The sequence below is a fragment of the Coenobita brevimanus genome, chromosome 94 (assembly GCF_032717465.1).
Source record: "Coenobita brevimanus isolate Jiangsu-jjx chromosome 94, ASM3271746v2, whole genome shotgun sequence".
NCBI classification, from domain to species: Eukaryota; Metazoa; Arthropoda; class Malacostraca; order Decapoda; family Coenobitidae; genus Coenobita; species Coenobita brevimanus.
The window spans coordinates 41751866-41896044 of record NC_137047.1 but is presented as its reverse complement, the minus strand read 5'-3'; the positions used below and the strand labels follow the sequence as shown (position 1 = coordinate 41896044).

The 144179-nt window shown below is 42.3% G+C and overlaps 1 protein-coding gene across 1 annotated transcript; it reads left to right on the top strand.

The window, feature by feature from the left end:
* The first annotated feature begins 90165 nt into the window (after positions 1 to 90165).
* Positions 90166 to 140991, top strand: LOC145412967 (neuroligin-4, Y-linked-like). Its single transcript, XM_080282790.1, has 13 exons — positions 90166 to 90574; positions 94287 to 94436; positions 96836 to 97030; positions 97202 to 97833; positions 99600 to 99757; positions 115618 to 115712; positions 117417 to 117714; positions 122695 to 122860; positions 124400 to 124549; positions 125358 to 125418; positions 133362 to 133460; positions 140266 to 140349; positions 140732 to 140991. Exons 1-13 carry the CDS (start codon positions 90166 to 90168, stop codon positions 140989 to 140991), a joined length of 2757 nt encoding a protein of 918 aa, XP_080138916.1.
* Positions 140992 to 144179: the final 3188 nt, after the last annotated feature.

The window sequence follows — 144179 nt, the reverse complement described above, 5'->3', positions numbered from 1 at the left end:
AAGAATGAAAGTAAACCATAATATTATATATTCTAAGTATTAAAACAGAGAGAGAGAGAGAGAGAGAGTGAGAGGGGGGGGGGAAATGCATGCAGGCGATATTGGCAGGACTGAATTTATTAGGTGGAGGCGAGGTCACGGAGGTGGAGGGAGAGAATAATTTATGGAGTGGTAAAGAAGAGTGGGTAATGTGGTCAGGTCTCAAAGGCTACAAGAAGCAAGAAATATATAATTGTTTATAGTCTGATTTCCGTACCCACTGCTATCTTTCTTATCCCATGACTTTAACGTCTTTAATCGTTTTCTCGTGGCCACACCATAAAGGTCTTTTCTATCACTGTAAGACTTAAAGGAGCTCCTTCATCTAGGTCATCTATTCCGAATACTATGACACCTTGACACATTTTCCATCACCCAGCCAACTGATTTCAGTATATTTTTCCTTCACAGCACTATCGTGATATTGAACATGAGAAGCATCTTGAGTCAAATTTGCCTTACCAAACTTATGTCTTACATCCCCGAGCCTTGAATTAATATAGTCATTCTCTTATTCCCCTACACCACTCATCACTTACTAATACTCTACCTCCTTCATTCCGTCTGCATATTCCTGTATTTGAATTAGAATATACGAGTATTGTATCTTCATGTTATTCTGCTTAACATCCTTTCAGCTTCGTCACACACAACCTTTACTACTTCCACAGTTTTATCCCCATCACTAACACTTCCAACATTTCTCTTCGCCATACGAATATAATTTTATCAGGATTTTCATCTCCATGAACAAGCACGGGACTCAGATCCGAACTTTTCAATAAGAATATATATATATATATATATATATATATATATATATATATATATATATATATATATATATATATATATATATATATATATATATATATATATATATACGGACATGTATAAATATGCATAGACGTACAAACATCAAAATATAGATAGGCTACATCTGTATACATATATTATTCACATATATATAAATATTTATATGTGTATATATATGGATATATAATCTCTCTCTCTCTCTCTCTCTCTCTCTCTTTCTCTCTAATATGTATCTATATATATATATATTCATGTATATAGTAATGTATGTATCTCTCTCTTTCTCTCTAATATGTATCTATATATGTATTGTTACGGAACAGAGAGAGATAATGAACACTTCAAGTGAGAATACTAAAATCACTACTGTCCCGCAAAGTTCCAGGTTCAAAACAAAAGACTTAGGTAAAATTACAAGTTAAAGTTTAATGCTCAAACTAACAACTAAACATTCAGGACTTATAAGGATAATGTAATGGCAAAACAGGTTACATATATGGTTAACTGCAATAGCCTCTATTAACATGAATTTAGCAAGAGCAAATTTATCTAAGTCAGCCCTGATAAATGAGAAAACCGAATAATGCTCAGTTAAAGTAAGATATAATATTATTACAGATACAAAATATTACTAATACTGCCTGACATTAAAAACTCTACATGAATCACAAAAACCTTACCAGGCCTACGAATTAACGCCTTAGGCCATACAGAACAAGAAAAATGGTAACAACACTTATACTCAAATTATACAGCAGCTAGATGGTTGGAGACTTCCTGAGCACTCACAATAATAATAATACACTATACAGGGGAGGACAGAGATGTGAACAAAATGAGGAGTAGATCTAAGTGGCAACTAATGCAGAGACTGAGCTCATTATATAGGGGCCGGCAGAGCTTGATACAACTTGTAAGAAGGACACGCAAATGATGCCATAGGGGACAAAGAGTTGACAATCCTGCTCTGAACAACAGAAAGAACGACTTCCTCTACTATAAGGGGGGAGTGAAGTAGAACTCGCAAGCCTGGTCACTATGGAAGCCACGAGGCGAATCGTGATCAAACATGCAGCATACTGTACGTTAGAATTATACAAAGGATGATGAAATCATAGGCTATGTAACACCTCCCCACAAAGAAAAAGAAATTTACAAAGGAAATTTCTTATTACTCTAAAATAATCTGTCTAAAGTCTAGATAAGCAATCTGCAATAACATTTTCTTTCCCCTTGACATGTTGTATGTCTAATGAATACTCCTGAAGAAGTAGACTCCATCTTGTCAATCTCTGATTTTTATCTTTAAACTTACTAAGGAATTTCAGTGGGTTATGATCGGTATAAATGACTATGGGGTCAAAACCAGAACAGAAATAAAATGAAAAATGCTGTAAACCCAAAATCAAGGCCAAAAGCTCTTTCTCAATAGTTGAGTAGTTCTTCTGAGGTGGAGTGAACTTCTTACTGTAATAAGATACAGGGTGTTCAATACCCTGATCATCCTCTTGCAGCAAAACAGCCCCAGCTCCTGTATCACTTACGTGAACAGCCATCTTAAAAGGCTTAGCAAAATTTGGAGTAGCGAGCACTGGCTGACTTAATAGGATAGGTTTAAGTTTACTGAAAGAGGATTCACAGTTATCGGTCCAGACAAATTTAACTCCCTTTTTCAGTAGGTTTGTAAGTGGCGATACAAGAATTGAAAAGTTCAGAACAAATCTCCTGTAACAACCTACCATTCCCAAAAATCTTTGTAGCTCTTTCCTACTTTTAGGTCTGGGAAGATCACTTATAACCTGAACCTTAGCTCCTGGTGGTGCAACGTGTCCATCACCAATTACGTACCCAAGGTACTGAACTTTAGCTTGACCAAACTCACACTTTGATAAATTAGCTACAAGATTAGCCTGAACCAAACGCTCAAGAAATTTACTGACATGGCATAGGTGATCTTTCCAGTTGTCACTGAAAATTAATACATCATCAATATAAACAACACACCCTGCCAACCCTCTGATACAACATTCATGAGCTTCTGAAAAGTGGCTGGTGCATTCTTCATACCAAATGACATTACAGAACATGCAAAAGTCTTTCCTAGTGTTACAAAACATGAGATCTCCTTACCACGTTCAGTCATAGGTACTTGCCAGTATCCCTTTAACAAATCAAACTTACTTATGTACCTAGCCTTTCTGATCTTGTCTATGCAATCTTCCATGCGAGGGAGAGGGTGTCTGTTTTGGTTATCTGATTAACACGTCTGTAGTCAATGCAAAGCCGCTGTGACCCACCTGGCTTAGGGACTAGAGTGACAGGAGAACTCCACTCGCTCTGATAGGGCTCAATCATCTTGTGGTCCAACAGGTAGCCAAGCTCCTTCTGGATGAGAGGAACTTTCACTGGGTTCACACGGTAAGAAGGCAGTTTAATTGGCTTTGTGTCTCCAACATCGACATCATGCATCAACACAGTGGTTCTTCCTGGAGTGGCACGGAACACTTGCGGGTACTCCTGCAGTAATGCCGAAAACTCCTGCCTTTCCTCGGGAGCTAGATGAGAAAGCTTAGTCTGGAGATCATTCATGAGATCAGGATTCTTCCCCAAATTATCACTCAGGCTCATGCTGCATGGGAGAACTTCACTTGCAGACTCGGGTGGAACAGCTACAGTGCAGACTGTGTTATTTTCGTCCCGCCTGTGATATAACTTTAGCATGTTGATGTGACAAAGTTGCTTGTTCTTTCTATGATCTGGTGTGGCAATGCCATAGTTGACATTACTGAGTTTCTTCTCCACGAAATAAGGACCACTAAACTTGGCTTGAAGAGGTTGCCCATGCACTGGTAGCAGAATCAAAACCTGATCTGGCTGAAAGTGGCGTAACCTGGACTTCTTATTATACCAAGTCTTCATCTTCTCCTGAGCAGCTCCTAAATTCTCTCTCGCCAGCTGTAAAGCAATGGACAGTCGTTCTTTGAACTTCATCACATACTCCAGCAGGTTGACGTCATCTTCCTCCGACAGCCAGCATTTCTTCAGTAGCTTAAGGGGTCCTCTTACTTCATGGCCAAACAGTAGTTCAAAGGGTGAGAAGCCCAGTGATTCATTTGGAGATTCTCTTGCGGCAAATACAACGAATGGAAGACCTTTATCCCAGTCTTTCTGATGTTCCAAACAGTATTTCTTGAGCATCGATTTAAGTGTTTGATGATATCTCTCCAACGCTCCTTGGGTCTGGGGATGGTAAGCTGAAGACGTGATCTGGGTGATGCCCAACTCTTTCAGAGACTGCTTGAAAACATTTGACATAAAATTACTTCCCTGGTCTGACTGTATCTCCTTGGGCAGACCAAACTCTGTGAAGAACCCTAGCATTTCCTTAACCACGTTCTTTGCTGAGATATTTCTAAGTGAAATGGCTTCAGGATAACGAGTAGCCATATCAATCAGGGTCAACACATAAGAAAATCCTGAAGAAGTCTTAGGAAGAGGGCCCACAATATCCAACAACACACGGGTGAATGGCACCTCAAAAGGAGGAATGGGAACTAGAGGTGCAACCTTTTCGGTCTGATTACACTTCCCCACAACTTGACAAGTGTGACAAAGCTTACAATACCAGGAAACATCTCTGAAGATACCTGGCCAGTAGAAGTGTTTCAAAATGCGTGCCACAGTCTTCCTCACTCCAAGGTGTCCTGTCAAACTGGAATCATGAGCCACTCTAATGATATCCTGCCTACAAACACGAGGGATGACAACTTGATGTACAACCTTCCATTCACAGTCGGCTGATGCTGTTGGGGATCTCCACTTCCTCATAAGTACTCCTGACTTTATATAATAACAAGTAGAAGCACCAGCTGACTCTTCCTCACTGCAACCAGAGTTAGCTAGACCTTTCAACTCAGGGTTAGCAACCTGCAACTCAACCAACTCTTGACGAGACAAATTATCAACACTACGGGGTACTGCCTCATCTGGTGAGTGGTCCAAATTACCAAGAAAATTGTCAGCTAGGATAACATCATCATCATTATCCTCTAAGTCACCAGTAACTTTACACTTAGCCCTAGTGACCGCACATGCAGAGAACACATCAGGGACATCACAATCCCGGGTCACAGTCACTGGTTCACTAGACAACTGAGGAGCTGGACACACTTGACTTCCACCAATATCATTTCCAAGTAAGAAAGTTACACTTGACATTGGGAGCGTCTCAACCAACCCAACCATAACGGAACCATTAACAAAATCAGACTCTAAATTCACTCTGCACAGAGGGACAGAGAAGTAATTATTCCCTACATCTTGTAAGATTACAGTTTCATCAGAGGAATTAACATTAGAGCCTAGAACACTGGTCAGCATAAGGGATTGGCAAGCACCTGTATCACGATATATTTTAACTGATTTCCTGTCATTACTGTCCAGAGGACTGACAAAACCATCAGACAGGAAATTAGCACATGAACTCTTGAGAGTGTCACCCACGTTACTGCTCAAAAGAGGAGCTTCATCATGAGAATTTAATTTACCCCTTAAAGCAGGTTCAGTTAACTCGATTAAAGAATTCTGGGAACTCTCAAGGGTGGACACTAGACCAATTGACTGAATATTTAAAGACTCCTTTTTGTTCACATCACGCTGTCTCCTGAAACATTTCTCCGTAGTATGACCAAGCTTACTACAATAAGTACATTTACATTTCTGAAATCTAGAGGTGGAGCTGGTATTTACTTCCTGAGAAACATCATCTTTATTCTCTTTCCTGTTACCTGTACTCTGAGTAGAGGCAACGTACTTACTCTCAGCTTTCCTTTTTTCTCTAGAATATCTCTTGTGAGTGAGAACATATTCATCAGCTAAAACTGCAGCATCAGACAAATTATCTATTCTTTTCTCATCAAGATATAGGCTTACATTTTTGTTAATACACCTTTTGAAGTCCTCCAGCAAAATCATCTGCTTAAATTTATCAAAATCAGAATTTACATCCTTAGAATTTAACCACTGCTCTAACAGATCATCTTTGATTTTTGCATACTCAACATGGGATTGCTTATCTTGCTTATAAGTTGTCCTAAATTTTACTCTATAGGCTTCAGGAACAAGTTCATAGGCCTTAAGAATCAAGCTCTTAACTACATCATAATTATCAGATTGATCCTCAGGCAAAGATGCATAAGTTACTTGAGCTTTACCGGTGAGAACACTCTGTAGGAGTACTGGCCAATACTTTTTGGGCCAATTAAAACCTGTAGCTACCCTCTCAAACAACTGAAAGTACTTTGTTAAATCAGATTCATTAAAAGGAGGGACAAGTTTAACATTTTTAGCCACATCAAAATCATCAGAGCTAGATGATCCAGTTCCACCTTGTTTCATGCGATACTCATGGTCTGCCTGAATCCTAGTAATTTCAATTTGTGCCTGAGCCAGTGCCTGTGCCTCCTGAATACAAGCCTGAAACTCAGCCTCCTTAGCACGAGCCTCATGCAGGGCTAGCTGTAACTTAGCTATTTCAATCTGCGTTTGCTCATCTGGAGAAGTTACATTAAACAAGCTTTTATTAATCATGTCAACAATTTCATCTTTAGAATGATGAGAGCGAACAGCAATTCCCAATTGTTGAGCAACAAGCTTAAGTTCATTCTTTGTTCTGTTTTCTACATCACACACTGTTTGCACATTTGACAAAAAATCTTTGGCTTCATCAAGAGTAGTAATAGTAGACATCATGAATAAATCTCAGTCACAAAATATCAAGCAATATCCTCATGATAATATCCTGAATATCCTGATAAGAGGTCGCCAAATTTATATTACGGAACAGAGAGAGATAATGAACACTTCAAGTGAGAATACTAAAATCACTGCTGTCCCGCAAAGTTCCAGGTTCAAAACAAAAGACTTAGGTAAAATTACAAGTTAAAGTTTAATGCTCAAACTAGCAACTAAACATTCAGGACTCATAAGGATAATGTAATGGCAAAACAGGTTACATATATGGTTAACTGCAATAGCCTCTATCAACATGAATTTAGCAAGAGCAAATTTATCTAAGTCAGCCCTGATAAATGAGAAAACCGAATAATGCTCAGTTAAAGTAAGATATAATCTTATTACAGATACAAAATATTACTAATACTGCCTGACATTAAAAACTACATGAATCACAAAAACCTTACCAGGCCTACGAATTAACGCCTTAGGCCATACAGAACAAGAAAAATGGTAACAACACTTATACTCAAATTATACAGCAGCTACATGGTTGGAGACTTCCTTAGCACTCACAAAAATAATAATACACTATACAGGGGAGGACAGAGATGTGAACAAAATGAGGAGTAGATCTAAGTGGCAACTAATGCAGAGATTGAGCTCATTATATAGGGGCCGGCAGAACTTGATACAACTTGTAAGAAGGACGCGCAAATGAAGCCATAGGGGACAAAGAGTTGACAATCCTGCTCTGAACAACAGAAAGAACGACTTCCTCTACTATAAGGGGGGAGTGAGGTAGAACACGCAAGCCTGGTCACTATGGAAGCCACGAGGCGAAATTGTGATCAAATATGCAGCATACTGTACGTTAGAATTATACAAAGGATGATGAAATCATAGGCTATGTAACAGTATATATTCATGTATATAATAATTCTCTCTCTCTCTCTCTCTAATATGTATCTACATATGTATATATTCATGTACATAATAATGTCTCTCTCTCTCTCTCTCTCTCTCTCTCTCTCTCTCTCTCTCTCTCTCTCTCTCTCTCACTGTGCGTGAGTTTGACTGTGTCATTATGGTGTCTTGGCAACTTACATATCAACTGCTACTGTACGTTCAATTTCGTGTATAACATGATACGCATGTCATTCGAGCATATGTACGTTTATGATAATATTCGTGAATAATAATATGATTCGTGTATAACATTACACGGTACTGGACGCACTGTTGACTGGTAGGTTGCCAGGGTATGATAATGACACCTTCACACTCCCGCACCGTGACTCTCTTTCTCTCTCTCTCTCTCTCTCTCTATATATATATATATATATATAATGTTTTCTCCGCTTCTGACCGGGACTCGAACCCGAGACTTCTAGATAGAAGTCAGACACTGATGACACTACACCACGCCGTGATACAAGCTGAGCCACCTGAATTTTTTGACGAACAAGGTAAGTCCGTTATGGAAGGATTTATTTCAGTCACAACATATTAGGATTATTTCTCATCCCCACACAACTCGGCAAGTGACAGAGCATTTTTAATCTATCCCAGACACAACACGAGCGTCTCTATATGTTGGAGAGACACACATTACACGCCTGTGTAATGTGTGTTTCTGACCGGGATTCGAACCCGAGACTGCCAGACAGAAATCAGGCAGTGATGTCACTTTGCCCACTGTAAGTGAAATTCTATCTCACAGTGGTTTCTGGTGTTAATTACCTTTGTATATGAAATATAGGCTATTATTAAAGGTGATATGCTAATTACATAACAGTAGAGTGAGGGTGTACAAGCCGCAGTTAAGGACAAAAGAAAACATTTCCGTGAATGGAAAAGGGGTGGTAACAGCGAGGAGTACTTGGCTGCTAAACTTTGGTATATAACAGAGGTATACGTGGCAAAATCTGAGTCTTAGAGACTTTAACCTGATAATGTAAATTGTGTTGAAAGGAAGAATGTGGTATTTAATGTGGAAAATCAGCTGAAAGGAGAAAACAGGGTTATCACAGGTGAGCAGTGTGTGAAGAATGCTGAAGGAAAGATAGTGGTGGACAGTGAGGATATTAAAGAGTCCTGGAAAGAGCATTATAACCCGCTGCTGAATGAGGAGTCTGACCGGAACAGTGAAGGTTTGGAGTCAGCGGAGCCAGTGTTTTATCCCTTGGCCTTTGATGCTGCTGCTGAGGGCTGGGCAAAAGGCAGGACGCAGTTGGGGAAGGAGGCGGGTGATTCTGGGTTGACCGCAGAAATGGTGATGGCCTCAGGAGATATAGAGGTGGGTTTAGTTACCAGTTTGATAAATACAGTTATACCTGAGTATGTTGTCCTGGATGACTGACTGAAGAATGTGAATGTAAATTTGTACAAAGGGAAGGATGATGCCCAGGAAAGAGAATATTATAGAGGCATAAGATGTTTGTACCAGATAATGAAGGTACTGTAACGGAGTGAGTCCTAAAAGCAATGGTAAAGGAAATTGTGAATATTGATGGGATGCAATTTACGATTATGCCAAGCAATGGGACCATTGATGCCGTATTCATCGTTCCAAAGCTCCAGGAAATATGTATTGGAAAGTAAAGAGAGCTGTACTTTGCTTTTGTTGATTTGTACAAGGCCTTTGACAGTCCCAAGGGAGGTGGTGATGTGGGCAATGAGAAAGGTTGGGATAGAGGAGTGGTTGGATAGAGTGATCATGGCTATGAATGTGGGTACTTGCATCCAGGTGAGAGTGAATGGAGATAAGAATGATGAGTTTTCTGTGTATGTTGGCGTGCATCTCGGGTCAGTCTTGAGTCCCTAATTGTTTGTTATGGTGCATGTAGATCTGCTGTGGCTTCAGAAATGGACTCCCATGGGAAATGCTGTATGGTGATTGTTTGGTGTTGACTGCAGAGAATGAAAGGGAGGCTTAGGAAAGATTTAGAAAATGGAGAGACGGAATAGGGCACAAGGGTTTGAGTGTAAATGCTGATAAAATAAATTTGATGTTATCTAGGGCAGCTGGTGGTACCGAAAGCAACGGGAGTGAGGCCATATGCAGTTTGCCACAAGCGTTTGGGGAGCAACTCCATCCTGTACAGTGTTGGTGCTATTTGGGAGCACAAATGATGTAGTGTACTAGGGGTAGGCTACGAAATAATACTGATTTTGTGTATGCGGTGTGTTGGGGAGAACATGTAGAGGTTATCAGGCATGAAAGGATTGATCTTACTGGAGAGTCTCTTGAGTGTATGGAGGAGTTTTGTTATGTGGGGGACATGTTCTATGCTGGAGGTGGTGGCTAGGGTAAAGAGTGGTTGGAGGAAGTTCAGAGAGCTGTTGGCTCTCCTAACACTGAGGAGGCTCACCCTTCGTGCTAAGGGGTCTTCGAATGCGGCATGTTTTAGAGGCGGAATGCTGTATGATAGTGAGACCTGTACAGAAAGGACAATGATTAGATCGATGTGTAGTACGTCCTTGAATGTGAGGCCTGGGGGGCTAGCACAAAGACTGAGGAGTTAAGAGGAAAGATGGAACTTGAATGTATTGGTGTTGTCATGAGTAGGGGTAGCCTGAGATGGACTGGGTATGTTGAAAGAATGGACGATGACAATTACGTATGGAAGGTGAGCTGTGTGAACTTCCGGGGTAGGGTTGCGAGAGGCAGACCAAAAAAGACCTTTGAGGAGGTCATCGAATGCTACCTCAGGGAAAAGGAACTGAATAGGGAAGCTTCCAGGATCGAGTAGCATGGACAGCCGCTATTACGTGACCAAGGCCGATACATGCAAGCACGTTGGAGGCTTTATGCAAACGATACGACGAGTCTGAGGCCAAGGTAATGGACCTACAGTAATATGTGCTTAAGTATTAAACTTCCATCCGTAGGATGGATACGAGACAAGTAATAAATATGCTGATATAAATAGCATACAAGATAATTTTAAGTTGTAAAATACAAGACATATCTCTAAGTAAGAAATTTTACAAAGCTTCTTATACTGTAAGAAAATGTTCTGGAGAGAAGTGAAAAGAGTAAGACAGGGTGGAAGTGAAGTTAGCAGGGGAGTGAAAGATAAAAATGGTAGATTACTAGTGGAGAAGGGAGAAAAAGTGAGCAGATGGAGAGAACACTTTAAGGAATTGTTGAACGTGGAGGATGGAAGTAATGCGAGTATAAGTGGCTGGGGAATGGCTGGGAGAAGGAGGGAGGTGAGAAGACAGGAAGAAATCAGTAGGATGGAAGTTGTGGAAGCAATGAAGAAAGTTAAATCGGGGAAAGCCCCAGGAATTGATGGAGTGTGTGGTGAAATGCTGAAACATGGGGGAGAGATAGTAGTAGAATGGATGTGGAAGATGTGCAGATTGGCCTGGGAGGAAGGTAGAGTCCCGGAGGATTGGAAGTCAGGTATAATTATTCCCTTGTACAAAGGAAAAGGGGAAAAAGAAGTGTGTGGTAATCATAGGGGCATTTGTCTTCTTAGTATAATAGGAAAAGTGTATGGTAGGTTACTTATAGACAGAGTTAGAGAAAGAACAGAGAAATTAGTTGGAGAAGAACAGGGAGGCTTTAGGAAGGGAAGAGGTTGTGTAGATCAGATATTCATTCTTAGATCTTTAGTGGAAAAGTTTCTAGAGAAGGGAAAGAAGTTGTATGCGGCTTTCATGGATTTGGAGAAAGCATATGACAGGGTGGATAGACAAGGATTGTGGAAAGTGTTAAGAATATATGGAGTAGATGGGAAGTTGTTGAATGCTGTGAAGAGTATGTACGATGGTGCGAAGGCTGCAGTGCGTGTGGATGGTGAACTAAGTGAATTTTTCTCTGTGAAAGTTGGTTTGAAACAGGGATGTGTCATGTCTCCATGGTTGTTCAATCTGTACATGGATGGGGTAATAAAAGAGGTACAAGGTAGGGTAGTGGATGTTGGAGTGGCCCTGGTGAGAGAGGATAGTGTTTGGAAACTCCCTGTACTGTTGTTTGCAGATGATACTGTGTTGTTGAGTGAAGACGAAGGGGAGCTGCAAGGCTTGGTGGATGAGTTTGAGAGAGTGTAAGAAACGGAACCTAAAGGTGAATGTAGGGAAGAGTAAAGTGATGGTCTTTGAGAGAGGTGAAGTCAGTGAATGTACAGCGAGGTTGGATGGTGAGGAATTGGAAAATGTGAGTACGTTTAAGTATTTGGGTAGTGTGATGAGTAAGGATGGAGGTTTGGAGGGTGAAGTGCTTGAAAGGGTACAGCAGGGAAGAAAGGTTGCTGGTTCCTTAAAAGCAGTGATAAGAAACAGGGAAGTGAGCATGGAAGTAACAAAGTTACTACATGACAGTATTGTGATACCAACTCTAACGTACGGAAGTGAAGCTTGGACATTGTTGGAAGGACACAAGTCAAGAGTGAGAGCAGTGGAAATGAGTTATTTAAGAGGAGCCTGTGGAGTCACGTGGAGAGACAGGCTGACGAATGAGGATATAAAGGAGCGTTGTGGTGTGGATGTGGATGTGATAGGAAGCGTTGTGAGGAACACACTGAGGTGGTTTGGCCATGTGGAGAGGATGGAGGGTGAAAGATTGACGAAGAGAGTGTATGTGAGTGAGGTGGAGGGTGGAAGAGGGAGGGGGAGACCGAGGATGAGATGGAGGGATGGGGTGGAGAGGTATATGAGAGAGGGGGGTGTGAGTTGGGAGTAGGGCAGTGAAATGGCGGGGGACAGGGCGACTTGGAGGCGATTTGTTTGTGGCCACCCCAAACGGGATTGAGGCGTCTGGCAATAGATAGATAGATAGTTTACTAATGCAGTAAACTGATAATAATACGATTGTGATATGTATCAATGTCCATGTTATAACAAAGAACACCTGGAACATTCCTCAACTACTTGTATATCGGTGCATATATTTAATTTCTTTGAGTCGTCTAAAATGCGCTATAGGCTACTGTGACCCCGCGACCTCCGCCATTAAGGCTACCAAGGTCACCTCACTAACCCACCGCATGTTCACTTCGGGTCACCAAGTTTTTAACCCTTTCGTCAGTATCTGGCAATCAACATATTATCTAAAGGTTAATAATCTTAGAATGTAATCATGGGACTATAAAAATAATACATTTACTTACCCTGCTGTACTGATTAGGTGACAAATTATCCCGTTTTATTGCCCTTGTCCACTCGTCCATAAGTTCCTTGTCTTTAGGAAACGAGAAAATACACACCGAGGGGCCATTTTCATAGTTTCCTTTGCAGAATGGCACACAACACTTGCTTGGCATTATTGCAGATAGCAGTTAACAAGCCTGGGAGTCAAAGAAACCATGAATAATTCTAATGAATAAAGATACACGGGTGTGGTGTGCTACCGTCACGCTCCAATAAATCACACTGACGAGAAGGAGCGTTGTGGTGTTGATGTGGATGTGATGGGGAGCGTTATGAGGAGCACACTGAGGTGGTTTGGCCATGTGGAGAGGATGGAGGGTGAAAGACTGACGAAGAGAGTGTATGTGAGTGAGGTGGAGGGGGGAAGAGGGAGGGGGAGGCCGAGGATGAGATGGAGGTATGGGGTGGAGAGGTATATGAGAGAGGGGGGTGTGAGTTGGGAGCAGGGCAGTGAAATGGCGGGGGACAGGGTGACTTGGAGGCGATTTGTTTGTGGCCACCCCAAACGGGATTGAGGCGTCTGGCAATAGATAGATAGATAGATTCTTATACCATCTTGAACACGGCCATATTACTCAGTTCCAGTAAAACAAAGGTATTGCACAAATGTCACTACGAAAGACACACATGATACTTGGCAGCCTAAACTGAGCAACCCTCAGCTGGGTACAGGCAATGACCATGGAGAACAGGGGCCCTGACGGGTATCTCTCCAGCGGTGACAAGGGGAAGTGGGGCATTGTTCCTCGCTCTCTCCCCTATCTTTTCTCTCCCATCCCCTCTTTTTCTTTTGAAAACCTGTAGATAGTATATATTGTCATATAATTTAGGAGTGTTTGTAAGGGGGTTCGCCTGCAGACAGCATAGCTGTTCTGGTTATTTTTCTCTCCTAACCATTTAACCTTGCCTGTATAATATTGTTAACTTACCCAGCCTCCACAATGTAACCTTGTCTACCTTCTCAACCGCATACATACACCTATCTAGCTTGGAATGAATATCCATAACCTTGGTAACATTCCGTAATGATTCAAACCTTGATGGTCAACCTCATCTTTCCAGACTAATTTTACTGAAACTAAGTACCAAACTATAACTTCTCTCTTCTTAGCCTTACTTGCCCATCTTTAAGTACCTGCCAGATTTGTTCCAGCCATCGTACTCAGTCCACTTATTGCATTTGAGGAACAGAGCGTAACCCTTTCAGCACGAGAACATCTCTTTTACAAAATTCTTGCAAACTCTTGACATTTATGTAGCTTTGGGGAGATGCTATGTAACTAGGTGTCTAACTCCTACAATATGACAGACCTTCTCCTAAGACGAACCAAATTGTCTTACAGAAACAGAAAAATTAATAAAAAAAAGATGTTGTGCGGCTGGAGGAACCAGGAACTCGTCTGCCCACACCCAATCGCCTTACTGAGGTCCCTCCACTCACAATACCCTTATCTCCCCTCACAGGCGCTAGGGGACACGGTCATCCTCCTTCCTTCCCTCCTACTCCGTCTTCTTTTGTATGTAATTCTTTATTTCTACCATCAGTCCAGCAAAATTCTTCATGGAATCCCTCATTTCAGATAAATAAAAGTCGTCTGTCACTGTCAATAACACACACACACACACACACACACACACACACACACACGGGCTAAATAATGACATGAATATTTTGCGGAATGGGAGAGCGAGTGAGCATCCGACCATAGTGTTGTCATAAAAACTTAATGAAAATAAAGAAAATAAAAATGATATTACTGATGAATTATGATTAGGCTTTACCGACCAGTGGCAATGAAATACAATGAAGTTTTTATATCACCTAAGACAAAGAAAATCATGCATCAAAAATCCGGAGCATGAGCTTTTAAGTTAATAGTTGTATGAGCTGAGATTTTTGTCGCGAGTTGAGATGAAATGCTTCAGGTGTACAAACAGCACCTTTCCATGCTTGAGGGCTCTACTTGAAATAATCTAATCTGAACTTCTTTCATTGGCGGTGGGTTTACTTCGTTATCATTAGGACTTTTGAGCAGTGTTTTAAGAGTGAAAATCTAATGACACCTAATTAAGCATCATTAGCCGATACTAACCACTATGGCTCCACCTAGAAGTCCCCATTTTTTCTAGTACTGTTGCAGAGAAAGAATCACAGCATACGATGGGCCACTAAGCAATATCAGACGTGTTGGCAAGATATAGAAGTGAAAGTTTAGTGAATAAAGATCCTCAGTAGTATTCTTGAGCCAATAAAGGCTAAAGCATCACATTGCCATAACAGCCAAAGCAGCCAATGACATGCTTGTGGGGTTATGACAACAGTAAGCACGGGGGGAACGCCAGCTAGCACACTGGGAACGTTTCAAATACTTAGCTTTAGATCACCAGTTGTAAATGCATAAAAACACGCACTACACAAGCCACTCGTACAGGCAGTAGAGTTTCTGCGTGTGAATTATTTGCTTTTACCCGACCTTAAGACTTGTATTTATACCAGCTTAGACCAAAACGAGGACCACATGTCTTGTTAAGGTCATTTTGAGTTTTTGAGATGAATAGCACTACAGCGTGGCGTTATTGGTATTCTTAGACATGGTTATACTTAAAACTGTGGCAACTCAGTTAAGCCAGTAGTGCCCGTGAAATATCACAGAAAATAAGGTTATCCTCTCCGGAAGAGCAAAACTACGGAAGAGCTTTTATCAGTGCCCGAATACGACCATTTGAGTGCTGTATCAGTGCCAACAGTGATACCTGAGAATACACATTGTTATCGGTTGGACTAGCACAATAAAATCTCTATGATGGTGCTGCAGTAATGTCCGAGATGACGAGTGTAGAGGAAAAAATATTACTGTACAAAAAAAAAGATGAATTAGGACATAACGTATGCACTGTAGCCTGCTGTATGTCTTCATGAACTGCATTTCCTGACTGTGAATACTAATAGGAAAAGAAACTTACCAAGTCTGAAGTGTATGTGATGGACTTTATAACTGTTTTAGGATGCCTTTGTAATGGCAGTGGTGTTGTCATTTGGCCATAACCCCTCCAGTTCTATTCAGTCACAGCAATTTACCTTTTAGTGTTGTGAAGATAATTCTGTGATTGATGCAACAAAAGATGAAGAAAACAAAAGAAAAAGGAGGAAAAAGATTAAGCCTATGGTTTTATTAAGCAAGTACAGCAGCACAAAATTATTATTAAGTCCTTGCTTTGTGCAGAATGTCCTTACAGTCCTTCAGGCAGATACTGTAATCAACAGTTCAGGAGAAGGATATGTGAGTGAATTCTTGACACAGATTGTAAGACGACCAGCGTTAAAGCATCATATCAGATAGCAAAACACTGGAACATATCCAGAACATTAACAACATAAGCCTAACTCCTGCCTTTGCCCTCCGTGATGCAACACATCCACCCACCCACCCACCCACAGCCCCGGCCAGCCACTTTACTCACACACTCACTCACCCTTCCACCCAACCACAGCCCCGCCCAACCACAGCCCCGCCCAACCACATCCCACACCTCCCATCCCCATTCCAAAACTGGGTTGTCTCGGAATGTACTGAAACTAACAGGGGACCTACGCACATTGCTATACGAGCACCAATAGCCTGCACATTTTCAAGTGTGAGCTCCTATAACTTTACTATTTTTATTACCCGGGCTCGGGGACGTCTATTGTTTTCACCCGGTTTGTCTATTTGTTTGTTTGCTTATTTGTTTATGTCTGTCTGTCTGTTAACAACTTCACGAAATAAGTGCTGGTGCGATTTTGACTAAAATTACAGGGATGATGAGCTATGGCATTCTGATCACCTGATTAAATTTTGGGCCAAATTGGGCCAAGACCCAGGCAGTAGACCCAAAAAGTGTAAAAACACGAGGTAGTTAGAACTCGTTTTTTTTTCTTTTTCTCTATAACTCCTTTCAACTTCGTCTTATCGACATGAAACCAAAACCTAAAGGTGCATCTTTCAAATCTGCATCATATAACATGCCTCATTACTTCTAGGGGGTCACCCCCCTAGGTAGCGATAGGGGGTCAATGTCAGGTGGGCCGGGCCTAAACTTTCAAGTGGGCATAAAACAGTCAATTTTCACCCGAGTTATTCCAGATTTGATATGTGATATCTAATGACTTGATATCATGTTGTGGTTATACGTCAGCACTAAATTGACTGCCGGGAACGGGTTTTCTGTGCCTTGGTACCGTTTCTTGTTTATTCATTTATTCAGTTTTCTTATATTCGATAGATCGAAGTATTGGGCAGGACTTTGTACATACTCTCTGGACACCAGGTCCCAGTATTGTCGGTTGTTGCACTTTAATGATTATGTTCTTCATTTCCGCCAATAATGGTTTTTCGTTATAGTAAATGTTACTGCTAAATACAAGCGAGATGTGCATATATTTTTTTTTATGTGAGGAAGAAGGAACCAAAGGCCATGAGCCTGCAATAAGAGTTCCCTCCAAGAGAAAAACAAAATACAAGAGACAGCCAAATTCAAGATCCATTCATTTCGAGATGCCTGGACACACTGCGTTTGAAAGACTGGAGATCGTGGGCAGCAGGAAATACAGACAGAGGGAGACAGTTCCAGAGTTGACCTGTTGCATAAATGAAGGACTGGGAGTAACGGTTAACTCTTGCATTAGAGAGTTGACAGAAAAGGGATGAGAGTTTGTTGCTAGACGGGTGCTACGCGCCCGTCGTAGAGGTGGAGGAATGCATGCAGACAGTTCAGAGGAGCAGTGACCATTGAAGTAGCTATAGAAAAGAGACAAAGATGCAACAGTGCGGCGAAGAGACAGAGGTTGAAGGGAGTCAGTCAGAGGAGGAGAGTTAATGAGACGAAAAGCCTTTGACTCCACCCTATTGAGAAGAGCTGTATGTGGGGAGCATCCCCACACATGAAAGTTGTACTCCACACAGGGGCAGATAAAACCCCTGTATAAAGTCAACAATTGTGCAGAGGTAAAGAAAGAACGGAGTCGGCTTAGCACACCCAATCTCTTGGAAGCAGATTTTACAAGTGATCAAATATGATCTTTCCAAGATAAGTTCCGAGTAAATGAAACCCCCAGCATGTTCAAGGATGATGCAGGATTAAGCTGAATATTATTAAACATTAGTGGGTATACCTGTGGAAGATTTTGACGGGTTGATAGGTGTAACAACTGAGTCTTAGATGCATTAAAAACAACAAGATTATTTTTACCCCAGTCAGAGATATGAGCCAAGTCAGACATTAGGTGTCCCATAGCCTCATCCCTTGTTTGTTGAAGTAACTGCTGAGATGGGTGTTCCGAGAACCGAATGGAAAGGTGAAGGGTGGAGTCATCAGCGTATGAGTGGATTGGGTTAGATGTACAGCTTAGAAGGTCATTGATGAATAAAAGGAAGAGAGTTGGTGATAGGACAGAGCCCTAAGGAACACCACTGTTAATAGATCTAGGAGAAGAACGATGGCCGTCTACAACAGTGGCTATAGAATGACCAGAAAGGAAGCAAGCGATGAAGGCACAGATAGAAGGATAGAAACCGTAAGAGGGCAGTTTGGAAATTTAAGATTTATGCCAGACGCGATCGAAAGCCTTTGAGATGTTAAGTGCAGTGGCAAAGCTTTCGCCAACGTCCCGAAAGGAGGATGACCAGGAGTCTGAAAGGTAGGTGAGAAGATCGCCAGTGGAGCATCCCTGACTGAACCCATACTGACGATCAGAAAGAAGGTTGTGATAGGAAAGATGCCTTAAAATTTTTCTATTGAGAATTGACTCGAAAACTTTTGAAATACAGGACGTTAAAGCAATTGGACGATAGTTGGAGGGTTGGGAGTGGTCACCCTTCTTTGGGACTGGCTGAATGAGAGCAAACTTATAGCAAGAAGGAAAGGTACAAGTTGACAGACAAAGGCGAAAGAGTTTGCCTAGGCAGGGTGTAAGCACAGAAGCACAGTTCTTGAAAACAACAGGAGGGACTCCTTCAGGCCCATATGCCTTGTTAGTATTGAGGCCAGTCATGGCAGAAAATACATCAGCTGAAGAAATTTTAATGTCAGCCATGAGGAAGTCAGAGGCGGGAAGTGATGGAGGAACAGTACCGGAATCGTCTAAGGTGGAATTGGAGGAGAAAGTCTGTGCGAAGAGATCTGCTTTATCAGTAGAAGAAATAGCTACAGAACCATCAGAGTAGAAAAGAGGAGGGAAGGATGATGAGGTAAAGTTGTTAGAAACGTTTTTGGCACGGCGCCAGAAGGAGCGGGAAGAATTCGAGTTGGAGAGTTGAGAGCATTTAGTACGGATGAAATTATTTTTAGCAAAGTGAAGAACAGACTTAGCACGATTCCGGGCAGAAACGTAAAGATGATGTGATTCAGGGGTGGGTTGGCTCCGGTACCTTTTGTAGGCCCTCTCCTTGTTGCGGAAAGCATTAGAACAAGCGTGATTAAACCAAGGCTTTCTTGCGTTAGTCAAAGGATGTGAGAAAGGTATGTATGCTTCCATGCCTGAGAGAATAACCTCCGTAATGCGCAAGGCACACTCAGATGGCTCCCGGCCATGGAAGCAATAATCATTCCAGGGAAAATCAAAGAAGTACTGCCTGAGGGCCTCTCAATCCGCGGCTCCAAAATTCCACAGGCGACGTTTCCCTGGAGGGTCCACAGGCCGTACTGGAGTGATAGGACAGGTTAAGGTGATAAGGTTGTGATCGGAGAAGCCTAACGGAGAGAAAAGATTAACAGTGTAAGTTGAAGGATTAGTTGTAAGGAAGAGGTCAAGTATGTTGGAGCTCTCTCCAAGGCGGTCTGGGATACGGATAGGGTTCTGTACAAGTTGCTCTAGGTCATTAAGGATAGAAAAGATGTAGGCTTGTTCACCAGGTGGATAAGTGAAAGGAGAGGAGAGCCAAAGGTGGTGGTGATCATTGAAATCTCCTAGAATGGAGATTTCAGAGAAAGGAGAAATGGATAGAATATGTTCCATCATAGAAGTATGATAGTTGAAGAATTTTTGATAGTCAGTAGAGTTAGGGGATAAGTAAACAGCACAGATATATTTAGTCAGAGAATAACAGGAAAGCCGAAGCCAGAGCGTAGAGAATTCAGAAGAATCGAGTTCAGGAACACGAGAGCAAGATAAGTCGTTGCGTATATATACACAACAGCCACCTTTGGCTTTGAAATGAGTATAGAGAAAGTAGGAGGATACAGAAAAAGGTTTGCTGTCAGTTGCAGCAGACAACTGAGTCTCAGTTAGAAAAAGAAGGTGAGGTTTAGAGGAGAGGTGGTGCTCAACAGATTGAAAGTTAGAGGAAAGGTCGCAAATGTTGCAGAAATGAAGAAGAAGAGAGTCAGACAGTGGTTCCAGGCACCTCGAGTCATCACCGGGAGAGGGGCGGAAGGTGGGGGCATTTTTGGTCCCTCCTCCTGGGGACTCCGAGGCTGGGTGATAAGATGCAATGATTTTTTTTGAATTTTGGGAAAGGAAGTGTAGTGTGTACTGTGCATGCAGTTTGGTGTAGATAGAGAAATTTGTGTTGGAGAGCATGCTGGCCCACTCTCTGTGTAACTGAGACACTGAAAAAAGTTCAGCAAAGGGGGATGGTCAGGAACTAGTCCTGAGGGCTTATGAAACGGGAGCTCCAGCACTCCCTGTCATCAGCTTTCCATCCACCTCGGGAGTACTGCCCTGCTCGACTGGTGCTACAGTCTACTCTTAAACTATGTAAAGGAAAGGATCCCACTCTCTCTCTCTCTCTCTCTCTCTCTCTCTCTCTCTCTCTCTCTCTCTCTCTCTCTCTCTCTCTCTCTCTCTCTCTCTCTCTCTCAACTCTTAGGCAAATCATGGCATTTATTTTATTATGTATCCGACTCAGGGCAAAGGCTTCAGGGCCTAATTCTTGGGGGGAGTGGCCTGTCCCAAGGCCCAGTAGTCCTCCAATACCTCCACATGTCACCACTTGGGCGCTAACACCCACCATCCATGCTGAATACATGTTAGGGCTGTCTCATACAGGACTTAACTGTTAAGAGAAATCACTTCCAGTAGTATCAGTTCCCTTTAAAAAAAAAAGAACGCAAAAACAAATATAGCCGAAAAAGCCAAAACTACAACCTTGTTCGCTGAGACACTTTCCACAGCGGTAATATGGACGTCTGTTTCTTTGGTTCCCTCTTCTTTGCTTCCTTCTGTATCTCCTTTTCTTGTGCCAGTCTTCTTCAGTGTCTTTTATTTTTCTCTCATTTTCCCCACTTCTTTACTGTAGCCCGCCATCATCCTTTAGGGGAATAGGGAGTAAGTTGACGAGTGGGTTTACATCGTTGCAAGCGCGTGAAGGTGTCCTTCTCTCTATGGGGATGTTCATATTGCTCCCATTCCATAGCCTGGCACTCTCCGGCATGCTGTGATTCGCATAGGCAGTAAGCATTCGTGTGTGTGTGTGTGTGTGTGTGTGTGTGTGTGTGGTATGATGATGAAAATGATGATGATGACGATGATGATGATGAAGATGATGAGGATGAGTATGATTTTTATTTGTGTTATTATTATTATTATTATTATTATTATTAGAGCGCTCAGAAAGTCAATATATCTAAAAGTTTGCATCATGAGATGGTATTATACTCTTACTATATCAAAAACTTTGCTCTTGTGTTATACAGATTCTTTGGTTCATAATGGTGGTTGTGTTGAAACTATCTACAGCCAGTAATGTGCGCTTTGTGAGCGTGTGACGAGTGAGCGAGCATTGGTATATACGTCTATCGTAATTTCACTTTGATGTAAACTTTCAACATTTCTGGTGAGGTAGTTGAAAGGTAAGAGATGAATAATTAAGGTAAAATAGCCGCTTTCTCACGTTTTTTCTCTCTCTCACTTTTTCTCATTTGATGTGAAAATAGAGAGGCGCCGTAGCATTTATCACACGAGCAATGTTCAGTTCTCTACTCCCAACTTGTCGTCAACAAACAGCGTCGGTAAACGCTTGGCTATTGATCGAGTGATAACACCCAGAAATGGGGCGATCACCGTTGCAGATTTCGCTTCTTAAACATAGAAAAAACGTTCATGTAAAATTATGAGCGTAATACCCGTTGTTTAATTGTTAGTATTCATGCAAGAATGCATAGTGTTACAACAGGAAATCCCTTTAAATTCGATTTCATTGTGAAACATGTCTATTAAGTCCTTGGTACATTTCCTTGGAAAACTGGGATTCCAAGGGGTTTCTTTGGTCTCATGAGTAAATGTATACCTAAAAACAAAATTTATTGAATGTATCTACTACTTGCTGAAAGAATCTCTTCTCTATCTCACATAGTAAAAAAGTCAATAGCCTCTAAAAACCATCACGGTCGGGCCGTGTCGTGTCGGACCGGGCCGTGTCGTGTCGGACCGGGCCGGGTCGTGTCGGGCCACTCATTTCTCTGCTGAACGTAAACATCGCATCGCTCGCTGCGCTCGCTCACTCGTAATGAGTTGGGTGAACTTGAAAAGGTGTGTGCCGTATCAATGCACCAGTCGGAGTCCATTCTGTGAGGCTGGTGGTGTGATGTGATGGCAATGTTCTTTATCCAAGTCTCGTATCTGCTCCTCCTTCCATTCACCAGTGTCATTCTCCCCTCTCCCTTCCTTCATCCATTTCTCTCTCCCTTCCTTCATTCATCTCATTCTCCCAATTGCCTCATTGTATCTCCACATCATTCTCTCCTTGGACTTCATTCATCTTGGCTTGTATAATGCATTTCATGTATAGGAATTACTTAAGGTGTGTCAGAGTTTATCAGCAGCGCGTTTAGTAAAGGAAGAAAATCATTAAACGAGAGTATCTCCTTCATCACACCAAAACAATGAATAACACTATAATCAGCCAATAACGTTGACCAAAGTTACCCCTTATGCATCAAAGGAAACGTAGATTTTTTTAGTATTGCTTTCTATATAACGGCTGATGAAAACTATTGCGCAAATCTTCTATACTGTTCCCCCCTACCCCCCCTGGGGGTAGGGGGGTTTCAAGAATACTCCCCCAGTTTCCCTGCTTGTCGTACGAGGCGACTAAAAGGGTTGGTGGTGGGTTAGTGACCCACCCCGTAAAAAGAACTAACTAAAAAAGCAAATAAAGCGCCTCGGACCCGGACGGACCATACGTTGACGACTAAGGAACGGACAAAGGACATTCTTAGGGTGGGAACATGGAATGTGAGAGGAGTGAATGATGAAGTGAAAGAGAGAGAGATTGTCCAGGTGCTTGAGGATGCAAAAGTGGATATATGTGGATTGACTGAAACTAAATGGAAAGGTGAAAGGATGAGAGAATGGGAATACGGTGTAGGTATATGTGCGGGAGTCAGTGAGAATGAGAGGGCAAGAGAGGGAGTATGTCTGATGATAAGCAAGAAGTGGAAGGAGAATATAAGAGAGTATGGAACAGTGGGTGCAAGGATTGTATGGGTGAGGATGAAAGTAGGTATACAAGCATGGGCGATTGTATGTGTGTATGCTCCAACTGAGGATCGAGTGGCAAGAGTGAAAGATGAGTTTTGGGCGAGAGTAGAAGCATGTATGGACAAGTTTGAGAGGAGCGAGAGAGTGCTGTTGATTGGAGACATGAATGGCAAAGTCGGGAATGTACGAGTGGATGGAGTGGTTGGTCAGTGGGGTGTGCCAGCGGAAGTAGATGGGAATGGTAGTGCTCTGGTGGACATCTGTGCTGGTAAGGGGTTGGCAATAGCCAACACCTACTTTCATCATAAGATGATCCACCGGTATACGTGGAGAGTAATGAGGAGGATGGATGGTGAACTTGTTGAACGAAAGGCAATGATAGACTACGTGTGTGTGGATGAGCGAATGAGAAGACAAGTGTTGGATGCAAGGGTGTGGAGAGGGTGGGGGAATGGAGACTCGGACCATCACTTAGTGATGGCCAAGGTAGAGCTGCAAAGAAAGTGGTTGAGGAGGCGAAGGGGAAGACAGGAGGAAGCAGCTCCTGTGAGAAGATGGAGAAATTGCAAGATAGTGAGAAGAGGACAGAGTATAAGAGCATAGTGGAAGAAAGATTGGGAAGGTATGAGCTAGAGCAGATGGAAGGGGTGGAAGACGTATGTAAGATATTCACGGAAGAGATAAGCGCAGCTTGTGAGGCGGTTTGTGGAGTGAGGAGGAGATGCAAGGGTGTGCAAGGGACAGCATGGTGGAATGATGAGGTGAAACGAGCTGTGGAACAAAAGAAGAAGGCATATGGTGAATGGTTGGCGAGTAGAGGTAGGGGAGAAGATGAGAGAGAGAAGAGAGAGGTATATGTGAGCAGGAGAAGGGAGGTTAAGAGACTGGTGAAGGAGAGTAAGAAGAAACTGGATGAAGAGTTTGGGAGGAATCTGAGTGTGAAATGGAGGGAGAGTAAGAAATTGTTTTGGAAGGAGGTAAAGAAAGTAAGGCAGTGTGAAAGGGGAAATAGTAGGGGAGTGAAAGATAGGAATAATAGATTGTTGGTGGAGAAGAGAGAGAAATTGAGGAGATTGAAGGAGCACTTTGAGGATTTGTTGAATGTAGAGAGTGAGAGCAGTGAGTATAAGTGGTTGGGGAATGGCTGGGAGAAGAAGAGATGAGAGGAGGGAGGAAGAGATCAGTAGGTCGGAAGTAGTGGAAGCGATGAAGAAGATTAAGCTGGGAAAGGCCCCAGGAATTGATGGAGTGTGTGGTGAAATGCTTAGGTATGGGGGTGAGATTGTTGTGGAGTGGATATGGAAGTTGTGTAGATTGGCTTGGGAAGAGGGAAGGGTTCCAGAGGACTGGAAATCAGGTATAATTGTTCCTCTGTACAAAGGAAAAGGGGAGAGAGAAGTATGTGGTAACCATAGGGGTATTTGCCTTCTTAGTGTGACTGGTAAAATATATGGTAGAATACTCATTGATAGGGTTAGGCATATGACAGAGGAGCTAGTTGGAGAAGAACAAGGGGGATTTAGGAAGGGAAAAGGGTGTGTAGATCAGATATTTGTTCTAAGATGTTTAGTAGAGAAGTATCTAGAGAAGGGAAGGAAAGTGTACGCTGCCTTCATGGACTTGGAGAAAGCTTATGACAGAATAGATAGGAAAGGTATGTGGAAGGTATTAAGAATATATGCAGTAGAGGGGAAATTGTTGAGTGCTGTGAAGAGTATGTACGAGGGAGCTAGGGCTACGGTGCGAGTGGATGGTGAGCTGAGTGAGTTCTTTGATCTCAATGTGGGACTGAAACAGGGGTGTGTAATGTCTCCATGGCTGTTTAATATATATATGGATGGGGTCGTAAAGGAGGTACAAGGTAGGGCAGTGGATGTGGGGGTGGCCCTAATGAATGAGGGTGAGATTTGGAAGCTTCCGGTGTTGCTGTTTGCTGATGATACAGTATTGTTGAGTGAAGATAAATGGGAGTTGCAAGGTTTGGTGAATGAATTTGGGACAGTGTGTAGGAGGAGGAAGCTGAAAGTTAATGTAAACAAAAGTAAAGTTATGGTGTTTGAGAGGAATGAAGTCACAGAGTGTGCAGTGAGGTTGGATGGTGAGGATATGGAGAATGTGAGTGCATTCAAGTACTTGGGTAGTGTGATGAGTAAGGATGGAACTTTGGGGGATGAAGTACGTGAAAGGGTACAGCAGGGAAGGAAGGTTGTTGGCACACTGAAAGCAGTGATGAGAAATAGGGAGGTGAGTATGGAAGTTAAGAAGTCACTGCATGATGGTATTGTGATCCCTACCCTGACGTATGGAAGCGAGGCGTGGACCTTGCAAGAGGGGAACAAGTCAAGAGTGAGAGCAGTGGAAATGAGTTACTTGAGAGGAGCATGTGGAGTGACATGGAGGACAGGTTGACGAATGAAGAAGTGAAGGAACGTTGTGGGGTAGATGTGGATGTGGTTGAAAAGATTAGGAGAAATACACTGAGGTGGTTTGGACATGTGGAGAGGATGGAGAATGAAAGACTGACTAAGAGGGTGTATGTAGGTGAGGTGGAGGGAGGGAGAGGGAGGGGTAGACCGAGGATGAGGTGGAGGGATGGAGTTGAGAGGTATATGAGGGAGGGGGGGCTGAGCTGGGGGGAGGGGAGTCAAATGGTGGGTGACAGAGTGACTTGGAGGCGTTTTGTCTGCGGCCACCCTTTGCGGGATTAGGGCGTCGGGCTATAGATAGATAGATAGATAGAGATTATTATTATTATTATTATTATTATATTGTTATTATAACTACTACTGCTACTACTACTACTACTATGATGATGATGATGATTACCATTATTATTATTATTATTATTATTATTATTATTATTATTTAGCCTGTGACTGACAATTTCGAACGTTTTCTTAGTGGGTGAATGGATAATGGCCCAATCATACTTAAATATTATGCTGATTTCTTTCTTTCTCCCTCCTTCTTCATTTCATTCTTTCCAGTTCTTCTCTTGGGGTCCTTCTTGTTCAGTGCAGTTATGAGATGTAGGTTCAGTATGACCCCTCCACCAGACTGGCTTCTTTTTGCTTATTAACTATGGGAGCGCTCACCATCCACTCACTCAATGTAGTGCTGCTCTCGGGTGTCTGCCCTGTCCTCTCCTCCATCCTTCTTTCCTTCCATCTTCTTCTATCTTTCTTTCCTTCATTCTTTCCTCGTCCTTCTGCCTACAGGTGACTTTACACTCCCTCTTCTGTCTTTCATTCCTTCATTCTTTCCTCTTTCTTCTGCCTATGGGTGACTCTACACTGAGTGACAAGCCAAATGGTTTCCTGTACACCAGGAAACTATTTACTACGCTGGGTGGTAACTATATAACCAAATTTTGGCGCCTGGTGGTTTAGTGGGTAATTATTATGCTCCAATCGGATTGAGCCGGTGAAGGTTTATATCCAAGGGACGGTTGGGGTTTATTGCTCACGTAATGCCACTCAGGGATGAGTGAGGCTGGTCACTCTCATCTTAAATGTCAGGACCAACTGCCTGGCCCCGGGCTCCTACGCTCCTCATGGGGCAACGTAGGATTGGATGATGGATGGATGGACTTATTTTCCCCTATCTAATTCTCTCATTTTTTTTTTTTTTTTTTTTTTTTTTTTTTGAGAGAGAGAGAGAGTCTTCCAATTTCTCCCTCAGTGTTTACCGTACCCAAGTAACGTCCAAGATATTACACAGTCTCTATTCCCTCTTCTTTTTCTCGTGTTGTATAGTCTTTTATCTTGCTTGTCACTGAGTTTTTCGTCTTTTGTCTTTCTCTCACATATTAAAAGAAGGGGGGAAAGAAAATGCACTCAAATCTTCGTTTTCCCTCATTCTAGTCTTCCTCCTGTCTTCCCCTTCACCTTCTGTTCCCATTGTCTCAGCTCCTGGTCCTCATCCTCTTCCTTCCATACACCTTTTTTACTCTAAGCTGGCCTAAAATTTCTCTCTCTCCATCGTGAATGCTTAGTTGTAGCAATAGAGTTTGATGCTAGTCATGAAGAAGCGCTACAGAAAGGACTTAAAGCCGTAACATTATTTTTTTTTTTCTGCCACCGAACTACGTGAAGTAAATTGCAACCAGACGAATATTTGGGCTGAGATTATGTGACATCAGTGTGGTCGTTTCGTTCCGCCACTCACTGCCAGCCACCAGCAGTTGGGATGGGGAGGAAGAGTAACTGCAGCAATCCCTCTCGCATAATCACAGGAGTTTGAAGGTGATTCATGCATATGGAGAACCTCAATTTCCAAAGTGACGTAAGTTTTAGCATAAGAAACCAACAAGGGATAGAGCTAATTGTATGTGTAGCTGTGGTTTAGTTCACTCTTAATACTGCAATATAGTGACTGTCAAACATACCTGATTTGAATATTTATCTCTGTAGATGCCAGGAAAATCAGAGTTTCACGTAACCTCCAGGTATTAGTTGGAAATAAATTACTCTTCGTAATTCCCCATCAAAACGTTAATCGAAATAATTTTTAATAGTTCTTGAAGTTGTGGCTTTCACAGAAGGATATGAAAAATAAATCGCTGCAACTGCTGGATCAACACATCACTCAAGAATTATATCAGGGTCAGCCCTGATCCACAATTACAGTCATGTAGTTCATATTCATTTAGTCCAGCAATTCATCAGAGTAAAAAGATATGGAGGCGATTTGTTTGTGGCCACCTCTTACGGGATTAAGACTTCTTGCAATAGATAGATAGATATAGACAGAAAAAGACAATAATGTTAGACACACGAAGTGGACGAATGGAATAAGCTTCCTAGTGATACAGTTGCTGCCCCTTCCACTCAGAGTTTCATGCATAGACTAGATAAGCATAAGACGAGAAAGGGTTGGATCTAGAAATCTAATTACCGATTCTTTCCTTTTCCTTTTCTGGTTTCACTGCGATAATTTCTTTTCTCATTTCGCACTTTCCTGCAAAATTCCCAAGTTAGTTTTTCTATACTACGTGGTCTTCCTTCTCACTTTTTTTTCTGTCGGTTTCAGCTGGAGGGTTTGGTGGGTGAGGGAGGGCCTTCTTTTTTGCTATCCTCGTCTTATTCTAGTAGTTTAGTAATAATCTTTTAGGAGCTGCCTATCATGGGTGAACTTTCCTACTGCAATTATCCTCTCTTGTTATGTTCTTATATTCCTATCACATACAAACCGCGTACGCAATTAATGACCGCCTCGATTTGTAGCATTGTAATTACCTTTTGTGGCATGTACACCTTTCACCACTACATCGTCTTTCTCAGTTTATTCATGCGACATACAGATTACCTTCTGGAAAACTAAGCAAAAGGGGCTAAGGTAGACGAAACCTAACCTTTCCATTTCAAAGTAACACTCTAAGTATCATCGGTATGTGGGAGGAAAAATTAAGTAAAACAACGGGAATCGACATGAAAATGGATATGTAGGAACTGAATACGAGACTTAATACTCTGATCGCTAAGGAGTGATAACGGACGGTCCTCTCGTTCTTATAAGGCATTTCGGAACACCTCTTCCTTTGTGAGTGACCATGCACATCTCACCTTAATATCCCCATAAGTATAACTGGTGCATTGTGATGTCGACATTGAATCTCTCTCTCTCTCTCTCTCTCTCTCTCTCTCTCTCTCTCTCCAACAAACAAGAGATTATACGGTAGAGCACGTGATAAAAATCGCCATATATTAAGCATCACGAAGTCTCCCACCTCACCCAGAATATGACTCCTGACAACCTTGCCTCATCCATCACATTGGGATTTAACTGAATGGCTACTACGAGGGAACATATTATTCCAGGTTACACTGGAAATGAATTGCGGCCTTTACTACAATCACAATTTTCACCTGAAGTACCTTGAAAAATAAATACTCTATCCAAGCATCATAATTTTTTGTCGCTTTTTGCGAAACGCGGTGACTCAGTTCTGTAGAGGTTGTTGAAATTTCTCCAAGTTTGGTTTGTAGGTGACTTACCTTATCCAACAATATCTTTTGGCAGGTGATTGGCATTCGTCCCCCGATTGCTTTTGTTTCATGCAAACAAGCTCCACCTTCCCAAAACAACTGCAGCATCCAAACCTCATATCCAGCACTGCAACACCCCATAATTCTTCACGTACTTACATGCCTCTGTTAGAGATTTCATTGATTGGATGCTACATGCTGCCATCATTTTTTGTGGAAATTAAGAAAACCGAATTTAATACTTGATACTTCCATCATTTTCTTTGGAAATCTCTTTTAAGTTATTTGGATGTTACTTGGTACCATCATTTTTTTGTTGGAAATTCTACCACTGTCAAATTGTTATTTGTTACCATCATTTTTTGGTGGAAATTTTTAATATTGGCCACTTTGTTACTATCTACCTTAATTTTTCACCTGAGGGGATAGCCAGCAGGTCGATGAGTGTCCAGCGTTCTTCTGCTTCTGTTTCTGCTTCTGGCGGATTTGTTAAAAGGAGGCCTTTGGAGATATAAAAGTGGTACCATCTAAGGTAATTTGACATGGAGAATCCAAATCTGCCATCAGCGACACCTGAGGTGGCGGCATCTAGCGGCAACTGTACTTAAACTGCTTAATTAAAGCCCATGGAGACATAAAAGTGCTCCCATATATCGTTATTTGACATGGAGAATCCAAATTTGTTGTCAGCTGATGCTATCTCGCCGCAGGTCACAGAGCAATTTTACTCTTGATGTTGGTCAAGTGAAGGCGTCCTCGGGGTGGAACGCTGAATCGCGCCGGAAGACCAAAGGGACAGCACTATAATATGATTAAACATCTGCAGTTTTCCCTTCGGCCTTCGGCAGCGATTCAGCCTTCCACCCCGTGGACCACTTCACTTGATTTTTAGGGTCTCAGAGAAATCCACCGCTCCACAGCGTTTATGGTATCCATCGATGGCATGAGTCGTACAGTTAATAAAATAAATAAATAAAGACATAAATAAATAGATAACATACAATGAGAGGTCTGGAAGGGCGAGATCGGAGTCGTGACCAATATGGCAAATGTTTGTGGCAAGTATTTAGATTTGATTGATGTATTATTGGAGAGAGAGAGAGAGAGAGAGAGAGAGAGAGAGAGAGAGAGAGATGGGAAGGGAGGGAGAGCCTTTTGATGGAGGGCGGACGTGTGGTGTGGCCCAATGTCGTAAATATCAGTAAAATCGAAAGCGTGATAGCAGGAGGTTAGAGAAGAGTCGAGGGCAAGGATGAAGACGAAGGAAATGATGATAGTGGGAGAGGAAGGACGAGGGAGAGGAGGAGGAGGAAGGAGAAATAGAAAAGTAGAGAAGGAGGGAATTATTAACCCCATTGTTATGAGGGGTCCTTCAAGTATCAAACAACATCATCTGAATTAAGAAAGTGTGTCAGTTTGAATGGTGTACCTAAAAGAAGAGAAGTAAATAAGGACGAATGCTATGAATGTAAAATATAATGCAAAAGAATAAATAGGGAAAGAGAGACAAAATGTTTTTCAATATCAACAGGACAATGAAACTGCAGGGAACAGAAAGACTATTAACTGAAAAATAACGAAGAATATGGTAGTAAGAAATGCTGTACAACTCTTTATAATCAGTTGGCCAACCTGCTTCCTTGAGTGCATGTAATTAGCGGATCATGGCTTCACCCCTCGCTTCGATGAGTTGGCAGCATGACACAAACAGCCACCCTACCACTTGGCTACTGCTTTCGTAATGTAGTCAAGAGAAAGCACGTTGTTTAGTGAAGAAGGGGGCAGCTGTAATCATATTTGTTGCAATTCTGGCATCACTTAATTGAGTTATTTAAACACTACGAACAAACATACGGGAGAGAGAAACTCTGGTGATATACTTCTGCCTGTCTGTCTGTCTGTCTGTCTCTCTCTCTCTCTCTCTCTCTATCTCTCTGAGCACCAGGCGGGTGGTGGCTCGTACCGTTTTTCGTCAGTGCTTGGGAAGGTGGCCTGTTGTACGGAAGGGGGAACCCTCAACTTCGTGGAGGCAGCTGAACTGCTTTATAAGAGTTTGTTCTCGGTGTTTTGTTTTTTGATGTTTAGTGTCTTTTTGTTGTTTTAAGTATTTTGGTGTGTTTTATGTGTTTTAGTGTCTGTATTTTTACCCTCCACCTCACTAAGCCAGTGGAGGATACTGTCATCACTGGGATCAACAACAATAGATGGAGTAGAGATTTCGTTTCCGGGCCAGAGCTCAGAAAATATTCATTATAGAGTCATGAAATTTCACATAGTTATGTGTCTTATAGTGAACTGGTGCCTTTTGATAGGTAGAATGCTGTGTCCGAAGTGTTTTTATTTAATAATGAAAAATAAAAAAAAAATCTTAGAAATTTCAGTGCGGAATCTGAAGGGCCAAACGCATTTTTCCATTAAAACTTTGCAACAGTTAGGCCTACACCTACGAGGCAAAAAATGTGCATGACAAATGATTATATGAATATCTAATTATGTGTGCAGTTTCATGACTGTTCCTATTATGTAGTCATGAATCTGGCTGACTAAATAAAAACAAAAGAAAAAAGGAGGTGTCATAAGTTCAACTCTGCCATACTTCATTACTACCATGAATAAACTACTGAAATTTTTAAGTTTTAGCGTCTGTGTTATACAGAGGGGGAGGAGGGATGAGGACCGATATGCACTTGGTTAGGTGTACAGGGAGGTGGAGCGCATGTGATTTGTCAGATGGACGGTTGCAACAGCATAGCGTTGCCTATGTTTATTTGTGTTTTTTATTGTTGCCTCCTTTTATTCTCTATTTTCGTCTTATATCGTAATGTCCGGCGGCATATGACCCAGGCAGTTGCACCACCAGTTATATATTTTAACCAGTCAATCAATCAACCCTCACGGGGGTGGCCGCCTGGGGCACACCATAGCGCTGTTAAGTTTTAGACTCGAATTAACCGTATATGATTGGTTTTTATCCGGAAGAATTGTGATATGATTTTGTTGATTCCTTTATTCGTTCAATGGTAGTGTCTTGGAGTGTTTTCGAGGCATCGAGTTTACGTGGACCCTTTTGCAGCGATGTTATTCATGCGTTGCACATTATCAAAAAGAAGAAGAAGAAGAAGAAGAAAAGGAAAACAAGTGCTTAAAGTATAATTTTCTCTCAAACCTCAGAGGCAAATCTTTTGCATGTTGAAAGAGAGAGAGAGAAAAAAAAAAGAAGCGAAATTTAACGTATTAAAAAAAAAAAACACACACACCAGGGGAAGAGATACCAGCCAGATGGTGGGTGGGGAGAGACGTCATGGGAGTTGTGAGACACAAAATACACTCCTTCTCAGTGTCCCTTGAGGGTATTAACAGTGATGATGCTGAAGCTTGTTTTGATGTCCTGCCTGTTAACTGTTCCATGATCCAGACAACTAATTTTTTTTTTTCTGAAGGTAGTATCAGATAATTATATTTATTCAGAATTATTTATAAGGGCCCAAGGGTGGTAAAACTGGTACTGTTAATTCTCATAGTTGGAACACAGTGTGCACACTTTAACTCTCTCTAGGCCAATTGATGGATTCGAATGGAACATCCCAGGTGAGTTCGTCGGATTCTTGGAAAGGCTTTCTACTACATACAATTTTGCAACCATGATTTTTAAAGGATTCAGCCCTCCTCACCATTTAAAAATTTTCAGAAATAGTGAAAGGAGGGCAGATATGGCTTTGATATCATAGAATGTGTATAATGAACTTTCACAGAAATATGATATTTGAGGAGAGGGACCCCCAACCCCAATGATTCTTTGGGAAGGTCAGTCTCCTTCCAAAATAAAAAGATGAGAAATAGAAGGAGATGACTACATTGATTTCAACTATCCTTCTCGGGTCAGGTGGTCTGGTTCGTCAATAACGTCTTCCATTATATAAAGTTTTCCACCACTACTTTCAGGGAGGCCAGCCCCTCCTCACTAAATGAAAAATTCTCAGAAGTCTTGAAAGGACGACAGGCATGGCTTTGATATCGTAGGACATGTTGTACAATGGACTGTCATTAGTAATGCGATACTCGGGGAGCATGACCCCCCTAATGATTCCTGGGGGATCAGTCCCCCTCCCCAAAAAACAAACAATAAGAAATGGGAGAAAGCTCTGGATAAAAATTCACAGGTTAGTTCATCTGGGTTACGATCTTCCACTTTATACAATTTCCCAAACCATGATTATTAGGCCGACAGACCCCTCTCACCAAATTTAAAATTCTCAAAAAATAGTGAAAGGAATGCAGATAATTTGGCTTTGCTATAATATTACATGTTGTACAATGAACTCTCATCCGTAATGCAATATTTGGAGAACGGACCCCCCAGTGACTGATCGAAGTCAGCCTCTTCTTCAGAACGAAAATTATATATTAGAAATAAAGGATGCGAAGATGTGTAAAGGATGCAAGAGTGTATAGAGGTTGGGGGAGTGGACTTTCTGACCACTACTTGGTGGTGGCCAGAATTAGGATGCAAGTAAGATGGAGGAATAGAAGAAGGGAAAGACGAGAGGAAGGAGTAGTTGCAAGGAGAGTGGAAAGGTTACAAGAGGATGAGAAAAAGGCAGAGTATAAGAGAGAAGTGGAGGAACGATTGGGCAAATATGAATTGGAGCAGATGGGAGACGTGGAACGTATGTGCAAGATATTTACAGAAGAAATATGTGCAGCATGTGATGTGGTGTGTGGAAGGAAGAGAAGACGGAGGGGGGTGCAAGGAACAGCGTGGTGGACTGAAGAGGTGAAACAGGCTGTGGCACAAAAGAAGAAAGCATACAATGAATGGATGAGAAATAGGGGCGTGGAAGAAGTTGAGAGGCGGAAGAAATAGTTATATGTGGAAAAGAAGAGAGAGGTGAAAAGATTAGTAAGAGAGAGTAAGAAGAGAGTGGATGAGGAATTTGGAAGGAATTTGAGTGTAAAGTGGAGGGACTGTAAGAAAATCTTCTGGAGAGAAGTGAAAAGAGTAAGACAGGGTGGAAGTGAAGTTAGCAGGGGAGTGAAAGATAAAAATGGTAGATTACTAGTGGAGAAGGGAGAAAAAGTGAGCAGATGGAGAGAACACTTTAAGGAATTGTTGAACGTAGAGGATGGAAGTAATGCGAGTATAAGTGGCTGGGGAATGGCTGGGAGAAGGAGGGAGGTGAGAAGACAGGAAGAAATCAGTAGGATGGAAGTTGTGGAAGCAATGAAGAGAGTTAAATCGGGGAAAGCCCCAGGAATTGATGGAGTGTGTGGTGAAATGCTGAAGCATGGGGGAGAGATAGTAGTAGAATGGATGTGGAAGATGTGCAGATTGGCCTGGGAGGAAGGTAGAGTCCCGGAGGATTGGAAGTCAGGTATAATTATTCCCTTGTACAAAGGAAAAGGGGAAAAAGAAGTGTGTGGTAATCATAGGGGCATTTGTCTTCTTAGTATAATAGGAAAAGTGTATGGTAGGATACTTATACACAGAGTTAGAGAAAGAACGGAGAAATTAGTTGGAGAAGAACAGGGAGGCTTTAGGAAGGGAAGAGGTTGTGTAGATCAGATATTCATTCTTAGATCTTTAGTGGAAAAGTTTCTAGAGAAGGGAAAGAAGTTGTATGCGGCTTTCATGGATTTGGAGAAAGCATATGACAGGGTGGATAGACAAGGATTGTGGAAAGTGTTAAGAATATATGGAGTAGATGGGAAGTTGTTGAATGCTGTGAAGAGTATGTACGATGGTGCGAAGGCTGCAGTGCGTGTGGATGGTGAACTAAGTGAATTTTTCTCTTTGAAAGTTGGTTTGAAACAGAGATGTGTCATGTCTCCATGGTTGTTCAATCTGTACATGGATGGGGTAATAAAAGAGGTACAAGGTAGGGTAGTGGATGTTGGAATGGCCCTGGTGAGAGAGGATAGTGTTTGGAAACTCCCTGTACTGTTGTTTGCAGATGATACTGTGTTGTTGAGTGAAGACGAAGGGGAGCTGCAAGGCTTGGTGGATGAGTTTGAGAGAGTGTGTAAGAAACGGAACCTAAAGGTGAATGTAGGGAAGAGTAAAGTGATAGTCTTTGAGAGAGGTGAAGTTAGTGAATGTACAGCGAGGTTGGATGGTGAGGATTTGGAAAATGTTCAACGTTTAAGTATCTGGGTAGTGTGATGAGTAAGGATGGAGGTTTGGAGGGTGAAGTGCTTGAAAGGGTACAGCAGGGAAGAAAGGTTGCTGGTTCCTTGAAAGCAGTGATAAGAAACAGGGAAGTGAGCATGGAAGTGAAAAAGTTACTACATGACAGTATTGTGATACCAACTCTAACGTACGGTAGTGAAGCTTGGACATTGTTGGAAGGACACAAGTCAAGAGTGAGAGCAGTGGAAATGAGTTATTTAAGAGGAGCCTGTGGAGTCACGTGGAGAGACAGGCTGACGAATGAGGATATAAAGGAGCGTTGTGGTGTGGATGTGGATGTGATAGGAAGTGTTATGAGGAACACACTGAGGTGGTTTGGCCATGTGGAGAGGATGGAGGGTGAAAGACTGACGAAGAGCGTGTATGTAAGTGAGGTGGAGGGGGGAAGAGGGAGGGGGAGGCCGAGGACGAGATGGAGGGATGGGGTGGAGAGGTATATGAGAGAGGGGGGTGTGAGTTGGGAGCAGGGCAGTGAAATGGCGGGGGACAGGGCGACTTGGAGGCGATTTGTTTGTGGCCACCCCAAACGGGATTGAGGCGTCTGGCAATAGATAGATAGAAGGGCTTGTGACCACAGGGCCTTAAAAGAAATCGGTATACATATTGCAGGATTGGGTATGCAGTTTTGTCACGGGGTTTTTAAGTATATGCAACATTAAAGAATAATTATTCAATAATACTTGACAACAGGACAAAGAATTGACTTGTGAACATCAAGCAATGATTACTTTATGCCCGCTTACTTCGCCGATTCTCTAAGGACGAGAATTTATAAACTTTATCAACAGTACACAGCAGAGACTAATTATTCACACGTGCTGTTTAATAGTACTGTTGGCCTCTGGAGAAAGTGACTCCACCCCTGACAATCAATAACTAATGCTATTAATGATAAACAGGTTCGTGCTGGTGCAATTAACTCCTAGATGCCACAACGGATTTAAGTTAATAAAAAGGACTGGCCTAAGTAGCAGTTGTGAATAATGCAGAGCGTTTATGGAAACGTTGAAGTGCTTGGAGGGTGAAGTGCTTGAAAGGGTACAGCAGGGAAGAAAGGTTGCTGGTTCTTTGAAAGCAGTGATAAGAAACAGGGAAGTGAGCATGGAAGTGAAAAAGTTACTACATGACAGTATTGTGATACCAACTCTAACGTATGGAAGTGAAGCTTGGACGTTGTTGGAAGGACACAAGTCAAGAGTGAGAGCAGTGGAAATGAGTTATTTAAGACGAACCTGTGGAGTCAAATGGAGAGACAGGCTGACGAATGAGGATATAAAGGAATGTTGTGGTGTGGATGTGGATGAGATAGGAAGCGTTATGAGGAGCACACTGAGGTGGTTTGGCCATGTGGAGAGGATGGAGGGTGAGAGACTGACGAAGAGAGTGTATGTGAGTGAGGTGGAGGGGGGAAGAGGGAGGGGGTGGCCGAGGATGAGATGGAGGTATGGGGTGGAGAGGTATATGAGAGAGGGGGGTGTGAGTTGAAAGCAGGGCAGTGAAATGGCGGGGGACAGGGCGACGTGGAGGCGATTTGTTTGTGGCCACCCCAAACGGGATTGAGGCATCTGGCAATAGATAGATAGATAGATAGTTTATGCAAACTAGGAGCTATAACTAAAATAAGCTAAATGTGGAGTAATAAAACACGAGTTTACATTACATTAAGCTCAAGGAAAAAGAACTGTTAATTTATTGATTACAATGAAACATTTACATTACATTTCAAAATGAATTCAAATAAGAACACACTCACTTGCTCACTCAAAAGCTAAACTCTTAAACCTAGGAAAAACGAAAAGAAATACTAGTCAGAAAAGTGGGGTAAGCCGAATGGACTGGGCTTCGTTACTGAGGATGGACACTGCCACACTCGCTGATCCTCTCGCCGTCTCACACTATGTGGAGACTTCAGGAACCCTCTGAGGAACGACCTGGTCTCACGGCGTTTCAATCCTAACTTAGTTCAAATCGTGAGAGTGGCGAGTGTCGAGCAGCACTTGCTAACGGCTAGAATGAGCGAAACACGGCCATAACAAATCACTCAGGCGGAGGTGCTAATGTCGAGCACAAAGACGATCACTTATGAAACAGTGAAAAATGTCCTGAAAAACACTCCCGATCAGGTGAATACTTGGCGGTTGACTGAGTGATTAATACTGGGCTTCCACTAGAATTTGCGGTTTCCCATCAAAGTTTAATGATACGAGTTTGTTTAGATATATGATCGTACCAACTCGTGACATTACGCCCCATCAAAAATGAAATTTTTTTCTCAGGAAAAAAATTTCAATATACATACATATAAATCCTAACTCAGTCACACAAGATTCACACTGTGGTGTGTGTGTGCTATCCTGCTACAGGAGAAAGTCACAATCGTCAGTGAGTGAAAAAAAAAAAAAAAACTCGTATTTACGTTAATAAAAGCAAGCGTGAGGGAAAAACTCCGTGACGACGGTGAAAAATCCTGTACTCAGGTGAAACTGAGTGAAAAGTTCGCTACAATTACATTAACAACTAATTGTTATGTAGCGTGATGTATGTAATACACTGTGTAGGTGTGACAGTTGTGGTGTAACTGTACCTACATGTAAAATTACATAATGCGAATCAATAATAAATGATGACAACAAGGCAGAAGAGAAGAGGCAGCAGCATGCGTCAGGGACGATCAGCTGTTCTGCACGACAATGCTGCACCCACCAGCTGCACCTGCAACAGGATTCAAGGTGGAGCATCAAAAGTGTCATTTCTCTCTCTCTGCCTAGCAATCAGTACCTATGTCATTATTAACCAGGAAACTTAGGATTTACAAATCTCTCAGGACCCTTGTAGTTTACTGGTTAAGCTAACTTATTAACCAGGAAACGTGTCAGTTATTGAATTGCTCAAATCTCTTAGAACGGGCAGTTTACTGGTTAACCTAACATTATTAACCAGGAAACGTGTCAGTTCTTGAATTGCTCAAATCTCTTAGAACGGGCAGTTTACTGGTTAACCTAACTCTACACTTACAATTAATGACAGGAAGCTGAGAATCGCTACGCAATCTCGGGCAGGTCACATTTTAACACCCACCATGGGTGTGAACACTCATGTGGATATTGTGCATTCTCCGGGAATCCTCAGAGAGGCCCACAGCTCAAGACGTTCCACAAGGTAATTCATACACAGCCTTGGACTGTCTCTGCGGGGTTCTCAAACTTCCCCTTTAACTTATGGTATACATGCATGTACAGGCCCTGGACATACTGTGTCCTGTGGGGCCGACGGGCAAGAAGTCAGGTCTGCACCCACATTACCACTGCCCTGTCTCTCAACTGACTCAGAGATTACGGGTGTGGTTTCAAATGGCACAGGAAGGACATGTCCCTGAATAGTGGTACATGGACACACATTGCAGGAATGCACAAAATTATCTATCTCTCGTCCCATCCCTGGCCAGAAGAAATCAGCTTGGATACGGCCCTGGGTTTTCCTTTTCCCCAGGTGACCTCCTGAGGCTGAACATGATCCCATTCTAACACTGCTTGGCGGTACTTGACGGGAACAACAAACTGCAGTCGAACCTCGCCCTGGGGTGTTCGTAACTCACGGTACAGCCGTCCTTGTTTACGAAGGAACTTGGCTTGACCTCCCCATGAATACTTAATCACTCTACCCTTTTGTTTCTTTTGCACAGCAACAAGTGTCGGGTCACAGTGTTGTTCTTGAACAACAACTTGGCTACACATCAGATCTTGCGGTGATGCAATGGTCACTGGGGTGACACAGTTTGGAGCCTCGAGCATGGCTCGTGTTACTGTAGCCGAAGTCTGAGTAGCGTCATCTTCAGTGCAACTATCCTTGGCACTGAGAATATTGCCTATGATTAGGTCAAATAAAGGTTCTGGCATGACAACTGAGACTGTCGTACCAGTGTAAAATGGAGATGCCACCTGGATACATGCCTCAGGGAACAATCTCACTGATCCATTAATAAGGTTAGCTTGGATCTATCGACCTGTGTACTCCTCAGGCCGAACTAGATTCTGCCTGACAGAGCAACCTGAGGAACCATTGTCTCTCAGGACCTTCACAGGAATGCCTCCCGAAAACCCTGGCTGAACAAGGAAGGCACTGTCACCTGTGGGAGGGCCTGTGGAGGAAGCAGCTAGCCACTGATTAGGCTGCTGAATAAATGATGCGGCAAACATGGTGCCCTGAGAATTAGATGCTTGAGCGGTTGTACTCACTGCCTGGGGAGATGGATCATTGGCCATCTGTGGAGGGGGGTTCACTGCCGCTGAGGGACTAGAGAACTGTGGGGGAGTACCCGTACTGGTAGGGACGTGACCACCGTGCTGCTGCTGAGGAATGAAGGCTGCGTTCGCCTCCTGCCTCCTATTCACTTGCGCTAGTGCTGAAAAGGACAGTCCCGATGGTCGGTTGCGTGGCTGATACTGCTGCTGGTTAGGGTACTTGTTGTATTGCTTCCAGCCAGGTTTCTGAGTGTTTTGCCCTTGGTCCTTCCTCTGCGATTTTGGACCTTGGCCATCATTCTGAGAACTGCCTTGTTGCTGGGGTTCAGTCTGAGACGGTTTCCCAGATTTATCAGGTTTCCTGTTCCAGGTATGCTGCTTGCGAGTTTGATACCCGTATGCAGTGAAGAATGCATCAGCCTTCTTCACCATTTGGCTGGCATCTCTTACCTGGCAGATCTTAAGCTGAGACATAAGTTCAGTAGGCCATGACTTTTTTAGCTGCGTGTGCAGCATAAGGTCAATTATCTCCTCACGCGTGGAAGGAGTTTCATCTTTCTCCATCCACTCATCTAAATAAGCAGTAAGCCGGTCAAGAAACTGAACGGCAGTCTCTTTTTCCCTGTAAACGCTCCCTCATGAACTGACTCCTGGCGTTGTCAACTGTGAGACCTTACGCTTTGACAAGTGCGGCCTTCATCATCTCATACGTGAGATTGTCTCCACGAATTCTGTGGAGAATATCGAAGGCAGGGCCCTCAAACAGGCTAAGAAACTGAAGCCGCTTAGCTGCATCATCCAGCTGGTACAGTTGAGCCACGTCTTCAAAACGAGCTATGTATGGCTCGATTCGCTCGCCTTCCTTGTATGGGGGAAGCTTGATGTGTGGGGTCCCCATAATATGTCCAGGGATAGAGCTCGTGGAGCTTGGGCCAGCTGCATCAGATGTGTCTGAAGCCAAGGAATCTCGCTTGAGCTTCAGCACTTCAGGTTCATGTCTTTCGCGTGCTTCTCGCTCGGCACGTTCATGTTCTCATTGTTCACGCTCGTATTCACGTTCTCTCTCACGTTGTTCTAACTCAAGTTCGCGTTGCTTTCGCTTGTGTTCTAGTTCTCTCTCGCGTTCCTCGCACTGTTCTCGCTCGTATTCAAGCTCTTTTTCGCGTTCCTCATGCTGAATTCGACACTCCTCACGAGCATCACTCTCGCGTTGCTGCTCATAAGTAAACTGAGAGAGGACAAAGTCCTTTATTTTTTCCAGATCCTTAAGCCCCATATCTTTAGCTTCCTGTACATAGACGCTGGTAGACATGATGCTAAGTCAATCTAAGTAAACTAGCGACTCACTACCGACTGCAATTTTGCAAAGAAAGATGCCAATAATCAAGAATAAAGAATATAGGCACAGGTTAGTGGTGACCAGTTTTATCTAATTAAACTGATAAAGAAAGAAAATTGAAAAAACAACTGACTGTGAAAACTATTACGTAAATTAATAAAACTGAATCAATAATCACCAGTAAGATAGTGCCTATAGACTTTAATGATAAATACCTAAGTATGAGTGAGTGAGTATTATCTCGTGGATAGCTTTAGAGGTAGGAGTTAATATCCTGGTGAGGTCGCCAAATGTCACGGGATTTTTAAGTATATGCAACATTAAAGAATAATTATTCAATAATACTTGACAACAGGACAAAGAATTGACTTATGAAAATCAAGCAATGATTACTTTATTCCGGCTTACTTCGCCAATTCTCTAAGGACGAGAATTTATAAACTTTCTCAACAGTACACAGCAGAGACTAATTATTCACACGTGCTGTTTATTAGTACTGTTGGCCTCTGGAGAAAGTGACTCCACCCCTGACAATCAATAACTAATGCTATTAATGATAAACAGGTTCTTGCTGGTGCAATTAACTCCTAGGTGGCACAGCGGATTTAAGTTAATAAAAAGGACTGGCCTAAGTACCAGTTGTGAATAATCCAGAGCATCTATGCAAACTAGGAGCTATAACTAAAATAAGCTAAATGTGGATTAATACTGTAAAACACGAGTTTACATTACATTAAGCTCAAGGAAAAAGAACTGTTAATTTATTGATTACAATGAAACATTTTCGTTACATTTCAAAATGAATTCAAATAAGAACACACTCACTCGCTCACTCAAAAGTTAAACTCTTAAACCTAGGAAAAACGAAAAGAAATACTGGTCAGAAAAGTGGGGTAAGCGGAATGGACTGGGCTTCGTTACTGAGGAAGGACACTGCCACACTTGCTGATCCTCTCGCCGGCTCCCAATAGGTGGAGACTTCAGGAACCCTCTGAGGAACGACCTGGCGTCACGGCGTTTCAATCCTGAGTTCAAATCGTGAGAGAGGCGAGTGTCGAGCCGCACTTGCTTAAGGCTAGAATGAGCGAAACACGGCCATAACAAATCACTCAGGCGGAGGTGCTAATGTCGCGGACAAAGATGATAACTTGTGAAATAGAGAAAAATTTCCTGAAAAACACTCCCGATTGGGTGAATACGTGGCGGTTAACTGAGTGATTAATACTGGGATTCCACCAGAATTCGCGGTTTCCCACCAAAGTTTAATGTTACGAGTTTGTTTAGAATTCGCAGGAAAAAATATCACTTCTATTTTATTTCCAACGGGCATTTGGCATAATTATAGCCCGCCTTTAGCAAGGCGGAGCAATAATGTTTGTGTCTGCGTCTGTGTGTGTGTGTGTGTGTGTGTGTGTGTGTGTGTGTGTGTGTGTGTGTGTGTGTGTGTGTGTTGTGTGTGTGTGTGTGTGTGTGTGTGTGTGTGTCTGTGTGTGTGTGTGTGTGTGTTACCATTATCTCTCATGAAAGGCTTGAACTAGCAACATGAAATCTTCAGGGTATCAAGATATTGCCAAAATCTTGGACGACTTTGAAAATGGGCATTCGGGGTCAAGGTCACCAAAATGGCTGCCAAAGGTCAACTAGTTTTAATATGGATTATCTGTTACCATTATATCTCATGAATAGCTTGAGCTATGAAAATGAAACCTTCAGGGTATCATGATGTGATCAAAATCTTGGACGAGTTCGAAAATGGGCACTCTGGGTCAAGGTCAAGGTCACCAAAATTGCTGCCAAATATCAACTAGTTTTCATATGGCTTGGCTTTTTGTGAAACGCGGTGACTGAATTCCGTAGTTTTGCCAATTTTCTTCACATTTGGTTTGTAAGTAGCTTGTAACTTGGCCAACAGCATATTCTGGTGGGCGCCTGACATTCGGCTCCTGAATGCGTTTCATTAAATTTAATCTGTCTGCCACCACCATCATGTGCCAGGAGAGTACAGGGACAGACTCAATGACCAGTCTTTCCCACCAAACAGATGACCTGGATTATTCCTTTGTACTGTCTCAATTTATATGGTTTGTGTATCCATTTACGTATTGTATTTTGTATTTTGCTGTTACCATGCTTTTCCTTTCGGCCCAATATTTTAGTGATATTTCATTACGAATGAGGGAATAATGAACTGGACCAATGACAAATTGATGGCGAGGACATTGTCATGGAGGTGACTGGCTTATTATTATTATTCCCTCCTGGATTAAAGCGTCTGGCTATGGATAAAACGACATTCTTTCATATCCAAGTATTTGTTAGCAATCTGTCGGTTCGATCAGCGACAGACAAACAGGATCAATAGCAGTTCATCATTTACACACTCTACTCTCAAAATGACACCAGTTCCTGATTTACTGTATAACTGACCAGAAAAAAATGGGTACAGTACGGTCACCACTCTTCCTCCGAGAATTGGGCCCCATTCTGCAGTGAAAGTCATGTAAACTGATCCACTCAGATACTGATAAAAACGAACCCCTATTTCAGTGAATCCGATGGTTTTTAATGTAAACTTTTAGTCTAGTAGTATACCGCTGGTTTCAAAATACTGAGCTTCCATTCCACAATGTGTTTCCTTCTCTCTTTTCCTCCCCCCAACTTTCAGTGGATGAATTATTCATGTATCGTGTGGGGGAATTAAGGTTAGGGCCGAGGGACGCCTGGCAGGATTACTTTCTTTTTTTCTCCTTCAGAGTCTGAAGTTAGTATAAAAGTTGTGGAATTACCTCTCAGGGGATTATATTAATGACACGCTACACATACCTGTCAACTACCTTCTTACCATCTTGTTCCTTATGTTTTATATATCATTTTTGTTATTCACACACACACACACACACACACACACACACACACACACACACACACACACACACACACACACACACACACACCGCTCGCTGGTGCAGTGGTAACGCTCTCGCTTGCCAACTGGTGGACGGGAGTTCGCGCCTCGCTCAGGTTGCGAAAAGTTTCACTGACGAAGTGGGTGGTCACTGTCCCCCTTGAGCAAGGGGACGGGTGTGTGCGTGTGTGAAGGTCACAGCCTTGCCCTTAGATCGGACTATATGAGCTCTCAGCTCCCTTCCGGGAGGGTAAAAGCTGACGATCACGACCATCAAGTGATCCTGACCGACCCGGTGAATTACACTTGCACGAGCGCGGTCGCAATATTTATATGCATATTGACGCGCGCGCGCAATAATATATATATACATAGATATTGATAGATAGATAGATAATGTGTGTGTGTGTGTGTGTGTGTGTGTGTGTGTGTGTGTGTGTGTCATGGAGGCTAGAGACTTTGCAGGTTAGACAGGCGCTCTAATACATGTGGAAAATAAAGGGACACTCAGCAGAGCGCATTTCTCCGACAAGTGGAACGTAATTTCCAAACCACTCTTTATAATTGTCCATCACTGATTAGGGTCCGCAAGAAGGGCTTTCCGGATCCAGAATTTGTAATACGATCCGAATCGGTCCCAAAAGTTAATCGATTGTTCCCTGGGACATTAGCTACCTACACACCAAATTTGATCTAAATCTCCCTTTAAGTTTTTTAGTAATCCCGCTAACAGGCAAACAAACAAACAAACAAACAAGTGTGAAAACATACTTGCCTTGTCTGAGAGAATTATAATTCATGCAGGTAGGAGGCTATATTAGCACATATGGATACCGAGGCATTGTGTTATGGAGTAACTAAGCAGTGCTTGCGGAACATTCTGACAGCGTATTGTGCAGAAGATACGTTACTAAGTAGTATCCTGGGTCTGCATAATGAAAGAAATATATCTTTGAGACAAGAAGATACGTTGGCTAAGAACAATGCCTTCATGTAATAGAACTAAACCAGCTTGTGTTGTAAATATGGCTGATCAGTGTTCTTGTTGATGGGGTTGTGAGGTATGCCTGCAAGTCAGTTTGTTGGCGTCAACTTTGACGTCGGAGTGAGATAAGGAACACCTTAAGATGACAAAAGACACGACAGTGGCCCTTACAAACGATTTCTCTGTTAAGTACATATAGAGTTAATTGGGTATATTTGTGAACAAATGAATCAGTGTGCGAGGAAACTGGGGAAGAAGTGATTTATGTAGGTGTTAAGAGGAGGAAAATGAGGTGAGCCGAAAACATGAACTGGATGGAGAATGACATTCATAAACCAAATGTATAAAAATCATGTACATAACAGAATGAAAGGAGAAGGAAAAGGTAAGATGAAATGGAGGAATATCAGACTGACTGTTTGTTAGAAGGAGGCAGAGATATAGCGATGATAAAGGAACTAGGAGGCATTTTCATCGCTGCAGTCCTGAATAAAAGCTTAGGTGCTAGCGATTGACAATACTGTGAGAGACGGCGGCGGTAAAGCAGGAATTCCCTTTATCTTTGTGAATGATTTGATGTTGCTGGGTAAAAGGAATGATAATTACCATATGTTTTAGAACACCACTAGTGTTTCTCTTATCTCTTATATATTTTCATAGTTTCAGTGCCTGATTTGGAGATACATACATCGAAATCCGAACAGACACATATTACGCTGTGACGAGCAACTACATACTGACCATAAGTTATCAGGAAATGGAGGGTGGAATGTGGTAGAGGGAAGGCTGTAGTAGGGAGGAAACTAAACATGGCAGGGAAGGAGAATATACGAGACAGCAAAGGGGAATACGGGCTGAATTTGGAGGGGTGAGGGAGTGAAGAGGGGAAAGAGGGACTAAACTATTAGATAAAATGGAAAGTTAATGACAGTAAAGAAATTAATGATTTCCCAGACCATATCCCTGATTCTCATGGTGAGCCGCAAAATAATAAAATTCTCCGAGGTACTGAATATTTTCCTTCCAGGCCAGATACAGCATCAGTGTGTAGCATTTGGTACACTTGACTACCCTGACATAATCACACATTTGTTGGTGCCACTGACATGAGTGAAAAGGGTTGTCAAATATCAGCTGAAATAATCAAGTAACTGTGATGCATGAACCTCAGAAATTATAGCCAGACCTACACTTCACACAGACACTGTCCCAGGGCCATGTGTGGGCAACTGTATGGGTGGCATCGAAAGTCCTGTCGCCTCTCCCGCTTTATACCCTCCACCTGACAAAGTCAGTGGAGGGTGATGTTATTGGGATCAATAGGTATCCGTCAGTAGGGCTGGACGGCTGGCCGGGCATATAGATTTCGTTTCCGGGCCAGACCTCAGAAAGTATTCACTGTTGCGTCGTGAAATTTCACAGAGTTATGGGTTGTAGTGAACTGGTGCCTTTTGATAGGTAGAATGCTGTGTCTTATATAGCTTTTTGAAAATAATGAAAAAGTAAAGCAAAAAATATTTTGTTTCCGGGCTAGGACTCAGATGCTAATGCAGGTACAGGCTTCAAACTCTCCAGGAATATGTGTCAATATGCCTCCTGGTGCCTTTTGGTAGTTAGAATGCCATGAGATTATATAATGTTATGAGATTGCAAAAATACATAAAACTGATTATTCTAATCCATTTTTTTTAATTAAATCATTACAACTATTAAACCTAGGAGGCAGAAATTGTACACGATAAATGATTATATGCATATCTAACTATGTATGAAGTTTCATGACTATCTTTTATGTAGTCATGAAAGATGGCTACCTAAATGAAATAAAGCACTAGTCATAATTTCATATCTGCTCAAAATTTCATTATTACCCTGGATAAACTACTGACATTTTTTAGTTATAATGTCTCTGTGGTATACGGGGGTGAGGGGGGTGAGGGCCGTTATGCGCTTGGTTAGGTGTGGTGCAGGGTGGTGGTCGGGTATTTGTTTGGTTAGATGGAGGGATGCAACAGCGAAGCGTTGCCTATGTTTTCTCCTTGGAGTTTTAGAAATCAGTGTGGTGAGTCCAACCGACACCAATGACTACACTTGGCCATAAATCTGCGTCATCAGTATCAGTTGTTGCGGGTTCACCAAAATGAATTTCAGAGTTCGTTGAGAGAAAGGCATGTGAGATGACGGGACTTCTGATACCGTCTGTTCACACAATGTCCACTGAACGCCGCACAAATTAGTCTATATATTCTTAGAAATTCATTAGCTATTATACCATTTATACTTTAGCTTTTTTTTAAGTAAGAAAGAAGGAACCAAAGGCCAGGAGCTCGCAAACCGTTCCTTTCAAGAAAAAAACAAAAACAATACAAATGAGAGCCAAATGCAAGATCCGTTCATTTCGAGATGCCTGGACACACTGTGTTTGAAAGACTGGAGATCATAGGAAGTAGGAAATACAGACAGAGGGAGACAGTTCCAGAGCTGACCTGTTGCATACAGTAAATGAAGGACTGGGAATAACGGTTAACTCTTGCATTAGAGAGTTGGACAGAAAAGGGATGAGAGTTTGTTGCTAGTCAGGTGCTACGTAGATGTGGAGGGATGCGAGCAGACAGTTCAGAGGAACAGTGACCATGGAAGTAACGATAGAAAAGAGATAATGATGCAACAGTGCTGTGAAGAGACAGAGGTTGAAGGAAGCCAGTAAGAGAAGGAGAGTTGATAAGACGAAAAGCCTTTGACTCCACCCTATTGAGAAGAGCTGCATGTGGGGAGCCTCCCCACACATGAGAGTTGTACTCTAAACAGGGGCGAATAAAACCCGTGTATAAAGTCAACAACTGTGGAGGGGTAAAGAAGGTACGGAGTCGGCTTGGCCTAAACACGACAGTGGCAGTCTCTCCATCTCCAGCACTCAGATGCAGCGATAGGTTAACACTAGAATATTATGCTAAGGAAAGGATGTAGAACCATGGTATTGTTTTTATCTTTGCCAATGGGCGATGTGAAGTAAACTGGAAGGACAGACATTTGGTTCAGGTTAAAACAATGGTCCAGGTTAAAATAAAAACAGTATAATATTATTGCGCCAAATTATATTCCCTTAAACCCGGTGTCAGCCAGTTATGCACAGAGTGGACCATAAATATGGACCCACCAGCTGGGGGACTCAGATGGCCAAGTATGATGGCCATAGCTTTGAAACTGAGCGAATACAAGCAATTTACCTGTTCGTAATAATAATAATAATAATAATAATAATAATAATAATAATAATAATAACAATAATAATAATATAATTCACCACTGGTGTGGTGAGATATAATAATTAAAAAGAAGGAGGAGGAGGAGGAGGAGGAGCAGGAGGAGGAGCAGGAGGAGGAGGAAGAATATATAAGGGAATAAACAAAGGAAAGCAAACAGTAAAAGACCTTATGGTCCTATCGAGGCTGTTTGTTACAGAGTAGGCTATGACTACATGATGCTGAAGGATAAGGATAGTAAAGCAAGAAGGATCCCCCCGTCTCCAAACCCTCCAGGAAAAAAGTGAACAGGACCACCATTCAGCATGGAAAAACTGACATGGAAATTTTCATTGGAAAAACTTAAAAGGAAAAGTTACATTCTATAATACTTTATCTATAAGCAAGAGAGAGAGAGAGAGAGAGAAGAGGAGGAGGAGGAGGAGGCGGTGGACGAGGAGAAGGAAAACAAGGAGAAGGAGAAGAATGTGCAAGAGTGGACCTCTCCGTTACGGGCGGTTGCAGGCAGGAAAGCTTCCCACGATGGCTTAGGTCGACTTGCCAAAGGAAGTGTCGAGAAGGGGCGGGATGCGTGTGAGAAAGTCAGTGTCCTGTGTTTATGTGTAATAGGAGTCCGTAGATTCTTCACCAAAATATGACCCATCAATTCGATTTACAACCAGTTCCCTGTTTCTACTCTAGGTACAAAGGGACAGGGGCACAGGAGACCCGGTCAAAGAAATCTCGTGGTTGGCTGGGGAATCGAACGTGGGACTTCTTGCTTTCGAGTCGAGTATGTACAAGGGAATCCAAATGAATGCCAGAGACAGAATAGTATTGTTTCAGTACAGGCCAGTCAGACCAGAGATGTTAAAGCAACACTCCACCCTCTAATCCAAGTCCATCTATTTGTTGCCAGATGCCTTAATTCCGTAAAGGGTGGCCGCAAACTAAACGTCGCCTTGTCCTCTGTTATTTGGCCGCCCTTCCTTCAGCTCACACTTCCCCTCTCACATATCTCTAAACTCCAACCCTCCATCTCATCCTTGGTCTCCCCCTCCTCCTCTCCTCCTCCACCTAAGTGCATGGAAAATTAACACTGAAGAAGCTGTCGTTTGCTCAGGCACGACGTTGACAAATACAAGCATTTTGGTAAGCACAATTAATAGGAGAGAGAGAGAGAGAGAGAGAGAGAGAGAGAGAGAGAGAGAGAGAGAGAGAGAGAGAGGAAAAATGCAAAGATGTGTGTGATAAAAAAAGAGCAAATCTGAATGAAGAAGCATCTGAAGCTGAAAACTTAAAAAAAAGTGGTTTAATGAGTGAAGTGGATTTGGCTAGAAAAATATAGGTTAAACTAAATGAAAAGGGAAATCACTGAAAAAATTTTGCAAATGAATAAAGGGGAGGGGAACAGAAGAAAAAGAAAACAGGAAACGCTACGCTGTTGCAACCCTCCATCTGACTAAGCATATACCCCCCCCCCACCTCCCTGCACACCTAACCAAGCGCATAACGGCCCTCACCTCCACCCACCCCCTCTGTATACAAGGGACATAAAAAAAAAAAAAAAAAAAAAAAATCAGTAGTTTATCCATGGTAATAAACAGCCATTTTTTATGATTACACAATAGGTACAGTCGGGTCCTTAAAATTCCCTGCACAGGTCGCACTGAAATTTGAGATTTTTAGTTTGGCTTTTTCATTATTAAAAAAAAATTACTTAAGACATAACATTTTTCTTATCATAAAGCACCAGTTCACAGGACATATTACTATGTGAAATTTCATGACTCTATAGTGAGTACATTATGAGTTCTGGCCCGGAAACGAAAATCTCGACGCCAACTATTGTTCTACATCCCAGTGATAACAATACCCTCCTCTGACTTCGTCAGGTGGACGGTAAAAATGTTATTAGGAGATGATAAAGGGAAGCCCATGTGTGGATACGGAGGCCCAAGGATAATGTAAAATGAGGCTCAAACAGTGAAGAATGGTTACGCTAAATGTGATAATATAGAGGTAACGGAAGAGTGAGGATTAGGTTGGGATTGCTACACTTTTTAAAGATCATTGGATACTGTTGAAAGTAACAGTAGTCTTGGACGACGAAGGGAAGAGTGGAAAACGTGAGAGAGAAATAAGAGAGGAAATGTGAGAGAGAATTATATACACGAGCCAGTGAAAATAGTGAGGGAGAGGAGGAAATGAGAAAAGCGCAGGGAGTGTGAAAAGAATGGAGGAATTTAAAAAGGACTGGGAGGCTCAGACGAGAGAGCTGCGATTGTCTGTGTGCAGAGACAACAGCGGAGTAAAGAAGGACAAACAGTACGGATTAAAGGAGAGGAAAGAGTAGCTAGTGTGGGAGGAAAGGCCGAGATGGAGGACAGTGGGAGGAGAGGTAACGATGGGGGAGAGCGGTATTGAAAAAAGTGGAGAAGGGTACTTTTGAGAGAGAAATTCGAGGACAGGAAGAAGCCTGTAGAAGAGGAATAGGCGAAAGGAACACAAACCCCAAGACAAGAAAGGGAAAAGGTACCGGTAAGTAGGTAGAAAGGGTGACGTGGATGATCGGAAAAAATCCAGAAAGAGTTTTACATTGGAGTGACAGAGCAAAGCTGGTGCGGTGTAGGGAATGAATGGAGTGTGGGGATGGGGAAGTAAGGAACCAAAAGGTAGTCCCACAGTGGCCTGGCTGGGGTTTGTTTTGGTCTATATACAGTAGATTTTTTTTTTCCTTTGTGGCTGTTGCAGGGAAGATAATCCAGTCTACATACTTAAGGATGATGTTATCATAAAATTCAAAATGGTTAGAATCTTAGGAAAAAAAACATTGAAGGATGTGTATTTCAGTTATATTTGTCGCCCTATTCCCTCCAATTAAAGGCCATTAACAGTACCGTTTTTAACTGAGCGTGATTTTTGAACAAAGTCTCGCATAACTGTTGCACCTACTGCAACTTCTCCAATGTCTTAAAAAAAAAAAAAAAAAAAAAAAAAAAAAAAAAAGGAAATCCTAATAAAACTATAATGAGCACTCAAAAAGTGCAACACTCACGCCTTACAATCAGTTTAAGGTTAAACCTTCAACCCTGCTTTTGACCATTGACTGATTGTTCTCAGAATCGAAATGTTTCCATCCCTGACCCTTAACCCATCCATCAATTTTGATCCAAAGCGAAAGAAAAATTTTAAAGAAGACCTTGCCCTGTAGCCTTGACTGTCGACGTATTATTCTAAATATATGAAAATTTATTCCTTAACTAACCTTAAACCCATCCACAAAGTTTGCTCCAAATCGGATCAAAACTGTCTGAACTAAAGGTCCGAACCGTCGACCTTACTCTGTGACCTTTACATGCAGTTAATGCTTTCAGAATTGAATCACAACATCCTTTCCCTGTCCTTCAGTCTAAGTATAGTCAAAATCAGAGTAAACCTCTGTCAGGATTATTAATGAATTCACTGAAAATGTGAGAGGTTTTGGATGAATGAAACAATAAATGAGTGAGTGTGGTGAACAGTCCTATGGTTTGTGTGTGGGTTCATTGCTTTACGAGATAGCAATTTGAGCTGACGTGTGATTTGGCTGTGGATTCATTATTTCATTGATTTGTTTTGAAGCCAAAGTTGAGTGCTTCATTTAGTTTTCTTAGTTTACCTCCCACAGCTCCTACCCACAAGCAGGCAGGCTCAGACTAGCGCACGGAGGGTTGACAGCTTTTGACACTATTAGAAAGTTGTGAAAGTTGTTTATGCTTTGTAATGTAAACTTTATGTCAATGTGGGTTATTTGTGATAGTCTGTATATTGCATCTACAATATCTACAATGGTGTTCTAGCTGCCAAGTGAAAATAATGTTCATAATTAATTATCAAGACTGGTTTGTGTTTTCTCTGTTAGGCAGTGCATGTGCTGCCGTTTGCTGAGCTAGTTCCCACTACCTCCAAAGCTCCTTGTCCTTGTTGCTATCCAAGCAGTAGGTCTTCCATGTGTGTAGTAGTAGCCAGGTGGTCAAAGGCGCGGAGTTACCCCGTACCCGTGACGGAGGCACCAGATCTTCTCATGCAGTGATAGACGGCGCCGTGTTCCTAGTGTAGCTGTGGTCCTGAGCCGCTGTGTGGGACCGCACCTGGTATACTCCTGTAATATAGCGGTGTAGTGTCTGCCTATACCATTCAGAAACTCCGTTATATTGGTGGCTAACCGTACCTGGGACTCCGTGGGTCCAAGCTGCTTGAGTACTACTACTTAATACCTGACAGGACTTCTTCTTGGCTCGTGATTGGATTGTGGCCTTCTCTTTGACGTCACCCCGCATCCATTTCCATGAGTCTTTCGTCGTATCCTGTACTACACGTCTCTGTTCAAGCATTCAGCTCAACCATAACCCATAATACAATATTGCGTGAAAGTGGTTGGTATGGTAGAAGTGTGAATGTTGTGTGTTTGAATTGTGAATGTTACCTGTAGGTTAAAGCATATGTATAATATAATATAATTATAAGTCCCCCGTTCCGTTGCTCGTTGCCGTCGTGGAGGGCTTTGGGGGCATCGACTGGGGCTTGATGTGTGGGGAGTTCTAGCAGGGTACCTTCATTCCCTCCACAGACGTGGAAGCCTGGTTGCAAGATAGCCTTCAAGTCCATTCTGCTCTCCCCTCTCCCCCCTCCTTGGGCCCCAGTCGTTGCCTCAACTAATTTTGCAAGGCACTTTTCTTTTTCTATCACTTCTTCTTTCGGTTTCTCCTGTCTCTCTCTGTGCTATCATTTGGCTTTAAATGGCGTGGACTTTTCCACATTCATTAAAATTCTCATCATTGACCACGCATAAGTTGTAACATGAAGGACTGGGCGTGCCCTTGGGCTATTGTCTCGGCCAGTGGTGGGGGTCATGGTGGTTCGGCACCATCCCAGTGTGCGGACCTCTGCAGAGGGACCCTCTGTGGAGGCAGGACCGCCGCTGGGCTGTGGCTGTCGGTTCCGGGGGTGCCGTGGCTCAACGGCGGGACTCTCGGTCACTGGTCGGTGACCCTTCGCTGTGCAGGGAACCTTTGTTCTTTGGCGCAGTGTCGCTATCCCTTCCAGGGTAGGGTAAGGGGCGCACACTGGAGTTTGACCCTCACTGGGGTCGTTGGCCGGGCCTCTAGACTCGGAGTTTCGCCCTTAATGTCCTTCCTTTTTCAACCGTCATGATGAGCCTTTTCTGTTTCATATACCATTATGGATTTGGATATTAGTTCCCCCTCCCCTGGTTCTGCCGCCGACCTGACCCAGGTAATGACCTCGGCTTCTCTTTGGGACATCCCACCGACTACCTCCACTTTTCTGTCTCTTTTCTCCTCCTCCTCACCGCCTTCCTCTTCTACTCCTCCAATTTCTGCCCAGTCCTCCTCTGCTAGCTTCTCCTCTATCATTACTCAAGAACCTTATATTCCTCTTACCTCATCTACCTTTCCCACGCGTATCTCTCGTCCTCGTTCATCTCTGCTCCTATTTCCTAAGCAAACAGAACATGACAAATTCCAAGCTTTGTTCGGCCCCCAGACCTGGACCAAGTTTTTTGACATTCCCTCAACTTCCCCTCTAGCAGGTGATGACCTCCTTTTTCAGTGTTGCCTATTGAAGCAGGTGGGCAAAGATGTCCAATTTACGTCTCGTCCAGGTGGCTCTCGTATTGTAACAGTTCAGTCTGAAGAACAGGCGACTGCCATGACCAGTTATTTGTAACAAAAAATGTTCCCTTCAATTCTTGTATGGGAACAGTCTTGGTTCCCACTTATGTCGGTCTTGGTGACCGTCAGTGGCCAGAGTGTTCTCTTATCCAGGAGATTTTAGAGCTCAAGGGTCATAAAGTTGTTACGGTACAGTGTTACTCGCTTCCTCCTACGCATCACCGCCACTATTCTATAAATATTGCAAAATTCCGCTTCAACAGCCGTACCTTACCTACCACTGTTATGCTTGATGGTCTCAAGCTAAACATTAAAGAATCTCCCCCAGTCCTTCGTCAATGCCGTGCTTGCTGGAAGTTTGGACACCCCGAGAAATTTTGCAGATCCACTCCTATGTGCTGCCTTCGTTCATCTTCAGATCATAAGGATGATAAATGCCCCTTGGATCATCACTGCCGTCCTAATTGTAGAGGCCAGCATACCGCTACTGATTGTCGTTGCCATTCGTACAAATTTGAATGTAAGGTTCTCCGAATCCAACTGTCCACTCGACTCCGCCGGGCTGAAGCTCACCGGGAAGCACGACGTCAAGGCTATACAGATGCTACTGCCACAGTCTATCGTCTCTATTCTTCTTTTGCAACTTCAGATGTCTTTGTCACTTCTTTTTCCTCTCCCTCGTTTTCTTTACAGCCTTCTTGTTCTCTTTCTGCGGCCCAACCTTTGTCCATTTCTCTCTCAACCACCTCTTGCCCTTCTTCGTCCACCCCTATTCCGTTATAAAATTCCTTTTCAGTTCTCGGTTCCTCTACTTCCACCTCTCTTTTCTCTACCCCACCTACTTCGTCATCTACTTCTGCGCCCGTGTCGCATCCTTCCCCTTCTCGGCCACGTCCCTCCCACCCTGCCACTCCCCTTCAGTCGGTCAAGAAACGTAAAGCCCATCGTGGGTCGCGTCCTGTTCCCCAAAAGCTCTGCATGCCTCCTCTCTCTTCCAGATCTGACTTCCGTCCACTTCGTCATGCATCTTCGGGTGATAGTTCTCCCGAAACTATCCAAAAAGTTACACGGTTTCTTCATGATACATCCTCTACTTCATCCATAATCTCTCCGTTACCTCCACCTTTCTCTTCTTCCCCCACCTCAACTTCAAGTGAGCCTATCGTCAAATCCCTTTTAGACCTTCCTTTGCCTCCAGAGGAAGAAACCCCCTTTCCTCTCCCCCCGTTCTTTTATGCCCGAGTCATGCCCTTCCACCACTCAGTTCTCCAGTGGTTCTTCGATACCCACTATCCTTACTCAAAGGTAGCCTCTTCAACAACAAACATAGTCCAGTAGAAAGTCTTTATGCGGAGTCAGGTTATCCTTCGCTTTATAGACGTCGCGCATTACTTTCTCTTCGCTGTTTCTCGAAACAACTTCAGTTTCAGTCTTCTTCGATGCTCAAAATATACTTTATTTTCCTGCTTTACCATAATTTCCCTTATTTTCCTCCTTTACCATAATTTCCCTTATTTTCCTCCTTTACCATAATTTCCCTTATTTTCCTCCTTTACCATAATTTCCCTTATTTTCCTCCTTTACCATAATTTCCCTTATTTTCCTCCTTTACCATAATTTCCCTTATTTTCCTCTTTTAACATATTTTCACTCTGTGATGCGACTTAGTGCCATATGGTCTTTGTTACCTGGTGCTACCTTTTTCATTTCATTTCATTATACTTATAAGTCTATTGTTTTATATCACTAATCCTTATATAGAATGAGATGGAGTAAAAATGTGCATCTCGACTTACATCTTGCACTATAAATAATTTACCACCATTATTTGTAGGGGGTTACGTCCCTTCCAAAACTCATAAACGACACCAAGGAAAGAATGCAGATATCGCTATGACATCTTAGTACATGTCGTAGATTGGGCTTGCATCTGCTAACCACCACCTACTACTACTACTACTATACTACTACTTCTACTATACTACTCCTACTACTACTACTACTACTATGACTCAGTGATTGTAACCTGGCATATCACCCCTTTTCAATATTTCTTTACTCTTGACAGTTATCCCATCATACTGTAAGCAGCCACTGACGTCTTTTGTGACAGTAAAATTAGTCAGTAATGTTTTCAGAGCTGCATGCATATCTCGGGATTGGGTATGCAGTTTAAATATTTACTCTGAATGCACACGATGAAACTGCACATCTACTTTACTAGTGACATTGAGAAATTAAGTCGTATTTTATTAGTCCAAGTCAGAAACATTTCAATTTTGCCTGTATATGATGTGAAAAGCCGTTTTATATATGCCATCAGAAAAAAGTCATAATTTGCACGGAAATGAGGTGTGTTGTATTTTCTTTTAGTGATAATTGGAAAAAAATCACTTATATCTATAGGTGCATGTGGATGTAAGTTGATAATTGCGCAGTATTCTTTCCCTTGTTCTTTGAGGATACTCTTGATACCTTTTTCTTATATTTCCCCTCCAACCAGCATTCCCGTGGAGAGCAAAGGGAGAGGTGGAGAACAGGGGTTAACGATAAGAGAGAGAGGGGGGGGGGAATATTGACAAAGGAAGGCAGGGAATGATGGAGTGTGTAAGGACAAGAGAGTGATGGACAGGGAAAAAGAGACGGGGGAAAATGTTGAGATAAAGGACTGAAAGAGAGAGAGAGAGAGAGAGAGAGAGAGAGAGAGAGAGAGAGAGAGAGAGAGAGAGAGAGAGAGAGAGAGAGAGAAGGAATGCTCTGTCTGGGAGAGTAAGGTATGTAGCATTGAAGATGGATGGGTGTGTGAGATAAAGGGTGGATGTAACGCTTTAACACACGTGGAAGAGGGAGGGAAAAGCAGAGTGCAGGAGGTAGGAAAGCAGAGTCGTAAAGGGAGGAAGAGTTGAAGAGGTAGAGGTATTGAATGGAGAGAGAGAGACAGAGAAATGAGGGAGGGGAGAAGGTTTGACTGGAGATAGGTGCTGGAGAGAACACAGTTGGATATATAGTGAAGGGAGTAGTGAAGCAGAATATAAGGCGTGCAGGAGAGAGGGTAGGCTGGGGATAGATAAAGAGAAGGGGATGGAGGGAATGTGGAGGGAGTGGAGGGGAGAGTCTGCTGTAGAGGGATAAGTGGTGTGGAGAGAGTGGCAACGACAGGGGACTGGGAGGCAAAGGAAGAGCCAGAGCATTCACTAGTGGAACCATAGCGGTTGAAGTGAGAGGGTGTGTTGCGCTCTCTTCCGAGCCTGCCCACTCCCTTGCCCATTGTCGCAGTGATCTCGCAAGTTACATTTCATCCATATTTACAAGCCAAAGACATGTAATACAGTGATCGCTCTGCTACACTATTTCCTCTCTAGATAATAATGGAAAGTGCATCCAACATACTTCATTATGGAGTTGTCCCTCGATTACACACAGGTGTTTTTGGTCGGTGTTTCAGTGCGTGGTTTAATGACGTTTGCGTGTTGTAGAGATGTGTAATCAGTTTTCTGGTGTGTTTTCCAATGAACCTCTTTAAATACAGCAAGTTTCCCCTAGGCTAAATCGGTTTATATCTATCTATCTATCTACCTATCTGTCTGTCTATCATCAGAGTATACTTGTAATTTGGACATGGGTATTGGGGTCAAACCTTGATAATACCGGGATGTTACTTGCATCCAACTGTAAATTAGTAAGATGTATTAGTTCGAAGTCTAAGATGCAATGTACACCTGCGAGTTCGAATTCTAGATGTTTATATCTAAGAGTTCGAATAATAGATGTTACATACACCTAAAAGTTCGTATACCAGGATGTTATTTACACATACATGTTCGAATACCGAGATGTTATATACTGTACACCTAAGAGTTCCATTACCGAGGTGTTATCTACTCATGAGAATAGTTACACATAACAGTTCGAATACTAGATGTTACACCGAAGAGTTCGTATATCACTGCATATATTTACCAGACACATAAATGTAGGTATATTTGTAACGAATTTTACGTACAATACCTGGTTACAAAGAAAAAGTATTAGTTTTTTTTCTCTTTTTCCTCCGTAATTACTTCAGTTGAAGGTAGAAAGGCTGTCGCACTCAAAAGATCCGTTCCCCTGGCCCACGCAAAAATTCAGACAGCCTAACTCGAGACATTTCATCTACAATCAAAGAAAAAACTGTCTTCCCAGTTCCGTCTGAGGAAAAATTTACAACCGTCGAAATATTTCGACTGTCGCTACTAGTGGGTGTTTCACATGGTTCGAATTTTTTCACTGTCTTCGTCAAACATAGGGATAATATTTGTGTCTGTGTCTGCTCAGCCAAAAACAAAATCGTGCAACTGTTTTGTCAGAAGAACAAGTGAAGGACACGAAACACGCTGAGAGCACTATCACTGTTGCATATTCGTGGTTGGCTAGCCTGACTTTCTCAAGCTTCATATCTGCTGCTGATGGGTTGAAGGTACAAATGAACCCAGAATATCCGGACCCTCAACATCGATTCGTGAAAACTGTTGCCTCCGAGGGACGAAATGTGAACCATATTCGGTCAGATGATCGCCTGGTCGCTGCATCTTACATCTTACCACAAAACGTCAAGCAGACCTAGTATATACCTCGGTATGGAGGGGGAGAGTAACATGTATCCATCTAATGGGGAGATGAGAGAGGGCATAATCTACCTTTATTTAGGGTGAGAGAATCCCGAACAGGTAGTACAGACATTCGGTGTAGGCAGAATCGTAGAAAAGTTAATTAGGTGATTTCGGGAGGAAGGCACAATGGAGAACGGTCATCGTTCAGGTCGCCCTCGTGTTACCGCACCGCCACAGGACCAGGAAATACTGACAACGATGGAAGGCAGCACCAGGTATTACTGCCTTATGTCGTAAGTGACAAACTGAACTTACAGTGAAGTGCAGGAATAGTTGTGCACAGACTTCGGTCTTCCTGGTTCTGTGTTCAAACCCCAGCCTGTGAGATTCATTCGATACTCATTAAACATTCGGATATCATTATACAGTAACTCTATTCTCATATGTAGGGTAGTCCGATTAATTTTGTTAATAGCACTGATAGATAGTGACAATCATAGCTCATAATTATCAGCTTAAGCTAAGACGAAATTAACTGAGTAAACATCTGATTGCGCGACATTTCTTTAGCTAACTGAATTGCAGTGTTGCTGACATGAGGGTAAAAAAGAGAACACAGGAGAAACGGTCCATATATATCAACTAAAAGCAGCAGTGGGAAAAATGCAAAAAATAGATGTGTTCGCTTAGTTACCAGTAATAAGCTGGCATCCACAAGTTCGTCACCTGGAGCAAATGGCAGATCATGTCTGCTGCCAACCGTCAGATGACAAAGCAGAGCGCATCAAAACTTGAGCGATTTAGCAGATGCGTCCACCCAAATTTCACGACACGACTTCTGTACTTTGATGTACATGGCAGAAATACAGGGGATTGAATGTAACATGACATCATCAACAACAGTTACACAGCTAATCAATATAACCTAACACAAATCACTGACGTCAACACAAGTAAGCCAGCTAGTCACTGTAACTCAGCATCAGTCACAGAGAAACTAACCTTACAATCAGGCTAATGTGATCCATGGATGTCTGCATTTGTTACAAATACAGGTGAAGCAATATTAGCCAGAAGTTAGCCTCATCCCATCACCCATCAGACGAAAGAAGCAGAAGCCCATCTTCCTTGAACGTGTTGAGAACAGCCAGAGTGTGCTTCAACGAGGCAGAAAAATAAGGAAAAGCAGATGACCATTCCAAGGGATGTAACAACTCCAACTAGTTCTCCAGACACCTCTTTAGTTACTATTATGCTAATTTGGCTGTAGATGGTTTACTCTACATACCGGTATATGTGTTAGTTATTACCTGCTCTTATTAGCTGTAGAATAGCACAATGTATATATGTCAATACCCTCCTTGTGAAGCAATTATCTTTCTTGGGCTCAAACAGAACAGAGACTGTTGCAAATTATGTGAGAAATGGCTGTACAGCCTTAATCTTCTGCTTACAGAGTCTAGTAAATATACCTATATCCCAGTACGAGTTAAACTTGTAGTTAAATCTATGCCCAACCATCATTGTTCATTTTTATGGCTAAGAACCACAATCATGGGATCCATATTTCTTTTACATATTCAGTACAATGCATCCTACATAACTCTGTACTCTTAGTGAAGCCAAATATACTTTTTATGCTGGGAGGATTAGATTAGTGGTTTATAACTGGCGATGTGAGGAACATTCAAGAAATTAAGTGGTATGTAGTAGGATTAAGTTAATGTTTTTTATTTGGAGATGTGAGAAACATTCTGGAAATTTCTACATGTCTGTTTTGTTTTTTCTCTCTTATCTTTGGAATTAGTTCTTATCATTAATGCCATTGTGCACTGTTAATTTAAGTGAATTATTGCATGAGAAAATGTGAGTTCTTCATCGGCCCTGAAGTGTTCTAGCATGTACTGGTATGCGGGGTCGGGGTGTGGGGGAGTTATGTAAAGGGACCTACACCAGAGTTTAGTAAGCCAGTGAGTAAAGGACTGTGGCAGAGTTTGTTTGTGCAAAACAGTCAGTCAGATTGGAGTGACGGACAGTCAGGGAACAGCTGGTGAGTCAATGGTGGATGGACCGTGATAAAGTCAGTAACAGTGAGTCAGACAGTGAGATCTAAACAGTGAACCACATTGTAGTCAGTGAACTGACAGTAAGCGATTCATAATGGAAGAGGATGGAGGTAGTGTGAGAGGGAAAAGTAACGGTGTTTTGCAGGTGTACCTCAGCCGTGCCTTGAAGGAATAGAACCCTGAAGTGTTCAGTGGTCTTTGATTAACATCCTGATCTGCCTTCACGTTGTTCTCAACGTACCAACGATCCCTGCTATTGTACCGTTAACAATATTTATTGAGTGTCTTAAACGATCCATCGTTGAACATTTTACAACTACCACTCTGTTGAATGTGGGATTTAGCACAAATAGCAGTTTGGTATTTTCTTGGTCTGATGCAAATACCCATTCCATAATAATTTACAGAGAATATTTCCTCTAAAGATGTGTCTTGGAAACAAAAAGAAAGAATGACTTGATCTTTAGTGATGCTACTTAAGTATACGCTGCTGTAAGGAAATATCGCAAAGTAGTCCACTGCCCTGTAACATTACAGTCGACACTTGTTCAGGTGAGACATCATTTACTTTAGTTGTGGTACCAGTGTAACCATGCTTTACTTGTAATCATATATTATTATGAATCAGCAGTAAATTATCTCACATGTGGCTAGGAATCAGAATCTATAATCATTTGTGCAGTATCTACCTACAGATTTTAAATATGATAACAGTTTTAGGGAGCTTAATGGTAACTATTTTCGCTGCTGTACTTTGAATGTAATACGGTAAGCTTGGATCACGAGTTTTTCCTTTGCTGCATCCACTTTGGATCATGAGTACTTCCTTTGCTGCATTCACTTATCAGCCTTAAGCCCGGTATCCACTTGTTGCATATCGTATCATCATTGCGTATCAGTGTGGATGAGAAAACGTTGCACTGATGCATGTCGTAATGTGATACAAATATATGCAATCGGCACGATCAGCCATTTGTCGTTTTTTCACCGTCACATCAAAGGGATGACAAGGCACTTGTTGAGTCAGTGTGAACAGGGAACAGGTCAAGTCAGAAAAAACCATGAGGTCTGATCGTAACCCTGTGTCCTCTGTTTTGATAAGGAGATGCAGTCATGATATGTGGGAGTGATTACCCGATTAGGACACTGTTGCACCGCACCGTATCACTGGGTGACATACAACGATGATACAATACTCGGATACTCAACAAGTGGATACCGGGCTTTATGAATGAAATGAGAGGGTTGTATCATCTCCAGAGGCCCGTTGCATCCCATAAGCTATGTGTGGAAATTTAGAAAGTTGCACGTCAGACTTCTAAATGACTGGACAGATTGGAATTATAGTAGCCACACAAATCGATATGGATAACATGAGTGCCAGTCAAAATTGCATATGTACCTTTATTCACCATAAACCCAACCCATCACACATCCTAGAATCCCTCCATAAAGTACCCAGCATCAAGTTTTCATTAAAAAGAACATTTAATGTGAATTTGAAAAATAAATGAGACAAGTGAGGTTAAAAGTGAGGGGCACAGGTCAAACTCAGAAGTATTCAAATTTTCAAGAATAAAAATTAAGGCAGTTGGTATAGAGAGCCCGGAGAAAATGTTGAAAAAAAACATGGTTGATTATGGGCTTGTAGAGAAATGATTCGTGGGAGTAATATTCCCCACTTCTCTCGGCGAATGTCAAGTTAGAGCCATATGAGCTTATCTGGTTGTTGTTGCTGCCAGAAAACACTTAGAAATAACACTCAGATATATTAATCCCACAGTTGCGGTGGCTGAGTGGCTAGTATCTGACTGTGAGGCTTCTTACTCGTTAGCATCTGGGTTTGAATCCTGGTGCGAGCAATTGATATTGCTCTTAAGTTGTCCATCTACAATTTTGGGGTTGGTAGGTGAAACGAGTACACAAGGTAACAATTAAGAGGAGGTAACTGTGGTAATCTGAATGATGCAATAGTCTTGTATCCCAGGATAGTGGGTGCATAGCTCACCACAGTCTCAAAGGTGTGAAAATGTGTAAGTGAAATGAGAGCTGTGGGTAAGTGCTCGGTGGCCTCTCTCCCCATTTTCTCAGGTCATGATCCCTCTCCAGACTTCATAATATCAGCTCATCCCACCCATTTATTTGTCCCCACCCCCATTTCATTACTCTAGCATATCCCCCACCTACTTACCCACGGCAAATTTCCTTTTGGAGTTCCAAAACATTTTTATATACACCTGCGCCCTGTTCAAAGTTCATGTCTTACAACAACCATTTTCACAGGAAATACTTTCCTGCCCCAGCTCCACCAACATTTCACAGTCCATCCCACCCATTCCATTGCTTACCACGGCCATTTCTTTGGCTGCCTCCCTATGACGGTTTCGTGCTAAGATGCTGGGCACGTGATTGAAGAGCGCCCTTTTTTACCCGAGGACAGTGAGAAGTTGTTTGTCCACATGATAGTGACACACAAGAGGAAATAAAACGGAGAACAAGAGGGATACTTAGAGTGAAGTTTAAAGTGGAGAAGCAGTTATGCAAAACAAAGATCAATGATTATGATCACAAGTTCGATGAAGATGAGTGGTTATTGAATTCTGAACAAATGGATTTAGAAAACTTGTGAAATGCATAGGCCTAGAAGGGGCACTCAGATAAGAAAGTTAGGGCTAGAAATGATGTTCCAAGGGTGCAGGGTATCGAGTGTACTCCTTTAACCCAAGTTGGTTTGGATTTTTGCTATTCTGCGGCTTACTTGCACAGCTCAATGACAAAATACGATACTAATATGACTCAATATCTTTCCATAGCGTTTATTGGTGAAAAGCATTATATTCTAGTGTTCATCTGTTACAGCTAAGCAATCAAGATGGAGAGTTGGCAGTTTTAAGACATGTAAGGTAAAAATGGGCGTACAGTGACAGATGTGTCTTGGTGGAACGAAGTAAATGACGAAACAGTAAAAAAAAAAAAAACTTGGGGTGGATGCAAGAGTGTTTACATATTAGGATTAAATCTTTCTATCTTTCTATCTATCTGTCTGTGTCTATCTATCTATCTATCTATCAATCTATCCACAGTATCTCTCTATCTATATGAAGAATTTACTGAAAAGTATCTGACAATTTAAGAAGATAAATACTAAACTGTTGATTTGTATTGTGTTCGTCTCGCAGTGTCAGTGCATTCACTCTAAAGTTCAAACCTAATACCGAAGTGAACCTCTAAAGTGGTTTCTGGTAAAATGTCCTTTCATGGGCTTGGAGATGATCACAACCTGTCGATTCTAATGATGTTACATCTACAATCTAAAAAACAAACATATACAAACAAACACAAATGCAAACACAAACGCAACCACACATAAACATAGCTACCCATTACAATATTTCGATTTTCACACGCGTCTCACATCCTGTAGAAACCTCTTCTCTAATCGTTCTCCGTCAGTTTGGTGAAGGATTGACTCTCTCTCTCGCTCTCTCTCTCTCTCTCTCTCTCTCTCTCTCTCTCTCTCTCTCTCACACACACACACACACACACACACACACACACACACATACATACATACACACACACACACACACACACACACACACACACAATATCCAGTCCCGCAGAGGCCCTAATAAGCTTTTTTGGTATGAGTTGTAAAAATGTTGCAATACGAGCGTAAAAATTGAAACTGTGAAGGATAGGGGTGGATGAATGTCAACAAATGGAAGCAGAATAACGGACCTACATGGAATACATAATATAAAGTTCTGAGGAGTGGGAGGTTTAGAGCAGACTGGTGATAAGCCTGATAACGTGATACTGGTGTAGCCTAAAGTCCGTATTCTCCCTAACACCTTTTCCTAGGCGTTTTATTCTGTTTACTACACTTTACTCTACTCCTGTATGTTAATTAAATAATTCAAATAATCCCATACTCGGCATAAATATGGTACAAAAGGATATTAACCACCTAATATCCAACAATAAATCGCTAAAGAAGAGGCGTTAGGGAGCTTCCATAGCCGACGATGATAAGAGTCTAAGAATGCTGTGAGGATGTTGAATAGGAAAAAAAAATAACGCGATTAAATAGGAGTGAGTGAAATAAAATAGAAACATGCCATATAACGTTAATGTGTAGGGATGTGCTACTGGAGGGAAACAGGACTGTCTTTGGGAGTCTTCTGTTTCTGATCGAAGGCACTGCAAAAATTACTGTAGGACATATAAACGTAACTGCCATAGGAGAGATCTTGCAAAATTATTCTGGAAAAGATAATTTATGCATAATTATATCCATATCCCTTTTACTCTAACTTGGCCTAAAATTGACCTCTCACCGTCTTGAATGCTCAGGTGTAACAGCTAATTTACACTAGAATATGATGCTAGTCACGATGAAGTGCTATGAAGAGGACGTAGAGTCTTTTTCTGTCATTGAGCTACGTGAAATCAGCTGTAAAAGGGCTAAAATCTGGGCCAAGTTAAGGTGAAAGGAGTATTGTGAATGATGAGCGTGGTGGCTTTAGGAGTTTTAGTGTATATCATAATTCAGTAAGACAGATGGTGCAGAAAACAACTTATCCATTAGCGGCCAGGATAGAGTTGATTATCTAACAGAGAGAAAGAGAGAGAGAGAGAGAGGCCGTCGAAACTTTGGGAGCAAGATGAGAGCGACATGAATGTTGTGTGTTCTGCCTTTGTGGAAATGGAGTTGGCCAAAATTTTCTCAGGGGACAGAGAAAAGAATACAGCCCACGCGTCTCAGGCATGTTGTAAAAACCTATTAGAAGAGGAGAATAGGAGTGGGGAAAGACTCACCTCTCTCCATATTTTCTTTTTTCATTCTTTTCACATTTGTTTTTTTGTTTTTGTTTTTTGGATTGACGTAAATATGTGGAACGTTAATTACTTTTCATGCACAAGAGATGGGTGTTGGATGGGTGAGGAGAGGATGGTGGTAGGGTTGTCTTTAGGGTAGGACACTGTGAAGACTGTTAGGGACAAGGATGGAGGAGTAACATTGGGTGGGAAGACGAGTATGGAAAGATAGAAGATGGAGAGAATAGCAGTGGGTGGTAGGTCAAGAGAGGGTTGGGCGACAGGGGTGGTGGTGAGTGCAAGGAATGACACCAGTATCACTGCCCAATATTCAAATTAATGAATTCACACATTTCGTTTTCAGCCTGCACTGCCTCCCTTGCACTCACATACATACGATTAACAATGATCAGCAATTTCCCATCTGCTACACATTTTCTCAGTATCTTCCACATTTCTTGGCTACTTTCTCTAGATCCATGACGGTACGGTAACACAACTTTTTTTCCATCTCTAATTTTTTAGCTCGATATCTTAGAAAGAATTTATGGTCTAATCTCGACATCTTAGAAAGAATTTGTGGTCTACACATCTATTTCGTTCTTGAAGCTTCCTTGTTTGTCTTCAACCAAGAGTTCGGTTCTCTTCCTAGCTCTGTCGACAATTATCCTACCATATAATATTATCACTCCTACTACACTATGATTACCACACAGTCATCTTTCCCTTTTGCACACCGGAACTTTTATGCCTGAATAACAGTCCTTTGGCATTTTTTTCCCTTCTCAAGTCAGTCTGCACATTTTCCACTTATAATAAATCACTTACTTTTACCCATATTGCAGTATGTTTAATGTCATTCTGCACATTTTCCAGTTATATTCAGTCACTAATTTCTCCCCATGTTTCATCATTTTGTCAAAACTCCATCAATTCCTCATGCTTTCTTCATTTTGACTTTATCAGTGCCTCAAAAACTTCTATCCTCCTCCCCTTTCCTTCCTTTTTGCTCTTCTTCTTCTCCTAGCCATTCCTAACTCGTAGTAACACAGTTTTCTTTGTCTTCATCATCTTAGTCAAATGCTCCATCATTCTGATCACCTTCTCCCTCATGGCCCCAAATAAGTTAAATATTTTTGCTATTATTGAATGAACTTCAGAGAAATTTAGTACTTATTTTCTGCACTTCATTATGATTTATCCACACCTATACCAAGTTTTGAAGCGGTCCCCTTTAGTGTTAAAACATAAACAAATGTGGTGTTCCAACTTAGCGAATTTCGGTGCAACTTGTTCACTGCAATGGGTGCATTCTCACTAAAAATATCTTCTCTGAGTTAATCAAATTTGCCAGGCTTGTTCTTAAAATAATTTTCCCTTAAGGTAACACCACAGCTTGAAACTAAATCTTGAATTAAAGCAGGAGAACTGAAAATATGTGGGCAATTACTGAGTATGCCATGATAACTGGATCAATACAGCTGACCAACTGATACCACTCAGCCCCGAGATGAATGAGCAGCATTCACCCATCATTTTACCATTGTTTCAAATGTCGAGGAGTTACTGAAATGTGATATTTGAATGACATGGACTGAAGTTTGTAGGTAAAGGGTTTCATTTAAATACTTTCATTAGTGACGGATCTATTGGCATTATTCTGGGACCTCAGAGCAGTGAATAATCCTGTATCATTATTTACTTTCCTTACCTCTCTGCTACCACCTTTATCACCCAGTCATAATTCTTTGAGGAAAAAGAATTTACAGTCATTTGTTGTCGACTGAGTGACCGGACATCTCCATTACTGAGTGCTTCAGCCAGGAAACCTTCCCACTATGGCTGAGGTAGAGCTTAGAAGGTGTGTGTTCAGAAGAGGAGGGGTACATGTGGTAGTGTCGTATGTTTGAGGGTGATGTGCGTTTGTAATTTCCTCCCCCAGAATATGTCCTGTTTTGTCCAGGTCCCTATTTCAGTTCAAGACAGGGACAGACTGGCGCAAAGGAAAGCCTGACCAAAGGTTAAGTGGATGGCCTGGGAATAGAAGCCTCCCTTGCGAGGCTAATAGATCCAAAAGTGGGTAAGGTCCTTCAATTCATGACATGTACACGATTAATTTCCAACATTTTTTCATTACCAGAGTCCAGAAGCACATGTGTACACTGATCGTGAAAATGGACCTGTAAGCCGATTGTGTGTAAAACGGCTTTTGGACTCTCTGAATGCTTCTTCTTGTTCTTCATGAAACTTAGTAACCGCTACTAATTTTGGAAAGCAATGGTCGTTCATACACCCTTTGATTACTTGTCAAAATAGAAGTTCTAGTGGATCTATAATAAGTGGAGGCTGTAGTTTCTCATAGTACTTAATAAAATGGAATAATTCAAGTCTTAAGCAGTATCAACTTTAACAGCAATTTGTTTTATAAAAATATTGTCTAAGAGGTGAAACTAGTGATACACCTGAATAATAGAAGCAGCAGATCTAGAATAAAAGAAAGTTTGTAGATAACATTGTCATATTATATTCATAAAGATAAATCTGCATTAAGCTATGATGAAATGTGATTCTTAATTTAAACTGGTAAAAGAAAAAAAAGAAAAAAGGATGAGATGGAGGGATGGAGCGGAGAGGTATGTGAGAGAGGGGGGGTGAGCTGGGAGACGGGCAGTGAAATGGCGGAGGACAAGGCGACATGGAGGGGATTTGTTTATAGCCACCCATTAGGGGATTAAGGCGTCTGGCGATAGAGAGATAGAAAGATAAAAAAAAAAAAAAAGTTTGGGGAAAATAAGCATTTCTTAAACCAGTTTATTTCGGATGCTTGCTTCCATCCTCTCATTTTCTTCGGTTTCTAGTTTGGTCAGGTGTAGCATCATCTTATCATTTTCGCGTCTCTTCTCCAGCTGTTTAGTTTCTCTTCTTAATATTACTTGGCATCCACTTACCCTGTCTCGTTACTAGATTTGTGAGAGTTGTTCTGTTGTACTTATAGTTGTGTGTGTGTGTGTGTGTGTGTGTGTGTGTGTGTGTGTGTGTGTGAAGACAATGTTCATCCTCTGCCACATCGTCATATTTGTTGCTACACATCCTCTCTGTTCTCTGCTCATTGTCAGTCTCTCGTATTATTATTTCCTCCTGGCTGGTTGGGTTTGATGATGGTGAAATGCAGACGTCAGCTTCATCAGCCTCAAAACACACAGACCCGTATTCTCGACGCTTATGGAGGCTCCCTTACACCTTTCCCTCTGCGATTTATTTTTGGATATGGCTGGGTAATATACTTTTGTACGTTATAAATGAAGCGTATGGTGATATTATAATGATTTAAATACCACAGAAGAGGATATGAAGGTATGATAAGCAAAATAAATTGGTTGAGGTGGTTTGGCCTTGTGGAGAGGATGGAGAGTGAGAGACTAACAAGGAGAGTGTATGTGAGTGAGATGGAGGGGGGAGAGGGAGGGGGAGGCCAAGGATGAGATGGAGGGATGGAGCGGAGAGGTATATGAGAGAGGGGGGAGTGAGCTGGGAGCAGGGCAGTGAAATGGCGGTGGACAGGGAGACATGGAGGCGATTTGTTTGTGGCCACCCCTTACGGGATTAAGGCGTGTGGCAATAGATAGATAGAAATTGATTAGGAAGAGATGTTAGGGAGCTTCATTAACAAACGACGGTACGGTTTACGGGCTTTTTCCCTTTCTCCTCTGTGGTTGCCCTCACTGTCAGTCTCTAAATATTCCTCTCCCAGTTTGTCTTGTCTCTTCCTTCTCTTTCCATAGCCTCTTGAAATCATTGTTCGTGACCTCCACCTTCTATCCTAAATCTTTTTTCATTCGCCCCTCATTGTAATTTTTCCACGGTCATTTATTTTAACATTTTCCAATGAGTAATATTCCTCCTTCCCTCTCTCTCTCTCTCTCTCTCTCTCTCTCTCTCTCTCTCTCTCTCTCTCTCTCTCTCGTCCTTCATACCAACGCTCATTGTCACGGTCTGTCCTCTTTATTTTTGGGATGATTGACATGAAAATAACCAATCATATACCTGGGCTTAGTAACTTGGGACAATTTTCACAGGTTTGGGGATTCTTGAGACAGCTTTTTGTAGATTCTCATTAAGGCCATTAAGGTTATTATATTGCCCCAAACGTGTAAAAGACGGGTTAGTAATCACCCAAACAAGTGAGAAAAAAAACAACAGCCACCAAAGGAACTATTCCAGTATACGTTTCTGTTGTACGGGGTCTCGAAAACAGTGAGGGTTTAGAGCACGTACTACTTCAGTCATCCTCCGGCCTGCTTGCTGTGTGATTCGTTAGTTTTATAGAAAAGGTTTTATAGGAAAAGTTTCTAGAGATGGAAAAGAAGTTGTATGCGGCCTTCATGGATCTGGGGAAAGCATATGACAGGGTGGATAGACAAAGGAATATGGAAAATATCAAGAATATATGGAGTAAATGGGTAGTTGCTTAATGCTGTGATGAGTATGTATGAGGGTGCTAAGGCTGCAATGCTTGTGGATTGTGAACTAAGTGAATTTTTCTGTCTGAATGTTGGATTGAAACAGGGATGAGTCATGTTTCCAAGGCTGTTCAATCTGTATATGGATGGGTCATAAAAGAGATACATGGTAGGGCAGTGGATGTTAGAGCAGCCCTGTAATGAGAGAGGGCAGCGTTTGGAAACTTCCTGTACTGTTGTTTGCAGAACCATATTTATGACAGAGTAAATTGAAGAGAAACAGGCAATACGCTGTCTCCCTAGGCTATGAGAATGGTGCCACTAACTCAACTCGGCTCTCCATCACCTCGTCCAGTCTGAAATTTTCCAAGCTATAGTCGGGTTGGGTCTGGTAGGGTTAAGTTAGGGTAATTTAGCCGGGCTTGGCGAGATTAGATTAGGATTAAGTTAAGGAAGAGAGATTATCCTTGGAGGTGGAAAGTTAGCGTCAGTGTCGAATTACTTTACATTTGGAAATAAAGCCTTCTTTGCCAACACAGCGTTCCTTGTTCCTTCCTGGCAAGCCCAGTCCTTCTTCCGTCTATGGTCTGTATTCTTGTTGGTTAAGGAAGCTCCCTAACACCTCTTCCTTAGCGATTTATTTTTGGATAGGGGCAGATTGATATAGATGTGTTTGTTATTTATGATGAACATGGTGATATTTGAATGATTTAAGTTGAGGAGTTTGACTGGAACAGAGAAGGTTTGGGGTCAACAGATCCAGTGTTTGGCCATTGATCTTTGATTGATGCTCTTATTGTGAACAGGGCAATAGGCAGGATGCAGGTGGGGAAGCGACAGGTGTTGACTGCTGAAATACTGAAGGCCTCAGGAGATATAGGAGTGGGGTTTGTTACTAACTTAATGCATACGATTATACGTGAGTGTATTGTCCCAGACGATTGGTTGAAGAAACTGATTGTAAATGGGTATTATAGGAAGGGTGATACTCTGGAAAGAGGAAATTATAGAGGCATAAAACTTTTTGACCAGAAAATGAAGGTAATGGAGTGAGTTCTAAAAGGTGTGATTAGAGAAGGAGTGAATATTGATAGGATACAGTTTGGGTTTATGCCAGGCAAAGAGATCACTGATGCCATTTACAATGTTCGACAGCTTCAGGAATAAATAAAATATAGGAAAGAAACGAGATCTGTACATTGTTTTTGTTGATCTGGAAAGGCATTTGACGGAGTCCCTAGGGAGGTGGCGAAGTAGGCAATGATACAGCATGGGATGGAGGAGTGGCTAGTTAGAGTGGTTATGGCTTTGTATGTGGGTCCTCGTACTTATGTGAGAGTGAATGGAGATATAAGTAATGAGTTTCCGTGAATGTTGGCGTGCATCAGGGGTCAGTTTTGAGCCCCTTACTGTTTATCATGGTGCTTGAAGCCCTCTCATATGACTTCAGAAATGGATTTCCTTGGTAAACGTTGTATGACGATGATTTTGTGTTGACTGCGGAGACTGAAAGGAAGGCGGAGGAAAGATTTAGGGAGTAGATGGATCATATGGGGCAGAAGGGCTTGAGAGTAAATGCAGATAAAACAAGTCCCAGAGAGATTATATTCCACTTTTCTACAACTTGTAAACCTATGTGTTAAAATAAAGGAGATATAAAGGATCTGAAGTTTCAAAACAGAAAATTGGTCATAAGTCGGCCATCTTAGATTTTTTCAAAATTTCGAAAAGACGGACATCAACCTCCTATATGACCCTACAATCATACAGAGTATGAGAAAGTTCCAACAAACAGTTTCTGAGACACAGCGTGGAACGGATGAACGGACGTATGGACTAACAGATGTACGGGCTGACGAACATGATTTAACCTAAGATTCCACTTCCTGAGAAACAAAGTGGAATAACAAAGGTGATGGTATCCAGGGCTGGTGGCGGTACTGTCAAAGAAGAGGGAGAATGACCATGTGCAGTTTGCCACAAGGGCGTGGGAAATAATTCCATCTTCTGCAGGGTTTGTGATAAGTGGGTGCATAAAAGATAAAGTGGTATTAGAGGTAGACTGCCAGATAATGCTGATTTCATGTGTGCGGTGCGTCGGGGAGAACATTTTTTTTTTTAATGGAATGAAGAAGGAACCAAAGGCCAGGAGCCCGCAAACCGTTCCTTCCAAGAAAAAAAATAAAAACAATACAAATGAGAGCCAAATTCAAGATCCGTTCATTTTGAGATGCCTGGACACACTGCGTTTGAAAGACTGGAGATCATAGGAAGTAAGAAATACAGACAGAGGGAGATAGTCCCAGAGTTGACCTGTTGCATAAATGAAGGACTGGGAATAACGGTTAACTCTTGTATTAGAGAGTTGGACAGAAAAGGGATGAGAGTTTGCTGCTAGACGGGTGCTAGCGCCCTTCGTAGAGGTAGAGAGGATGCCAGCAGACAGTTCAGAGGAGCAGTGACCATTGAAGTAGCGATAGAAAAGAGATAAAGATGTAACAGTGTGACGAAGAGACAGAGGTTGAAAGGAGCCAGTAAGAGGAGGAGAGTTAATGAGATGAAAAGCCTTTGACTTCACCCTATTGAGTAGAGCTGTAAGTGGGGAGCCTCCCCACACATAGGAGTTGTACTCAATACAGGGGTGAATAAATTGTCAGGCGCGAAAGAATTGATCTTGCTGGTGAGTCTCTCGAGTGTGTAGAAGAGTTTTGTTATTTGAGGAACATGTTATGTGCTGGAGGTGAGGCTAGAGTTACGAGTGGTTGGAAGAAGCTCAAGGAGCTATTGCCTCTCCTGACACTGAGAGGGCTCTCCCTCCGTGAGAAGGGATCTTTTATGCGGCACGTGTTAGGAGTGTAATGGTTTATGGTAGTTAGACCTGGACAATAAAAGAAGACGATATTCACAGGCTCAAACTTACGGAAATGACAATGATTAGGTGGACATGCAGTGCATCCTTGAAGCGAGTCCTGTGGGGGCTAGGTTTACGATGGAAGAATTAAGAGGTGGAATGGGACTGGAGTGTACTGGTGTTGTGATAAGGAGAGGTAGATTGAGATGGTTTGGGCATATGGTGCGAATGGGGGATGACGGTTGGGTGTAGGAAGTGAGAAGTGTGAACGTCGGGGACAGGGTTGCGAGAGGCAAACCGAGAAAGACCTGGGACGACGTCATTCAGTGTGATCTCAGAGACAGGGGACTGAATAGGGAGGCTGCCAGATATCGGGCAGGATGGAGAGCAGCCATTTGGTGGCCAGGGCCGACGCATGGAAGCATGTTGGAGCCTATATAAACGAAACAAAACGAATACCCCTCAGTATCTTCAAGTGTATTACTGATGCAAACTATGTCGATATTAATTCTATGTAAAGGGTAATCCAAAGAAGGCGTCATATGCAAAATAAATCGCTAAGGAGGAGGTGCTGCGAGACCTCCTATCCCACTGAAAATAAAAGTCCTGTGTCCGAATGTGACCTTTACGTGACAAGACTACATTTGGCCTCGCCCCCTCCCCCAACCCCCTGTCCTCACCTCCCACGCCTTTTCATCTATCTTCTCTTTTTTAGTCTAAGTTTTCTCGTCCTTTTCCAGGGAATATTTAGAGTTCTGTGCCAACAAATCATTGGAAAGGAATGCTCTGATCTTGCCCAAAAAACTCCCTCTTCTTTTTTTAATGATGCGTTGCCGTTATCATTGCAGCGTCCTTCAGTCTGGCCATTGCACCCACTCTCACACAGACTGCTATTTCTGCCTGCCTTCCAAAGAGAAATGGCCACTTTCAACTACGTGCTTCTGAACATTTCTCCATTCTACAGCAGAGAGCCTGTCCACCTACGCCAAAATTCTTTTCACTTGTCAAAAAAATCGTTCTACATTTTCTTATATTCGCTTTCCTTGATTTTTAAGTTCCGTTTTTCATACTCCCATCTTCTATTATAACATTCCATTCAATTTCTCATACATACTGGTTATTCAAAAAATCAGGGATGGTATTTTCCCCACATATTTACAATCAGTTCCCCGGTGCCTCATAGATACATTTTACAGGATGAACTAGACAAGGGAAGATATTTCACTTCTTTCCCTGATGTTCCTGCAGAAAACAATCATAACCTGCAGTATAATGATCATCCCGTAACTTAGATATTTTTATGAAGCTAGAACACATTGAGGTGGTTTGGCCATGTAGAGAGGATGGAGAGTGAGAGACTAACGAGGAGAGTGTATGTGAGTGAGGTGAATGGGGGGAGAGAGAGAGGCCAAGGATGAGATGGAGGGATGGAGTGGAGAGGTATATCGGGGAGGGTGTGTGAGCTGGGAGCAGGGCAGTGAAAGAACGGGGGACAGGGCGACATGGAGGCTATTTATTTGTGGCCACTCCTTACGGGATTAAGGCGTCTGGCAATAGATAGATAGATAGAACAGGGGGCACGATGATTCGACAGCCTCCTTTCCTTCTTGCAAATCAAAACCTGAATTACGAGAAAGTATTGATCGTAAGTGCGTTTGTGTATCCCGATCCAGGTGTTCAATACTTCCTCTCAGGTGAATAAAACCGCCATTGTTAACCGGAATAAAGTACAAGTCCCGCATTCTGGTCAGTAAAGGAAGCTCCCTAGCACTTTTTCCTAGGCGATTTATTTTTCTTATTACACCTCCTGCCATATTCTGTGTTATATTTATTTTGCTTATCAAATCTTTCTTTACTATACTTTGTTAACTAAATCCTTTAAACATCGCCATACTCTACATAAACAACGTACAAAAGGATTACACTCAGCCGTGTCTAAACTAAATCGGTCAGGAAGAGGTGTTAGGGAGCTTCCTTAACCGACAAGAATACAGATGATGTTAACAGTGGAAATATTAACTCTCGCAGGCCAATAATCGTCGAACATCGGTTACGATAGTATAGTGAGGCTGTCCCAAACGTGAAGGTTAATGGGGAAATATGTAACATCCGGGGCTGCATAGGTCCTATCTCCTTATTCTTTTTGTCACCTTCTCTCTCTCTCTCTCTCTCTCTCTCTCTCTCTCTCTCTCTCTCTCTCTCTCTCTCTCTCTCTCTCTCTCTCTCTCAGTTGAGTGAAATTATCTAAAATAAACTGGAATAAAATGCTAGAGTACTTGCCACCAGAAAAGTTAATATTCCACCTTCCGCGGTAACTATGCTCTTCTTTTTCAGTCGTCTCCCCTCCTCTTGTACTTCACAGTCTGTTTCTTGGGCCTAATATTCAGAGGCCTTCACCCCTGCATTGCCATCAGGATATAAATAAAAAACACCTCTTTTTCTTCGCTTTGAATTGAGGGAGGTGATACTCAGGTGGTTAGAGAATGAGTATGATTTTTAGAGGCAAGGAAAATCGATCCCACGCAGTGTCAGGGAACAGTCTTGTGATCTGATTTAAAATGGATCTTCAACATGACCCCCCGACAGATCACAGAAGCACCCTCAGCTTGAGCCCCCACGTGATTCCTAAACGAGAAAGGTCTAGAATGTATTTGGTATGAACGGTAGACACTAGCGCCGAAGCGGTGACGTGTGAAGGTGTGTGAAACGTACATTAGGACTATTGAGCTTTCGGGAACGTATTCTGAAGTCTATTCCCAGAGTCTAACACAAGATAAAAAAATATATCTTGGCGTCGCTTCCCCCGCCATTCTCATTACCCTGGGCCACCCTTCCTTCACCCTTATTACCTCTGTCTCATTAGGCTGTCTCATCTCTTCCAGTTTGCCGACGCCAGCTCTCCCCTCCTAGTCCTGCATCACACACTTAATTACACCTTTCATGTCTGGTACACCCCCACTATTTTGCGCCGGCTAACACTACACGCTTTTTGCTTAGCTAAAGGAGAGTATAGGAGCCTGAGAATATTACTTTTCCAATGGCTGGGAATACTGCAGCACCTTTATCAGTCTATTATATTTGAGAATGGACAACTGAAGCCCTGTGTTCCTTTCGAAAAAAGAAAAAAAAAATTACAGTTACATGCATTTTTTTAAATTCTATAGTTGGTAACACATGAACCTGGGGCAATGTTTGTGTCAGGCAAAGGTCTAACTACAATTTCCGACGTTCATGCATCACAGTTACATGGTCAGTATGATTATTATTTGACACCTCCTTTCATTCATGTCATAGACACAAGCAAACAGGTGATTATGTGAAAGTTGTCAAGTGCACCAAATGCAACATCTCTGCTACACATTAATACTGTCCCAGGTTCATATGTCGCCAACTGTACCTAGTGGCTTATTCTTGTAATCCACCCGTTACTGACTAGCTACGGTAAATTTTTATGTGTGATTGTTCCAAAGAATCACATTTCACCCCACACTCTATGGCTTGTAGTTTTCATCACTGGCAGTTTTATTTCATCATTAATTTTTTATTCACATCTGGGACTTCCATTTTTCCATTTTCCACGGTGGTTTGTGGGCTGCGTATCGTGTGTTAACCTTTACCCTCTTGGTCAGCCGGTGATTGAATGTGCTTCATGATGTGGCACACGAGGGTTTCAATCTAAGGACTGGTTGGGATTATTGATGACTTATTGCCACTCAAGAACGACAGTCAATAATCCTTTCACCTTAACCCATCCTGATTTTAGTCCTTTTTGAAGCTTACTCACATATCACGTACCTCAGTGGAAATAAAGACAGAGCACTTCTTCGTGGCATGCATAGTATTCCCAGCCTTAATCTCTTGTTACAACTCAGTCTTCAAGATGGGGAGGTGGCAGTTTTAAGTCAAGTTAGAGTGAAAGTGATAGTCACTCTCTTGAAATATCTACCTCCGGACTCCTCTGCGCCTGAAGAAATGATAATGGACTTGGTGATGGCAAGATGGATTTTAACTTTTTTCATTTTTTCCCTGTGAATTAAATGTTGCCTCGTTCTTACTGGAGTTCTGAGTATTAATTGGTTTTCCTCTGCGTTATCTGTTATATTAAGGTTGACATATTACTTGCATTATTATGAGAAGGATTATGTGTTTAGATATAACTAAAAGGTTACGTACATGGTGCCTACTTTCCTCATGGTTTTACCTCTTGATTTTATTGCGAATTTAATTTTAACTTTCGCGGTGTAGCCTGTAATTATGTGGCGTTGTCATCACTGTAATTCATTGCTTTTCTGGATATTTCTTTTACCGAGCAGTGCATTGCTTCACCGCGTTTATTATGATTCATGTACTTCAAGCGAGTTATATTATTAAGAAGCACAGAAAACACCTTCCATACAAGCTGTCATACACTGATGGTATAGGTGATTTGGAAGTGATTTACGGCTATATGCTCTAAAGTAAAATCTAAAAGGGGAAGGAAGACTGAATTTTGATGGACAATTGTAGAATGTCTGTACTTATCAGACATACTCGACCTGCACCTCACATTATAGAGCATAGTTAGAAAATACAGAAAGAGGCCAGACAGGTGTTGCCTACATAATTTGGACCCCGATACACAAACGCAATTAGGATCAGTTCCCTGTCGTAACTCAGGTTCTCATTTGCAGCAAGGACAAGGAGGCTGTCGATTCTTCCTCTGTCTCCTGTTCTAACTTCATAAATGAATCGTAGTTACGTGACGAAAATTGAAGCAGGTTATAACTTTTCTGCGGGACGGTCAGTGAAAGGGGTGAAAAAATCCTTCCCTTGTCTAGTATTTCCTGTAAAAATATATGCAAGTCGCGACGAGGAATCGATCGTTAATATGTCTGAGAATCCCGGGCCTCTTGCAGATATTATCGACACATACGAGTGTTGTGGGCTAGTGTCCGCTGTGAGATTTAAGATACAAGGTAACATATGGCCATTTGTGATTACATGTACAACACCACCATGCAGCACCTCTGGCATTGTTTCGCACTGTCCTTTTTAGCTCTTTTATCGCTTTTATTCCTTCATTTATCACAAGCAGATAATTTTTGCCTTCTTTTCCTCTCGTCCTTTGATTTAGTGTATGTGCTAAATAATGAAAGAAGTAATGTAATATATCTACCCTCTCCAATTCCAAAAATCTCACCTAAACTGAACTTAATTATCTAGATTTAGATTTTGAGAGAGAGAGAGAGAGAGAGAGAGAGACAGACAGACAGACAGACAGACAGACAGACAGACAGAATGTTACCTTGGGCCAGGAAGAACAGAATATAAATTACTACGTTGTCTGAAGGAGCTAAGGGTAAATCATTGGCAAAATAGCTCAGCTCGTAAAATAATAGATGACGAGACCAAATCCTGTTACTTATTCCCTAACTAATGCAATAATATTCAGAGGTTTGGTGCCGGATCATTATTTATTCGTTTGAAATTAATCAGTGTCATCAGTCAAGGCATTATATCCCTCATTTAATCTTTTACGGTCATTATCACATTTAGATTCAGGTCATCATTCAATGGTGGTGCAGTGATAATGGGAGTATTAATTTCAAGCCTGTCAGTGCTTTATAATTTCACGGCAATAATATTACCGGTACCTCCTTCACCATGAGACTATTGTATTTATATTATTCATCCACACGATATTATTTAGATCAGAGAAAGATTTTTTGAATTAAAGACTTTGATAAAGCCTTCATTAACATCGTCATTACTCCGGTACCGCCCTGTAATTAACAACTCGTCATGGATTGATAGTAATCGTTATATTTATCACAGGTGTTCATTACCAGGTGTTCACTCTTCATAAACATAAATACACACTCAATATATATGGACCCTTCGTATGACCTGTTCTTTGGCGATTTATTTTGTCTGTTACACCCTAACCTTTTTACTTCAATTATTTATTTTTCATTTCTTATTAAGTACCACCGGACGATTTTATTCAACGGTTTTATTCAGCTGGAGTTGTGAAGGGATTAACGATGGCTGTATCTAATCCATCTAACTCAAGCAGTCCATCCCAAGGCAAATAAGATTGGAGGCAGCAAGAATAACAATAAACACAAAACCAGTTCCAAGGGGTTTATATCTCCCTATATGTTCCTGATATTAACTACGTCGATATCAATTCATCCTTCAGTCACTCAGTCCTTTATTACCCCATCAGGTGTGTTGGGGCTTTGGGCTGGGTTCCTTAGACCGGATTTTGTAAGACGTGTGTGCAAAATACAAGAAAATATTGAATGAGCCCTTCTGTATCTCCTTATATTTATTAATGTTATGAAAAGTAGTAATAGTTCTTTAAAACCAACTCGAAGACAGACCAGCCAGACTGTAGTAATCATATTCAGCTTTACCCTAACTACTGTAGGCTAATGTTATGAATTACTGAACGGCAGAAGGAGGAACAGAACTTTCAGAGGCAACAGTACCTAGCAGTTTAGATCTAAAGTGCAAGTCGGGTTGGTGGACGACTTGGTTAGAATCACAAAGAGGCAGTTAAACATTATTTTCAGTTTAATTTTTCTATCCATCCTTAAGTTTTATGAACTGCGGTACTGAAATCTCGGACTCATACACCAAAATGAAATTCGCTGTTACCGTTTTTTAATAGTAAAGAAGCTTCACTATCCTAATTTCCAGAATGTACAAGGGAACACCATACTATTCTTCCACTATGATGCAAAACGGTGAGCAGACGAATGGGCCAAGGTGAAAGAAGAGAAACTGTGAGAAATAAAGGAGAGATAAATAATACAGACATTCCACACAAGGACTCACATCCATCATACATTCACATAAAGACTTCATTTTATAATACAGAAATCAATTACAATAAGCTGTAATTGCTGTTAATAATATATACTATCACTCCTACCTGCCTCGACATGAACCATCACCACCAACACCATCACCATCACCACCACCACCACCACCACCACCACCAGCGACCTTTGCAACCGACACCCATTAGCATGTTTACCAGCACCTCTCTCGTCCCCTTCGACTACCAACCACATCACACCCGGTAATGATGATTGCAACCACTTCCAGGCCTACCACCTGGCACCACCTCACGCGCTCTTGTTTCTGCATTGTACTCGCTTTACTCGTCCCTCCCTCCCACCCACCCACACACTATTAATCCTTGTGACTTCATACATTCACACACACACACACACACACACACACACACACATACACACACACACACACACACACACACACACACACACACACACACACACACACACACACACACACACACACACACACACACACACACACACACACACACACTGCAGGCTCTTTTCTTGGAGCTGCAAACAGTGAGGCAGTATTCACAGTTAAACTAATTACTATAAACTGTAAACTTATTTAGTATGTCTGAGTATGGATCAAGAAAAACACAGTGAGGAGAAAGTAAGGGACAACGCAGCTGATGTGGAATTAATGACCACTCAGTATTCCATCCCGGTTAACTTGATGTACTGCAGTCGAATTTCCTTGTGATAATTATTACTCACATCACATAGAGGAGATGCGTTACTGTATTACATGCGTTAATATATTTATGTTGCTGACTTTACGTGTATCCCCCAGTGTACAGAGGAATACAGTGCTCTTGGTAGCATGCTGTTAACCTTTTTAGTTCAGCCGTCACACTTCACAACGTATGAATGCTATTGCTCAATTATAGCTACATTGCATAGACAATAGATTTATGGTATAGGAAAAGTTCTATAAATTTTCACGTTCTTGTAGACTGTCCATGCCCCTCCCCCTCCTTATTTTACAGCTTTTGAGAGGCGTATCTTGTTAATCAGGCCACCTATGGATTTTCAACGTTGTAGGTCCTTTTCTCTCCCCTCATCCAACCCCACGATGCATCAGAGAGTGGAACTTTTGTGCAACCATACCTGCAGAACATGCCTAAAGCAATGATTCCTTGGCATTTTCCACTAATTTTCCACCATACCTGCTAAAGTATCATAAAAACAGTCCCGCAACCACCATTAAATCATTCCTATGTGATACAGCCCGAACACGCATTAAATAAGGATGATGGGGTGGCGCCAAAGTGGCGACGTAAAGGAGTGTGCCACACTGGAGGAATACTTGGTTGTAGGGAACCGATTATCTCTTGTATACCTTGACTTGGACATGAATGGAAATAATCAAAGTTTGCTCATAATGCACCTCAGTAACCTACTCTCAGACACAGTATCTGACGAGACGCGAGAGGCAGAGGTTGTACACCAAAGTTCAGTGTCACGTCATTTCTGTAGTTTGTAGACCTTAATTCAAATTTTATACTCTTTTCCAACCCATTCTATGTCTACAAATACATTTTATGCATTATGATTTACATGGTTCACCTGGCAATGAGCTGTCTTTGCTAAGGTATGTATATAAGCATGATCGATACATCAGTTATGTTGGTGATTCTTATAGCTAATTTCTAAGTTCAGCACAGTAACATACCCAGCGACAAGAAGCACCATACGCCACTGAGTTCTCATGCATGATTAAACGACAAGGCAGAAAAAGGGCTGGAGTGCGTTACTACAGTAGATGGATGTTTTACGCCCGCCGTAATTGTATAGGGATACGAGTAGCCAGTTCAAGAGAAGAGTGAACAGTGAATTATCGATAGTAGAAGGATTGAGATGTAACACGGTCGCAAGAAGAGAGAGTTTGAGGGGACTCGGTAATAGAAGTGACGTTAATGGGATGAATAGCTTTTGCCGCCGTTCGTTTGAGAAGAACTCTATTGCTGAGCCTCCCACACATGACAACTTGTACTCAACACAGGACATATAAGGCTCCTCCTAGATAAAGTAATCAACTGATCAGGGGTAAAGACAGTGCAAAGTTTATTTAGCACACCCAATCTCTGATAATCTGTTTTAGCAAGGGAAGCATTGTGAATTATCCATAACAGGTCCCGAGAGAAGGATACCCAAAGAATATTGAGAGATGATATGGACAAACTGAGTACTAATGAGTATTAAAGGATATCACTGTGGAATGTTTTGGCAGGTTGAAAAATTGGGTAATTGAGTTTCTGATGAATGATATGTAAGAAGACTGTGGTTACTCAAATGCCAAGAAGAGATCATTTTCATAGACCTGCGGCGAAACTATTGCATCAGCTGAGGCAACAGCTGCCGTGTCAAATAAAAAAAAAATCAAGCAGAGCAACTTTTTATTTCATAAGAAAGTAACGGAAATCCCTCTTAATAGCGAAAACTGAAAACCTCCTAATAGCTGATGCGTTAGCTGGCGCAATAGCTGACATGTTAAATTAACTCAAAATTTTAAACTTTGTATTTCATGAGAAAATCGTTCACAGCTCTCCAACGGCAGATAATCGAACTTTCCTTGAAGAGGAAACAAAAAGATCTCCCAAGTGTACCACTTATAGACCTGTCGGTTTTGCCACAGGTAATACAAAATAATGGGCAAGTCAGAAATCAGGTGTCTAATAGCCTTATCTCGTGACTGCTGAAGTAACTGCCGTGATGGACGTTGTGAGAAGCGAATGGATAAGTGAAGAGTATTGTCATCAGCATATAAGTTGAATGGGCTGAAAATCCAGTTCAGAAGATATTTAATGAACATGAGGAAATGATATGGTGAAAAGCATAACCCTGAGGAAAACTAATATTGCTGGCTGTAGAGGAAGAACAGTCCCATACACAATAAAAGCTACTGAATGACTATAAAGAAAGCTAGAGATGAAGGCACAGATAGACAGCAACAATAAGAAGGCATTTTGTTATTATTATTACCTCCATATACAAGAAATAATAAACTAATGTTCCTCCAAGTATACTAGTGTGTGTGTGTGTGTGTGTGTGTGTGTGTGTGTGTGTTCTGTTGTCATCTGAGGTTTGTTAACTAGACCAAAGGCGTGACTGGGCGACGCTACTTTACAGTGGATTCATCTCAGATTGATATTTTATTGTTCATCGAAACTTAACTTCAAGAAGGTAATCATGTGGAACGGCGACAATCTATGCTTTGAGTCTGTATGATGCTTTCAACTTTCTATGACACAGCAAAAGACAAATACTTCGATTCCTGTTATAATGGACAAGGGAAAAAAATAAAAACACAGAGAAGAGCTGATGTTCCTTATATCTTTCACGTTTCGGGTGACACACAGCCTATTTTCAGATACTTGAGTGCAAAAGAAGTGTTCAAGAAACAACAGTAATAATAATAATAATAATAATAATAATAATAATAATAGAAGGAAGAGGAGAAGAATAAGACGTGTGTATTTAGGGAGAACATGTAAACTACATTCCCAATCCTGCGATGTGTATACTGATTTCTTTGACATCCATGTGCTCTCAGTCCCCTATTTCTGATCGTTTTACTATCTGAGAGGGGGCTGACTCTCAGGCATCATTGGTCAGTCACGTTACCTGAATATCGCATTTAGGATAAGAGTCCACTGTATAACATGTACTAAGACAGTAAAGCCACATCTGAGCTCCTTTTGCTATTTCTGATAATGTGAAATTTAATGAGGAGGGCTGGCCCCCATAAAAATCGTGGATGGAAAATTGTATATAGTGTAAGACCTATTGAGCAACCAGACGAACTCAGCTGGGAAGTTTTATTCAATTCTTTCTCATGCTTCTGATACGTTTTATATTTTGAAGGGGGCCGACCATCCCAAGGAATTACTGGGTGGGATTACGCCCTGGCTCCTCAAGTATCCCATTACAGATGAGAGTCAATTAAACATGTGCAACTTGTACTACGATTTGAAATCCATATCTATCCCTCTTTCACTGCTTCTAAAAAAAAAAAAATTTCGTTAGGGGGGCTGACCCCCAAAAAATATTGGTGCAAAACTTTATATAGTGGAAGACTTTATCAAGGAACCAAACGAACAGACCTGAGAAGTTTCGTTGAAATTCATATGCTCACTTTCTGATCTTTTTTCATATGTGGGATGTGGGCCGACCCCCAAGAATCACTGAGGGGTTCACGCCCCCTAAATATCACATTACGGATGAGAGTCGACTGGACAACATACACTAAGTTATAAAAGCCATATCTGTCCCCCTTTCATTGTTTTTGAGAATTTTATATTTGTCAGAGGGTCTGGCCCACTAAAACCCATGGTTACAGAACTGTATAATTATAGTGGTCAACCTTCCCAGTAACCAGTCGAACACACCTGGAAAATTTCATTGAACTCCAACAATAGCCTAGGAAAAGTTAAAGCACACACACACACACACACACACACACACACACACACACACACACACACACACACACACACACACACACACACACACACACACACACACACACACACAGCATAATCTCTTTCCTGACAGTGGAAAATGAAAAATTGTATATCATGTAGTTTGTCTCCCAACAACAAATTATTAAGTTAAACAGTTTTCAGTGAGGAAAAACCTTCGTTAAAGAAAAGAAAGCCAAAATTTATAGAACGCTTCGGCATTTACACTTCTATAAAAAAAAAATATCTTGTTTGCATACTAATCAGTCAGATCTGTAAAGAGTCTGAACAATTGCAAGGAAAAATGGCGAAATTTTCTAACGTTAAGCAGACACCAGTGATATACAAAATTAGAATTATCATATGAGAGAAAAAAAAGAAGGAAACATAGAGGCTTTAACACGTTCCTGCCAAGACAGCGACAGTGGAAGAGAGCATAGGCCGCGGGAGAATCGAGAATGGCAGGGAAATAAGACTGCGAAGATGACAAAGCGAAAAAAGAAAGATAAACGCATCAGCTAACAATAGGGCATATCTGAGAGCCATTGAATTCATAACACCTATTCTCTAGCGATTTATTTTTCTGTGCATCCTAATATCCTCCTCTATGTCATGCTTCACCTGCTGTATTTATTAAAGCTGTAAAACTTGCACATAAGATAATTATTGTTAATGTCTAAATACTTTAATTCACTAAGAAAGAATTCCTATGGAGCCTCGTATGTACAGTATACGGATGGTGGGGAGGTGCACTGGGGGCTCGTAACTGCTGTATGAGGATTAGTGAGACTGGGATGGAGGGAAGACACTGAAATATTAGGGAATGGAAGAATGAAGGTTATTGCAGAGTCTGGGGTAAAGGAAAAGAAACTATGAAAGGAGAAGATAAAGAAGAAGAAGAAGGGGAGAGAGAGAGAGAGAGAGAGAGAGAGAGAGAGAGAGAGAGAGAGAGGAGTAAAACCACGAGGAGAATTTTGGACAGGAGGAAAGAGGAACAAAACATGACGGAAAGAAAAGGCAGAGGACTGAACAGAGAGTGTGTGTGGAGGCGACCAGTGAGTTACGAGAGGTTGATGTGGACACAGAAAGTCAACAGAAAGGGAAGCGAAGCGTGGGCGATGGGAGAATGAAGTGGCTGAAGAGAGAGTTACCATTCATGGCAAAAAATTTTTAGGTCTGATAAGAATGCGTGAATTTAATGACAAAGGCAAAAGAATAATATGGCCGTGGATGAAAGATGATATTTAAGTGGAAAGTATGGATTAGAAAATGAGTCATTCAGTGATAAAATACATGAACAATATACCAAAATGAAAGGAGATCTACAGACATGGACAGAGAGAGAGAGAGAGAGAGAGAGAGAGACGGATGGAGTGGGATGGGGGAGGGGGAGATCGAGGAATTGGAGTGGAAGAAGTGGCGGGGCACAAAAAGGAATGAAGGCTTTACAAAAGACGGAATTGTTGCTGGGATATACTGTTATGGGAGAAATTCGGCGGAGGAAGAGAGATAGATACTGGGGAGACGTAAAAGACACAGGAGACAGAGGAAAGAAATTTGTTGGACAGAAGAGGAAGAGGTAAGATAGGAACAAGATGGAATATACGTGTCGAAATAAATGAAAGATAATTATAAATATTTATGAGATGTGTAAATCATGAATCACAGCGAGGGGTCGAGGACAATGTAAATGTAACATATGAGCGTTGAATGAAAAAATTACTGTCTTTTGGTCACAACAAAAGTATCTGATAGAGAAGCGAGTCTGTATTCAGAAAGATGGACATAAACTATGCAGGAGAATTGAGGGAAAATTTAGCGTGTATAAATGACACATGTTGAAGGGGCGAGGGAGAGAAAATGCTGTCGAAACATGATAATTATGTTACAGGAATGTAATGAAACATAAAGATGAAAGAATGTGGAGGAAAGAGAGTGGCTTAGAATGATATGAGAGAATTTTGAAAACCATAAGGAATGTTACGCACAACTACCACAAACAAAATCTACCATCAGGTGCAGGACTGAACTGCTAACACGTTATTTTCCTCCTTCTATGGGGCATACCAGTGCAAGATACTCTATGTAGCCCTCATCTGAATCTTTCATGTGATACACAACTAGCCGTATCTGGGACAGTTCACAGTTTAGCTTTCTTCCGACTTGGTACATCTATATCTATCTCTCTATCTATCTTAGTTTTTCAAGCGTAGTACGAATAAGGTACTGTATGCTGATGTAGGGAGATAACTTTAGAACAAGTCACAAGGGTAAAAAATACCACTGTGGTTACTGAACTTTTTTCAAAATAACATTGTTGCTCCACGTACCCTGCATAAATATGAATAAACACAAATAATATGTTAATTAAGCACTTTGTGCACATGAAATGCAAATTTGGGATGATGGTGACGACCTTTCCTTCTGGAATGTGCAAGTATTTTCGGAATTATTGTCCTATTTATTTTTATCATCCAATTATTTTCTTTTATCATCATCATCATCGCGGATCTTTTTTCCCCACTTCCACATGAGGTGAGGTAGGGTTAAGAGAGCAAGGAATAAGATAGGATATAGAATCGGGAGAACTAATCAGCAGCATGCAATATGAAGCGGGCCACACACCCATTCATTCACCGTTCATTTTCTGGAATTCTGGCTCCAACTCACGGATACCTCTCTCCACATATACCCTCATAAAGTGCCATACGTATCAGACAAAGCCAGTCCAGCAACGGTCAAGAAAAATATGAGATGACAAGCCCTTGTCTTGCACTTTTCCATAAAAAAAAACTCATCCAGGCAACTCGATCCTTTGGCAAGTCCCTACTTTCATCAGTTTCCGTTCCTTTCTCACACTCAATTTCAGTATCCATCCACCTTCTTCTTGGTCTTCCACACCTCCTTCCACCTTCAAACTCATTCACTTGTACCCTTTTCATCATCATTATTCATACCCATTATCTCCATATGACCACACCACCTAAGCACACTCTCTTCAGCTCTGCCATACGCTGACTCCCTTACTTCACATCTTTCACGAATCACAATATTTTTCATCTTATACTCGCTCCTCACTCCGTCATTCATAAATCACATTGTTTCATATCCTATGCACTTTCAACACTCCACATGTGTTTCTCAAGAACCTAATCGTCACTGTTCAAACTTTTAACTTTCATGTCACACCACTCTCACTTCTATATGTTAATGTGGGTACTAATACTCCTTCATGTAACTGCCACTCTCATTCCTCTGTTTCGTATTACAACCTTCATAGCACCGGCCACTTTCCTTCCCTCTCCTATTTTCTACTTCCTTTGCTTATTTACCTCACTTTTCCAATACTGCATCAAAGTACTTAAACTCTCTCACCTATTCAAGTCTTTCTCCAGTCACAAGAACATCACACTGGGAATCACTTTCTAAACAGCCATCACTCTATTATCTACATTTACTTTCACTGCACATGTCAGTATATGTATTTGTGTATACGGAGTCATTTTGTACTGGTTAATTGCACGAGCATGAAAGTAAACAGATAATTAAAAACAGTTTGGGGGAATGAGACACTATGAGAGGCTGACTGAATGTATGAGACCTACGTGATTGGAAGAAAGTGAAAGAATGAGAGCATGAATGAACTTAACAAAGTGAAAAAGAGTGTGAACGATGAAATGAGAGTGAAAGAAAGTGAATGAGAGGGTGAGAGAATATGAGAGTTTGTAAAAGAGCGTGGTAGAGCAAGTAAAAGAGCTTGAGGGTAAAATGTGAATGTATAGTGCGTCAGCGAATGTGTGCTTGAGAGTGACTGCGTCGGTAGCAGGAAGACTGAGTGAATGTGAGTTGGAGGGAGTGCACGTGAAATGTGGAGGGAATGAATAAATTTTTAAGTAAGAGTGTGAAATTTTATGAGAATTGTATAGGAAACCAGAGGGGCACTAAGTGGAGCGCATCTCGTACAAGGGCATCGTAATTTTCAAACCACTCTTTATAATGGGTTAGGTTTTCTCATCATTGATTAGGGTTTCGCCAAGAGTATTTTCCGGATCCAGAATCTGTAATACGATCCGGTTCGGTCCCAAAAGTTAATCGATTGTTCTCTGGGACATTGTCTGTCTACCCACCAAATATGGTCCAAATCTATCTTTCAGTTTTTGAGTAATCCTGCTGACAAACAAACAGAGGTGAAAACACACTCCCCTTGTCGGAAAGAATAAGCAGGAGTAAGGGGGTAAAGAATTAGGGAGACAAGGCGAGAGTGTGATCAAGAACATAGGATAAAGTGATTATTTAAGAATTATGCTATGAGAGAGAGAGAGAGAGAGAGAGAGAGAGAGAGAGAGAGAGAGAGAAATAAAATGTTCGAGGAGAAGCTGAAAGTACGTTAAAAATTCATGCTGAAAACTGCAGCAAAGGGCGTCTAAATAAAACAGACTGGTTTAATATTTATACAGGAATATTTCACATAGCTGGACATCTGCGTTGTGATCTTCAGTCAAGCCTCTTTGGAACAATGACGATTTATTATATATTCTTGCTGATATAAGACGATTTTTTTCAGCTCAGGCGAGGCTCTTAGTGGTTAAGATGTAAAGACAGCTCGAACTACCCGTGTATCTAACCTGTATAGGGATTGCAAGAGAAAAAAGAGAAAAAAATGCGTTCTCTTCTCTAAATGGTTAACATCATCTACATTTATTTATTAGGAGAATGTCGAGATCCTAAACAAAATATGGTAGTTTGTGATATTTTCTCTCAAACTGGCGTGAATTATGAAAGCAGGGGGGAGGCATGTGGTGGGAAATGTGAGCGATAAAACCAGATATTATGGAACGCCTGCATTTTCCATCTCTGTTTATTGCTGTCTCATTAAAATCTACACAACAGTTTAGGCGAAGTTTAACGATAGACAAACTATTGATGTGCTTAACCTAAATGTGGCACAAACAAATGAAAGTGATTTTTACGTTGCATTGGAATAATTAAGCTTCAGGAACAAAGAACAGTATTTCTCTCCAAGCTTTTTGTAGATCATGGCAATCGACTTCATCATGGGTGGTATGAAGTACTTGACGAATGGGCACTGCAAATACTGGAATGCCAACTAAGGTAACAAAGACAGTAAAGGAAGTCACTGAATAGTATCTCTCAGTGCCAAGTAAGATAAGCAGATAAGATGTACAAGTACTAGAACAGAAGGTGCAAGTGTGCTGTAGGCTAGAAACGCTACGAAAGACACTGCCAACACCAGCACTGTTCACTAAAGGTTACGCATAATTAAAAGGCAGCATCATGACCTCACCGATCACTAGCGCACAATACAAAGGCTACAAAACGATGCCTTTAATATAGTCACTGAGACGTCGCTTCCTTTGTAGAGTCTACCAATTTTAGTATTCTCCTCCGTCATTCCTTTTTAAAGCCCTACCACGTCAAGCATCCTTACGTCCCATGCATGCCTTCACTACAGTACCCTACTGTATATGCGCTTATCGAATAATTTACTTTTTAAGTATAATTCTTGTATACTATTTCCGTACACTTACGTAAATTCTTTGTGCATTAGAGTAATTACTGAGGGCAAAAATATGTGTGCATTTGCTAGCTGCCACCTTGTACTTTTTTTCATAACCTATTTTGTATACTCCCAGATACTCATATGCCCAGGAGAGATGCTGTAACTAATGACTTAAATACCCTAGAATTAAGCAAATACCCTAGGATTATACACCAGGTGGCAGCGTCGGGCAGTGTATATACTGATGAGGGAATATTTTATGAATATGAAACACCAGTTCAGTTTCCAGAGAAATTGACAGGGGTGATGTAATAGCTTTGATGCATAAATGGCAGAAGTTTGAGAGGTACAAGATAAAACTTGTATTGAATCTCAAAATTGTGTCTTTGTCCTCAGGTTACGCAGTAGAACCATCATTTCGCACCAGCCCAGCGTGGTAAGAGCGTCTGTGTTGTCAGCACTGGAGAATGAGTGCGTCTCAGCCCCCGAGATGCGTGCTGGGATCGGGATGTCACCTATTGATGCGACCAGCAGCAAGACACCATGGCCTATAAATGGCAAGATCTCCGGTGAGCTAAATTAATACACTGGTGATGATGCCTTGGCCTGGTGTCGAAGGAATAGTAATCCCAGTGAGGACTGAGTGTGCTCAACCGCCACTGGCCAGGTGAGGCAAAGCCGTCCACTACTCTGTCCCACCTGAATACCTGTCATGCACCACTGCCAGGGAGGTGAGGAAAGGTACATGCGGGAGGGAAGGACATGATGGTGGCATGACCCCAAGAGCGTGGGTGTGGCTGATGGTGCTGGGTGTGTCATGGCACCTGTCCCAGGCTACTGTTACTTTCACCAAGAGCCGTGTGGTGAGCACCAAGTATGGTGACGTGCAGGGTGTCGTCCGCAACCTGGGTCACTTGCTGGGCAACGTTGAGGTATTCCTGGGGGTGCCATACGCCAGCCCCCCGGTAGAAGAGGGGCGGTTCACCCCTACCAACACCCCGACGCCCTGGGAGGGGGTGCGAGACGCATCCATATCATCTCCAGTCTGCCCCCAGCTGCTGCCTTACCCAGACGAGGATCTGATGCCCCGAGCCAGGGCACAGTTCCTGCAGCAAGTCAGCCCCGCCCTGGCCAACCAGAGTGAAGACTGCCTCACCCTCAACATCTACGCACCTATTATGGGTCAGTATTGCCCTGTACAATGTCATAACATTGAGACAACAGCGGTCTCCTTCACCTGAACACAGTCATCTAGTGGCAGCCAGAATAAAATCCTTTAAATAAGGTGATGTCATCTACAAAATAATGTCAGTATCAGTGACACTTGTTTTTGCTTGCACTGTGTGAAAGTTAATATCATTTATCACCCTAAAATAAGAAATAATACAGTAAGATATGAACATATTACTGTGAATATTAAAACCTACAGCGATGGTTTCCTGAAACATTATCTGAGTGCTAAACCCAATTGTCTTTATCCAGCTCCTGAAGTCTGTCAGCATCCACAAAGCTGATCATCTCACACAACCTTCACTGTAAAATACACGCAAAAACACACCACATATACCCTTGGCAGCATGAAGTCTTGTCTGGCATTATTCCATTTAGTTCATGAGACAAATAATTACTTGAGTTGCAGGTTTATTTTTACCACACTGCAAAATGATCTGCAGTAGTTTATCTCTAAGCTAAGGTTAAGGTATAGTTGTGTCTTTGATTTAAAAAAAAAAATACTATACTGTCGACCATTGTAGGAGCCATGGTATCACGACCATAACAGAATATTGATAAGGTTATATTACATCAGTTTAGGTTTTCATGGCTGGCTGGTGTTTATTAGCCGTGTTTTATTCCACAGTTACCTATTATAAGTCCTGCCTCGTTCATGTGTACTAACATCCTGTAGGTTCGGTGTGGCCATATAACCTTATCCACATCGGCTGCCTTCCTCCCCCTAGAAAAGTTGGATGAATGCGGAATGCAGTTAAATGCACACACACACACACACACACACACACACACACACACACACACACACACACACACACACACACACACACACACACACACACACACACACACACACACACACACACACACACACACACACACACACCAGGCATCCTATCCATACCGAACCGGGAATCCCAGGCTAAAACACATACCGGTAACTATCCTCATGTCACCAGATGGCCACGCCTTTAAAATGCAACTATACAAAAACAACATATTTACACTATAAAGTACAATATGAAATAGTTACTTACAAAGACAAAACCGTTTGGAATACTGACATTTCCTTAAAAACATACATGCAGAACAACACCTTATAGTAGCAACTCAACTAAAGAACTAGTCTGGTTTTCTGTATTTTTATTTAACTGATATACCACATTTTACTATCTGAGGAAGAATCTGTGAGAGGACTGAATCAAAGCTTGTTACTTCCCATACCAACATAGCCTATTAGTGTTAGACGTTGACATCGCTTGAATATGAGAATGTAAGTGTGATAGCGGTGGATATGGTATCGTTAAGTAATAATACGTAGGGGAGAACAGTGATTAAATTATATGGTCAAAGAGAGAATGAATATGAAGAGCTTGACGAAGAGGGAGTATGTGGCATTTCAATGATGGCAAGAGGTGTCATAAAAAGAAAAAAATAAGACTGGGTATAGTAAATTAATGTGAGCCAGGGAGCAATAGAAGATGAGGAATTGAAGGATTTCACAACAGACAAAAACGAATTGAGTAATTATTACCAAATTACGTAATGTATGGGAGTGCATATCACAAGATTTATAATTGCCTCTATTCCCATATTCCCATGACAGTTGACCAAACTCCAAATTCTTATATGCTTTCTGCTTTTCAAACTGCAGGTACTTACCCAACCTCTTTATATAATGAGGAAAAGGATTAGGGGTTGATAATGAATCATTTTCCTGACCTGATTTGAGAGACAACATCCCTGCATTTCATGACTCATTATTTTGTCATCATATCATCTTACCTACGACTCACCTTCAGTTCACTCTCCTTCGCCTCCCAACAACTTATCGTGGATAAGTTCGTGTACCCACAGAGCACTCTAGTTCACCTCTCCCTTTCACAGTTTCTAAACCTCATGTCTGTACAGACCTAATCTTATTTGCAGTATGCATTGCCCAGCTTCACCCTCAAACCCTGCCCCACCTCACCCTCACACAGAACAACGTGCCTCATCTCACCTCATCCCAGCTCAACAAACCGTGCGTCACCTCACCTTCACACAGCACACCTTGACTTACTTCCCCCACACACAATACACCCTGTCTCACCCCAACACAGTACACTTTGCCTCATTCATACACAATGTGCCCATCCTCACCCCAACATAGTATACCCTGCCTCACCCCTATACAGTATTCCCTGCTTCGCATCATCACACCCTGCCCCATCCCACAAACTCAGCACACCCATATTCATCCCTACACAGCATACCCTGCTTCACCTCATCACACCCTGCCTCACCCCCACACAGTACACCCTGCCTCTCCACACAGAACACCATTCCTCATCACTACAACTTACAGCTTTCCTCATCCCCATACAGTATACCCTTCCGCATCTCATTTTCACACCCCTCCTCACTCACCACACAATACACAGCCTCACCCCTGCGGTGTATACTCTGCCGCATCTCATCACACCATACTCAGTTCACTCTTATACAACACATCTTGCCACAGCTCATCTCTGCACAGTACACAACACCATACAATTAATTTGATCCTTTGATTTTCCTACCTGAATCATCTTATCTGCCTCCACTCACAGTATTATCAGTTTTTTATTAGTTTCTTGGCTTTTCCTTGCTCCACATTCTTAATTTTTACTAATCGTGTGTCCCATGTCTGTTTTGCCCTTCCTATTATCTATCTTCTCATCATCCTTCATCACATGCCTGCATCTCAAATCCCTTGAAAATCCATTTTGTTCGCTTCGCTGTGTCGGCGAGAGCTTTTCCATCCAAAACCCCCACAATCCCAAAGACGTCACGTATATTGTACCCTGACAACAGAAAATATTTTATTTTGCCTCGCAGAAGCTTTACGAAATGGAAGGGCTAGAGTGTTGTGTTCATAATACTCTAGATGAATAAATCGCCTGGATATACCAATATTAAAACATTGAAATACGGCACTAGATTCGAGGAAGTAATTTCCGAATCATGTGGTGTCCCTCTGCCATCTCCGTTCCTTACATTCCACACAACATACATCAAAGAAATTACGTCCAACCCAGCCATCAATCATCCCTCAAGAGCCCCTTTCACCCACCGCACCTGCCACCACCTACTACCACCACTACACCTCTCAAAATCAGCCACTACCACCACATCTCTCCTCACTCACCATCATTCCTCTCACCACCCACCATCATTATCACACCCCCTCTCCTCTCACCTACCACAACACTACCACATCTCACCTCTCACAACCCGCCACCACCTTTCACCACCCACCGCGCCTCCCACCACAAGCACCACACCTCTCACCACAAGCACCACACCTCTCACCACCCACCACCACCACCACCACTACCACAGCTGTCACCACCCACCACCACCACCACCACCATACATCTCACAACCCACCACCATCACCACCACCCCTCTCACCACCCGCTACCATCACCACCACCACACATCTCACAACGCACCACCATCACCACCACACATCTCACAACGCACCACCATCACCACCACACCTCTCACCACCTACCACCACCACTACACCTCTCACCACCAACCATTACCACCACACCACATCTCATCGTCCACTACCACACCTCTCACCACTCACCACCACCGCCACCACCACACGTCTCACCACCCACCTCCGCCACAGTGGTTCCTGAGTCTGAGGTGCTCCCGGTGATGGTGTACGTGCATGGTGAGAGTTTCAGCTGGGGTGCCGGCTCCCTTTACGATGGTTCTGTCCTCGCCGCCTACGGGAGGGTGGTCGTCCTCACCCTCAACTACCGCCTCGGCCCGCTGGGTGAGTGGATGCATAGTGGTTCGTTCAGAATATATGGAACGACATGGCTTATCATAAAGAAAGCACTGTGTGTGTGTGTGTGTGTGTGTGTGTGTGTGTGTGTGTGTGTGTGTGTGTGTGTGTGTGTGTGTGTATGTGTGGTTTGTTTTGCTTTGGCTGTTTGCCTGTCAGCAACACAGTGGAAAATACTGGTATGCAAAACACACACACAGACACACACACACACAGACACACACACACACACACACACACACACATACACACACACACACAATATTTCATACTCTTCTCTGATCCCACTCCTCACTGGATGCTCACACATCTTTGAATAAAAATCTCTTTTACACAAATCTTTCATTTTCTGATAGATCTGCCCCTTCCTCTCATTCTTTCTTTTTCAAATCTGTTGACTTTCCTTTTACCTGTCTCTATGAACCCATTCTCTCCTTATGGTCATATCGCTTTAACACATCCTGGTCTGCCATTTTCGTTGTACTACGTCTGGTTTCACACTCTTTTACAGTTCCCTTTCCTATCTATCTGTCTATTTATTGCCAGACGCCATAATCCCGTAAGGAGTGGCCACAAACAAATCGCCTTCATGTCGCTCAGTCCCCCGCCGTTTCACTGCCCTGCTTCCAGCTCACACCCCCCTCTCTCATCGTATTAAAACCTTTCACTAAGCACAATTTACCTTGGGCACCTCATTTCCAGCTTTTCCTTCCTTTCCGTTCCTTAGCACTAATGATCCACGTATTTCATCCCTGTTCCCTGTCGGTACAAATGTGACTTCATACATTCCCATCTTCGCCTAAACAGACACTGATCCTTCCTTCCAGACACTTCTCAGTACCTCTAATGCTTTTGTCTCCTCTCCTACCATATTACTTACTTTAGGTGTCCGAGTTTTATATGCATATATGCAACCATCCCCCTCTCTCCCGGTAACCTAAAACACCTCACTTCCATCAGATATTTCTCATTCTGATTTACTATCGTGTAATTCATTTCTGTCTCTCACCTGCATCTCAATCATTGCTTTTGCCGCGCTGACGAGGCGCCTACACATGATAATATTGTGCATCCTGCGTGGAGTGAAACAGCTGCAGAATCCACCCAGAAACCCATCTTCTTCTTAAAGCTCAGATACTGACTGCTGAAGTCTGCCTACCGGTTCCGATTCTTCGGTTAATGACAGTTAGTTACTTTTCCTGTCCTCTTTTCTCCCTGCATCCTTTAAGTTTGTCACTCTTCCTAGTGCCGTTATAGCTATCTCTTCACCGGTGGGTCCGTTAACAGATTAAACGGGTACGGACACATAACACATCCCTGACACATCTCCGCCTGTTCCTCAGTCCATTCACCCTTTTTCTGTCCAAGTCTGATACATTTCCTAATCTTTAAGTAAAAACTCTTTACTTCACTGAATATCTTTTCTCCAACCTATATATTTGTAACAACCCTCACAAGGCGCTCTCATCAACTCTGCCATGTGCCTTGTTCAGGTCCACAAATGATGAATACAGCACCCTTTGATTTTCAGTATTTTCACACACATTTCTCTTTCACGAATTACATTATTCCTCTTCTTATCCACTGTACACACTCCACACACATTCCTCGCCAGTCTCATTTTCACTTCTCTTGACTCGTTATCATGTCACACCGTAGTCTCACACCTGTATCTTAGAGTAGCACAGAAACTCCTTATTCCAAGTCTATTGCGGCTGCCACCTCTGTTTCTCATCAAGATCTCCATAGCATCAGCCACATTCCTTCCCTGTGCCATCCTACTTTCCAATTCTTCACATCTACCTCTCGTCCCTATCACTGAAACCAGGTACTTAAACTCCCTCACCAATTCTTCGCTTTCCATTCACCATAACTTCACACTGGGATTCGCCTTCTTTCTCAGCTACCAACTCTTTGCTCTTATTTACATTTACTTCCAAGGCACGATGCCCACAAACATCCTAAAAACTCTGTACAAATCAACCAAGCTCTTGTCTGCCATTTGCAAGCAGCACTACGTCATCTGCATACCCGGTACATAAGTTTTGAGATGCACCATCTGTCACCATTCATTACCAAGGCCATTCCACTCCCCATTACTCATGTTTTTGGCTCTCTCAGAACACCATCCATCTGTATCTATCTATCTATCTATCTATCTATCTATCTATCTATATATATATATATCTATATATATATATATATATATATATATATATATATATATATATATATATATATATATATATCAGACATTTTGAATATATTGTGCACAGTTTGTATGAAACAATGGGTTCTAAATTTCTAGACATACAAGGATAATATATGGTTATAATTCTAAGACGTACACTTTAAATTATATGGTGTCGTCTTCTACATCACATCAGGATTCCTGAACACGTACGGGGGAGGTGGTGGTGTGGTGAGTAACTTTGCACTGCTGGACCAGATTGCGGCGCTGAACTGGGTGACAGAGAATGTCAAACAGTTCAACGGTGACCCTGCCAGAGTGACACTCTTTGGTCATGACACCGGCGCCGCCTGCATATCCTACCTCATGCAGAGTCCCATCGTTCCTCCAGGTAGGTGCTGCTGGGTGTTCAGGAAAGAAAGGTATCTCTGCCCCACTTGCCAAATCAAGGTCAGATGCCCTCTACATAAGACTGTTACAGGAATACTTAGGTGCATGATCTGTTCATGTAGAATAATGCTTATAAAGATTTCGTATCCTTACTATGGTGCCCTATGTACAGGCCTGTTCCAGCGGGTAGTGCTGATGTCAGGGTGGTCCGAATGTCCATGGTCACGTGTGACAGCACCGTTGAGCATGACACTGCGCCTGGCCATGGCACTGGGATGTCCGGTGCCTGAGGAACCTGGCTCTACACACCCCGATACTATGTCTTGCCTGCGGGCGACGCCATTGAGTGCCCTTATGACGGCAGCACGGCAGGTGCAGTCTCCAGCCTTTATACCCGCCTGGGGCCCCAGTAAGGATGGTGTGGTGGTGGCGGCAGCACGGCGAGATTCCACCTTCAGTCGCCAGCGTGTCCAAGTAATGCTGGGGTTCACACCCTGGGAGGCGTGGGGGTGGCTGGGGGAGCGGCTGATGCAGCAGGGTGTGGACGAGATCACTTTCCAGCGTGTGGCCAGAACCTGGATACGCAACACACGGCACCACCACCTGCGTGAGGTGCTGGCGGCGGTACTGCAGGAGTACACGGACTGGAAGGCCGTGATTCCTGACCCTAGTGTGCGCCTCCGACTGCTGTTGCACCTTCTTGGTGACTCAGGAGTGGTGGCGCCTCTCCACCAGGCAGCAGATGCCCTTGCCACCCACTCATCAGTCTTCCTCTTCCTCTGTGACGTGGCCATGAATGGTGAAGTAAGTACAAATTGCTGATATTTATCGTTCATTTTTAACAGAAAGTTAGGCCGACTGTAAACACAGGCAACCAGTTAATGTTCACCAACGAAACAGTGTATTCATGTCTGTACAACAGTACGTTATTTTATCAATAACATGTTTGTCATACTACTCCTTTTCCTGCTTAAAGACTGGGTGATATGGAACCTAGAAACAGAGAATGAGAACGTACAAATGTTGGAAAACTATCATCGGTAAATCCGGTGTAATGAGCCACACAGTCATTCACCTACTAAACCTCCGGAATCTCGGATTCACCTCGCAAACCTAACCCAGCAAATTAGCCATTTTGTCGACTATCAATTGAAAAAAGAAATGAAAAACCCGTATCATGTGCTCCTCCTTGCATAAGAGGCTTTAAAACCATTGTTTGAGAGGTTTATAATAATCATTACTGTAAATGATACCATTTTTTTTTCATTGTCAAGAAACGTACTGGTTACGTAATCATTTTGAAGAATTACTGATTCCATAAATATGTAGCATACTGCTCAATACTGACCATGCGAACTTTACGGAATTACCGTTTGGTATCAGTCATTAGAGTTACATGTATGATTTACCACTGAAACTAGAGGGGCACTCAGTGGAGCGCATCGCTCCGACAAGGGCAACGTAATTTACACACAATTCTTCATAATGGGTTAGCTTTTCTTATAATTAATTATGCTTGCTCAAAAAGTGTTTTCCGGATCCAGAATCTGTTATACGATCCGGATCGGTCCCAAAATTTAATTGACTGTTCCCTGGGACATGGGCTATCTACCCACCAAATTTGGTCCAAATCTCTCTTTTAGTTTTTGACTATTACTGCTAACAGACAAACAAACGAACAACCAAACAAACACGGGATGAAAACATACTCTCCTTGTCGGAGAGAATAACGGTAAATGTAAAGGTACAACTCCCTCTAGCAGTTAGCCTATTGGTCTTTATACGTTGCAAGTAGGCTCTCGTCCTTCTTCAAATTGCCTTTCCCGTTAGCTGATCTTCGTATACCATTTCTTCCCAGGTCTCCCTTCTCTCCTTCCCACTTTAAGTTTCCTGCCAGATTTCCTGGATTTCTACCAAACACTTTGCCGTAAACTCTCGTAATGGCCCATCTCAAAGCGTGATGGCCCGTACGTTTTTACGATAAATTCGAAGCTCCTGACAATAAACGGAGTCATGTCTAGCCTTCCTTTGTTGTGTGCTTTCCTATGTTGCACGCAATTTATTCATATCTAATGATCATCAGTGTTCGCAGACCAATCATATCTTGCGGGCTTGCCTTCTCTTTCCGTTAGTGACTTACGTTTTACGAGCCAATGCTTAAAAGTGTCTGATGACGCCCTTTTCATTTTTTTTCTTGCAATCTCCAGATGATTTTATTCAAGTTATGGGAAGCCTAATGAGGTGGAGGGATTAGATACAGTGTTCAGAAAAAGCCTTCGTCACGAGAGATCTTTCCTACTTTGAACACAATCTGTCGGGAACACCAAGATAAAAAAGGATAGGACTTATCGTTATGGTGGGGGGAGGGAGGTAAACAATAATTTCTGCTTTATAGGTGTTAGGAATGATGGAAGGCTAAAATATTTATAGTAATTATTCTGAAAAAAAAAAAAAATGCCATCATGCATTAGGTCAGCGGTCATCCAAAGTGATCATGTTGTTTTCCGCACATCTGGCCATAGTCCTCGCACCACCCCAGCCTTCACGTTCCTAATTGTGGTGCCGTTCAGTTGCAGGCGCCGGGACTGGAGCTGGGACTAGTGTGGGGGACGGGGCTGAGTGACATCACGAGGTCCCCAGGGGCGCCCTCACCCCCACTCAGCACTCCAGCCCTCACTCAACTCTCAGAGGACGTCATCACACTCATCACTAACTTCGCAAAGTCGGGGTCAGTTGAAAGCTTGATTCTGACTCCTCCAGTCCCTTCTGCTGACTGCAAATTCCCTCCTGCTGACTGCCTGATAGCTCCCTCCTGCTGACTACTGCCTGATAAGTCCTTCCTGTTGGCTGGTCTCCCTCCTACTGACTGAAAACTCCCTCCTGCCGACTCCCTAATAACTCCCCACCTGCTGACTGCCTGATAACTCCTGCTAACTGCCTGATAACTCCCTCCTGCTAACTGCCTGGTAACTCCCTCCTGCTGACTGCCTGATACCTCCTTTCTTCTGACTGGTAATTCTCCCCTGCTGACTGCCCGTGAGCTCCCTCCTGCTGAGTGCCTGATACCTCCCTCCTACAGCCTAATAACCCTTGCTGACTACCTGATAACTCCCTCCGGCTGACTGCCTGATACCGCCCTCCTACAGTCTGATAACTCCTGCTGACTGCCGTGTAACTCCTTCCTGCTGACTGCATGATATCTCGCTTCTGCTGACTGCCTAATAACTCCCTCCTGTTACTCGCTTATAGCTCCGGATGTTTGGCTGAAATGTTTGAGTGTTCTTTTTAAAAAATTCGTCCACTTGTTTTACAGTTCTTTGTTTAGAGACTCAGTGGCAGGCACTCAGAATTATCTTTTTACCCATCCCCACCCCTCGGGTAAAAAGACTGGTATTGTTTTCACTCGGTTTGTCTGTTTGTTTGTCTATCTGTCTGTCTGTCTGACTGCTAAAAACTTTACGCGAAAACTGCTGGTGCAATTTTGACTTAAATTACAGGGATGATGGGCTACGACCTCCTGATCACCTGATTAAATTTTGGACCAAGTTGGGCATAGGCCCAGGCTGTAGGCCAAAAAGTGTTTTTTTAAAATCGTTTTTTCGCCATAACTCCTTTTAAATTCATGTGGGCATGAAACAAAACTTAAATGTGCATCTTTCAAATCTGCATCCTATAACATGCCTCATTACATCAGGGGGGTCACCTCCCACTTAGCGGGAGGGGGGTCAGTGATAGGTGGGTCGGGCTTAAACTTTCAAATTGCCATAAAATCGTCAGTTTTCACCCGATTTACTCCATATTTGATATGTGACATCTTTGACTAATATCCTGTTGTGTTTACACGTCAGCGCTAAAATGACTGCCGGGGACGGGTGTGCTGTGCCTTGGCACCGCCTCTTGTTTTTGTTTTGTTAGAGGAGAGAATGGTTGTTTCGTCTCATGCTTGCTACTGCCAGCTAATTAATATTCGCCCTGGTAGGTTGAAATGTGGTCAGGAAGTTAATGGTAAATCCGTTGGCAGAGAATTGTATCGCAAATGAAAAATATTTTTCAGAATAAATGTTTAGACAATAATAAATTTACTCTCACATCCCTTCCATGATCTGTGATTTTGTTCCAAGTCGTCCAGTTTCTTGCGGGTAATGTGTGCTTGTTTAGGTTGGTGATAGCCAATGACATGCCGCACACCAGTAGAAAAAGTTAACTATTGGTTTTGGCAGTGACTCACGATTTTGACAATGACTCACAATTCCGCCATAATGACTCAGGACCCCGCCATAATAATTCACGGATTTTACGTAATGAATCACGATTTTGACAACGACTCACGGTTTTGACAATGACTCGCGATTTTAACATAACTCACGATTCTGCCATAATGACTCACGATTCCGTAATAATGACTCAAGAATCCGTACTAATGACTCAAAAATCCGCCATAATAACTCATGGATTTTACATAATGACTCACGATTCTGCCATAATGACTCACGACTCGGCCATAATAACCCATGGATTATACATAATGTTTCGCGATTTTTACCTAATGACTCACCATCTTGACAGACTCACGATATTGACAATGATTCACGATTTTGACATAATGACTCACGACCTTGACAACGATTCACCGGTTTGACAATGACTCTAGACTTTAACATATTGACTCACGATTCCGCCATAATGAATCACGGATTTTACATAATGACTCACAGTTTTGACTGACTCACCGATTTTGCAATGACTCACGATTTTGACAGAGACTCACGGGTATTGCAATGACTCACGGTTTTGACAATGACACACGATTTTAACATAGTGACTCACGACTGTGCCATAGTGACTCACGGTTCCGTAAAAATGACTTAAGAATCCTGACTAATGACTCAAGAATCCGCCATAATAACTCACGATTTTGACAGTGACTCACGGTTTTGACATTGATTCACGATTGTAACATAATGACTCACGATTCTGCCCTAATGACTCATGTTTTTGACATAATGACTCACGATTCTGCCCTAATGACTCACGTTTTTGACATAATGACTCTCGGTTCTGCCATAATGACTCACGTTTTTGACATAATGACTCACGATTCTGCCCTAATGACTCACGTTTTTGACATAATGACTCTCGGTTCTGCCATAATGACTCACGTTTTTGACATAATGACTCTCGGTTCTGCCATAATGACCCACGTTTTTGACATAATGACTCACGATTCTGCCCTAATGACTCACGTTTTTGACATAATGACTCTCGGTTCTGCCATAATGACTCACGTTTTTGACATAATGACTCTCGGTTCTGCCATAATGACCCACGTTTTTGACATAATGACTCTCGGTTCTGCCATAATGACCCACGTTTTTGACATAATGACTCTCGGTTCTGCCCTAATGACCCACGTTTTTGACATAATGACTCTCGGTTCTGCCCTAATGACCCACGTTTTTGACATAATGACTCTCGGTTCTGCCCTAATGACCCACGTTTTTGACATAATGACTCTCGGTTCTGCCATAATGACCCACGTTTTTGACATAATGACTCTCGGTTCTGCCATAATGACCCACGTTTTTGACATAATGACTCTCGGTTCTGCCATAATGACCCACGTTTTTGACATAATGACTCTCGGTTCTGCCATAATGACTCACGTTTTTGACATAATGACTCTCGGTTCTGCCGTAATGACTCTCGATTTTGATATGACTCACAGGTTATGCAGTATTTCATTCAATCACGTTTTCGAAGTATCTCTAACTATAGTCGCGGCCCACGACCCTGAAGTTGTCATTATCGTACCCTGGCAACCTACCAGTAAACAGTGCGTCCGATTTCTTATGTTATACACGAATCATATTATAATACACGAAAATATTATACACGAATATCATTATACACGAACATATTATACACGACTCACCTGCGTATCATACTATACGCGAAATCGGACGCATTGTTGATGGGTAGATTGCCAGGGCACGATAATGACAACCTCAGAGTCGCGCGCCGCGACTGTAGTGTTTGCCATAGTGCTTAACAACCAGTAAGCCTTATTGTTTTTTCGCTTACTGAGTATGTGAAAAACGGGAATATTTTTGTGAATTTGTGGAGGATACTGGCGGGCGGGTCAAATTAGCTTAACGGGCTGGGTCAGGCCCGTGGGCAGTAGGCTGCCGACCCATGGTGTGCAGGGAGGTGGGAGAGGGGGGGGGGGTATGTGCTTCGTCAGCTGGAGGGTTGCAACAGCATAGTGCTGCCTTATTTTTTTTCTTTTTTGATTTCCCATTCAGTCTTTTAGCACTGTATATGAGTGCAGAGTATTTCAGGCAAAGTAAATGTTTCTCAATATTCTTGGTGTAAAGCTGTGAGTCAGATCCTCCCTCAGGTTAACCCAGTGCATTGTCATAAGTTTCCATGTGCCGGATTAAATCACTTAATTTTTAGTCACAATGCAGTTCGGAAGTCCGGGATGTTCTTGACCATCCAGAGTTAAGACAAGCCTATAACAAATGCTGAATGGTCCCCAGAGAGGCGAATAAAGTGGGAGTGAAGCTTTTATGAGGATGAATTTCCCCCATTGCCTAATACAAGGGTGGTGTTAGTCTTCTGCTAACGGTCATAATATCCAGTCTAATGGCTGGTTATTGACAGTTGTTGCTGTTGTTGTTAACATTAGTCTCTGAGCAAACCCGTCGACCACAGCAAAGCAGCTGCCTCAATGGAGCCGTCCTAAAGACAAAGATTGCTACAGTACATGCACCTTGTAGGGCACTAATGTCCGCTTGTGGTAGACAGCACCTCGCCAGGGTCGGAGCAGGGTCCTTTCCCGTGGCGATGTGCAGGGAAGCTGGGGAGGTTTGATCCCGAATGGATGCCGCAGGTGCTTAGGTCCACCCGTTTCTCAAAGTGCCACCACATGTAGCCTCCTTGTCAGTGCCTCTGGCTGATAATGACGCCTCCAATAGTCCTTGGTCAAATGGTGCTTGGCGGGACAGGTGTGCAATCTAATCCAGAGTATAATTACAGGTAGATTTTGCTGTTTTGCCGCCGCAGCCTGTCAGAGGTCAGAAAATATGAACAACAGTCTGGGTAAGCTGCCCCTACAAATCGTGAACAATATTATGCAATACGTAATGCAGCGTCTTGCTCAGATTGTTGTCCACGGATCTGGCATGGTAGCCTGTCCTGAATACAAAGGTCCAGTTTGTGGCTACAGCCATCGAGCTGCAGGTGCAGCAGCCCTATGATGATGGGTTGATGTTAAAGTGGCCAAGCTCTAGCTCCACCAATATCAACCAAAATACACCAGGTAGAATGGAAAAAAAAATATCCAACACGACCTAAGGGATGCTGCTGCCTACGCTCTGACTGGCCAGACTGAAAGCTGAACTGAAGGGAGATGAATGGGTGGGAGCGCTGGAGGCGGCGAGCTCATGTGTATCGCGTGCGGAAATGTGGTGGAGGCGTGTTATAGCCTGATATGTAAGCAATTCTGGTGCACAGATTTTAGTGAAAAGTTGAAGAGTCCAGAATGCAAGGAGAGGGATTACACACACACACACACACACACACACATAATGTACTGTATATATATATATATATATATATATATATATATATATATATATATATATATATATATATATATATATATATATATATATATATATATATATACTGTATCTATCTACCTGTATATATATACATATATTTAAATATAGATAGATAGATAGATAGATAGATATAGATAGATAGATAGGCAGATAGATAGATTGATAGATCATATTTATTTATTGATATATTTGGGCTGACCGGCGTTGGACATAGCGCTGGAGGGAATGCGACTGAATGCGAGAATGCTGGTCATGAATATTTTGATCAATAATCACACAAACAATTTTATAAATTTACTCCCCCGAAGATGGGCTGGGTGGGGAGGTGAAGAACGAATTTGAAACGAGCTGTTAATGTTCGTGTTATAACTGTGTGAAAGAGATCACGGTGTACTGTGCGTAACTGAATGGACATGTAAGCGATCTGACTTGCGTGTATGAGGGAGTTCACTAGGAATACCGAAGGTGAGGCATAAGATTAATCCAATGATACACTGAACATAATTAATTGCAACACAGTGATTAAAAAGAGCGGAAACAGACTGATTACAAACGAAGTGGGTAGTGGTAGAAGTCGGAGTTATATTTCCTAACCAGATATTGAAGAAACTCTCTCATTTAGAAAGGGATATGTGTCCTTCGTGCTAAGAATTTGGACACTCTGCGCCAGTGGAAAGAGGATTGTAAATTTTCACAGTCCTTAGCATACTGAAAAGCGAATGGCGATAAGGATGTGAAGAGCAAAACAGCTAGTACAGGATTCAGAGAATGTATAGGCATTTAACTGATTATTCAAGAAATACCATGAATGGGTAAGTTCGTGTGGTTTGGGCTTGTGGAAAGAATGCGTGAGAGTAACTGGGTAAAGCAACGCACAGCTCTGAGTGCGGAAGGGAGAGTACCTGCCGGCCAAACAAACATCGCAAGAGGTGAGGTCCTAAAAAGGTACTTTTGAGTTACGGGGACTTGATAAGAATGCTGTGTGTGATTGCAAAGCTTGGAAATAATCGTCAGTGATGACGGCTGACCTAAGAAAGCAAGAGACGCCATTCAATGTGTATGTATGATCACTGCCAGAACTCAAAATACCTTGGAAAAACTCCCCTACATCAAACTATCTGTGGCCTGTAACTCGGATATAAAGTAGGAGAGGAAGACGTTTGGGAACGAACTGGAAGACGACACTGCCGAAGCCATGGGCGAGACTATATCCTTTTCATCTTAATTTGGCGCCGATTTTTGACCTTTTGCGTTTTTTTTTTTTTTTTCATGTTGCAGAATGGCGGAAAAAGATAATATTTCGACTCTACATCCTTTCCATGGCACTTCTTGGTGACTAGTATCATAGTTTCGTTTTCATGTAGTGTTACAACTCAGGAGTCAAGATGGGCAGCTGACAATTCTAGGCCAAGTTAGAGTACATATGGAAACACTCGAGAATCCTATCGCCAGTGTGTACTAGCTCGTCCTTCTCACGAACCGTAATGTTTGTCAGTACCCAAGAAAACAATGGCAAAAACAGTAGGAAAGGGATGATAATCTGTCAAACACACATAATGTCTTGTCACTGCATAGCTTGAGCCGGGAAGATGGACGGTACGGCTAATCTTTTGCCAGTATCCCCTGCCGAACATAAATTTTGAAAACTGCCTTGCCTGGGTGGTTGCATAATTTGTCTTTGCCCATGCCATGGTGCGAAGGAGGGTCTGGAGGAGTGTGATACAAGCCTTAACTTTACTTTTCTCACTGAATAACAAACTCTAAAAACGTAAAGCCAGATGCCACATTTCAAGCCTCCTGCAACAACTCACCGTCACGTCGTATCACCACCTTTACCTGTACACATATCACTCGTTCTTTGCTATACCTCCTCTGTTGGGTTAATTTCTCTGCATCTCATTACATCTTAGCATTCCCTTGCAAGTTCCCTATTATGCGTCGTACAGCTTCATCTTATATCTTTTTACAACTCCAACATCTAGTGGTTTTACTTCTTATTTGATTAACTTTCTCATTTCTCAGCAAGTTCTCTTATTCTTTTGTTTTAAACTTTAATACTTCTCAGAACTCAAGACATCACCGACCGAAACCCGCAGAAACTGAAGTTTCCAAGTTGATGCAGTAGTTTTGGACTGCCGTTTTAAAATATATTCTCATAATGGCACCTGCCACACTCATTTCGTTTACCACTTTGGGCTAAACCCTGTTCAATGCATTGTTTTTTCTTCTTCATCCAAACATTATTTTTTTTTATCCTTGTCTCACTCACCTCGCACAACTCTTGTCTCATTCTTGCTCCAGCAGCCTTTATATATATATATATATATATATATATATATATATATATATATATATATATATATATATATCAGTACATATGTTCTTATTGCGATCTTCATCACCTGAAAAATACTTCTTATTCTTTTACCTCTCCCTTGCCTCACGTACAGTACCTCTGCCAGCCATAATTTCCACCGCCCCTTCAGCTACACAGACCACCGACAGGAGCCCGTCATTACCTTCACGTGAGGGTAACTCTGCCTTTATGAAGGTATAAAAGCTTCAGCCCGTAGTTACGAGGCACATGGCCCCACCTTAATCACCATTTACGACCCGTGATGAGAACATGACGCTGGAGGGTGGCCAGGATATGCCCTTGGTGATCAGTCTGAAGGAGACAGAACTGCCTTATTAGAGAAGCTCAAAAAGTTACGTAGACGAATAAGAAATAATAACAGAAACTGTAAACTTAAATCTGGGAAAATATGAGAAAAATGTAATTGATGTCGTATATAGATTTTGAGGGTAAGGTTATTATAAACAAGGCAAATAGGAAACTAATAATTATCTAGCTTGAACCATCTCAGAATATGTGGGTGCAAAGCAGAAAGCACAAATCCACGTCTCGGTTAGTACTAAATTACACACTGTTCTGTAATTCTGTTGTTGGCAGTGCACCAGCGCCTCTCAAGATGGAATGCCTCAGAGACCCAGGTAATCATCACATACGCATTTCACTGCTGGCAAGTGTGAGTCTGTTAAGTGTGTGTGTGTGTGTGTGTGTGTGGAGTGTACCTCGGCTGGCTTGAAAGTTGATATACAGCCAGGGTGTTGCTGGAAAGACGACCTTTAGCAATGAAAAGGTTGGTGCATTGCCTATGAAAACAATGTTCTGGCTTATCAGCTTTCAGTACATTATCTTTGGCTCTTATAAGCAGGTAATATGCCTTGTATATTTTAACACGGTTTAATAAAAAATACAGGTAAAAAAATCATTTCTGCATCGCATATTTAGTAACAAATGAACGTTATCTCTGAAGAAGAGCCCTTATATATCACTTATCATCAGCCTGTAGACATATGTACTGCTTCTGCATATTAGACCAAATTTCGCATCAACAGTTCGCTTCCATCCCTCCGAAGTCAGATTACATTGACACAGTTTAAAAAAAAAAAAATGGAAAAAGAAATGTCCCCAAGGTAAAAATCACGATAAGGCTTGATGAGAATAAAATACTTAACATGAAATCCACATCATTACCTTCTTAAAGACACTTGGCAATATTCTTCCTTCGTCAGTACCACTTCATGTGGTTTGGGTTGCATCCATCATGGCTGGGTGGAAATTCAACTATACTGAAGCCAAAAACCGTCTCTGCGATCAGGGAATTATCACAAATTCATGATGAGAAATGCAGTGGTAAAAATCTGAACGGTACAAGAGCCAAAATGTGTCCGTGTACTGCCAGCTATTGATAGATGTACGCGCTGCTGAACTCCCATCTCCGTTCAGTGCGCATACAGGACCCATATACCCTCGTTTCCTTGAAGCGGTGGCAGAAGGAACTTTGATGCATGGTCGTGGAGTGTGCAGACGTGTTTCTCTGGCTCTCCTCTAGCTGCAGGGTTGCCTCACCGGCTTTAGCTTTGTTTTCTCCGCCACTAGGGCGTTTTTCAATAAAGTTAGGTTAGCTAGTACTAATTCTCCTCCCAGCCTTTTAGAGATATAGTAAGCGTCTATATCTGTTTCCTGAGATTGCCTTTGCTTACTCACCTCTGGAGTGTACCCCCCACTGATCGCTCTGGGGTGTGAGTTATACACGGGCGCGTCCTCCCGAGAGTGGTTTGAGAGGGTAATCTCAGACTAGGTGTGTCTTTCCCAGGTACCTTGTCCCTTGCTTGTTTTTCTCCTTCTTCCCACTTCCCCCGTGAGGGGGAAGTGGTTGCTATGACGGACGCCCCTGCTGCCTCCCCCCCTTCAGGGGGGGAGGTGGTCCTGACGAATGTAACGACCGGACTGACCACCCCCAGACTGACGGACGCCAAACTCGTGCCCCACTTGACGTTCCTGTTGACAATGCCACGTTCGTCATTATCCATGCTCTAGGTTCGACTCCCTGTCCAGTCTCAATCCCTTCCTTATCAAGAAGGTGATTGACCACTGTGCAGGAGAAGTTGAACAAGTGAAAAACTTGCTAACGGAGATCTCCTGGTAAAAACTGTTAACTCGTCACAAGTGAGAGATTTGCTGAAACTGCGTAAATTCCACTGTTACGATGTCGAAGCCAAAATCCCAGTCTCCATGAATTCTTGCAAGGGTGTTGTCACTTGCAGGGATCTCATGGTGATGAGCGAGGACGAAATCGTACAAGAATTGGCGCAGCAAGATGTAATTGAAGCTAAATTCATAACTCGTTATTCGGAAGGCATAAGGACGAAGACAGCAACTATTATCTTGACATTTGCCAAAATTTCTCTTCCTAGTCAAGTCAAAGTTGGTTATGAAATCATTCACGTTCGACCATACATCCCTAACCCTTTCCGTTGTTTGAAATGCCAGTTGTATGGGCATGGTTCGAAGACTTGTCGGGCTTCCCAGCCAGTGTGTGGCAAGCGTGCAAGCCAGGGTCATGATGCGGAACATTGTACATCTGAGACGGTCTGTTGCTTTCACTGCAAGGGCGCTCACTCCACTTCCTCTAGGGATTGTCCCAAGTGGAAGGAGGAGAAGGAAGTCTGCACAGTGAAGGCAACTGAGGGCATTTCCTATTACGAAGCTAGGAAAAAGGTGAAGGAGTTGCATGCAACTCCCACGGCGAATAGGTCCTATGCTTCGGCGGTAATGTCCCGTCCTGTGATGTGCTCTGTAGAGACCCAGACTGACCCTGTCTTTCTCCCTCCTGCCACTCACAGTACATCTCCATCTCGACCTCCTGTCCGTTCCAACTCTCTCACTGACATCCCTAAGGCATCAACTTACTCTCAGGCTGCTGCTGCCTCTTCATCGGTACGGCCTAAAACGAAGCCTGACAAGTCTAGTAAAAGTAACATGACCACCCTCACAAAACAGTCACGTCCTCATGTCCTTCCGGTTCCTACTCCAGCGAGGGAGAGAAAGGTTAGCTCTTCCTCGGGGGAGGCTGGGAACCTAGTTATTGATGACAATATGGAGGTTTCCATTAACAAGCACCGGGATAGGTCCCCCGGTAGTCGCGCCTGCCGGCGGGAGACAAAAAGACAAAGCACACTGGCCCCCAACGAAAATCTTAAACCGTCGCTTTCACTGTATTACAGTGGAATTGTAGAGGTATTGGGAATAAGTTACACAATATAGCAATCTTGCTTTCTATACACAGGCCAGACGTTGTTTGTTTACAGGAGACGCGCCTGGAGGATCACCCTGATCCTCCACAGTTCAGACACTATCACTCGTATAGAAGATATGAAGGTCACGGAGTTGCCATATACACACATAAATCACACCCACAAACGGAAGTGATTCTAAATTCTACTCTGGAAGCTGTCGCGTGCAGAGTAAAATTTAATAACACGTATCTGTCTATTTGCTCTCTGTACTGTCCTCCACATGGCCCCATTGATAGTGATGCTTTAAATTCACTAGTTGAACATCTCCCTGGGAATAAGTTAGTGTTGGGCGATTTTAACGCCCATCACTATCAATGGGGTAGCTTGAGGATCGATGGTCGTGGGGAGCAAGTAGCCGACCTAATACTACAGTCCAACCTCTGTCTTCTGAACGATGGTAGAGCGACTCGTGTAGATGATCGTACTGGTAACTTTTCGGCCATTGACTTATCTTTGGCCTCTCCTGGTATACATCAAGATCTCTCATGGGACCCTTACGACGACTCCTTGGGAAGTGATCATTTACCCATCTGTCTTTCTTATACACGCGACATCATTTCGGACCCTCCACCTCGAAAATTTAACTATAAGAAAGCAGATTGGGGATCCTTCTCAAGGATCGCCAATTTAGATATATCTGGGGAGACCATAGATGTTAAGGTCGAAAATATAACTACTTCCATATTACACGCAGCTGAGGCTGCTATTCCCAAGACTTCTACAGTTCATGCGAAGCATAGAGCACATTGGTGGACGCCGGATTGCCGACAGGCATTAAGAAAACGCAATAGGAGATACAGGATTTTTGATAGTCAGCCCACTGAGAAAAATTTTATTGCATACAAACAGGCACGGGCTGAGGCAAGGAGAATAATAAGAAGGGCCAAACGTGACTCCTGGCGGTCCTTTGTGTCCACGGTGACTCGTACGACACCATTACGTAAAGTCTGGTCCACCATAAGAATATTAAATAATAAAGGCCCATATTTCCCCATTACCACCTTGCAAATAAATAATAACATCTATGACGAGCCCGTGGACGTTGCTAACATCCTCGCCAGGAGTTTTTCTCATGTAAGTAGCTCAGCCAATTATGACCCGCGTTTCCAACATCATAAACGCACGGCTGAGCTACAGATATTAGACTTTGCCACAGAAGACGTAAACTCCCCGTACAACCAAGAGTTTACGCTAGATGAACTGCTCCTTGCCCTTAAATCCTGTAAAGACACCAGCCCTGGACCAGACACCATCACGTACGGTATGATCCAGCATCTTAATCAGGACAACCTGATTAAGATGTAAGCATTGTACAATGAGATTTGGGCGTCTCGAACGTTCCCAAACTCATGGCACTTTGCGCACGTCATACCGATACCCAAAGAGGCTGGTCGTCTTATGAATCCCACTTCATTTCGTCCTATTGTGTTGACTTCTTGTCTATGTAAGGTCATGGAACGAATGGTTAACAATAGGCTTCTTTTTGTTTTAGAGTCGAAGAATTTGTTAAATGATCAACAATGTGGCTTCCGTAAATACAGAAGTTCACTAGATCATTTAATGAATTTGGAGCATTGTATTGCAGAGGCATTTGCCAATAAAGAATTCATGATAGGGGTGTTCCTGGACATCCATAAAGCCTATGACATGACCTGGCGACACGGTGTACTAATGAAGCTCTATGCTTATGGTTTAAGAGGAAATTTGCCTGTTTTTATTTCAAATTTCTTAAGGGACAGAACTTTCTCTGTCAAATTGCCCCGTAACGTAACATCGGATATATTTATCCAGGAAAACGGGGTGCCACAGGGAAGTGTGCTTAGTCCTACTTTATTTAGTATTATGATCAATGATATTCTGTCATCAGCTCCCATCCCGAGGAATCTTAAATACTCACTCTACGCTGACGATTGTGCAATATGGCACTCTTCCTGTAATGCACAATTTTCGGCTGGGCGGATTCAAGCAGCCCTTGACTCCGTCCACCAATGGGCCTTGCAGTGGGGATTTAAGTTTTCCGTACGTAAGTGTGCCGCTATAGTTTTCACTAATCGTAACGTACCTAATTTGTGCTTAACTTTGGATAATCAGGCGGTACCTTTTCAAAATTCTGTAAAATTTTTAGGAATACATTTTGATCGTAGAATGAATTTTAAACTTCACGTTAATACTTTGCTTGCTCGTTGTGATAAACCGTTAAATGTCCTCAAGTACCTAGCGGGTACTACCTGGGGTGCCGACAGAAAATCTTTATTAATGGTGTATAAGTCCCTTATTCGATCGAAGCTAGACTATGGCGCACAGGTGTATGGCTCGGCATCCGATGCCACTCTGAAAGGATTGGATGTGTTGCAGAATAAATGTTTGCGAATGTGTCTTGGAGCTGTCCGGTGTACCCGTGTAGCTCGTATGGAAGTGGAGGCGAATGTGCCTCCCCTCCGTATTCGCCGTGACCACCTGGCCTTGTCCTATGGTGTAAGGACATTAAGAAAAAGTAATATCGGCAATGTGGCCTGTACCCCCCTGCGTCAATACCACCACCTTCTGCGGGGGGTGTCGGCCACTTGCCGCTCGCCTCCACTTACTGACTCAGGAGCTTGATGTGGACCCCAGTGACTGTGACAAGTTGGTGCTTAAAAATATAGCGCCTTGGGAGCCACCCGGCTTTACAGTTGATGTTACATGGCTCCCAGCACCAAAGGCCAAGGCGCCGGAGGCGGAGGTCCACCACTTGTTTCGTAAGATCATTATTCGTCACTTGGGGTCCCATCAATTGTACACCGACGGCTCCAAGTCGAGTGAATGTGTGGGTGCAAGTGTGTGGTCGACTGAATGTGCCCTCAGGTATCGGTTGCCGACTCATACATCTGTGTTTACTTCAGAACTTTTTGCTATTGACAAAGCCATAGACTATGCTCTCAATTCTAGGCATGACTCATTTGTCATATTTTCAGATTCAAAATCAGCCCTTCAGGCAATTGCATCTTGCACTACGGACTCTCATGAGATCCAGGGCCGCATCGTTAATAAGTTGCATTCATGCAACAAGTCATTCACGCTGATCTGGGTGCCTGGTCATTGTCGTATCTACGGCAATGAGCAGGCTGACTTACTTGCAAAGTCGGCTGTGGAGCTCGAGGAGACTTGGGACGTTCCTCTTGATCTACGGTCGAGTCTATCTCTCGGAAAGAAATCAATAAATCTTCTGTGGCAAGGTCAGTGGACCAGACTAAATATTCCAACTTGTAAGCCGTACCTGGGCGACTGGGACACTGCCAACTGTCCCAGTCGCCTAGAAGAAAAAGTGTTGGCACGGCTACGGCTGAATGCCACCGTTTTAACCCACATAAAACCTTATATGGAAAGACGCTTCCCACCGCACTGTGACATCTGTAATGCGGTGTTATCTATCAGTCATATCACCCTGCGCTGTCGGCGATTTATTCGTGAACGCGCTTCACTTATGAATTACTGCGGCGCAGTTAACGTCCCCTTCACCCTTTCCACCATCCTGGGTGATGGGGACATTGTTATGACTGATAAATTGATGGCTTTCTTGAGAGAGACCGGACTGATCAGAGTGATGTGACTTTTTTACTGTGTGGTTATGGTTTTTATGAACAGTAAATATGTATATATTGTAATATTAATTAGGGTTGACAGTTGACATATTTTAAATAGTTCCTCCTCCCACCGATCTATTTCTAATATAGATGTCCCCTACATTAAGCCAAATTCCTTGCCTGACAGTCACCAGCTGATGAGTGCAAGCGTGCAATATAGGAAGGTATTGGGCACTTGCAGTCGATGGTAGTCTGCTGGGCGAGGTTCTTCAATTTTTGTATAAATTATGTAAATACATTATATTATCTTGCTTAAGTTATTCTAATTAGGGACGACAGCTGATGTATATGGAAATGTTCCTGACTCGTCTGGTTCCCTTTCATATATTGATGTCCCCTATATTAGGTTGTGCCTCGACTGACAGTCATCAGGTGATGAGTGCAGGTATGTAATGTAGAAAAGCATTACATATCTGCAGTCGATGGTGTTCTCTTGGTCGAGGCTTTTTGAACATTAGTGTAGGTCTAGTTATTTGTCTCTTAGGATTTAGTATAGGTTAGCGATTTGTCTGTTAGGTGGTTAGTTTTAGGGTCTTTAGATTAGGTATTTTGTTTATAAGTAATATAAGGTTAAAAATATAAAAAATAAAAATAATAAAAATAAAACTACAAAAAAATAATAAAATAAAAATTATTATATATATATGTACGTGTGCATGAAAGTGTGTATGTTCATATGCATGGATGTGTGTATGTATGTATGTATGTATATATATATATATATGTTTGTATATATATGTATATATGTGTCAATATATATACATATATATATATTTGCCTTAATGACCAGAGGCTTCGGCCTCAATGGTCGATAGACAATTTAAAAAAAAAAAAAAAAAAAAAAAAAAAAAAGGTGGCAGAAAGTGAAGGGAGAAGAATAAATTAGTGTTCCACTATTGCTTTCTAATAGAAAGGAGGATAGAACTTGTGTCCTGTGTTACTCTGAGTAATGCAGGAGTAACTTTTTAGACATTTTTTAGAAGATGCATAACTTACCCTAGAATAAAAAAAAAAAAAATGGGACTTCGTTTTTGCATAAGCATTCTGATTTGAATGATATGAACCAGCACAGCAATATATATATATATATATATATATATATATATATATATATATATATATATATATATATATATATATATATATATATATATATAAAGAGGACAAAGCACTTTCCCATGCTATGAGCAATTAACAGAGACGGAATATTAAAATAGGATTCATACTAAATTACAGTCCACCTTAACTTTATAAGTCAAATATGAGACATCAGCATCCTTAATTATCATCACTGTCATGGCACCATAAACTGGAATCAACTCTAGTGCAAAGAACTGTTTATCTGAAACACTCTACTTTACCAACATGCAAGCCTCTGAGTTACACAACATCACTTTTTAAATATATAAGAAAATGATACCGGATTCTCCATCCATTCCATTGCCAGACGCCATGTATCCCAAACGGGGTGGTCAAGGGCTTAGAGTTAATTGTTTTACCGGATTCTAATAGCAAATAAAGGAAAGGTGAAGTAGGTTCACACAGAAAACGTGCTACCGCGTGTCGTCGCAATCTGTCTGCCACAAGCTAACTTAATCTGCCTGAGCCCAGATTCTCTCAGACTCTACCTAACCCAAATTAACCTTACCTAACCTAACCTGACTACCTTCAACTTGCTGTAACTATTCCTCCAGGGACCCCAACCTACCAAGGGAGTCTCCTTCGCCAGCATTCGCCGCTGTGGCCTGGCCTCCATACACTCCCGACACCAGGCACTTCCTCAGGATAGGTGAGTTATCCCTATAATGAAATACTTGAGAGTGGTGGTGGTGGTGGAGAAAGCTTGTAAGAAGTGGTGGTGGTGGTGGTGGTGGTGGTGAGTGTGGTGAGATAAAGTTACGGATGGTGGTGAGGGGCGCTGCAGTTGTTCGTGGCGCGGCTTCTAGTTGTGATGAATGGTGATGGTGATGGTGATGGTATAGTGTTGTTGACAAGTGGTGATGGTGATGGTATGGTGTTGTTGAAAAGTGGTGATGGTGATGGTATGGTGCTGTTGAAAAGTGGTGATGGTGATGGTATGGTATTGTTGAAAAGTAGTGGTGGTAATGGCTATGATGCTGTTGAAAAGTGGTGATGGTGATGGTATGGTGCTGTTGAAACGTGGTGGTGATGGTATGGTTTGATGAAGAGTGGTGATGGTGATGGTATGGTGCTGTTGAAAAGTGGTGATGGTGATGGTGTGGCGCTGTTGAAAAGTGGTGATAATGATGGTATGATGGTGTTGAAAAGTGGTGTGATGATGGTGATGGTATGGTGCTATTGAAAAGTGCTGATGGTGATGGTATGGTGCTGCTGATAAGTGGTGATGGTGATGGTATGGTGCTGTTGAAAAGTGTTGGTTGTGGTGGTATGGTACTGTTGAAAAGTGATGGTGGTGATGGTATGGTGGTGTTGAAAAGTGGTGGTGGTGATGGTGATGGTATGGTGGTGTTGAAAAGTGGTGATGGTGATGGTATGGTGGTGTTGAAAAGTGGTGATGGTGATGGTATGGTGGTGTTGAAAAGTGGTGATGGTGATGGTATGGTGCTGTTGAACAGTGGTGATGGGAGCCGGTGGTAAGAAATTATAGTGACTTATGGTGTTGGATATTCAGAGAGGGGATGATGAGTGCAGATGACTGTGAGTGGTTAGGAAGGAGAGGTGGTGCTGGGTTTATGTGATAAGTGGTGATGAATGGCGATAAGATATTGTGATGAATGTTCTTTAACTGGTGAACACAAGGACAATAGAAGCAACTGTAGAAATGGAAATGAGTAAAGTTATTGGCATTAGGAGACAAGCTTGGGGACAGGCAGCCGCAGGAGAGTGGCAAGATAATGAGACATGTAAATACACACACACACACACACACACACACACACACACACACACACACACACAATACGCGAGTGACTGAGGCAGGTCAATGGAAAAGGAAGACCATTGAGACAGACAGGCTAATAAAAACAATCATATTATCAACTGGCAGAATCAGTGGAGTATGTGGGTCTAACGTTTACTTGTGACAGTATTTTGTGGTCACGTTCTAATCAAACGGGATCGCTTTTTGTGTTATGTCTTCACATCTTCACCCTACCATCGATCCTCAGCCACCCCGGATACCCAACACTATCCCTGTATTTGCAATTTGTGTTATTTGCTCCTGGGCTGATGTCTCTAGTAAGCATTTAACCATCAGGCTGTCTTCAAAGGACTTACATTATTTTCTCTTTCTATCTTAATTTGGCCCAGATTCTCGTCCTTTTGCAGCTTATTTACGTAGCTTAGTTGCAAAAAACGTAACACTGCAGTTCTGCATCCTTTCCATAGCACTTCTTCCTGACTAGCATCATATTCTTGCGTCAAACTAATGTAACAACTCAGCATTGAAGATGGAGAGGTGTCAATTTTTGCCCAAGTTAGAGCAAAGTGAGTATAATATATACACCTTCAGGTATCCCCCCCACCGTGGGGTCACAGTACCGTGCACATCAGCTGGCGCTGTGGAATTGGCTGGTACCGGAGCTGGAAGCAGCCGGCCGTTCCAGCTATCTAGACCAACAGTCGTGGGAGGTGAGCACCGACCCACATCTCTTCTATGGCGTGGTAAAGCCTCGGGACCCCTGGCTTTACCTGCAGGTCAACATAACCACGACCGCTGCTGCCACCACGCCCAGTGCACTCACGCCCTCTCAACACCCTAATGCACTCCGGCTCACCACGACACCACCACTCTCGCCTACAGTACTCAGGTATGTTACCACTCCTCTCCGCCTCACCACGACACTAACACCCTCGTCCACGTTAAAAGACATGTCATCATACTCCAACACACCCCGCCTCACCTCCGCTTTATCATTTTCACCCAGTACGTGACTCTGGAATAAGTGATGAGAATGCTAGAGACAAAATGTAATGTTGAAAGGAAGAACTTTAGAATAATCACTATTTTATGAGAGTTATCCTCACTGAGAAAAAACGCAAAAAATGCAACCTACCTGGACAGAAATGGAAGACGCGGCAGCAAATTGGTGAGAAGTAGACTATTACTATACCTCAGAAGAGAGAGGGATAGGCTATTCTTAATGAAACAGCCCAAACCAGTAAGAGTGAGAGAAGATAGTGATTTAGCTTGCTAGCTGAAAATAAATACTCGCCAGTGTTGCACCTACTTCCCTCTGCTGTAGCTATCGCATTGGTCACTGTTCGTTGTTAATTTCGTCTGGCATTCATTCTCCATTATGGTCAGCAGACACCAACCATCTGGCAGTGCACTCACTTTTCTGTCCAATTCCTCAGTCTGTTTTTCACTCTGTCTATGACCCCCAGTTTCTTACATGAACTATGCCCAAGGTATCTAGATATTAATAGATCTTAAATTTGGCTCACGTTTGCTCAATCTGTACTTGAGGTAACAACTGTTTACCATATTTCCGAGTTTAGTTTTGCATAAAGAAAAGGACTGAAAACTTTGAGAATAATAAACGAAGCAACTGTCAAATCAAGATGTATACAGTTAACTCCGAAATAACGACCTTAGGCATTCAAAGAATGCAAAGGAATACTGTTAGAAAAGGAAGGTGATTATAAGGTCAAAAAATATCGAATTTATTCTGTTGAACCAAAGGTTGCCATCAACCAAAGGAAAAAGGAAGGACCTCAAAAGGATAACATGAGCAGAATTAAGGAACGGTAGGAACTAAGGGAGTCTGAATGCAACCAAGCAGAAACTTTGTACAGTATTGGCAGTCACCAAAATGTTTGCTCGGACATACTCTTATGAAAACCTAACAAGCAAGGGAAATAAAGTGTGATGACCATCCCATTCCTTGGGATGCCATTTTCTGATAGAAGAATCTTCAGTCACGTAAGGGGATCAACCAAATTTTATAATGCACATATGTACCTTGACATCACCAACTGCCTTCCCATTCTTCGTCTTCTGTAAGCTATAAGCCGTGTGCTGCAAAGAGTGCTGGCAACATGTAAACAACACAATAACGAACAAGATGCAAACGTGCTGGGAACAGCAACGTACAGATCATGTTGGCAACTCACAGCTGACTTTTATGGACACAGTCATCCCATCACCTCTGCTGCCAGCAGGTAGGCTATGAAGCTGCACTGTAACATGTTTGCTTACATCTGTCCAAATACTGCTGCGTAAATGTATCCAAACATGTTGCCAGCTGTGTTGTCAACACACGTTTAAGTAAACGTGTTGACAACACAGCTGACGATATATTTGCATACATGTATACAGTAGTAGTTGGACATAAGTATGTAAACATGTTTCAGTGTACCCTCGAACATACTGGCAGCAGAAGTGATGTGACGTGTCCACAGGCTACGAGGCAGCTGAGACTTTGAACATGATCTGGATGTTGCTGTGCCTATCATGTCTGCAATTTGTTCGTTATTGTGTTGCTTACATGTTGCCAGCACTCGCTCCAGCACACGTGTGAAAGCGCCATAAGACTAAGTGAAACGTGTGTCATGCCATTATGATATCTAAAGAGAGAGAACTGTGCTGTCTGTGTGCCGTCTGCTCCCCTCAGCTCGTAGTGAGTTGTTTGTTATCTCCCTGTTGGCTTAGAAAAAACAGCAAACTGCTTTTAGCCCCCTGACTGATAGGAAAAAGAAAATACATACACTTACTGGCTTCATTAATTCCTTGGCATTCAGAACGACATTTAATATAGATTTAACATCTGTACAGAAAATGCAGAAAAAAGATATATGTACTTTAAATGATATCATATACACAAATATTATTTCAAATGCTTTGGTAATTTGGATGAAGCCTACTAGATGTCACTTATAGGCTACCGTGTATATACCAATTAGTTTTTAATTAAATTCCAATTAGTTTTAACAATTCCAATATTCTATCAGAAATCCGCTATATAAGCTATATGATATTACACTTTGTTTCAGAACCATCATGTTCATTCATGTTGACTGCTGTCTCTTTTGGTAATTTCCATTTATCACATTTTTTCATCATAGTGTTTCCACATCTTATTCTTATTACATATATTCGTAGTCTTTCGTTATGATTCTTCATATTATTTCCGCGTTATGCATTTATTATATTTATTTTTCCGCTCCTCATTCGATAGCACTGTCTTGTTATTAAAGAAGCTTACATTAAGTAAATGTTGATGGAGGAGGGTGGAATCTGAAGCAGCTGCTGTTTGCAGATGATACCGCACTGGTGACTGATTCAGAGGAGAGATTGAGACAGTTGGTAGAGGAGTTTGGAAGGGTGTGTGAAAGGAGGAAATTGAAAGTAAATGAGAATAAGAGTAAAGTGATGAAGTGTACGAGGTTGATAGATGGTAGGGGGATGAATATAGTTTTGAATGGTGAGTTGCTTGAGGAGGTAGATTGTTTTAAATATCTAGGGTCACAGGTTGCTGTGGATGGAAGAATAGATGCAGAAGTGAAGTTTAGAATAAATGAAGTAGGAAAGGTGCTGGGAGGAATGAAAAAAGTGTTTAAATGTCGTTCGCTTAGAAAGGATGTAAAGAGAAGGCTGTATGAGGGTGTTGTGGTACCGACTGCATTATATGGGGCTGAAACATGGAATATGGGTGTAGCAGAGAGGAAAAGTTTGAATGTAATGGAGATGAGGTGTCTGAGGAGTATGTGTGGAGTGACACGTATGGATCGAGTGCGAAGGAGAACTGGAGTTGTTCGGGAGATGGCTGGTAGAGTTGAGCAGAGGGTGTTGCAATGGTTTGGGCATATGGAGAGAATGGATAATGAGCGATTGGTGAAAAAGATAACTAGATCTGATGTGAGAGGTGTAAGGCTGAGAGGAAGACCACGAATAGGATGGATGGACAGTGTGAAGAGAGCACTGGATGCGAGAGGGATGTCTGTTGAGCAAGGAAGAGTGGCTGTGCGTGACAGAAATAAATGGAGAGAAATTGTGAATGAATAAGTGATGACGCAGCCCTGAGGGGATATTCTCCCGCATTTGGTCTGATCAGCTAGTCAGGTCAGGTGCGGGTAAGGGGATGGGTGTATTATGATGTGGCAGGGGTAAACCAGTTCTGCTGTCGGGCCCTGCTGCGGATGTCACTGATTGCATTGTGCAGTTGACCCTTGTGCGGTGTGGTGCGGTGAGGATCTGTCCGTTCTCCCCTTTGGGGCTAAGATGCGAATAAATGTGTTTGAATGGATGAGTAAATGGAGAGTGAGTCGTCCTGTCTCGGCTACCTCCCTTTCCTTGGGGGAAGCAGCCTAGGTATATAGATAGATAGATAGACATTAAGTTTCCTTCCTATACAGCTATTCATAAACTTCTGTGTGTCTTAACAGTTTCTTTGCATACCCCTGAACCAAAGTAATGCTTATTTTTCCTCTTTCATCCGAGCACCTTACATCCACTCTATTCCCTGTTTCTCTTCTCCTTTGCTCTTGTCGTCGCTATAGTAGGACTCGCGTAAATTTGCGCCTGTGGTGTGGCCCTCACCTGTGTAGCCTACAGTTTTGCCACGTTTTCTATACCGTTATCTCTCTCTCTCTCTCTCTCTCTCTCTCTCTCTCTCTCTTCTGGCGGGAGATGTGAGCCACCCTGAGTACTTTTGATTCTGTTATAAGTTATTTATAATTGTGCTTTCATTTGTTAATTTGGTTTTGTTATATTTAGTGATATTTATCATTTTTTGTATACGGCGACAGATGACCTGTTGTTGCAGTACCATGATTGATTTTAATTTATTCATTCTCTTTCCCCTTCCTTCATCTCTCTCTCAGCCTGACAATGCCTCCACCACCACCACCCCCCGTCATGCCGACAGTGCATTCTACCTTGCCCCTCTCCTGCCTGCCTCTCTCTCTCTCTCTCTCTCTCTCTCTTTTATTGCAAGAGACATTTTGGATAATTTCTTTTACGTAATATTGTATATATTGTAAATTTGACATCATTTCCACACCACCCTTGAGGTCAAGGCCACCGACTGGGTGTGGAAGTGTTGCCGCTCGCGAGTGAATAATGTCTTTTTTTTTTTACTTCGGTATTGGCATATGCCTACTATTTTGTCCTACATATTAGCTTATGATTATAAATGTGATTATTCCTCGCCCTCAAAATTACGGTAAAAAATCAGTAAACGTGAGCATTTTTCCCTAGCAACACCTGTACAAGCTATGCTTGGGTCTATGGAGGGGTAGACTGGGTGTGTCAGTGTTGCCACTCACAAGAATTATATGAATTATTTCTTTTACTTTGGATATTGGCATATTTCTTCTTTTTTCAGTCTCATTATCTTGTAAACATAACTGTGATATTATTACCCACCCTAAAACTACGCTAAAAACCATTAAAAGTGACTACAATTTCTTTTAGCAACACTGTACAATATGTATGCCATGTGTCTGTGTTACTGTATAAATATTTTATGCATAATAAGATTACTGTTGATATCATCCATCAAAATACACAAGTGTAAGTTTTACTCATCTGAATTTATCGTATTTGTGATGCCTTGTACATAAATAGCTTCCGTTTCACATCACAAGGTGGGGAAACGTGGCACCATTGTACACAAGTGCGGGCCACACCACAGCCGCAAATTTACGCGAGTCCTACTATAGTACCGCGATGTCCACGCAACCCAAACTGCTACCATTCCTAATCAAACACTCTTACTATGCATTCCACAACCCTTTCCTGTTTGTGGTTAAAAGGTAAGGCCTAGATACGCTTCTTTCTTCCGCAGCAGCTCGGCTAAAGTGGGTATTAGCAGTAAATATGTAAGGTATTCCACGATACTTCTCGTCACCATCGGGCTTGGGGTCTCACTCCTCCTGCTGAATGGACTCATCTTCCTTGTGCTCTTCTTGCGTCGCCCCCTCCAACCCCCATGCCACCACCACCAGGCAAAGGTGAGGAGGAGGAGGAGGAGTGTGAGGACGAGTAGGAGTGTGGTAAGTTGAGGATAGTGTGTGTGGGGGGGGGGAAGGAGTGAGTTATGTAACGTGAGGGAGAAGAGGAAAGGAGTGTACGGAGTAAAGGACAGGTGAATCAGGAAGAATTCAGATGAGAGAGTGAATGTGGGAAGTTGACAGGCAAACAGGAAGACGAAACAGGGGAGAGTTAGGTAACGTGAAGGAAAGGAGGGGAGTGTTTGGAGTAAAGGATAGGTGAGTGAGGAAGGATGTAGATGAGATATACCCTTTTTACTCTAACTTGGTCTAAATTTTCCGTCTCGCTATCTTGAATGCTGAGTTGTAGCGACAGTATAATGAAATTATACAAGAAAATGATACCAGTCATGAAGAAGTGCTATGGAAAGAATGTAGAGCTGTAGTATTGTCCTATTCTTCCACTGAGCTACACTATATATGCTACAAAAGACGAAAATCTGAGCCAAGTTAAGGTGAAAGGGGTATGGTAAGATGACGGTAAGAAGTCGGGGAGGGAAGAGTGTGAGAAGTCATATACAGGTGAGTGGGGTAGTGTGCAGGTGGGAGGTAAGGTGAGCGTAGGTAAAATGATGGGAAGAGAGGGTATTATTAAGATGCAGATGGGGTAAGATGAAGGGGCTAAGTCATTTTGTAAGACAGAATGAGTAACCAATTGACACTGTTATACTGCACATTATGATTCCTCTTAATAGTCGTAAGCTTTTCCATCTATGTATTATCTAACTTCACTGATGCTTTCTCTCTCTCTCTCTCTCTCTCTCTCTCTCTCTCTCTCTCTCTCTCTCTCTCTCTCTCTCTCTCTCTCTCTCTCTCTCTCTCCATTTCCTTTTATTTTCCTTTCTGCGCATTCGTATTAATCACGCACATGTCAATCACCATTTCTTTTACTGTACCTTATGTTTCCTTCATTCCCGCTTCTCTCTCGCCCCTGTACTCACATTTATCATCCTTTATTTACCATTCCCTTACCTTCGTTGCTGTACAGTAACCCCACGTTATACAAGAGTCAGAGTTTTGTTGTGGGAAACTCGGTCGCAGAGGGAGTTATCCTAGAAAGTACGTTTATACCATTCGTGTAAGGGTAATGCGATGCTCGAGGCCTATTAGTTGAGTCATCTGGCTATTTTTTCTAAAATCGTCATAAAGTTTCATAATTACTACTAATGGTAAGAGAGAATGCAATACAATTTGGTACTATAATTATACTGAATGCTCACCAAATTCAGGCCAACATTATAACACGTTTGTCATCCAGTATCACAAAACTTCAAGGGATCCTGGGCTTCTACGAGATGGCAGGTGACTCGGTTGCATGTTTCTTGTTGTATCCCATTAATCAAATATTTATTAAAGTGAATTTTGACTTATGAGTAAGTGGTAAAAGGTGTTTAGAATGTATTCTAAGTTAATGTTGGGCGATATCGTTTAATATAGGACCCCTGTGCTTCATCCATCTTATCCACCTATTTCCTTTCATATCTTTCTCCTTGACTGCAGCGTGAGGGTTGTCGGGCAGTGCGGGTGGGGTCTGTGGTGAACCTGCATGAACTGGGGGCTGGCAGCTATGGTGAACCCCCAGACTGTGTCAAAGCATCCTACGAGAAGCTGCACTTCACCCAAGACCAGCTACAAAAACTCGACAGGCCAGTAAAATAGGGATATTCTTTTAGTCACACATCACGTTTAGACTATGCACACTCACGAGCCAGAATTTATGCTTATCATCGTCTATTCATAAGCCTGGGTGAAAGGATATAGTAACGAGGGTTTTTATATTGGTAGAATGCCTTTTGTTCGTAGATGGACATATTTCTTGGCTGCACAATATCCATTTTACTTTGTGCCCTAAAATTGCCGTCTCTCCATCTTCAGTGTTGAGTTCTCACAACAGATGAACACAAGAACATGATACTAGTCACAGACAAGTGCAGTGGGAAGGGTGTGGAGTCACTGCATTGTCTTTTTCTGTATCTGAAGCACCAGATATAAGCAGAAAGAGGAAAGAAAAATCTGAGCTATGTTAGTATAAAAAAAAAAAAAAAAAAAACTACAGTAATCAGTTCACTTTAAGCTGTTCCTCATGCGTTCAAGCAAAACTATAATTACTTCTCTCTTCCTTTGGATACACTTGGAATATGAAGAGAAAATTTTGTTTCGTAAATGTAGTGAATAGTTTGCTAAAAACTTTCGAAACATTTCTTAGTGACTGGTAGAGATACCTGGTAACCCCCACCTTCTTAAACCGATGCAGAGTTTGTAAATGTGTGTGGGTGTTGTGCCTTGGGAGTTAACGTGGGTAAGATTAAAGTAATGGTCGTTGACAATAAATGTTGACCCCCAGTGTGATATTATAGTGACTGACGAGAGACTTGAATTGGTGGGTTAGTTTGAGGTATCTTGGTGCAGTGATAGAATAGAGGTAAATGTGAATAAGTGAAATTTTTGAGTGGCACAGGGAAGGAAAGTGGCTGGTGCTATGAAGGTCATATTAAAACGCAGACGTCCTAGTGTGGCAGGTAAGGCAGCTTGTATGAAGGAGTTTTAGTGCCTGCTCTAGATTAGGGGTGTGAGCCTATGGCGTGGTATGAAGATGAGTAGCCAAGAGTAAGAGCATTGGAGATGGACCTGTTGAGGAATTTGTGTGGAGTGAGGATAGTGGACTGGATAAGGAATAATGTGATTCGCAAACGGAGTAGGGTAAGGAAGTCTATGAACACCAGAGCCGAAAAGAGTGTGCTTAGATAGTGTGGCAATGTTGAGAGAATGGGTGGGAAAAGAGTGGTGAAAATAATATAACTGAGCAAGTTCAAAGGTGGGAGGAGGCATGGTAGGTCAAGAAGAAGGTGAATAAATGTGATAAATGAGAGTTGAGCAAGAAAAGTGTGGAAGCTGTTGAGACTAAGAAACTGACAAGAGATCGAGTTGACTGGGAGCATTTTGTGTAGAGGAGTGGATGACTTGGGTTTGGCGCCCCATATCAACATGACAGTTCTCGTACGAACTTTGTCTTACAGGTGCGAGTGAAGCTACGTACTTTTTTTTTTTTTTATTCTTTATCTATCATGTGGAGCCACGATTCCGGGAGCTTGAACGGTGAATGAATGGGAGCGTGGTTTGTTCAGTAGGGCAAGCCTTGGTTAATCTCATTCTTGAAAGTTCTGTCTGGCTTTCTGGAGGTCTGGATGATGATGATAATGGTAATGATGATGGTGATGATGATAATTATGATTGCAGAAGTAGTACAGGTAGTAGCAGTAGTTGTAGTAGTAGAAGTAGCAGTAATAGTAACAGCAGTGATACTACTACAACTACTACTGCTACTACTACTACTACTACTACTGTTACTACTACTACTACTACTACTAATAATAATAATAATAATAATAGTAATGATAATTTGTGGGCACTAAACTGAATGACTGAATGATGGGCGGCCTCACCTGTCACATATTAATAACAATGTGGTAGGCAGGGGCGTCCACCATCCACACTGTAGATGTACAGTACCACCTTCAGGCAAATGTATCCTGAGTGACAAGGCAATTATTTTCAGTAACCCAGGATTTTTACCCCCGCCAAGGAGGTTTTGTTTTTGCCAGAGTTGGTCGGTCTATTTGTTTGTTTGTCTGTCTGTTAGCAGGATTACTTGAAGAGTTATCAACGGATATTGATGAAATTTTGTGGAACTGTGGGCCATGGGCTAAGGAAGAAGTAATTAGATTTTGAGGCGGAACCGGTTCCATAACCGGAGTATCCAATACAATATCTCCAAAAGTTCTCAATGAATTTCAATGAAATTGTGCGTGAAGGTGGGCCATGGACCAAGAAAGAATTATTAAATTTGGGGACGGATCCGGATCCTTTTTAGTGGCAACTGCGTTGGAGGAGGTATGCACTTTCTGAGTGCTTTCTAGTTTTTTTATTATTTATGCATGGAAGAAGGAACCAAAGGTCAGAAGCCAATAAGACTGTTCCCTCCAAGGAAAAAAAAAAAAAAAGCTAACTCAATACTAGAAAGCATCCCTTCGCCAATGCCATTGCCATTAAAATGGATCCGGATCCGGATCCGGATCCGTCCCCAAATTTAATCAATTCTTTCTTGCCCCATGGCCCGCCTTTTCATAAAATTTCATTGAAATGCATTGAGAACTTTTGGAGATATTGTGCTGGATTCTCTAGATCCGGATCTGTAGCCGCCCCCAAATTTAATCATTTCTTCCTTGGCTCATGGCCCGCCCTTCCACAAAATTTCATCAAAATCCATTCATAGCTTTTTGAGTAAAGCTGCTAACAGACAGGCTAACAAACAAACCACCGCCGGGAAAAACAACCTCCTTAGTGGAGGTAATAACAAAGAGCCAAATTCAAGATCTGTTCATTTCGAGATGCCTGGACACATTGCGTTTGAAAGACTGGAGATCATAGGCAGTAGAAAATACAGATAGAGGAAGACAGCTCCGGAGTTGACCTGTTGCATACATGGAGGACTGGGAGTAACGGTTAACTCTTGCATTAGAGAGTTGGACAGAAAAGGTAAGTTAGTTTGTTGCTAAATGGGTGGCACGTTCCCGCCGTTGTGGTGGAGGGATGCAATCACACAGTTCAGAGGAGCAGTGACCATCGTAGTAGCGATAGAAAAGAGATAAGGATGCAACAGTGCGGCGAAGAGACAAAGGACTCCTAATTGTCTAGTTGGTCAAGGTGCTTCGACGATGGGGCTGGAAGAGTTCATATTTAAGGGATGGCTGGGGTTTGTTGCTCGTAATTCTTTAGGGAAGACCGAGGTTGGTCACCATCGCCTTTGTGGCAGTGAGTAGGCGACCACTATGTCCCCTACGTTTCTAATTGGGAGAAAAAGAAGACTGGGTGGCAGAAAAAAAAATAATAAGGATGATGATGATGACTGTACTAGTAGAGTTGGAGTTGCCAAATGTCTCCGTGGGCCCGTAAAAAGTCCCAGAATTCCTGTAGTCAGTTATGCATTTAGACTCTGCATCAGTAAACAGTGATAAAGGTGGTCGTGTCCTGGACCTGTTAAACTACACTTCGTAGATTAGGATGAATTACTCTTAGTTTGTTGCCATGATTTCTTTTTTTTTCTTTTTCTTTTTCTTTTTTCTTTTTTTTTTTGCCTATACATGCATATGAGACCAAACTGTATATGAGGAACATTTTAGAATATAAGTTCATTAAGACAATCCCTTCCTCTAGATGAAAAAGTCGATTTCCTTCAGCCCCCCCCCCTCCTTTCTCTCTCTCTCTCTCTCTCTCTCTCTGGATAAGGCTGTATCACTCTCTCCCTAGTACCTCTCATACATGGGTCTCTGCTTTTTCGAAATCTCTGCTTGAATCCTGCCCTTAGCAATGCATCACCCTTCCAGCACTCTCACTTCTTTTCTGTCTAACGCCCTAGTGCAAGAGCAAACCGCTTCTCTCAGGTCTTGTGAACACAAGGTGAGTATTGGTTAGGTTTGCTCCACTCCGTCTTTACCTCTGTATGCAACGCCCATTCTTCCAAGTGCATTTCGTCCACAAAGCTTTAAGTGAACGAGTCTTTATTTCCCCTTGTTACTGTTGAAAGGAGAGTATACTATATGCCGTCAGCCATTGAGAAATAAAGAAAAGATGGTGTCCAGTTCCAAAAATGTTTCTCTCATACTTTTAATGCAAATATCTGGGGTAAAAATCCTTGGTTGTCCCTGAGCCCACAATATTAACATAGGCTACTTCATTTTTCACAAGTGCCTTCATTTTTCGTCTGGACCCAGCCATCAATAATTCCTACTACACTTCATTAACAAGTGTTCCTAAGATTATCACACGCTTCTTCTCTCACGCTTTTTCTATTGATTTTGCGTCATCTTAATGCACTTCTTATTGCTTTCATCAGTTTGCTATACAAGCCACATATAAGTAATCTTCAGAGTCTGAGTCCATCTGTCCTGGCATAATGCTTTTCCCCATAATTGGTGTATGTAGCATTATAATCCATTTTAGATAACACTCAAACATGTTAATGAAGCACACACGACCGCTTCGCTCTCCCTGATTCAACTTGTTATTCACATCTAAGACTTCCTAACTCACAACACGTTATGGCAGAACACACACTGTAGATCTACGGTACCTCAGTATACAACTCCATCCGCTATAGAGTTCAGTCTTCCTTCCATCACCTTTATTTTTGTGTAATGGCTCAGTTGTACCGACTCTACGCTCCGTCAAAAACATGATCTCAATATTTTAATACATTTTGTTTCAATGTTTACAAAATATAAGAGTGAAAGTAGTCTTATATTTTGAAAGTGAACGAAATGTATTAGAATATTCTCCTGTAACAACTCATATTTGCACATGGCCAGTAATTAAATCGGTGCAACATGGAGAGAGAACTTTATATAGCATATGAAGTAAACGGTTTATTCAGAAATATTCACCTAAAAAACGAAATAAGCAACAGCACGTATTGTGAAACCACCGGTGACCTGTGTAAAGGTAGTTTTTTGATCGAGTGCTCTTTTTCTTAAGTAATCTGGTCTGTAGTTCCATTTTTTTTTTTTTTTATAAATTTTCCAAGTGTTCAAACCGCTTTCACCCCTTACCCGAAACTACTCATTCGCTGTGGTGCGTGCCAAAATATATCATTCACTGTTATCAGGAATATAATACTTATCGTGAAAGCGTTTGGTATTCTTGGTACCGTAGTTCACTACAGCAAAGTTATTTGTTCTGAATTCAGCAAAATTGAAAAGGAGAATGATAATTTGCAGCTAAATTTAATAACTCTTCCCTTGGAAATTAACTCGGGTAACGCAGCGGAGGCAGAACCAGGTGTGCGCTAGAGCTGTTATTAATATTCAGCACCTGAGTGCAACACCCTCCCACGACACTATTTAATAACAGCATTGCCACTCGCTCAACACGCTATTGTAATGGCAGCACCAACACCCACCCACCACACTGTTGTATTGACACCACCAACACCCACCACACTGTTGTATTGATACCACCAACACCCACCACACTGTTGTATTGACACCACCAACACCCATCACACTGTTGTAATGACACCACCAACACCCACCACACTGTTGTATTGACACCACCAACACCCACCACACTGTTGTAATGACACACCAACACCCACCACACTGTTGTATTGACACCACCAACACCCACCACACTGTTGTATTGACACCACCAACACCCACCACACTGTTGTATTGACACACCAACACCCACCACACTGTTGTATTGACACCACCAACACCCATCACACTGTTGTATTGACACACGAACACCCACCACACTGTTGTATTGACACCACCAACACCCACCACACTGTTGACACACCAACACCCACCACACTGTTGTATTGACACCACCAACACCCACCCACCACATTATTTTAATGACAAATTAAGATAAGGTTCAGTACCTCCACGCCCATATCGAAAATCTTTCTTTGTTGATTTGTATACCCAATTTTAAAGTGTAATGAAAATATAGAAGATCATCATGCCTTATTATGCTATATAGAACTTCATATAGCATTTGCAAAAGTTGTCGATTATGTAAGGTGTTGCAAGGTATTGACAAAGAAACCATACGTATTCAACGTTAAAAGCAAATGAAAACATGGCTATGACCTTTTGTTGACGTGTTATCAGTGGCTCTTATTCTGATGCTAACTGATCATCCTTCGTAAATAAGATACCGTGCTTAATCCATCGTAAATAAGATATTATGCAAATTGTATATGTTTTGTACCGTTCCATGTCTAGGAAATCGAGGGAAAACAGGTATTGTCGGCATGTTTTTGTGTGGCACGCAACACTCCCGTCCACCTTTTGTTAACACGAGCAGTTTGGTATTTTCTTCATGTAACCATATATGCTTTAATTACATCATGCATGCCAAATATTTCCTAATGATGTAGTAAATAAAAAATCACTTAAATCATGCGGATAATTAAGTTACAGTAATGGAACTTAAAATGTTTACATGAAGATATTACACGGTCAAATAATGTTTTATTCTGGTCGCCGAACACCCCAACATTGTTTGCATCAGGCAGTTGTCCAAGCTGACGCTACATCTGATGCCAGCGCCATCTATTGTGGTCTCCCTGTTGTTTGTGCGTGTGTACGGGCGTTAACTAACGTTATGGTCCCTGGTAGTGAGATTGCTGTTTATTTTAAAGCTGCCCTATCTTCCATGTAGAGTCTTTGCTTTCCGAGTACACTCAGAGACAAAAGTCATGCCACTGTTTTTTCCAGACATCAAGGAAGCGTTAGCACAGTTACATATTTGTGGTTCGTTAGCCTGATTTCCTCAAGCTTCAGATCTACTGGTGATGGTGTGACAAACAAATGAACCCAGGAAATTCCGAAGCCTTAACATCGATTCGTGAAAACTGCTGCGTCCGAATATGAACCATATTCGGTCAGGCGATGACTTCCTGGCCTTTACATCTATTCTCACCACAACACACCAAGCAGACCTTGCATATACCTTGGTATGGAAAGGGAAAGCAATATGCATCCAACTACTAGGGATGTGAGAGAGGACGCGAAGCACTTTTTTGTTTTTTTCGGGGGGTGGGGGGTAAGGGGTATCCCGGACCGATACTGAAAACATTCGGTGCAGGAAGAACCACAGAAAGTTGGATTAGGCAATTTCGGGAGGACGACATCGAAGAACGGTCATCGTTCAGGTCGCCCTGCTGTTGGCACATCAATACAGGCCAGGGCAGTGAGCAGGATTTCTTAAATGGGGGGGGGGGTAAAAAAAAACCCTGCTTTTTACATAACATAGTTTATTCACTTTATTTCATTTATCCACTCATTCATCATCTAATCCTGTGTTGCCCCATGAGGAGCGTAGGAGTTTGGGGCTAGGCAAGTTGGTCCTGATATTTAAAATGAGATTGACCAGCCACATTCATCCCCGAGTGGCATTACGTGAGCAATAAACTCTAACCATCCCTTGGATGTAAACCTGCACAGGCTCAATCCGATTCGAGCGCCTTAATTACCCACTAAACTAAGTAACTCGGTACGGTAAACTTAGGTACTGTAACTGACTAAAGTACTGAAAGGGTACAAACTCAGGGTAATTTACATACCGAACTGTACAGAACATTTGAAGTGGTAGTACATTCTGTACAACCTTTCTCCCGGGGCTTCTGGGTGACTGAGAGGTTTTGTGGTGGGCTATGAGGCAGCAAAGGGGAAACAGAGGCGAACGTTAGTTTGCAAATTGGTACTACCAGACTTCCAGTAGTGGAAAATAAGCCAGAGTACATATTCAGCCACCAGCACAGTGGGGTTAAGCTTATAAAAAAAAGTCTATGGTAAAGCCTCAGCATATTGTTTTTAATTATTTCTAGTGCCCCCTCCCCTTCTAACTAACACATCACACTAACACATCACAGCTTTTGAAGGCTGAATACTACTAACTCGAATCTGTCAGCTGTGCAACTTTACATCTATGGTAGACTTATGGTTAACAACATACTGGATAATATTCGTGATTCTAGGGATATCTCGAGTCCCGTCCCCGTCATAAACCCTTACAACACAAGTTGTGTATGCTCCACGGCAGTAACTAGTTGTGTTTAGTTGAGAAACGATTATCAGTTCGGTAGAGATATGTGTGATGAAGAGTCAACCTATTGATTTCCTTTGTCCTAGATCCTTCCAAGCACCACAACTAACGGATGCCTGATATTTAAACATTTTAAGTGCTCCTTCTCCACATTACCTTTGAACTTCGAGTTTCTTGGGTTTGAAGCCACACACACCCTCATTTACAATCTCATCTCCCAGAGAATTCGGTTTGATTAAGAAATAGTGGCTGGAAGACAATAACCATTTAACCTTTCACCGTGGCTGATACAATCAAGATAACTTCAGACAATTTTATTCAGTACAGTATTTAGAAACCCTGTGCAGTCAGTGGTTTAGAAGTTATATCAGTTAATCCATTCATCGCATTAGATATACTTGGGTATTTTATTCTAGCTAGTATAGAACAATAAAATCTTCGTCAATCAAAGGGTGAGGAAGTCCCACTGGGCCGATATCATCCAGTTTCATATATCAAACCTCGTACAGTGTTCACCAGCGCATCAGTGTGGATAGAAAATATCAGGATCCCAGTTACATTTGTCTGTGACCTTTACATTCTCAAAAAGGCTATGTTAAATTCCAGTCAGTAGATTTACAACTTCTGATATATGCCATGTAGTATGACCATTGGGTGATACGTTGGCCATGAGTCAGTGAATGGACTATCTGGATTCCTGTCAACCCTACCTCTTTCCCGACTCCACTACCTCTCTAGTATTTTTCTCACTGGCACTCTTTTTATCTCCACTTCTTCCTCGGTATCATCGTGCTTTACTTCTTTCTGTCTGAGTAATTGTCCACTCACCCTTTGCGTCTCAATCAAACAGATCCCCCTGTAGACACCTCCAGAGACCCCAGACGACGCCAGATCCCCATATACCTCAGGAGCCCTTCAGGCCGTCCACTCACGTTGCCACCATCACCAGGTAAGAAACACCAACCCCTTCCCTCTTGCACACACTTTTGTCCCTCACGCAGTCTTGACTCTCTCGCTCACTGGTGGCACACTTCCACTTCTCTCTCTCTCTCTCTATCTATCTCCCTCTCTCTCTCTCTCTCTCTCTCTCTCTCTCTCTCTCTCTCTCTGTTTCAATGGGATATTTGACTCGTCCTAATTTGTCAGAGTCTTTGTTAATTTGAAAATTTCACATCTCCAGCTCAAACTGTAATTCACATGTAAATATCTGCACTGACGAGTACCTAGACGACTCTTTGATATGGGTAGAGTAAGGCCAAGCGTTCAAAGAAAATCCTACAGCAAGAGGGAAAATAAGTGTCGTACGCCTGAAGCACACACGTTTTTTCGATGTGGCAGTAATGTAAACTGCACTGAACTGTATGTGGGAGCGGACCGCGAGAAATATCAGCACAGATGATCACACGACAATTGCACAGTTGCCAAAATACCTAATAAGCTGAAGCACACTCACGTTCAAATGGATTTCTAATATAACAATTATTATGTAATATATTAATACAGGCATTGTTATTAACCATCTTTTTTCATCCACAGTGGCTCATCCTAAATAGTCTGTCTTGATGGGTGTTAAGCTGATTCGGGTGGGTCAACCCCCACCCTCACCAGCCCCAACACCCAAGAATTTCAAAAACTGTAGCCGAATGGACACGTTCAGGGGCTGAAAGCAGATGTGTCATCAATATTTGTATCTACCGGGTTACTGTGATTTATTGTTCACATTTACCCTGCAGCGGCGAGCAATTGGCCACTCATACCTTAATCGTTAGAACTGAGTAGCCTAGACCCGAGACCATTTTCTCTTGATGGTGGCCGTAAAGAATTTGATGACGGAAGATCTAAAGAATAAAGTCAAACTGTACATCTGTGTCTGTCTTTGCTTTTGTTCTTTTGTTTCACGAGAACGGTAGCAGATATGGACCTAATTCTTTTTGCATTAAGTTGGGGTAAGTTCAGGGAGTGTTGGAAAAATACTTTTTGTTTGGCGATCGGGCGCAGCGCAACGGGGCAGAGTTGTCGGAAATCGCGACATTCGAAAATATCCAAAAAAATTTTACTGCTTTTGGGTCAGAATTGGTTATGGTTGGTTCAATAACTGAATGGGAGGTAATGGTATTTGCAAACAAATTGTGATGAAAAGACTATTAATTAGTCCCGCAATTTTTTGCGAGCCAGCACCAGTATATTAACTGTAACAGTGCATGGTGCAGCATACTGTAATGTTAGGCATTTTTCACTTACATAATATGATATATTTTTCAATAATCGTTCCACAAAAACATGCTTCCGGAATTGTTTATTAAACACAGAGGGACAGCCTTTTCTATTACAGTTCTTCTTCGTTTTACAACATTGATACATTAGCCATACCTGTAGCTGTCTCTACATTAATATGTTAAGGAATTATACGGTGTCTGCTGCTGTTGCTGCTGCTGTTACCACTACTACTACTACTACTACTACTACTACTACTACTACTACTGCTACTACTACTACTACTGCGGCAGCAGCTACTGTTGCTTCTAATTAACAACACCCGTTACCTACTAGAAGCCGAGCTATACAGTACAGGGACCTTAAGGTCAAGGTCACTGATCTTGTGCATGTCACCTTAGGTCATCACAGTCCATCAGTCCCTGAAGTTTGGTGACTCTAGTTTTAATCCTTCATGGAAAATTTGGTGACATCCAGAATATCTGGAAATGTCCCAGTTTTCTATTTTTTCCGACCTAAGAGAATAACCGACCGATTGGAACCATACTCCTTTACGCACTGCCTCTGCCATAAGGCTATATTAGAGTAAATTTCAGCTTCCTAGTTTAACCGGTTCTTGAGATAACATAGCCAACCTACTTTTCTGTGTTCTGGATAATATCCTTAGATCTGGTTGACGGATTGCTGCCATACTGGGCCAAAAGAAGCAGGCAGCACCAAGTTGGAGGCTCTAGGCCATGTAGCCTTTGAATTATCGCAGTTTAAAATAAGGATGACTACTAATAACACTGGCTTAGAATAGTATAATTTCCCACAGCGATGTAAGAAGTTTTCTATTTATCTATCTATAGCCCTACGCCTTAATCCCGCAAAGGGTGGCCGCAGACAAAACGCCTCCAAGTCGCTCTGTCACCCACCATTTGACTACCCTCCCCCCAACTCACCCCCCCCCTCCCTCATATACCTCTCACCATCCCTCCACCTCATCCTCGGTCTACCTCTCCCTCTCCATCCCTCCACCTCACCTACATACACCCTCTTAGTCAGTCTTTCATTCTCCATTCTCTTCACATGTCCAAACCACCTCAGTGTATTTCTAATCTTCTCAACCACATCTACATCCACCCCACAGCGTTCCTTCACTTCTTCATTCGTCAACCTGTCCCTCCATGTCACTGCACATTCTCCTCTCAAGTAACTCATTTCCACTGCTCTCACTCTTGGCTTGTTCCCCTCTTGCAAGGTCCATACCTCGCTTCCATACGTCAGGGTAGGGATCACAATACTATCATGCAGTGACTTCTTAACTTCCATACTCACCTCCCTATTTCTCATCACTGCTTTCAGTGTACCAACAACCTTCCTTCCCTGCTGTACCCTTTCACGCACTTCATCCCCCAAAGTTCCATCCTTACTCATCACACTACCCAAGTACTTGAATGCACTCACATTCTCCATATTCTCACCATCCAACCTCACTGCACACTCTGTGACTTCATTCCTCTCAAACACCATAACTTTACTTTTGTTTACATTAACTTTCAGATTCCTCCTCCTACACACTGTCCCAAATTCATTCACCAAACCTTGCAACTCCCATTCATCTTCACTCAACAGTACTGTATCATCAGCAAACAGCAACACCGGAAGCTTCCAAATCTCACCCTCATTCATTAGAGCCACCCCCACATCCACTGCCCTACCCTGCACCTCCTTTACAACCCCATCCATGTATATATTAAACAGCCATGGAGACATCACACAACCCTGTTTCAGTCCCACATTGAGATCAAAGAACTCACTCAGCTCACCATCCACTCACACCGTAGCCCTAGCTCCCTCGTACATACTCTTCACAGCACTCAACAATATCCCCTCCACTCCATATATTCTTAATACCTTCCACATACCTTGCCTATCTATTCTGTCATAAGCTTTCTCCAAGTCCATGAAGGCAGCATACACTTTCCTTCCCTTCTCTAGATACTTCTCCACTAAATATCTTAGAACAAATATCTGATCTACACACCCTATTCCCTTCCTAAATCCCCCTTGTTCTTCTCCAACTAGCTCCTCCGTCATATGCCTAACCCTATCAATGAGTATTCTACCATATATTTTACCAGTCACACTAAGTAGGCAAATACCCCTATGGTTACCACATACTTCTCTCTCCCCTTTTCCTTTGTATAAAGGAACAATTATACCTGATTTCCAGTCCTCTGGAACCCTTCCCTCTTCCCAAGCCAATCTACACAACTTCCATATCCACTCCACAACAATCTCACCCCCATACCTCAGCATTTCACCACACACTTCATCAATTCCTGGGGCCTTTCCCAACTTAATCTTCTTCATCGCTTCCACTACTTCCGGCCTACTGATCTCTTCCTCCCTCCTCTCATCTCTTCTTCTCCCAGCCATTCCCCAACCACTTATACTCGCACTGCTCTCACTCTCTACATTCAACAAATCCTCAAAGTGCTCCTTCCATCTCCTCAGTTTCTCTCTCTTCTCCACCAACAATCTATTATTCCTATCTTTCACTCCCCTACTATTTCCCCTTTAATAATAAGTAGTATGATAATGCTAATGAAGAGAATGGTAAGAGACACTGGTACCATCCCTTCGGTGGGCAGGTCGTGCGTCCAAGCAGATGTGGGTAAGAAGGAGTCCTCGATCAGTATGGCATCCTCCACGCAACAGCAGGAAGTACGAGGAAGGGAGGGTGAAGCCAGGAACTCTCCCTTTGGGCCCGCCATCGGTGAGGACTATACCGCTCTTTAACAGTCAGGTGACATTACAGAAACAATTTATTCTTACTTTCTTGACCTTGTGTTTGTTGCTTATGCGTATATGTTCCCTCATATTAAGATGTTTATTTAATATCTTCTGTCCAACTACTTTATATGTGCTTGTTTTAACTGCGTCATAAAACTCACTGTATCTGAAAGCTGTCCTATCTCGATTTGTTTGTTTTCAGTGTTGTTGCTTTTGTTCCCAAGAGTCTGATATAGCTGTCACAGCACCCATCCTCTCAAAAACCCTATACACGTATGCCACATCACGCAGGACGTTGCTCACCACTCACGGCCATTACAGTCCATCCTTCCCACTCTCAGCCTCCCACATCAACCTTTTCCCTTCCCCCTTTATCTAATATCTGAAGGATCTCTTTCCCACTGCCTCAGCCACCTCCCAAGAACTGTTGAGCTTCACATAACCACTCAGTATTGTGCTGTTCTATGCAACCCACCCATTTCCACTTATTCCTTTTTTTTTTTTTTTCGTGTCCATCTGAAGTGCTTCTCTTCATTGGGCAAGTTGTGTTGTTCATGCTCCACCATCTACCACTTCCTCAGCACATCCTGCCTTTCACATCTATGCTCTGAGATGACCGTAATGAAACTGGGTGTCATTCAGCTGCATACCAAGCTTCAGTATTAATCTTCATGGGGCATTTTCCCCATCATGCCTCACCACCCAGTACCATCCTACCCTATTGTGCTCGTCTCCATCTACCGTGCTCACACTTGGAAGGTCTGAATTGCTCGATTTCATATTCCGTAACCATAAGCATGAGCAGTCCCAATTGCCTGAGTCATTATGATTGGCCTGAGGGTATAAGTTCCTTAAAACCTGAACTGTTTGGCAACAAAATATATTTGCATTGATGGTGATTTTATACTTTCCATGACTTTTTGGCTTGCAATTAGCTGATCTACATTGAAGAAAACTAATGTAAGAACCTTTTGTGACCTAAAGCAAGAGAGTGCTGAAATTGTAAGTACACATGCACAGGGCTTCTTCGGCTTGAGTTAGTATGAGATAAATTAAAGTAAATATAAAGGGAGGATATATGGATTTATATTTTCTGGACGGGTCTAAGGTTGACTGTGTGGGCCTGAATCTACAGTATGGATTAGAATGGAGATTATGGTAAAAAAAAACTCATGTAACTTTATCTGAATTTAACATATTCATTTGAAGATGCTCGGAAACATTGTGCTCAGTCATTTCAGGCCAAGGATATATTATTTTATTCTTTTCACCTTCGGCTTTATTCAGATAAGGAGATTTGTCAGAGCAGTCGAGCAAGATACTGTTTTCATTAACATCTGTGCTAGGGGCCTCTCTTTTGATGAGTGAAATAATCTGGCAGTATCAAGGGTTAAGTGAAAAGTACATCACTAGACTGAAAGGATTAAAATTGGAGGATCGTAGGAAGAGATACAGAGAAAATAGTTTCAGGTTGACCTATTGCGTATATTTGTAAATAGGATTAAGAGTACTGGTTTCCTGTTTGGACAAAAATGTAATAGAGAAATCACAATCCTGTCATGCATAGGCTTTGTTTTTACTTCCATTCACATTACCCTCATCATTTTCACTGTTTCAGTGATCCAGCGGTCTTTCTTCCCTGCTGTACCCTGTCATGCACGTCATCCCTCTAATCTTCCATCCCTAATCATCACACTTCTAAATACTTGATGACACCCACATTTTCCATTTCCTGGCCATCCAGCCTCACTGTGTATTCTATGACTTGACCATCCAGCCTCACTGTGTGTTCTATGAACTCATTTCTCATAAAAACCATAACTTATATACATTTACTTTTAGAGTTCTTTCTTTACATACACTTCCTAACACATTCACCAAGTCTTACAAACCCTATTCACCTTGACTTAACAATACATTGTCACCGGCAAACAACAGTACATGCAGCGTCCAAACCCTACCCACGCACTAAGGACACTCCAGCATGCACTGCACTAACGTGAACCTTTTATATATATATATATATATATATATATATATATATATATATATATATATATATATATATATATATATATATATATATATATATATATATACTGTATATTTATATATATACATGCATGCAACCATAATTTAGGAGGAACGTTGTTGTCAAATGTAATGTAAATTGTAACTGTCCTGGTGGCGCAATTTACTACAGTACAATAAATGAGCTGGGGTGGGGTGGCAGCATAGCCCTACACCAGTTCAGTCTGACATGGGCTGGAAATACATAAAACAACAGGTGTAACAATACTGGTTAAAGTGAAGTGGGACTGAATGCACCTGAGTAAGCCGAAATTAATCCCTACACCCCAAATGAGGGATACAGTGCGTGCTGTGCCGCCTGGGCATTATTACGAAAAATTGCCCATCTCCAGTACCCAGTTAATGAGTCAAGACAAGGGTTACATACTGTACAACGAAGTCCATAATGAAATTCAATTTTCCTTTTGAAGCAGCAGCAAAGAAGTAATTGTTAGCTTGCTTGATGTCGCCATAGAGACATGTAAAGAACAAAAGCTGTTTCACGAGAAAATGCGTTCGACGAGACACCAGGCACAAGTATAGGCAAACTGTAAGGGGAATAACTTTGTTCTGTTCCGGTTGTAACCGGGAGTAGACTGAATTATCTTTGGCTGGTGTTTGGGAGGATTAGTCTTGATGAACAGAACAGCAGATGTTACTCCCTTAGGGTAAAAATCCCTCGTGTCCAGTGATATCCCCTGGAACGCTCTTCTCTGCGTCTGAGTACGTCACCCAGGATGCTCCTCTCCGCATCTCAGAACGTTGCCCGGGAGGTAGCAGTTAAAGTTGAGGGTATGATATGGATCTGTATTGGTTTGAATTATTATCGTGGTGTAATGATTTCTGTCTAATTTAAGTACGAAAATGAGAGATTGCTGCAACTGATGAATCACAAGTGGCACATTACTAACTCTTCCTTCACGATGAGTTTAGTGCACATCATTTGTTGAATCAATAGGGTAAAGGCTATATTCTGTTTATGAACTCGGGTGAATTCTGGCGTTTGTTCTCATGTCGAACGATGTGTGCGTGTGTGTGTGTGTGTGTGTGTGTGTGTGTGTGTGTGTGTGTGTGTGTGTGTGTGTTCATTTTCAATTCGTTTTCAGGTGATAGTGCAAGTGTTTTACCTTATCGTAATCTGAATTATATTTTCAGGTATTCCTCAGTGTAACCTGTTGTGTTGTCTTACATTCCCAGCAGAGCCGCACACACTGCCGAAGGACACCACAATAGGGGCGGGGTGTGTGCCCAGCCACTCGCCCATAGTAACGGGTCCAGGAGCGAGTAACGCAGGTGTGGGCGGAGATCGGCGGCCTAATGGGTGGCTGATGGTGGTGGGTAACTTGCCCGACCCGCCCCCGCCACCTAGGGCCTCCACCCTCAGGAAGGAGAAGAAAATCACCATTCTTGACTAGACCGTCCACAGGCTATGATCAACACTGCATCGTCCCGCACGGATGTGACAGAAATCTTCTCAGTGACAATGTATTCATATCCTTCCCTATTCCTCCTCCATCATCCATTTCTTTTGTTTTGTGGGAGGGGATACGGCTCCCCACACTCAGCTCCTTATGACCTGTGACACAACCTCGTAATTCTACCACTGCATTTTCCTTTTTCACCACATACGGCAAAAATCAATGTACTCTTTACGCAACTGGACTAATGTAATCACCAGTTCTAACTCAGACACCCTCGCCTTAACAACAGCATCCACCACCCCAGCTGCACCCCACCACTACCCCAGCTGCACCCCACCACTACCCCACCTGGACACCACCACTACCCCGCATGTACCTCACCTGCACCTTACCATCACCCCACCATTACCCCAAATGCACCCCAAATAAATAGCTGGCTTTTACTGTGTTCACCCAAATTATGGTGTTCCCTTGTACAAAGGAAAAGGGGAAAAAGAAGTGTGTGGTAATCATAGGGGCATTTGTCTTCTTAGTATAATAGGAAAAGTGTATGGTAGGATACTTATTGACAGAGTTAGAGAAAGAACAGAGGAATTAGTTGGAGAAGAACAGGGAGGCTTTAGGAAGGGAAGAGGTTGTGTAGATCAGATATTCATTCTTAGAGCTTTAGTGGAAAAGTTTCTAGAGAAGGGAAAGAAGTTGTATGCGGCTTTCATGGATTTGGAGAAAGCATATGACAGGGTGGATAGGCAAGGATTGTGGAAAGTATTAAGAATTTATGGAGTAGATGGGAAGTTGCTGAATGCTGTGAAGAGTATGTATGATGGTGCTAAAGCTGCAGTGAGTGTGGATGGTGAACTGAGTGAATTTTTCTCTTTGAAGGTTGGGTTGAAACAGGGGTGTGTCATGTCTCCATGGTTGTTCAATCTGTACATGGATGGGGTAATAAAAGAGGTACTAGGTAGGGTAGTGGATGTTTGAGTGGCCCTGGTGAGAGAGGGTAGTGTTTGGAAACTCCCTGTACTGTTGTTTGCAGATGATACTGTGTTGTTGAGTGAAGACGAAGGGGAGCTGCAAGGCTTGGTGGATGAGTTTGAGAGAGTGTGTAAGAAACGGAATCTAAAGGTGAATGTAGGGAAGAGTAAAGTGATGGTCTTTGAGAGATGTGAAGTCAGTGAATGTACAGCGAGGTTGGATGGTGAGGAATTGGAAAATGTGAGTACGTTTAAGTACTTGGGTAGTGTGATGAGTAAGGATGGAAGTTTGGAGGGTGAAATGCTTGAAAGGGTACAGCAGGGAAGAAAGGTTGCTGGTTCCTTGAAAGCAGTGATAAGAAACAGGGAAGTGAGCATGGAAGAGAAATAGTTATTACATAACAGTATTGTGATACCAACTCTAACGTATGGAAGTGAAGCTTGGACGTTGTTGGAAGGACACAAGTCAAGAGTGCGAGCAGTGGAAATGAGTTATTTAAGAGGAGCCTGTGGAGTCACATGGAGAGACAGGCTGACAAATGAAGATATAAAGGAGCGTTGTGGTGTGGATGTGGATGTGACAGGAAGCGTTAGGAGGAATACACTGAGGTGGTTTGGCCATGTGGAGAGGATGGAGGGTGAGAGACTGACGAGGAGAGTGTATGTGGGTGAGGTGGAGGGGGGAAGAGGGAGGGGGAGGCCGAGGATGAGATGGAGGGATGGGGTGGAGAGGTATATGAGAGAGGGGGGTGTGAGTTGGGACCAGGGCAATGAAATGGCGGGGGACAGGGTGACGTGGAGGCGATCTGTTTGTGGCCACCCCGAATGGGATTGAGGCGTCTGGCAATAGATAGATAGATAGATTATTACTATTATTATTATTATTGTTACGTCCCTGTCTCACACTGCCACAGGCTCCAACAGTAGTAGTTCTGTATAGGAAGGACGTTGCCCAATGAGTTGTTCTTCCTAGAGGCAGCATTTCGGTGTACAACAACACAGGTCATCAAAGGCGCGGTATATAAACGCTGGCTTCTTTAATTCGCTGTCTTTATTTTCCAAATAATTACTCTTAATGCTTGCCAACTTCACTTCACTTTTTTTTCAAGTACCAGAGCTACTGTATACAATGTACACTGACACTGAGCTAAACTCAAGCTGAACTGAAACGAAACTGACTCCCGTAGGCTCTTCCATCTCTTAATATAGCTTTATATTACACCTGAAGCTTCTAGTTTACTCTAACACCTACAATTACCAAATCAGAGACAAAAAACATGCCACATATTTCTTACACTGCAAAACACTCTAAATTATTTAGCATACAAATTGAGATAAAATTACATTTAACAAATAATCACATTAAGCATTATAGAGGAAAAGAGCACAAAATTAATGTACACATACAAAATAACTCCGCTCACAAAAGGCTAACTGGCAACTCTGACACGTAACTGAAAAATTCGAGAATCGTCGGGAATATTCCATCATAACCTAACTACCAAATCCCACTTCTCAACATTAATATTATTTTTACTCGTTCCCGCCCCGGAGGGGCTCAGTGACGGGTATTGTTTTCTCTCGGGTTGTCTGTTCGTTTGTTCACTCACTCTGTTAACAGCCTTATGCAAAAACTGCTGGTGCGATTTTGACTACAATTACAGAGATGATGGGCTATGACCTTCTAATCACTTGATTAAATTTTGGGCCAAATAGGGCCAAGGCCCAGGCTGTAGGCACAAGAAATGTAAAAAGAAATGTAAACAAAAATCGTTTTTTCGCCATAACTCCTTTCAAATTCGTCAAATCGACATGAAACAAAACCTAAAGGTGCATCTTTCAAATCTGCATCCTATAACATGACTCATTACATCAGAGGGGTCATCTTTCAGTCAGCGATAGGGGGGTCAGTGGCAGGTGGGTAGGGCTTTAAATTTCAAATGAGCATAAAATCGTAAATATTCACCCGATTTTCTCGAAATATGGTATGTGACATTTTTTATTAGATATCCTGTTGTGTTTATACGGCAACACTACTGTAAAATGACTGCCGGGGACGGGTTTGCCGTGCCTTAACACTACGTCTTGTTATTATTATTATTATTATTATTATTATTATTATTATTATTATTCTCTCTCTCTCTCTCTCTCTCTCTCTCTCTCTCTCTCTCTCTCTCTCTCTCTCTTCTTAAACTACTTTTTCCGTCA

Bases quoted from the DNA above. Each gene is read 5' to 3' on its own strand.
- LOC145412967 (XM_080282790.1), top strand. From the start codon at position 90,166: ATGACCCCAAGAGCGTGGGTGTGGCTGATGGTGCTGGGTGTGTCATGG. The intron at 124,550-125,357 runs GTAAAATAGGGA...TGAGTGGCACAG, and splicing joins TACAAAAACTCGACAGGCCA to GGAAGGAAAGTGGCTGGTGC. The intron at 140,350-140,731 runs GTAGCAGTTAAA...TTATATTTTCAG, and splicing joins CTCAGAACGTTGCCCGGGAG to GTATTCCTCAGTGTAACCTG.